At 33.6% G+C, this 138,520-nt stretch overlaps 8 protein-coding genes, 1 long non-coding RNA gene and 1 other non-coding gene across 14 annotated transcripts in view; 6 read left to right on the top strand and 4 right to left on the bottom strand.

The window, feature by feature from the left end:
• LOC130807910 (uncharacterized) overlaps nt 1-15,748 on the top strand; it is a 17,730-nt gene extending 1,982 nt beyond the window's left edge. Inside the window, exons 4-26 of one of the 2 annotated variants that reach the window (XM_057673309.1) lie at nt 1-12; nt 127-257; nt 340-499; nt 4,445-4,512; nt 5,017-5,124; nt 5,217-5,332; nt 8,889-9,063; nt 9,167-9,277; nt 9,358-9,436; nt 9,531-9,674; nt 9,774-9,887; nt 11,310-11,431; nt 11,572-11,654; nt 11,720-11,844; nt 11,931-12,045; nt 12,119-12,256; nt 13,636-13,732; nt 13,824-13,949; nt 14,242-14,331; nt 14,410-14,515; nt 14,795-14,937; nt 15,194-15,280; nt 15,362-15,748. The exon at nt 1-12 is cut by the window's left edge and continues 99 nt beyond it. In XM_057673309.1, the coding sequence (XP_057529292.1) occupies nt 1-12; nt 127-257; nt 340-499; nt 4,445-4,512; nt 5,017-5,124; nt 5,217-5,332; nt 8,889-9,063; nt 9,167-9,277; nt 9,358-9,436; nt 9,531-9,674; nt 9,774-9,887; nt 11,310-11,431; nt 11,572-11,654; nt 11,720-11,844; nt 11,931-12,045; nt 12,119-12,256; nt 13,636-13,732; nt 13,824-13,949; nt 14,242-14,331; nt 14,410-14,515; nt 14,795-14,937; nt 15,194-15,280; nt 15,362-15,481 (2,570 nt within the window). In that variant the 3' untranslated portion in view covers nt 15,482-15,748. Of the gene's footprint in view, nt 13-123; nt 258-339; nt 500-4,444; nt 4,513-5,016; nt 5,125-5,216; nt 5,333-8,888; nt 9,064-9,166; nt 9,278-9,357; nt 9,437-9,530; nt 9,675-9,773; nt 9,888-11,309; nt 11,432-11,571; nt 11,655-11,719; nt 11,845-11,930; nt 12,046-12,118; nt 12,257-13,635; nt 13,733-13,823; nt 13,950-14,241; nt 14,332-14,409; nt 14,516-14,794; nt 14,938-15,193; nt 15,281-15,361 lie in introns of both variants that reach the window. The other variant, XM_057673308.1, reaches the window with a different exon arrangement.
• A 2,204-nt stretch (nt 15,749-17,952) lies between these two features.
• On the top strand, nt 17,953-26,297 carry LOC130808812 (ADP-ribosylation factor-like protein 2). The gene is made up of 5 exons (XM_057674320.1): nt 17,953-18,129; nt 18,212-18,322; nt 18,418-18,580; nt 25,162-25,242; nt 25,631-26,297. The coding sequence occupies exons 1-5, from the start codon at nt 18,065-18,067 to the stop codon at nt 25,766-25,768; spliced, it is 558 nt and encodes a 185-aa protein (XP_057530303.1). The 5' UTR covers nt 17,953-18,064; the 3' UTR covers nt 25,769-26,297.
• Nucleotides 26,298-31,432: 5,135 nt separating this feature from the next.
• LOC130807719 (uncharacterized) lies at nt 31,433-50,670 on the top strand. 3 transcript variants are annotated; one of them, XR_009040646.1, is made up of 17 exons: nt 31,433-32,030; nt 32,104-32,265; nt 33,271-33,450; nt 33,660-33,717; nt 34,024-34,074; nt 34,338-34,420; nt 39,250-39,337; nt 40,845-40,886; nt 40,959-41,033; nt 41,162-41,230; nt 44,587-44,708; nt 45,674-45,786; nt 47,566-47,645; nt 48,104-48,224; nt 48,314-48,380; nt 48,458-48,699; nt 49,572-50,670. XR_009040646.1 is itself a non-coding variant. In XM_057673037.1 (17 exons), the coding sequence occupies exons 1-16, from the start codon at nt 31,774-31,776 to the stop codon at nt 48,585-48,587; spliced, it is 1,698 nt and encodes a 565-aa protein (XP_057529020.1). In that variant the 5' UTR covers nt 31,474-31,773; the 3' UTR covers nt 48,588-48,608; nt 49,572-50,569. The 3 variants fall into 3 exon arrangements, 2 of the variants coding, with proteins under 2 accessions (XP_057529021.1, XP_057529020.1); XM_057673037.1 differs by having other exon boundaries at nt 31,474-32,030; nt 48,458-48,608; nt 49,572-50,569; XM_057673038.1 differs by lacking the exon at nt 49,572-50,670 and having other exon boundaries at nt 48,458-48,806.
• A 3,190-nt stretch (nt 50,671-53,860) lies between these two features.
• On the bottom strand, nt 53,861-59,396 carry LOC130808730 (AP-3 complex subunit sigma). Its single transcript, XM_057674204.1, has 8 exons — nt 59,149-59,396; nt 58,584-58,766; nt 58,409-58,451; nt 58,249-58,310; nt 57,170-57,266; nt 54,711-54,781; nt 54,439-54,530; nt 53,861-54,216 (listed from the first exon to the last, which is right to left on the bottom strand). Exons 2-8 carry the CDS (start codon nt 58,650-58,652, stop codon nt 54,153-54,155), a joined length of 498 nt encoding a protein of 165 aa, XP_057530187.1. The 5' UTR covers nt 58,653-58,766; nt 59,149-59,396; the 3' UTR covers nt 53,861-54,152.
• A 4,978-nt stretch (nt 59,397-64,374) lies between these two features.
• On the top strand, nt 64,375-65,892 carry LOC130808472 (uncharacterized). Its single transcript, XM_057673946.1, has one exon. The coding sequence runs from the start codon at nt 64,375-64,377 to the stop codon at nt 65,890-65,892; it is 1,518 nt and encodes a 505-aa protein (XP_057529929.1).
• A 1,588-nt stretch (nt 65,893-67,480) lies between these two features.
• On the top strand, nt 67,481-68,552 carry LOC130808176 (uncharacterized). The gene has a single exon (XM_057673643.1). The coding sequence runs from the start codon at nt 67,511-67,513 to the stop codon at nt 68,285-68,287; it is 777 nt and encodes a 258-aa protein (XP_057529626.1). The 5' UTR covers nt 67,481-67,510; the 3' UTR covers nt 68,288-68,552.
• Nucleotides 68,553-80,572: 12,020 nt separating this feature from the next.
• TRNAI-UAU (transfer RNA isoleucine (anticodon UAU)) lies at nt 80,573-80,646 on the bottom strand. The gene has a single exon. It is a non-coding gene; the product is annotated as a tRNA-Ile (tRNA).
• Nucleotides 80,647-92,661: 12,015 nt separating this feature from the next.
• Nucleotides 92,662-113,309, top strand: LOC130809408 (uncharacterized). Its single transcript, XR_009040801.1, has 3 exons — nt 92,662-93,722; nt 96,344-96,432; nt 112,780-113,309. It is a non-coding gene; the product is annotated as an uncharacterized LOC130809408 (long non-coding RNA).
• LOC130809406 (uncharacterized) lies at nt 105,925-112,072 on the bottom strand. 2 transcript variants are annotated; one of them, XM_057675178.1, is made up of 6 exons: nt 111,751-112,072; nt 110,641-110,726; nt 110,284-110,460; nt 107,365-107,463; nt 107,041-107,286; nt 105,925-106,622 (listed from the first exon to the last, which is right to left on the bottom strand). In XM_057675178.1, exons 2-6 carry the CDS (start codon nt 110,701-110,703, stop codon nt 106,299-106,301), a joined length of 909 nt encoding a protein of 302 aa, XP_057531161.1. In that variant the 5' UTR covers nt 110,704-110,726; nt 111,751-112,072; the 3' UTR covers nt 105,925-106,298. The 2 variants fall into 2 exon arrangements, with proteins under 2 accessions (XP_057531161.1, XP_057531162.1); XM_057675179.1 differs by lacking the exon at nt 111,751-112,072 and adding an exon at nt 111,667-111,729.
• A 9,990-nt stretch (nt 113,310-123,299) lies between the features above and the next one.
• On the bottom strand, nt 123,300-126,760 carry LOC130808899 (germin-like protein 5-1). Its single transcript, XM_057674445.1, has 2 exons — nt 126,369-126,760; nt 123,300-124,000 (listed from the first exon to the last, which is right to left on the bottom strand). Exons 1-2 carry the CDS (start codon nt 126,484-126,486, stop codon nt 123,456-123,458), a joined length of 663 nt encoding a protein of 220 aa, XP_057530428.1. The 5' UTR covers nt 126,487-126,760; the 3' UTR covers nt 123,300-123,455.
• Nucleotides 126,761-138,520: the final 11,760 nt, after the last annotated feature.

Genomic DNA, 138,520 nt, shown 5'->3' with positions numbered 1-138,520 from the left:
CTTTGAACCAAGGTAGCAAGCAATTTTGATTCTTTACTATTAGTGAACAGTTGACTTGCAGGGTACTGCTACTGCCTGGTACTTATCTTTGTCAAACGACTTGACTTTCTAACTATTTATCAGAAGGTGTTTCGTTACCAACACCCGTATACAACAGCAGCATTTTAGAGGACATGTTTATTGAAGAGTTTGGAGCACTAGTCAAAGAAAGTTTCCATGATTGGGAGGAACTTACAAAAGCTTTGGTTTTAATGAAGGTATTGAAACTGTATGTTCATTTGCCTTTGGCCTTGACTGCTTATCAAGTTTAGAGTCGACAAATTTAGCCTATTGGTGCAGGTTTGGGCACGCCAAAGAAGTTCCATCTACAGCTATGATTGCTTGAATGGTTATATTATTGCTGTCATAATGTCTTATCTTGCTGCAAATAGGAGTGGTGGAATGTTTAACAAGCTGATGAACGCGATGCAAATTTTTCGTGTGACTTTAGACTTCATTGGTATTTTATCTTCTCTCACTATTAAGTAAAAATTACTGATTTTCAACTTAATAGTTTTTTTTTTTCTATTATGTATATTTTCTACAAAATCTTTGTTTTTACCTTTTTCTTTCCCGATTCTTAGTGCAACCGAGTTCGCAAAGGACATGAAAATTCATTATTAGTTGACACAAGGACATTGTATTTACTAAGATGACATTTTAAATATAAAGAACGTACACAACAACAACAATGCCGAGTTCTTAACCCAAAAGATTGGGGTCAACTACATGAATCAATATGTCAGTTCTCGATGGTCGTCCTCATGGATTTTCATTCTTCATTTATTTTGGTTTTCTACCTTCTCGACCTCTAAATATGTTTTTTTCATATCCTTTTCCTCATTTTTCCTCCATGTCATTTTCGGCCTTCCTCGCCCTTGTTTAAATCTCTCAAGTTCCAACTTTCTTTTCCTTACCAATTTTTCAGTACTTTATCGTTGCACATATATGAACCATCTTATGGGGTTTTCATCTTACCTAAAAAAGTCGTGACACATAAACCTTTTCTTATGTCTTCGTTTCTAATTCTATCTCTTAGAGTATGTTCACTTATCCATCTAAACATTTGTGTTTTCGCTACATAAGAACTTACAGAAAACCTTTAGTTGCACTTTTCTTTAAGTAGAAAAAAAGTCTACTACACTTATAAAATTTTAGTTAAATTCTTTTAATGCTAATATATGCCTCCATTTGTGAGGTTTCGCATTAACCTTAGATGGAAAAATACAATGTTATTAGCAAAACATTTGAATTTTACTCTAAGTAGGTCGTGTTATATCATCTAGGATCTCTACAAAGAGGAAAGGCCTTAAAGTAGACCAATTGTAGTAGGAAAATCTTAAACCGCTTGTTCATATCTTCTAGCATTAATCTGTACTTTCTTGTACATATTTTTGATATACTTGTATAATTATGTGGCTTATCTTTTTTTTTTTTTTTCCATTATCCAATAAAGTACTTCGCTTGGTAATTTTTTATGCGTCTTCTCTAAATTATCAAACATCATATGCTCTAAAAATTTCCAAGCCTTAATAGGAATACAATCATGACCTATTGCATTCTTTGTTTCTTTTTTTCAATGCGTCTTGCACCTCTACTTTGTTCATTTGTCTCGTGAATTCTATTATGTCTCCAACAAGTATATGGGTCTGGAAAGTAGTAGAATTATAGTGTATTTATCCTACTTAAGTATAACACTATAACCTTTTGGTATGAGATATGGGGTTTAGACATGAAGCCCATAAGTTTTGGATGAGTAATGCCTAAAAGGCAAAAGACCCATACCAATTTTGAACGTTTGGTTATTTTTATTAAACAAAACTCTATTTAATTTTGACCATTTTATTGAAAATTACAAAGTTGACTGTTGGGCTTATAGAAATACTTTCCTTTTAAAAGGGATCTGTTGACCTGATCTATGTATCCATACTATCATTGATTCCTAGAATTTTAAGTGGAATTGGGGTTGCAATTTTTTCTACCTCTCGAGGTATAATGACGAATCGGGAAGATCTACTAGAAGGAATTGGTGGAGAAATTTTGTGTTATATGTGGTAATCCCTAATAGTAGTGTCCAATTTTCTTTGACCACTTTTCCTTCCTTGAAGTGTAGTGCTTTCTATCTTCATCAGTTCTATCATATTTGGTTTTTGAATTTACAAATCAAAATTTAAACACGCTTTCATATTATTAATCATTGCTGCACATCCTAATCTGATCACATGGAATTATGTAGTTCATGTGTGATTCACTTGAAGTCTTAATTTTGTCTCTTAATTTTTTATGTTTCCTCTTGAATTCCAAAAACATTGGTACAACAAAGAACCTTTGATGGTGGATTTTATTCACGATAATCCTGGATTCGGGATTGTGGTGGTCAAAAACTACAATTACCATACATGATATATTGGTTTACTCTTAAATCTTAACTATAAATGAGTTACCAATGGCCTAGAGGTTATGGCAGCCTAATAATGGTGAAATAGAGGTGGAGGAATACATGTTGGTTGTAGACTTGTGGCCATGTGCATTATTGCATTTGAGAAGCTATAACTTTATTTCATATATTTTTTATTCCAACATTAGAGTTTTGGATGAAATGAAACCCATCTCCTTACTTTGATATAAAAATTCATATAATGATGCCATGTCTTGATCCTAACATATGGGTTGGCTACATGAACCAAAACATGTCAACATGAGAGATTCTTGGTGACAAAGAGTGTACCCTATTTGCCTATTCATGGAAAAAAAGGTGTTCGCTGATGTGTTTGCGGAAACAGTTGTGGTATCGTTGAAAACGACTATAACGCGAATCGCAATCAATGCAGTGTGAATACTTTTTTTGTAAAAAAAAAAGTCATAAGGGGAGTTTTAACTTATAATTGCATTTTTATTGTTGAACTGCTATTATTTTGCAATAATATGTCCATAGCTATTGTAATTGCACTAGATGAGGTATTTTTAGTGTTTAATTAATTAACTTATTAGTTAATTATTTTGGTTAACAACTAAAATGTTGAGCAACTATAATAAAATGATCTTAATAATTAAAAGTTAATCTTAATAATCAAAGTTAATGGGTATTAATGAAATTTTAACGGAGAGACAAATAACGTTGTACGGTCGTTATATAACGGATTTCACGTTGCGGCAACTCTTAAACATATTACATACTTAACATAATGGGGTTTTTTATTCCATGCGGCTATCTAATACTAATTTATAACTAAGAAAATCAATGTCAATGATCATCCACATGTTTCAAAATCATAAAATGTATGAACTAAACTAATGCTATGGGTTTTGATTGCTAAACTATTTCTTGAAATGAACTAAACATCGTCTTTGTGCATAATACGAAATTTAGTTGATTAGTAAGGCCAACACATGTTGTCAAAATGCTACAATAATCACTTTAGGTGTCATGTTAAACAAGACTTATGTGTGTGTCTCGTCTCTAGGTTCTTTACCTATATAGAACTCTGAATAATTTCAGGGTTAGTGGGGTTACCTTTTCTATTTTGTTTGATCCAAATAAAGGATTTTTATTAGGGAACTTTTAGTAATACAAGTTATGTTACTTGGACTCGGGTACAGGTATCGGATACGGGTGTGGATCCTAGTGTTCGATACTACTATTTTAGAATTCTATGATATGGAACACCGTCCTATTATTGGATACAGGTACGTGGATACGTCAAAATAATTTAAAAGGTAAGTTGAGCATTCTTACTCTAAAGCATGAAAAAGTTAGAAGAAAATAGTAAAAAGAAAAATTTAAAAAGTAAGACAAATTAAGAGAAAGAAAAAAAGACTAAAGAAAACAAAAAGTAACAAAATAAGGATAGCAATCACGTGATAATCTGCAAAGCTAAGGAAGTGGGTCAACTTCCAACATAATCTTAAATCTACTCTATTCCAACCCTTAAAAAAACTATTGTACTCCAAAAAACAATCGGAGGGCGTATTCTCTCTTTTTTCTACCATGAAAGCAAAGGTAAACTTATTTTTCTTTTCAAGATTGTTTTGTATTTTTTTTCTTCTCCTCTTTTCATTGTATTTTCACTTTCTTCTGTATTTTTTCCTTCATCATCTTCACAAGTATTCCCTCCTTCATCTTCACAAGTATTCCCTCCTTCATCTTCTTCACAAGCTCCAATGGTGAAAGTAAAAATGACAACTGGGTTTACCCTTGTGCAATCTGGCGTACCAGACACGCATCCCGCACCGGTATCCGTATCGGCCGTACTGGGCACTGGTGCGAAAATGGAGAGTATGAGTAACATAGAATACAAGTATATTTTAACTGATAATATGGCTAGCTTTCATAGATTATAGGTTGATCAAAGCAATGATTCTACAATCATAATTTAACATGCCTGTGTGTATTTATTGCTTGCAGCTAACTCAAAATTGTGGGAGAAATGCTTGAGTTTACAGTCCAAACAGACCTGCCAGCTCACAAAACAGGTGAAATGCATTCAATCTTACAACTTTTCAGGAGCTCTAGTTTGTAGTTATCCTTTCTATGGATGCAATAGATACTATTTATTTAGCCCTTAAAAGCATAAATATTTAAGGTTGTTCCCTTGAGAAACCTTTGGGTAAAGCTTGTGCCGTATTCCTATCTGCTTTAAAAAAAATTTCAAGGTTAGGTAATGTTTAATTGAGCAAGAGTAAGCCCCTAATATTCACAAAAATTCGAAATCCTATAATTGAAAGACTAGTTGCCCAATTAGCATTTTTTTTGGGCTTATTGTTTGGTTTAACACTAGTTTTGAGTTATCAATCTAAGTTCATGCTCGTGGAAAATGATTGTTTTGAGATGTCCAAAACTAAAAGCATAATTTCTCACTGGTTAGGATATCGAATTATTAGAATTGAAAAGCATCCACTATTCTTTAAGTTAGTTAAAGTAGTTACTTTTCTTATGTATACCCTTTTAAATTTGAAATTTGTATAATGTTGATTCAGGAGTTGAAAGAAAGGAAGCAGTTTTTGCAACGTTTTCCGGTAGTCATTTGTGATAAATCTGCAAATTACAATTTGGCATTTCGGATATCAAAGAGTAGCTTTCTAGAGGTAATTTGGAGGTTTTCTTATATATATTCTGTTTTCCGGATCGTATGATATTAATCCTTCTTTAATGATATGATTTTGCTATCAAATGTTAGCTTCAAGCGGAGGCTGCTTTGACACTTGATTGTATTCAGAAGTGTCCAGATAATGGATTTGAAGAAGTATTTCTGACCAAATCTGATTTTGCTGCCAAATATGACTATTGTGTGAGGTAGATACTTTGTTCTTCTTCTAAGTAGTTGTGCTGATAATGCTTGAAATCAAATTCACAACATATTTTAGCATTCTGTTTTATGTTTGCCTTAGAATTTTCGTTTACGTGGGAAAGTCTTTTAATGTATTGTTTCACATTTCAATTTGGTTAGAATAATGCACATGCATATTCTTTGACATTAAAGTTCATGTTTGAATTTATTTATCCAAAATGAGGATTAAAACAAATCAAGAAAGGAATCCTATGTTTGTTTTTGTTTGATTAGTAATTCGATCCAAATTTTGAAAGTCATGCTTGGATGAAAAAACTAAATGGAATTTACTGTGCAATGCCCCAATAGCTCTAGCATCTTCCTCCAACCTCTTATCTATGCACCTATCACCATCTTGCACTACATATTGATGCTTTCAAGCTCCATTAAACCTTACAAGTACATTTTCTCTCTCATCTTGCATATCTAGGAAGTGAAGATTGGAGTGGTGCTTATTATAATTGGAGATTGCATTAATGGAGATGGTTCGATACCTAAAATGTTACTGATCATTGCTACAAGTAGCATTTGAGGTTGAGTAAAAACTCAAGATGGTAAATATGTCGGTGTTTGTCTAATAAATAGCTACATGCAAGAGTACATGTCGTGAGGTTATGAGGGTAGTCTTTAAAGATGCTGATTATGATAGCTGGTGGATTGGAGCCTCGAGGTGTTTAGATCAGTGTCTTTTATGTAGTGAGTGCACCAAAAACAGTAAAGGAGATAGGGGCTATATGAAAACCTAAAAGGTTCGGGGCCAGTTTTTTAGAAAAAACGTGCTTGAGGCGCGCCTAGGCGTGAAGTGCTAAGAGGAAACATTTAAACGCCTCCTTGAATCTAGGAATAGTGCGATACATGAGGCTCTTCAAAGGCGTGCCTTTTTGCGCCTCGCACGTCTCGTGTATGCTAGCTTTGATTTTTGATAAATAACATGTCTTTGCATAATATTATTGAAATTACTCTCAGGTCTTAGTCATTTAATGAATGGAAAACAAAAATATACCAAATTTCTTGCCCTGAAGCAAAAATATAGACCAAGAAACGGAAGACCAAAAATAACTTTGAAGGGTCGCCATCTTCACCGGTCTACATATGATTCTGATTTAGATTTTAAGTGTTTGTTCAAGTGTTTCACAAAACATTTCAAGCATCAAGAACCATTGTTTGCTTTCTTCACCTTTGTCTTTGTTTTAGTTTTTGTTGTTTTGTTAACTCAAGACTATGTTATCGACATATCATGTGACTTATGTGCTAAAGTAGTGTTTAGCTTTACTACTATGTTATTATAATATGAATTTCATGTTGTTTTAACTTTTAAGTATTTTTTTAAAATTGATTTTTGAGCTTTTTAGTAAAATTATGCACCTACAAATAGTGCGTGCCTTTGCGTTTTGCCTTTGAAAACATGACCGTTTACGCCTTGGTGCGCCTCGCGCTTCTTAAAACTAAGTTTGTGGCTACTGAAAAAGGAAAAAGGGGAATGAGAACTAAAGTTTGAACCAACCAAATATCAAGGGAACAGGGGTTACTCTTTTTTCTTGAAACCTTTGTATCTAACTGCATTGCAATATAATTTTTATCTCTATGTTGGGCAGTGATTTGGATTTAACTTATACATGTAGAAAGGACTGTTTGTAACCTTTTTCTCGCTGTTTGATTTTATCTTCCGTTTAAAGTACATCTAGAATTAAATTGAATTTTTTCTTGGGAAACATATTATATGAGTCCAAAAGTGGTCTTTGAGAAGGAGCAACTCATGAGTATGGGTATGGCAAAGGTGGGAGTGGGCTTTGAAGGGGTACAATTTTCATTAACAATATCGAGCATAAGGGGGAATCAATAACAATATGGCTTAGTAAGGACGATGGAGATTTGAAACGCACAAATTTTCTAAGAGGTTGAGGAACATGAAATTTAAGTTGGAAAAAAGGGATTAAAATTCATTGACTAAAGTGGCACTAGATAGAAATGAATTAAAAATAAGAATTTTGTGGGCCACTATAGGACGTTCACCTAGAGTTAATGCTGCAGACCTCACCTGATGGGATTAAATCTTCGGTGATGGTGTTGCTTATTTGTTCTTTCTTATATGTATTTGTTGGACTGCGCGCTTGAAACAGAAGGAGTTTTCCAAAGCTAAGTCTTTTCTTCTATTGATTAGAAAAGTAAAAAAACAAGTGTTATTTTTCAATAAAGAGTGAACCACCACATTATCTTGACCTCTTTTTCCTTTGGAACCTCATTAATCCAAACTCTCTAGAGCCCATAGCAAAAGCTATTTTAACTAACTCATGAGCGACTATGTCAAATTCTCGAGTCATTTTATGTAATTATCTAGTCTCTTTTCACTACGCTATTTTTTTTCATTCAAGAATATTTAAATACATGCGTTTTTTTAGTTGTTCCATTTCTCTTGAGCACACAAGATAAGGATTGATTTGGGAATTTTCTTTTGACAAACTTGCTCATGTGATTAAAAGAGTAAAAGGATAATAGGACAAAAGGTGTTCCCGTTGAATTTCATGTAGGCCTTATTGTTGTTTGATACAAAAAGCTCATGTGTCTATTTTGGTTAGCTTGGGCTTACTACTGTATGCTTTTCTTGGGTTTATAAAATTACATTCTTGTGGATAATATTTTTTACAGTTCTGAGGGTAGGGTGGGAGTAGGGTTAGTATAGTGGTGGTGAATCATTTTGTGACGTGGAGGAAGATGTATCAGCTTTTTGCAAGTTTTAAATAGATATTGCCTTTTTTGCTAAGTCCAAAGTAGTTGCATGTGGAAAAATAACTTGAGGTTTGCGTTGTAAGATCACATTTTGGTAATTCATTTAGTGTTACTACTATAATAATAATGACAAATTTCTAGAACACAAAATGAATGAAGTATTATTCACAGGGCAAAAATCTTTTAACAAACGCAATTGCGGTAATGGATACGGTGATGGAGGGTGATGCAAATGTCGTACCGCTAAATAAAGGCCAAAACCATGAATTGTCGCTTGAAGAGGCCTAAAATACTAGTTTTTACACCTTTGTGATGCGGTTACACCGTTCTGTAAATTTGAAAATCTTTGCGATGCAGCTGATAGCCTGATACGATACAATGTGGACTTGTTTATGCACTATGGTTTTATTGTAATTACTATCATATAATATGATTGGGGCTCTAAATGTTTGTCCCTCCATTAGGATGCATTTTGGGCGCTTGTCGTTGAAAGGTGGAAGAAAGTTTCAAAAGAACTGAGAAATAGAGCTTGATAGGGTTGTACTGCTACTGCCAGCAGGAATAAAAATTACATTGAATGACATAGGAAGCCATTGGGGTTAAATCTAAACGTTAAGAAGCATGGGAATAATATGTTGCTGTTATTATACTTCCCATTTATTTAAAGATGATTTTTGATGTTATTATACTTCCGATAGTATATAAACTTGATAGGGTTTCATGTCATCTATCATGTGGCTTTGCATTTTTATGTTGAGAACTCATAGTTAAATATCTTGTCTTTTGTGCTATTAGGTTGAATGTGAAGGGCAATAGTGTTGTGAAAGCATCAGGGTATTGTGTTGACAACGAATGTTGGAGGTTGTTTGAGGACAAGGTGTATTCTCTTTTATGCCAGGGTTTGAATGATAGAGCAAAGTTCATCCGCGTCATCTGGAAAAACTGTTACAGAAACTGTCGTATTGAAGATGTAAGGAACCCAGGTCTTTGATTTGTTTATTCCATTCCGCAACCTGCACCTTTCAATATCTTCTGATTATCATTTTATCTATTGACTTGTTCTTTTCTTCTAGGGGTTCTCATTGCTTGATGTAGAACCATTGCTCATTGGTGTTGCTATTAGTGGTCTGGACAAAGCACTTCGACTGGTTGATAAAGGTCCTGATCCAGAACATAAAGAGGAGGTATTTAGTCTGCCACTGATTTCTTCTCTCATATTCTTTTTGCTGCTCTAGTGAGAAGTAGCTGATCTTCTTATGATTAGGTTGCCAAGTTTCGTAAGTTTTGGGGAGAAAAGTCTGAATTTCGGAGATTTAATGATGGTACCATTGGAGAATGCGTTGGTGAGTCATGATGCTCCTTGTGTATTCTTGACATTGAGTTTAAAAAATGCAAAGCGCATTTAGCAGTTCTTTTATTCTTTTCAAATTTCAACAGTGTGGCAGTACAAGCAGTGGGAAAGGCATCTTATTGTAAAAAGAATTATTGAGCATGTATTATCACGACATCTTTCTCTATCAATAGATAATGTAGTTGTTTGTGCGGATCAGCTAGATTTTTCCCTCTGTCATGGTAGTACAGGTATCCTACTTGATCTCTGGATTTTGCTTGACTTCATTATTTGTATCTAAATTTAATTCTTTCTCTTTTTTGAATGTGTGGTATTTTTTGAAAGTACAGATCCTATATCATATACTGGAGGCTTGCTTGAAGCATATGAAAATTTGTCTAAGTGTTTGCGTACTTTGGATGACATTCCCTTGAGGGTATCTAGCGTTCAACCTTTGGACTCAGGTTGCATTTCCCTCTTACGGTTTATTTCCTTAATGTGCTATACCCAAGTGAACGCATAAAATTAGAATTGATTTTTCTTGGAATATTTGGGGAACATCCCCACCAAACAAAAAAGAAATGTATTTAAGTATCTTCACTATCTTTTCTCGGTAACAAATTCCTTGTGTACGAACAAGTCTATTGTTTACTTTGTGGACAAGGTGGAACTTTGGGTGGCTGGTATTAGTACACATTGACCTTACAAATTAGGATGAAAGTTATTTGGATGGCAAATGGAACCAATCCAAACCAAACACGAAATATAGTTTGGATTTTCTATATACTTGTTTTGGAAAATTTTAAAACAAAATGTTTTGGTTTGAATTAGGTTTGAGCCTACTAAAGCTAGAAACTAAAATTCCATATTGAATTACAATAGGAGCTCACTCTTCAAATTGAGCTTAAGTACTAGCTGAGTAAACCCTGTGCAACTCGCCATGCTAATGTGAAGACTTGACTACGCATGGCAAAACAAAAAACTTGAGCACTCCTTGTCTCTTATAACAAAACTAAGCCAATATTCAAGAATTGAAGTATTATTTTCCAAACCATACTTTTGCTATTGTGATTTTCTTTTTTTATAAGCTATTTTTGTTTTTATATTGTATTTGCAAGTTTAGATTTATTATTAGTTGAAAATTTGGTTTGGATTATAAATAAAAAATGTGGTTTTGATTAGGATTGAAAAAAAAAATCGAATAAAATTTGCTTTGAATTGGTTTTATGATAAATTCAAACCGCAAATCGAACTTTCACCTCTGCTTGAAAGCAACAATTTAATAGACATTGGCTTTATGCAACAGGTGACTAGATTGAAAATATATGGAATTAAATATTAACCATATAAGGACATAATAGGAAATACATTATTGTCAGAGAATTAGCTTGGCTAGCAATGAGCTAGAGCAAAAAGTATACAGCGCAATAGATAGAAGTATAGTGAGGAAGAAAAGAATCAGAATTCAGAATACAGTATTATTTTGTCATCTTTTAAGCTTTTGGAATAGATGTCAAGCCTATGAAAGCTTGATCCTTGTCTACATTTTCTGTAATTATCCACAAAACCATCAATAATATCTTGCTTTCCTTTTATTTAAACCTAGCATGCTAGATCGTAGAATTAATGAATTTATATGTTTGACCCTTTGAAGAACTTTATGAATAACTTCCTTGAAATTGTAATGTGATTGGGAGTTTAGTATGGCAAGATGATAGGATTTGGGAGGAATCCAGGTGATAGTCATTGGTCAGTTTGGCTCTGCGGAAATTTAGTGTGCATTTAAGTTTATGGTGTTGCTTACTGTATTTGTATCCCTTGAAGTTAAAATTCTTTGGAACTGGTTGAATTTTCAAGTGATATATTTATGCTTGTGAGTATTACAGCTTTCAGGCTCACTTCTGTTTTCCCTCCTGAGCCTCACCCGTTGGCTGGAGAAAAAGGATCTTTTTTAAGAACAATAAAGGTTGCTACAACTTGTGTTCAGCCAGTGGAAGTGTTGATTCAGGTGCTATATCTAAACATTATTATTTGACATCTGATCTTACGATCGTACTTGCTTTCTGATCAATGACTTTTCAGTAAATGATTTTGATGTTCTTTTTTTGCTTGATTTTCATTTTATTCTTGTTTAAATGTCATTGATAGTTGGAAGGATCAGGAAACTGGCCAATGGATGAATTGGCAACTGAGAAGACTAAATCTGCTTTTCTTCTAAAGATCGGCGAAAGGTAATAATGCTTGTGCATCTTGCATATCCCAATTGTAAGTGATTGACAAGCTTTTTTTTCTGCAGTCTTCAAAGTAAATGGGGTGTCAGCTGCATTGCTACCGAAGATGATGTTGATGTATTGCTTTCTGGATATGCTTTTCGGCTAAAAATTTTACATGAGAGGGGTCTGAGTTTGGTGCAAGGGCAGGGTAAGTTCTCAGCATCTGATCCTCACTTATCTTTGGTTTCATGCATCTGGGGGTTCACTAAAAAGTAGAGCAATGGATTGTTGAAGGTTTTCAAGTCAAGCGGGTATCTTCGATAGACAAGAAACTTTTTATGAGAAGTCAGCATTCTAGCATGATTAATGGTCTGCAGGGGCGGTTTCCATTTTATGGTCCTGTAGTCAGGTATATTACAGCTTTGTTACTTATCTTATGTTTGATCTTGAAGTGAGAAACTAAATTAAATTTGTTTTTGAAGGATTGCAAAGCGATGGGCTGCTTCACACCTCTTTTCTGCTTGCCTAAGAAGTGAGGTTATCGAGCTCTTAGTAGCTCACCTATTTCTGAATCCATCACCATTTTATGCTGCTAACTCAAGGATCACGGGTTTTTTGAGGTAGCATTTCTTTTTGTTTAACATCAACATTAAAATTTTATTTATTTGTTTTTGGGCTATGAATTACGATGGACTCTTTATTCTGTATTGGTCAAGTTGGCTAAGATCATATTTTTTTCCATCATTTTGAAAATATTATACACTAGCATGCTTATAAACATCCACGAATATTGTTCAAAGGACTCAGATTGAAATTTTTGTGCACTTTCCGTGTAGAAAGCTTAAATTCACTTTTATGAGTACCTTCTGATGTCTATATTTTGTTGTATATTGCACAGAACTTTGTTTCACTTTCTCTCCTTTTTTCGAAGAACATACTCCCTTCATCCCTTTTAATTTGCCTAATTTCTCTATTTTGGATGTTATCTTGGTAAATAGAACCTACCACTAACTTTTGATATCATCCGCACATTTCTCATCCACATTTCAATCTCTCCCTTTATTTATTACCATGTTTCCTAAAAAAACCATTTGCAAATGATGTAAATTTAAGAGGACGGAGTAGTATTAATTTTCTTTTGGTTATGCATTGTTTCCCTTGTATTCCTTGAAAAAAAAAAGGAAATCTTCAGGTGAGCCTCCTATTATGTTGTTTCTCCCAATTCATAGACATTAGTTTTGTGTGTCTGTGGGGGGATAAGAATTCTGCATATTATTCTGTGCTGTACAATAGGAGTTGAGATCTTGCCTGGATTTAATATAATAATTTTAGGGAAAATTTGTCGAAATAATCCAACCTTTCACTTATTTGCTATAAATAATCTCACCTATGGATTATTTTCTAATAATTCCATCTTTAATATCTATTTGCTTCCCGCATACCCGGTGTGGGAAGGCATGAGGTAAGGCCGGGGTCGTTCAAATCACTGGGTATGTTGGGAGCAAATACATAGCAAAGCAAGGGTTGGATAATCAGATAATAATTCAAAGTTGAGATTATTTGCAGTGGATGAGTGAAAGAGTTGGATTATTTTTGATTATTTCCTAATTTAAGGGAAATGATTTTAGTGAAATAGTATTGGTGACCAAATTCAAGTGAGAAATTGTACAATGGTTACATATACTGTACAATGGTTACAAAAAATCTCCTCTTCCTTTCCCGACCCATTTAATGACTTCAAAACATTAAAACCGACACATCACCACTGATTCTGTCGAACACTAATCCCAAGACGTACATTTCTACACATGCCAGTTCAATTGATGATGTCTGCACCATTTCAATTTCGCTTAGTGTTGCAACTCACACATGCTAAACTTTGAAGCTTATTTAAAGTACTATTCTACTCCAAAGTTAAACTTCTGTCCTTTTTCTCTGTTAACTATGTGTTTTCTTCTCCATCAGGGTTTACTTTTGATATTCTCTTATTTCTTTTCAGGTTTTTGAGATTGTTGTCCGAGTATGATTGGAAGTTCTCTCCTATGATTATTGATATAAATGGGGACATAACTGCTGAAAACAAGACAGAGATCAATGTAGTAGTTGGAAAATGTTGAGTTTATTTGTTGTGTCAAAACTTCAAAATTTTTTGTGTAACTATGGCTTGTGGCAACTTATTTTTTACAGGAAAACTTTGTGTCAAGTAGAAAAGGTCAGGATGGAATTACTAATGAAGTAAGCCCTGCGATATTCTTGGCTACAACTTACGATAAGTGTTCAGAAGCATGGACAGCCTGTGCGCCAAATTCCTTCGTGAGTATTGCAGTTATTTTGCTCTTTAAGGCATGCGTTGCAAATTAAAATATCTGGTGTTCAGTAATCAATATAATACTAAATCCTGAATCGTGTTCACTCGATATGCTTATGGAACTATTTTCAACCATGTGTGATTGGAGATTTATTGAAAAATGATTTGTTATTTTATACAACAAGTGGAAGCTTTTGTGTATGTTGTAGACATGTGGTTTTGACAATGTCAAGCGTTACTAAATCCTGAGTTCAAGTATTTGTACAAATTACTGATCCTGTTTTTTTCATGTGCTAGGAGCTTAAAAGGTTGGTGGCTTATGCTAAGAGTAGTGCTAATTTGTTGACTAAACTCATAGAGCAAGATTATGATTCCAATGGTTGGGAGGTGAGAAAAAAACTTAAATGAGTTCAGATGATTCAAATATCTCAATATGTGGATTATTCACATTCTTTTTTGCATCAGTGTCTTTTCCGGACTCCTTTAAACAACTATGATGCAGTAGTTCTTCTGCACAGGGACCAAATGGCATATCCACATCGCCTCCTTTTCCCATCTGAGGTCAAGGAAGGTATTAGATCTGCTCTTACCTTTTTTTTTTCCTTTGAACTTTCCACTTTTAAGTGACTCAAAGATTCAGAAACAGTGATAGAAGTTGAATAAAAATGGCAGCAAATTGAGGTAAAAAGGAGAAATAAGAAAGTATCAGAATTGAGAGAAAAAATGATGTTTCTGGGGTTTATTAGGGGACATATAAGTGTAGATGTGGTATTTAGTTGCAGTTTTCAATTAGCTCATATGCTTCATTCATTTAGCATCTTACGAGACTCTGATAATTGATAATTCTCAGGGACTTATGTGGCCCGTGGAAATTCTAGCAAGGAGTTTTCACCCATCTTGAGACTCACGGATGTGAAGGGAAGCTTAGATGCACTGAAAAAGAAGTTAATGGTCGACTTTGATCCTCTACAATGTTACCTTGTGGATCTGCAGGTAATCGTGTGAGATAGAGGTGATCGATATTGTTCGGGCCCATCCCACACAGGCCAGTCTGAAAATTGATTGCCCAAAAAATTTCTGGCAGTAGGATGCAACATGGCCCAACAGTCCTAAGGGCTTAAACCCAGAAGCCTGCCCAAACAGCCCCAAATGAGAGTGATCAGACCCAAAATCTGGTTGTTGGCTGGGAAGGCTGGCTATTCATTTTTTCAATTTTTTTCGATGTTTCTAATGACTCTATCTTGTACAGGGAGGGTTCCCCAACTCATTCAATCTGTGGTATGATTCTTTGGGTGGTGATGCTATTGGCATAACATGGGATAAATCTGTCTCAAAGGTGTGGTTTAGCATAAGCTATCAATTCTTCAGATTTGCTTATTTGTTTCTTATTTTTATTGTATATGTGATGTAATCGCAGAAACGAGACCGACAGGAAGAAAGCAAAGATGCTATTGATATCTTAAAAGCGGTCGGTGAAGCTGGGAAAGGATTTGTGAGAAGTGTCCATCTTCTCAAAACTCCTAGGCTTTGTAATTAGGGACATCCCCCTAATTTAGATCACCTTATTGGATATAACTCGGGGTTCTAATTTATAGGATAAAGGTTTAGTATGGTATATTACTGCCGCACTTGCTGTTGTGGCTTGCAATTTTGTTTCAGAAAATGTTGCACTAGTATTTAAGTCTCCATTTTAGTAAACGGATTGCATTAATTTTATTATTGTTATTTTTTTTGAAGACGAAATAAATTGTATTTACCATGGTAAATATTGTAGGCTTTTTTTAGTTTTACCTTTACTTTTTTATGTGTTGGTGATTGTTTTGTGCTAACAGCATTGTGAAAAATGGAATAAAATTTTTTTAATTCCCAAAATATGATTCGTGAAAATTTAAAATCTCTAAGTTTGATGCCTAAGGTTAGGGTTTGTTCGTTGTTACTAATAACAAATAAGAGAAAAAAATATTACCACGACTTTGTTCGTTGTTACTAAAGTGAAATAGCGAACAAAAAAAGGCAATATCATAACGGTTGAAGGAATAAAAAAACAAATAGTATGTTTGATGTTATCAACAGTGAACAAATATTATTTTTACCTTTTTGTCCTACAAATGTTGGGATAACAGTCTATTCTCGTTAAAGTGGGCCTACATTAGAGACTGACACTAAGTCCTTTCATTTTTATGGTCACGAGATTTCTAAATTTATCTAGGAGAATGTATAATGGTGCACGTTATTCGCTGATGATATTGTGTTGGTAGGAGAAACTAGCGAGGAAGTTAATACTAAGTTGGAAGGGTAGAGGGCAATAGTAGAAGATAAAGAATTGCTTATAAAACGTATATAGACATAATATTTGCAATGTAATTTTTGTGGGACTGAGCAGATAGGTGAGCTAGGGGTAACCATTGGTGAATATGTTATTGTACGTACGACCAAGTTCAAGTATTTAAAGCCGGTAATTCAGAGTAATGAGGAGATTGATGGAGATGTATCTCATCAAATATGAGCAGAATGACTCAAGTGGCAAGTGGCCACCAAAGTGCTTTGTGATAAGAAGTTTCCAATTAGATTAAAAAGTAAATTTTACCGAGTTGCAATCAGACATGTTGTATGGGACTATATGTTGGGCCGTAAAGAAGTTTTTTGCACATAAGATGAAAGTTGAAGGAACACGAATGTTGAGGTAAATTTATAGGAGAACGTGAGAGGAACAAATCAAAAGTGACTTGCTTGAGTTACACCTCTCTGAAGACTTGACTAAGGATATGTATAGTTAGAGGCACATAATTTATTAGTTAGAATACTGATACTTTATTTTCACTTACCCCGTTGTGTTCTTGTTATTTGCTTACTTACATGATCACTTGCTTACTCATATTTTTATTTATCTGGTTATTTATTTCATTTTTGCTAATGGGTCTACTTGTTGCGGGTTCAACATCAATTATTCTTTTTCGTTGCAGAAATCTTTCTATTTGATTCGAGCTGAAAGATTCTTTGGTCACATCCTCTGTTATGGATATGAGTTGTCATCTTCAATCCTTTTTAAACCCTAATCATAGATTTTATGAATGGAATACACCAGGTATGATAATGATGAATGATATTTAATTTTGTATGTCCTTAAGCATGGACAAAAACATGATATGAATCACTTGGTACCACTCTCTATCATATATAATTGCCCTACTGACAATGGATGGGAAAGTTAAGAAAAGTGGGTAAAGTAGTATTATATGAAAAACGAGAGAAATATGTGAATGAAATTAAAAAAAAGTTAAATATGCGTATGAGAATTAAAAAAAAGTGAAAATCACGACCAACAATAGAATTGAGTGTAGAAGCTTAGAGTACTGCACAGGCTTCTAATTAAACAACATCGGATGTTTTATTTAAAATGTCTCTATTTAAAATTCCATGTGTTGCACAAGCTTCAAAACAATATGTCATATAATTTGTTAAAATCGCCCCGTGTTCTTTAATTCACTCTCTTTGAGACGAAAGGAGTAGTATTTTGTAAGATTGTTCAAACATTGTAGTTATTAATGTGGAAAACATATATTCTTTTATCTAGCCAAATAGTTTCATTCTTTTTGTCTGAAGACTAAGAATTGAGTATAGTAGCTTAGAGTATTAGGGTAATTAAAAAGAAGAGAAATAATATAGAGAATGAAAGTAGTAGAGTAGATCTATATAAAAAAATAAAAATAAGACAAATTTATTAGGATAAACTAAAATAAAAAAGGAGTGTGAACCATAAATAAAAGAGAAATTGTTAATAAATTAACTTTTGTTTAAAATATTATTTATTTTAAAATAAATCCATTGTTTAAAATTAATCCCCCTATTATCTATATTTCTTTGTCATTAAATAATTAGAATAAATAATAGATAAATATTTTTCAATATTATACCAAATATCAAATATGTAAATTTATTTAAAAATAATTAATTGATAAATTTATTTATAAATGAATCGAACACAACATCAATTATTTTTTACAATGACAACTTTCGTGGGACACAAAGATCAGTTAGCGATTATTTCAAGCGTTAATCGACAATCTATTTCTAAAAACTTGAGTTTTCCCTCCATTCTCCAAACTTTGGAATTGAAGGAATGGGGCTTCTGAGTATCATTCGCAAAATCAAGAGGAAAGAGAGAGAAATGCGAATTCTCATGGTGTAAGAATCTCTTCTATAATTCGATTCTAATTGCAACTGGAAAATGTTTGCTAATTAATTGAATTTAATTTGACATTTGCAGGGGGCTCGATAATTCCGGAAAAACCACCATCGTTCTCAAAATCAATGGAGAAGATACTAGCGTTATTAGTCCTACCTTGGGATTCAACATCAAAACCATTTCCTATCAAAAGTACTCCTATTTCCTTATTCTTCCTACTACAGTACTACAATACTCCATTTTATTTTCAAAACAGATTGTTAAAGTGTCCGCTACAATTGTTTTAGGTATACTCTGAATATATGGGATGTGGGTGGCCAAAAAACAATTAGGGCTTACTGGAGAAACTATTTTGAGCAGACTGATGGATTGATCTGGGTTGTTGACAGTTCTGACATTAGACGATTGGATGATTGCAGGGATGAGTTGCATAATCTTCTCAAAGAAGAGGTTTTTTGATCATCTAACCTTATTGTTTTTAACAGTTTGTAAATTTTGTTTTCATTCTTATTCCTTTGAATTGTGCTGCTAGTATTTGGTAAATGTATAAGCTGAATATATGCATGCAACGTTGTTAGAATGAGGATCCTACCTAGAATTGTAAAGGAGGTGAAATCAAAATTGGTAGATACAGATCGTAGTATCATAAGATTCTACAAATTTGTTTAATATGTCATAGGATACTTAGTTATCACTCATATTTCTTCTATTAGTTCATTTTTAAAGTTTTGAGGTGTAAAATTTGACTTCATATATTTTGTTTGACGATATATTTATATGTATGTAATAGTTTGCACATAATATATTTTATTTTACGATTGAGGCTACCCTTGTAGGATCGGATTGTTGAATCGTATGATCTTATACTCGTGTCATAGAAGGTAACGGTTGTGATCGCGGTAATGAAATGTTGATGCAGTAATAAGAGTGATGCAATTATCGTCACGCCTAAATGTTGATCGAAGCATGATATGTCCATTGCTATGACCTAAAATGTGATTTTTTTACACCTTTACAACGTGAGAAATTATTGCTTTCTTTTTTACGCCTAAATGTGATTTCTTTTGCAGTGTGGTTACAAGGGACAAATCAGGGATTTTGTCGCGGGGAATTTTTTGTGACAACCATGTGAGTTTGTTAGGAATTATTGCTATAAATGTCTGATGTAACAAAGGTTTGGTTATATGAACGATAAGAGAAAACTTTACCCTTAGAGCTAGCAACTTGCTAGAAAATCTGCCTTATCCCCTTCTCTTGGTTTTATCTTTATTTTCTTTTCTGTAGTTTTGGGCAATCCTGATGGTCCAAAGCAATAAAGATCATTGGGAAACTATACGAAACTTCAACTTATTGAGCAATTGGAATAAGAATTGAGCAATGTTAGAAACATTCATTTTGAATTCTTTGTGTTAGAAGGAAAAATGAAGAAGAAACAATTCAGAGCTAGAGGAAGGTCAAGCTACATTGGAGAAAACTTTGGCAAACTTGTTAGAATGAGAGGTGAAAATTCAAGAAAACTTACCGAGGAATTTTTTGAGCACATCTAACACTTCTCCATGAATTATGGGGATAAATAAGCTAGATTGTGTGAGCAGTGGTTAGCACTAAAACAAGATGGGAGCGTGTCTGATAATTGGAGGGATTTTGTGGAAAAGGTTTCACCATTAGAGAGGATCTCTAAGGATATTCTTTTGGGGCTTTTGTTAATCGCTTGAATGAAGAAATCAAGAAAAAACTAACTTGGATCCAATTTCTTTGGAATAAGCCATGAAATGAGTTAATCGAATAAACTAGAAAATTAGGTCTTAAACCTACATGAGGTGGGAGAATAATTGTATTGGGCCATTATGTTCCTAAACCATTTTTTCCAAACAAAATTCTACCCAAGAAAATATCAAAACCTTTTTAATAAAACACAAATAACTTTACATAAACATACCTACTCGAAACCCAAACAAAAAACGCTTCTTCCATTTTTAAACATGGAGAAAGAATGAAGAAGTTGACAGAAATTGAAATGAGAGATAAGGGAGCACATGTGTTGTGCTTTTGGTGTTACGGGAAATGGTTATTGAACCATAATTGCATCAATAAGGAGTTGAGTATTCTTTTGGTCGTAGAGGACGAAAATCTAGAAGAAGTAGTTGAGGAGGGTAATAAGGTTTAGAATATGGAAGAGGATAAGGTTACCTTGGTCGGAATTTCATTATATTCTGTAGTAGGACTAATATGATTTTGCACCTTGAAATTAGTGGGTGAAATAGCAGAGATATTGTTAATAGTGATGATTGATTATGGAGCCACTAATAACTTCATTGCATCTCAGTTTGTGGAAGAATCAGGGATACAATATTCCAATTATCATAAATTTGGTGCGACTTTAGGAATCAAAGAAGTAGTTGGTCTAGGTGAATGTAAGGGGGTAAACCTCTAGACGACATAGAAATTATTGCGTTTTTCTCTTTGGCTCTTAGAGGAACAAATGTCATTTTATGCATCCAGTGGTTAACCTTGGAAGCCGTTTTTCCGTTACAACAAATTGGCAAAAACAATCTATGAAGGTAATGATGTGTTAATTGAATGCAAGAGATTATTGGGGGAACAAATAGAATTGAAAGTGCCTAAGTTCTTGGAGGATACCATGATTCACTATCAGGATTTATTTCAAGAAATTAGTAGTTTACCTCCTCCAAGAAGCCATGTTTATTTCATTCAGTTGAAAGATGGCTTAAATCATGTGAGTGTGTGGCACTTTGCGCCCGTATCGCTATCCTCACATTCAAACAAAAGAAATTGAGAGGATGGTCCAAAATATGCTTAAGGTAGGAATGATGTATCCCTCCAATAATCCTTTTTCCAGGTTCTCATTCTGGTTAAAAAGAAGATGGCTTGTGGCATTTTTGTGTGAATTATAGAGCTCTTGACAAAGTAACTGTGCTGGATAAGTAGGTGTTGATGAGCTGTTAGATGAGTTGCACGACACCACCATTTTTCCTAAGCAAGATCTTAAATATAGATACGACTGATTTCAGATGCAAGCTACAGATGTTTCTTAAACAACCTTTTGTATACACGAAGGACGCTATGAATTTCTTGTGATGTCTTTCGGTCTTACAAACACTTCAATTACTTTTCAATCCCTCATGAATGAGGTATACAAGGCTTTTGTCTACAAATTTGTGCTTGTGTTTTATGATGATATTTTTATTCATGGTAAGAGTATACATGAGCATAATACACATGTAGCAATTGTATCGCAAACCTTGTCTGAGAGTATGTTGGGTACTAATTGGAAGAAATATGACTTTGGAGTCATGGAGGTTACTTATTTAGGCCAGGCTATTTCTGTTTACGGGAGTAGTCGTTGATACTGCAAAAATTGACGCCATTTTATTCTGGACTATTCATAAAAATCTCAAGGAGTTAAGAGGATTTTTAGGTTTAACGGGGTATTATTTTATAATTCGCAAGTTCAATTGCTCAACGTTTGACTATCCAACTTTAAAAGGATTCTTTCGGGTGGTCCCGTGCTGCTACTATAGCTTTTGAACTCTTTGTAATGGAGACTGAAGTGTGATTGAAGTGTTGGTTATGGCATTACCCGATGTTACCTAACCCTTTGTAATGGAGACAGATGTTATGGGCAACGAGTTAGGGGTAGTGTTGGTTCAAAACTCACACCCCATTGCTTATTTTTTAGTCACTTAGGCCGTGACACAAGCCAAGACCAAATCTATATATGAGCGTGAGTTAATGGATATTGTGTTTGCAATTGTCAAATGGAAATATTAACCAATCGGGCGATGTTTCATAATAAAATTGTCAAAATAAGCCAAATATATATATATATATATATATATATATATATATATATATATATATATATATATATATATATATATATTCTAGAACAACGAGAGGTAGGAATTGAATACCTAAGGTGGGTTATGAAGCTCATTGGGATTGATTTTGAGCTAATATATCATATGGGTGCGTCAAATGAAGTTATGGAATCACATCGAGACTCTTCTGGGTTTGAACTGCCTTGCTAAGTGCTAACAGAATTGATTGAGCCATATTGCAAGAAGAGGTGAACAACGATGTTTACTTGGGTTGCATCAAGATGGCGTTGACTGAACAGGAAAAGGTCTAACATGCTTTACTTAAATCGATGGAAAATTGTTTTTTCAAAGGACATTATGTGCTTGCTTGATTGTCTCCATTTATTCGTGTTGTTGAGAGAGTATCATGACTCTCTTCTTGGAGGGCATTTTAGGGAATTAAAGACATATTAATGTGTTGCGTCCGAGCAGTTTTGGGATGGAATGAGGAGCCAAATCAACAATTATGTGAAAGAATGTGTGAGAAAACTTTTTATCAGACTAATGGAATTCATAGAAGGTTTGCCCAAGTCTAATGGTTTTGATACTCTTTTAGTATTGGTCGATCTATTCACCTGATATGCTCATTTTCTTTGTAACAAACACCCAATTACGACTCTTTGTGGCAATTATGTTTGCTCGTGAGGTTGTGTGCCTACATGACTTTCCTTCTACAATTGTTTTTGATAGAGACAAAGGTTTTTTTGTATTTTTTAGAAGAAGCTCTTTGCCTCCATGGCACTAAACTGGTGTGTAGTCTGCTTTCAAACCACTAGTCGGAAATTGTCAACAAAGCTCGAGAAACTTATCTTTGGTGCTTCGTCAACCCTAAAGTATGGTCGAATTGGGTGCATTGGATAGAATTTTGCTAAAATACATCACAACTCTTCCATTCCAGGCTTTGTATGGTAAACCACCACCCTGCTTGGTTCGATTTGGTAATGGTAAAATTGATGTGGACAGCCTTACACAACTCTTGCAAGGGCATGACCTGGTGTTGGATGAATTTCAGTTTAATTTGGTTAAAGTATAGCAAACAATGAAATATTATGCAGATCACAATTGAAGTTGTTTTCAATGAAGGAGATCTTGTATTTTTTGAGTTACAAGCTTATCAACAGATTTACTGATGAAATGTAGCTATCACCTAGATATTATGGTCTTTACTCCTTACAAGGTTATACAGAAAATTGCCAAAGTTTCCTACAAGTTGTAATTTCCTAAAAGTCTCATTCATCCCGTGCTCCCTGTTTCGCAGCTCAAACAAGCTAAGCGAGTTATTGAGTCTTCCACCATAACTGTGAGCTGATTTTGTTCTGATGGTGCCGTCAGAAGATATCTTGGAGGTGCGTAGGTAAAACTCCTAGGTGTATGTGATGTCATACCTACAACAGAATATGACAAGGGTTTAATTGTGTATCGTAGGTGAAAAAAGAATTCTACAGTTACGGATGTTGAAAACAATTCAAAAGCTTGAAATGGGCAACAATATTTTTTATTCTGTTACAAGGGGCAAATCAGGGATTTTGTAAGAGAGAAATATTTTGTAATAGCCTAACAGATCGGGTGAGTTTGTTGGGAATTATTGCTATAAATAAATATGTAAAAAAGAGTTGGTCCTATTAATGATAAGAGAACACTTTACCCTTGGATCTAGCAGCTTGCTCGAAAATCTGCCTTATCCCTCTTCCCTTCATTTTATATTTCTTTTCTTCTCTGTAGTTCTGGGCAATCCTGCTGGTCCATAACAGTATGATCGAGTAAAAGTGTTTGTGCTATATTAAAAATCACTGTCCTGAAAATTTGATTCCTCTAAAGATTGAAATTGGATTATCATGATATTACGTTTCGGTGGAAAGTAATGCATTTTCAATTTGATGTCAGATCCATTCACATCACATTAAAAATGCACATGCATGCACATTCTGTGGGGATCTTTCACACGCCTACACACACACACACACTGATTTGTAATCCTGTGCTGCAGTAACTGATAAACCAAAAAATCTTTGTCTTTATAAATCTTGAAAATTGCATGTACTCGGACTCGTAGAACCTGCAACACAGGTCTCTTATTCTAAATAGCTAGCTATTGGGATTGCTCCTTATACTTAATGCACAGTAGTCTTTAATTACCCCCACTCCAAAAAAAAAAAAATTAAATCAAAAAAGGTCTTTAAGATGCTATGTAACTTGAGGACTTATATTGTGTGTGAATCTGAACCATATCACTCAGTTTATTCCCAGCTGGTTAAACTGTTGTGTTGTATTGCATCTAACATAGCCCAGTTGACCATGCTTGATTAAACTATGAATGTTCTTGGTAAGTGATCCACTGTACTTGTAGATTGGGTGCAAATGACGTCTTTTTCTTGGTTAGCTTTTGCCTTCCGCTGGAAGTTGATACCCCTTGAGTTTTTTTATTACTTTCCGTATTTTTAAACCATCTTGCTCTCCCTAGCTATGCATATTTTGATCACACTGTTAACTTTGTCTGTTTTATAATATATTGGCTACCAGATTTGCAATCTGCTTTTGCTCCTGTGGGATGCCTGTGTTGAAAGATTTGTGTAATTATGTGGACGCTATCACTGGCTCACTGTTTAGTAATCCCTTTTGTGTTAGTTTTTTTTTTCTTGACAACAACTTCGGTTGAATAAAGGTTAAATAAAGCTGCAATTTTGCTTTCATGTTCTTGCCTTCATTTCTCAAATTCTATTGCATCTCCGGAATCTGAATTGCATCCCATAGTCAGAGTATAAGCCACCAATTTGAGGTGCCTTAGAAAACGGAACATAGGGTGCAAACCAAGATTGTCACAATCAATGAGATTAGTACTCTATTTATTCACCAATCTGCTTGTGAACATGAAACATGTTAATTTGACTATGTTCCTTTCTTTCTTTCTACCTGACTTGTTATTCTGTATCAAAAATTTTCTTTGTATGATACCTTATGAAGATCACTTCTTGGGCCTTTTAAATATATAGTGGAGGTATATTCTAGTTTCTTTTACTATTGAGCGAATTTGAGCATTGTTAGTTCTTGTGTACGATGTATCCTCCCCCACCAATTTTTATCTTGTGATGCAAGTTAAAATGCTTGCTGTGTTTCTAGATTTACAAGTTTTGATTGTGTTTTTTTACGCAGAGGTTATCAGGAGCATCCTTGTTGATACTCGCCAATAAGCAGGATATTCAAAGTGCTCTTTCTCCTGCTGAAGTTGCCAAAGTAAGGTTCCATTCATTCAAAAGATGAGAAACTGTCGATTGTCGAACGTATTTTATTGTTTGCTTATGTGGCCGCTGCTTTATATATTCAATCTGATGTATTTGGCTGGCTGATTAAACACTGTTTTTAACCCTATTTTGGGATGTATGGTGATTATTAGTCCTTACTCTATCCCACGCTACAAAGAAAAGCAAAAATGGGAGGAAAAGAAAAATAGCTCTCTGTGATACCCTGCTTTGATCCTCCTATAGTCCATTATACAAGCTGTTGCCCCCTTTTATTACTGCTCATAAAATACACAGCAGACTTTAAGATTTGTACCTGAAGAATTGTCACGCCTCGGTTTATGATGTTTTGATGATTTTTTTTTTATCATGGTATGAATTAGGTACTCAACTTGGAAGCTATGGACAAGACACGGCACTGGGAAATTGTGGGCTGTAGTGCATACACTGGAGAAGGTCTGCTGGAGGGATTTGATTGGTTGGTTCAGGATATCGCCTCTAGGATTTATATGCTTGACTGATGCACCTTTGTTTTGCCTGAAGAATTCTATCAAATACATAAATTGGCAGTCAAGAATTTTTCAAACCTATTGTACCATTTATGGTTTGCGTTTTATATTGTATACATGACGCTACTTACATTCTTTTACTTCACATGACCTGTAGTACTCAAGGGCTTGATTGCTACGATTGCGAAAACGCACGTGTAAAGGGAAGAACAGTACAGGATCAAGGTTGAGTCTAAGGTCCAGCTAACTCAGTTTGAGTAGCTTTCAAGTTATTACGTCTCAGGATCAATGATCATGTTTGTACTTGTATAAGTTTGCTTATTCAATTTGTGTTTAGCTGTTTTGGAAATCATTCGTATGATCAAGTATTGACCTTGCTTTAGCATACCTCCGTTTAAAATGGATGGGGAAAATGCAACACTTAAAGAAAAAAAAAGATTATAGATGGCATGTAAATTGCTCAGCATTGGCAGGTTTGGCAAGAGGTTAAAATGGGAGGTTCATCATTAATAAAGCCTACAAGCTAATGTATTTATTATGTAGCATATGGCTGGCTATTAGAGATGGAAGATTTCTTGTTCTGATGGGATGTGTATTATGTGCTTCTGTTGCTGAGTGTGGAGAATTGTTTCATCAGTGCAATTATATTTGAACGAATGGAGAGAAAAAAGGGAAGAGATTAAAAGGATGAAAATTATGTTGTTCAGACAAGTGGGAGAGAGGGAGGAATTTGAAAGTATATTAATTAATGGATAATTATGGAAAAATTGAAAAGAATAAGTTTAGTATAAAAAAACTTCTAAAATAAGTTATGGGAATTTTTAATTCTCATTTTGTGTCTGAATTTGAGGTTAGGTATGTTAGGTATTACTAAATGCGAACAAAAGAAAGATAATGTCATAGTGTTAAAAGGAACAAAAAAATTAAAACAAAGTTAGTTTGTCGTTACTAACAAGTGACAAAATTTTGTTTCAGTTTTTCTCTTGAGACAATCGCATACGTTGTACTGGTGCGAGAACGAGTATGTGTAGAACAGTTGCATACAAGAATTTGCATTTTTTATATATAATTACAATTATAGTTATGTATAAAAACCAAAATGATTAAAATTCATAGCCCATAAAAAGTTATTAAAGAAAAAGTCTCCTATCTTATAAGTAAAGATTCTCGTAAGAATCATTCATCCCAAGACGTTAGGATCCTCTCTGTTACTTTTCTTTATTACCTATGCTAATATTTTGATACCTACTTTAAAATAAAATATAAAATCTCAAAAATCTCCCTATTTTCCTCCATCTAGTAATTTTAGCCATTAAATTAAATAATAAATTTTTCATTACATTTAACGGCCCGTTTGGTTGATGGTAATGAAGTAATGGGAATGAAATGTTGTAATGGCAATAGTAATGAAGGAATGGATATAAGAATTGGTAATGAAGATTCTTTTATTTGGTGTGCATGACTAAAGAATGGTAATGGAAGATAATATTCCATTGATTCCATTTGGTTGTTAGTAATAAAAAATGGTAATGACTCTTATTTTCATTATTGTGTATTTGTATCTAAAAGCATTATTGTATCTAAATTATTCTATCTAATGATTCTTTTTTTAATAATAATATTTTTTTGGATAATTACATACATTACCTTTTTTTCTTCATTATTTTTTTTTCTTCAGCTCGAAACAACATTACCTTATTTTATTACCACAGTAATACTTCATTACCATTACAGTCTAATACCAGGTTGTTTGATGGTAATAAAAATGGCCCTTTTTGGTAATTGCATTATGTTATTTTATTACCATCCATTACCATTGAAGGCATCCAAACAACCAAATTTTTTATTACTTAATTTTATTACCATTACCGCCCTCTTATACCATGTACCAAACGGGCCGTTAAGGTAATAGAGAGGATCCGAAAATTTGAAAAAAATAAGATTATTTAACAACTTAATTCCCAAAATAAGTTTCGTAAAAACTTATTTCCTAAAATAAGCTTCCGTACATCCAGGCCTAACCTCGGTTAAAATTGCTGTTACTAACCGCGAAAGAGGAAAAAAAAATTAAAAGGCCAAAGTCGCTGTTACTAACAACGACTTTGCCCTTTTTATTTTTTCCAGATTCCTTCTTCCTCATTTCAGTTCACACCTTCTCTTTGCCATTTCGACACTTACGAGCTCTCTTTCTCCTTGCACCATTAAAATCAACTTCAATCCTTCAACTAAACTCATCAAATTTCAAGTTTGTACCAGTAATTAGTTATTTCATCTTCCTACATTGACGTAAGGTACTAATTTTTTGTGTTTTTTTCCATATTCGAAAAATTAGGGTTTACTTGATTTTAATAAACTTTCACATGAATATGTCGATTGTAGTTGTTATTTACCTTGATCTTCATAATGAGGTTGTTTGTTCGTAAATTTGTTGTTGAATTTAAAATGTATAGTGGTCATATATTTATGAACCTGATGGTAATGTTGATTTTGTATGTATTGTTGTAGAAATGGATTCATTTCGTGTGACTGTTGTATGCTTTTGGAATGGTTCAATTCGATCAACTAGTAACAATGTTAAGTACGTTGGGGGAAGACGTAAACTGTTTGCATGCAACTCATACATGGATTTAAATGAATTTAAACATTTTATATGCTCTAAGATTGGCATTGACACTACAAGATGTATTGTTAATTTAAGTTTTAAGTACAATCTAAGTGGAGATTTATTAGTTTTTCCGGTTGAGCATGAGGAGTTTATAGATGCAATGTGGGAGTATTCAAGGTCTACCTCTCGTCCTTCTTTAGAGTTATATGTAGAAGAGGTGCCCCTAGGGAATGAAGATATCAATGTTGTGGAAACAAATGCATTCATGAATATAACTTCTTCTGCTCCTTCTCATACACCCTTCCCTACCCAAGAAACCCAAAATTCCTTTATGCCATCTTCCTCTTGTCCTTATAATGAACCCAATCAACTTCAATTTTCAAGTATCAAATGATGATACTTTTAACTTAGAAGATACAAATGAGCCTTGGGATGATGTTAATAGTGAGAGTAATGAATTCGTTGAAGCTCCTTCTGAGGACGATGTGGGTGTTGACGAGGAGGCTCTAGCTAATGACATGACCTTATGAAACATTCCAACAATCGTTGCCCCTACACCCTATGCACTGGTTCCCCCTCTAGATGAACACATTGAGGACAACTCTTGGAGGTCTTGGGATTGTGATACAACCTACACCGACGAAGGAGAGTTTCAAAAGGGTATGATGTTTGATAACAAGGATGCGTTGTTGGACGCTGTTAGATTGTATCATATTAGTAGGAACGTTGAGTACCAAACTGAGACTTCAAATCAAACCGTGGTAGTCTTGAAGTGTAAGAGAGGGTATGGTTGGAGGCTTAGGGCTAGGAAGAGCTCCTATTCACCATCATGGGAGATTATTACGTATAAAGGGAAGCATGGGGGTTGTGTATTAAGTACTGAAAACGTGTCATCTGGGCACATTCATTTGACATCTTCCGTGATTAACAATCTTATTAGAAATTGTGTTGCTCAAGACCCATCAATTAAGGTCTCTGTTGTGCGTCAAATAGTGAAAGACCAATTCGGTGTCGAAGTGACCTATAAGCGGGCATGGTGTGCTAAACAGCAAGCCCTTCTGTCCATCTATGGTACATGGGAAGATTCTTATGCTCTTCTTCCACGCTTCTTGAAGGCACTGCAAATTTCAAACCCCGGGACCGTAGTTGAGTGGTTCTTAAAGGAAGATAATGATGTCGGTGTGTATGTCCGTCCTAGTATTAGAACTTTCCAACGCGTGTTTTGGGCTTTCCAACCTAGTATTGAGGGATTCAAGTATTGCAAACCCGTTATTGCCATTGACGGAACACATTTGTATGGTAAGTATCGCCATACGTTGTTAACTGCCATTGCCCAGGATGGGAACAAGGGAATCTTCCGCTTGCCTTTTCCTTGGTCGAAAAAGAATGCATAGCCGCGTGGTCTTGGTTTATGGCCTGTGTTCGTAAGCATGTGATGCATAGTCCAGGGTTATGCGTTATTTCCGATAGACATGCGGGCATTCTAGCAATCATGGAGGAGCCGGAATTGCAACCTCCGAACGCCCATCATAGGTTTTGCTTGCCGCATTTGTTAAGTAACTTCGACCATGAGATCGTCGCATTTGACTACAGACGAGGCTTTTTCCAAGTTAAGATTGGACGTGGTAATAGAGGATCCGCCAAGGGTGGTAAAATACAAAGTGTAGATATGAGAGAGATGAAATGCACTTGTAACAAACCATCCATATATCACATACCCTATTCTCATGTTCTTGCCGTATGTATTAAACGACACTTATCCTACGAGCGTTTTGTGGACTCCTGCTACACGACCCAAAGCTATGTTAACACATATGAATCCATATTCTTGTCGTTGATTGATAAGAGGTCATGGCCTCAGTACACCGGTGTTGAGGTGCTACACGATCCAGATCACATTCGTGGATTAGGAAGACCTAAGTCCAGGAGGATCACGAACGAAATGGACGAAGGATCGCGGAGACGCAACGCTTGTCGACGGTGTGGTAATGACGGTCACAACACTAAAACTTGCACGTCAAGGTAAACAATTTCAGTACTTCTTAATTATTTTTACAATACATAACACTTAGTTATTGTTGAATTGCAGCAGAGATGGATCCAGCAGCTCCAGGCCCTCTCGACCCTAGTGTCCTTACGATGCAGGCGAATCATAGGAGGAGGATTAGCATTAGAATACTGTTTGTATATATTGAACATTTGTACATACTTAATATTTGTAACATTTGGTCTTTTGTGTATAAATTGTAATATATATGTAAATGTATATATTTTTATCCTATTATCACATGTTTATTATGAATTAAATGATGTTAGGTATGGGAAAGGGAAATGATGGAGCTATTTATAGAGCATCATTACAACTGCTATTTTCAAGTTCCTAACGACTATTTTTCTAATTAACAACGGCTACTTTAGTTCATAAAAAAAAAAAAAAAATTAAGGGCAAAGTAACAGCGACTTTGGCCTTTTAATATTTTTTTCCTCTTTCGCTGTGAGTAACAACGATTTTACCCGAGTCTAGGCTTGGATGTACGAAAACTTATTTTGGGAAATAAGTTTTCACGAAGCTTATTTTGGGAATTAAGTTGTTAAATAATCTTATTTTTTTCAAATTTTTCGAGAGGATCCTAACTCCACTTTGTACAAGAGAAAATTTGAAAAAAATAAGACAATTGAACAATTTTTTTCCCAAAATAAGCTCCGTAAAAACTTAATTCCCAAAATAAGCGTCCGTACATCCAAGCCTAGCCTCGGGAGCATTCGCTGTTAGTAACAACGACTTAATGCGTTTTAAAGTTTTAGTTCTCAGTTACTTCCTTATTCCAGCTGACGAGATGAAGGAGTTATCAGTTAACCTTAAAGTCATTGTTACTAACAGCGACTGATTCCTTTTATTATTATTATTATTTTTTCAATGTTTCGCCGTTAGTAACAGCGAATGTTCCCGAGACTAGGCTTGAATGTACGGACGCTTATTTTGGGAAATAATTTTTCACGAAGCTTATTTTTAAAATTAAGTTATTAAATAATTTTATTTTATTCAAATTTTCTTGTACAAGATGGATAAACTTTGACGTTAATTATTCGTCCTGTCCTCTTCTCTCTAACTTCGATTGAATGAACTGCTCCTACCTACCTTCGTCAGTTTCACTACACTTCACTGACACTCAACTGAGAAAAACTCCCTTAAAAATCCTACTTTATCGTATTCTGTAAATCGCGATTTATTAAACTAATTCACAAACTTAATCCTGATTTATAAAAACTCGTGACCTAAAACACAATGGGAGTACTAACATTCGGAATTATAATAGGAATCATTATCTTATTTTTCGCCATTGTTTGTATCATCACCATTGAAGGCACCTGCAAGCGTCGCTCTACTTAACTCCCCCCCCCTCTCTCTACTATGTGGCGAAGACAATTCAGCAGTAGCGCGACTTCCATTAACGTCCTTAAAGACAAAAAATGGGACGCCGTCATCATCGGCGGAGGACACAACGGCTTGACTGCAGCGGCTTATTTAGCTCGCGGCGGATTGTCTGTAGCCGTCCTTGAGCGGCGTCATATCATCGGTGGTGCGGCTATTACGGAGGAGCTTATCCCTGGGTTTAAGTTTTCTCGTTGTAGTTATCTCCAGAGTCTTCTTCGTCCTTCTGTCATTAAGTATTTTTTCTCTCTTAATTTAATTTCATGAATTGTGTGGTGTTTTTTGATCTGATTGACTGAAAATTTATAGGGAGCTGGAATTGGAGAAGCATGGATTGAAGATGTTAGCAAGGAATCCTTCGTCGTTTACGCCGTGTTTGGATGGGAAGTACCTTCTGTTAGGGCCTGATAAAGAGCTTAATCGTTCTGAGATCTCAAAATTCTCCGTAAATGATGCTGATGCTTATCCTAGGTATATAGTGTTTCAGGTTTTGTAAAATGTTTTGATTGTTTTAATTATTGTTTAGTGTCAAACTGTTGCAAATTGATTGATGTGTATTGGATTAAAGTTGTTTATATCATCATTTGTTGCCCAAAGATTTGTTTTCTGCTCTTGTGCAGCTTGAGATTGAACTACATTGGTTATTCTTATAAATATTTATCATTCTGTGGCCAAATAAAAGCAAAATTTAAGAAGGAAACTTTTTCGAACCATAAACATGGCTTAAAAACTAAGAGGGACAAAGTTTGAACTCTATCCTCTTAGTTATAAAATTGCTAACTTTACTACCAAAACAACTATTATTACATGATTTTTAAAGGTGTCACTATATACAATATTATTTTACAATTCATACAAAAAAGGTTTGGGAGGCAGCACATGCTTCTGCCTTATAGAAGTTAGACCACTGGATTGGTTGATTTTTGTTGGTGCTGATGTTTTAAGCTGATTAGGTATCAGCTGCGTAAAAGTTTCTCAAATTGTGCTTCTTGCTGTATGTTGATGATTGACTAAATATGCTGGTTCCAATCTGTTTTTGTATTTCAATTCAATATGGCTGGAGAAGGCCTATAAATGATGATTGTGATATACTATGTTTTTTGTGTTTTAAAAGATGAATTTTGTCATGATTTTGTTTTGATTTGGTAATAGTTCTGTGAACTGGTTGTGTTTTGAATTTCGATGGATATATGCACAAATAACATGATATGATAAATGAGTGTTGCAATACATTTTGGAGTTGAAATGTATTTCTTGACCAATTATTGTAGTCTATTATTCTTTTTTTTTTTTTTTTAAGTGGATGCGTTCAACTAAGAAGTTTGACAACATTTCTCCACTAATAGAGTGAGGTGTATGAACTTCTGCTTTTGCAACGTGTACTTTTACTTGCAGTGATCATTGCATTAGTGAATAATGGTTTAACTTGGCATTTGATAATTTTTTTATCTTGAGCTCTTTGATGCCTGTCTGCAGATATGAGAGTCAGCTCGAAAGCTTCTGTAAATTCTTGGATCCTATTCTGGATTCTCAGACTCCTGAAAATTTTGAAGGCACCTCATCATTTGGTGACAAGATGAAAAATAAGCTGTACAAATCAAGTTTTTGGTCTGGTTGTCTTCACCGTGCAGCCTCCCTAGGGCAAAAGGAGATGGTGTAAGATTTCAAACCTTTGGTTTATTTTGATTCATGATACAGCCAAAAGTTGTTAATTGTACATGTTTTCTTATAACCTTATTATGCAGTAACTTTTTGGCTTATTTGTTTTATGAATTGATTCTCATATCTTCTCTGTTAGAATGTGATTTTAGTAATATAAATAATCCAGCCTAATTGCTGTAATGTACTATCCTGATGACTAACAGGGATTTCATGCACCTTCTTTTGTCCCCAGCTTCAAAACTTCTGAATAACTGGTTTGAGGTAAAGACATCTTCAGATGTTTCTATCTGATCATATATTCCATCATTCTATTTAGTTTCCAGATTTCACCAATCATCAGACCACTTTTGTTATTTTGAAAATGAATACCAAGATGCTTTTCTTCCTTTCGATGACTTTATGGTGCCAGTAAACAGATCTAGTTTAGCTTTACTGCAAACATTCTGCCATTGTCCCCATAACTAAAAACTTGCATATTGGTCCTTTGGTGTTATCTGTGGTACATAATTGGGTTTTCTGTAACCTCTCTTGCATTAAAGATAAATCTGTATGTCCTGAATTTTGCAGTCTGATGTTCTGAAAGCAACACTGGCTACAGATGCTGTAATTGGAAGCATGGTAAGATTCTGTTTGAGAAATTTGTTGGTAAAATGAAACTATTTATAATTTTGAGAATTGTGTTGTGATGATATGCATGTGATGGTTCCTTTATCCTTGTGCACATGCTTATCTGCTTCGGCAAATAGGTATCATGTGGTTTGGAAAGACTTATATTATTCTGATGTTTGATGAGCTAAGCTTGTGGTTTTGTGGTGGTTGTGCTCAATTTATTCATGTTATGGTTTTACACATTGAATACTATCTATCGTTTACTCTAATAGGCAAGTGTACACACGCCAGGTAGTGCGTATGTTTTGCTGCATCATGTGATGGGAGAAACGAATGGGGAACGCGGCATATGGTCGTAAGTTTTCAACACTTCCAAACTTTCATGTCGGAACTTATGATTAAAAATGCCAATGGATTATGTCTTTTTGTTGGACGCGACTTTGTGTTGCACAACAGTTCATCTATTATTAGTAGACATGTCGGTGGTTTTCTTTTCTTTTTTTTTTTTGGGGGGGGGGGAGGGGGAGGAGAGGATTAGAGCTTTTTTCGTATTCCACATTGTATTTTGTTACTTGTCTAGTATGCATGTTTTTCTTTTGTTTGATCCATATGATGAACTAAGGAGGTTACTTTGGAGCAATGGACTGTATCCTTTTGAACAAAGGTCTTTGTTAAGATCTTTCATTGTCACTTAGGATTTGTGGAGAGTGCAAATGTGCAACTAGCTTTTTGGGATCAATAGTGGGTCAAGATCTATATATACCCTGGGTTTTGACATCAGATTGATTGATTTTTATATGCAGCCTGTAGGTGATAGCATGTAAATTATTCCAACATTATAACAGTTGTTGACGTTGTGAAGACACAAAGTGGATATTAAATTATACATTGGGGCTTTGGATATGGAACGAGAAATGAGGATATCGAGTCTGTTTTGGATTTTGCATAAGCATATGATTTGTTAAAACCACTTGATGACTTATAGGAGTGGATTGAGTGCTTTCCAGATCAGTTACTATTAAGTCATTTGGTGAATCGATTGCCATCTAGTAAAAATTCCTAGTCCTTGATATGCATAAGCAATCAAACACGCACAAAATAAAACCCAAGCACTAAGAAAAACCATATGGCAGAACCTAAAAGAAGAGAGTGATAAAATTTTTTTGTGATAGTTGTTAAAGTAGTTGGTTTGACCAATTCGATCTAATACAAGAAACAGTTCTGTACGAACGGTTCAAACAAAATCCAGTTGGATGCATATTCAACTGTCACTCATAGGGATGACAATTATCTGGATAAAAAAAATCAAAGCCAAATCGAATGATAAATTAGTTTTTTTAATAATTCGATTGGTTTGAAAACTACAGACCAAAATATTGTGGTTTGAATTTCGATTTGAAAATCTAAAAACCAATTAAAGTTCAAACCAAAAAGTTGAATAGCTAAAAATAAAATTGTAGTATTCACAAATTATGGCCCAACTAAGGCCCTGAAGCTCCAAAATCGGTTTATTCTACAAAACTAATTGCATCACTTAGCCTACTTTTCTTTCTCTCCTACCTCTTTCATATATCTTCTTGCAAACCCCTTGTTTCTTTTTTCACAACTGCTTCATCATGATACAACCATGAAAAACCTTCCTTATTCTTTACCGTTTTATAGCTTAAACCTAACTCTTTTATCATTTCAACAGTAGAGATTTGATACTTGCGACGATCGTAAGTAGAAGAAGAGAAAAAAAAAACAAATGAAATCATATGTGATCATAATAACTTGCATAAAACCAGTGCTTTGTCTTTCATATGATCGAGAAAGAAAACATATTCTTCTTCAAAGCTTTTTTTGTGTTTGAAGGTTGCATTAGATAGCTAAGAGTATTTATTTTCTAATCCCATTTATCTTTTTGCCCTTTGAATTTAGAAACATTGCACTATAGAAAAAAAATAAAAGATAAAATAATATAAAACCTTCCGTTGATATTCTCTTGAAGGCCTTTGCTATTCACTTTGATCTTTTCTTATATATATATATATATATATATATATATATATATATATATATATATATATATATATATATATATATATATATATATATATATCATATGATTATTTTATAAGGTAGTTCTATTGAGGCATGGAAATATGTATGTCATACTATCTTCGTTCTGAAATACTTGCTACACAAGTATATTTCGTAATGTTTGTTATTTAAGCCTATTTTATATGTTGCAGATATGTGTAAAAAAAGTGTAGTCTAGTGGAATCTTGTTTGAATCGTCTAATCGTCACAATATGAAACTTTTATGATTTTTAGTTATATATAACTCAAGATATAAATTATCAAAATAATGCATTGGATTACGTATTAAAGTGAAATATAGCAAGTGTGATGGAATGGAAGAAGTATAAGATTGAATTGGTTAACTAACCATTCTAACAAGATATGCAAAACCAACAAGATATGGAGAAAAGAAAGACGTGAAAGACGTGAGGATAAGCACTTTACTATCTATATTAGCAATAATATTCTAACAACTAAAAATCAAGCTTATGAGCCACACCTTAAAGTAATTAGAGAGGGTGAATGGATGATACACCATCACCCCAGAAGGTGCACAATAAGTTTTTAATACTAATTTGTTTTGTGCAAGATGATTTACTTTGGATGTTTTTCATCTGAGACAACAAATGAAATACTATAAGGTAAAGAAAAAGAATCCACACATGGTTTTATTGATTGTATGAGGTGAATGTATGACAAAGTACCATATAGAATACTTCAGTGGGTTATGAAAAGTCATAAATATGTATGAGAAAGTACAAATCAATGTTAGGACTTGCGCAAGAATTTCCAATCGTGATTGATTTACATCAACAGTAGTCCTGGATTTGAGAACAAGAATTATCTAGGTTGAAGGCCCGTAGTGCTTGTTATTTGCTGTTAAAATCTTATTTTAGGACAACATCATAGGTGAAGTCCACGATAAGTAAGAGGTGGACATATTTTGTATAGAAGTCGTTTTGGCATGGAGGATTAAACTTTAGAGCACAAGTGTTGCAAAATTAGATGTAACTCTTTTCAATTGAATATTTCAAATACCTTCGACCTTGGCTTGTTTTTTAAAAATACAGAAAATTTTATCAAAATGTTAATCATATGTTTTAGTATAGGTGCTCAAATAGAGAGTTACGAACTCAATGTAGGTGTATGACTAAGATTAAAGAGAAAATTCTAACTGCCATTCAACTAACGCTACTATTTGGATTAACATTTAAGAGATCAAAGTAGGAAGATAAAGGTAGCAAAGATGTGTACGTTGAGATGGATGCATGAGTATATCTTGATGGAGTAAATTTGAAATGAAAACATAAGAAAGAGTTTTGGAGTTGTAAATATTGAAAACAAGATGAGATATCATTTACATTGGTTTGGTATGTGTAAAGAAGAACGAGAAGTGAACCAATTAAGAAAGTCTAATGTTGAAATTTTTAGGAGAATATAAGAGAAAATGGTAGGCCAAACGAGTGAATAATAACATGAAGTTCTGGGATTTGGAGCGCATATAATAATAGATAAGAATGAACAACGGAGTAGAATATATGTAGATTTTCATTAGGACCATAGTGCAAAAATGTGGTAATGGTTGCAATTACGACATGGAAATGGTGATGCTGTAATGGGAGTGATGCGGTTACTGTCAAAAGCACGAGATATCCTTTGATACAACCCAAAACGTGTTTGTTACACCTTTACAATGTTGAAATATCGGTTTGTTTTTTAATTCTTTACAACACGGCCGTTTCGTGCGATACAACCTTGTTTTTGCACTATTATTAGAATTGATTTTCTTATTCGTGACTAGTATTAAAGAGAGTTGGATTAAGTATAACCTTTCTCATTGAAAATTTCATAATTCCGAGAGTGTTTGATGTTGAGATAAGATCGTTGTGTATGAGTGTTTATAAGGGCTAAGAATATTTTTTAGTGAACTTTGCAAGTCTATAGTGAAACAAATGTTAAGTTACAGAATAGAAATGAAGATGTAATAATATTGTATTACCTAAAAGGATAATTAAGTATTTTGAGCATACTCAATCTCCGTAAGTGTTAAACACCATATGTCGGCTACATAAGCATGGTCCTATTCTCCCCCTCCCTTTTCTTATATTATGCGCTTCTCAATTTCCAATATTGCCCTCTTTTCCTTTGAGATTGATTCTTCAACTCATCACAAATTCCTCATATTGATTATGTTTGGTTATGTAGTTGACCATAGTTGTGATTAAGGCTTTGGCAATGTTTTATAATTTTCTTGGTTAAAATGGTCTCTCTTGTTCCTTGGTGATATAATTTGACTTTAGAGTGTTTGGATTTGGAAATAGGAAACAAAAGAAGAAGAGAGAAGGGTGAGTATTTGCTTCAGAATCTTTCTATTGGTGAGATTTGTTTCTCACGAAATACAAAGGAACTCATCTCTCTGATTCTCTCCCCACCATTTTTTTAAACCTGCATTTTTATAGATGAGCTTGCGCCTGTATTTTTTTAGTGGTTGGCTTAAACCAGAATTCTCATAATATTTGCTTCTCCTCCCCCTTCCTCCAAAGTACTACATTTACTTGTATAGTTGTTATGATTCCCTGCTCACAGCATAAATAAAATCAAGTAATTTGACTAGCATTAGAACTTGAACTCAAAAGTAATTCTAGAAAGTGATGCAGTGGATACTATCTTGTTCTCTTCTTGTATTTTTGAACTTTCGCCGGAAAATAGATAGAGATAGTGGCAACAACTTCTTCAAATCTGTTAAACAGAGATCGTGGAAACCTTTTCAATACATTCAAGTGTATCACTTTGGCCACATTGGAAGAGCATAGTTGCTCCCTTTTTTCACCTATTACTGGTTGGCTTTCTTTAGTATGATAGTGTAAATATGCATAAATATGGTTACTTTGGAATAATTACAATGCTTAAACAAGCCTCTGCTCTGTGTATTGTGTATATTTGCATGAATAAGTCATAATAATTGGTTATTGTTATGTTTAAATTTTTGATACTACCATTGAGTAGCAAGGACAATGGTGAATTTTGTGCGAACCTTTGTCTTCTAGCTATAAGGCACGAAGAAATTTTGGTTTTGTGCACCATGAAAAGGCTAATGATGTTCTGTTCTTTATTTTGCAGGTATGTCGAAGGAGGTATGGGTTCTGTATCGTTAACCATTAGCCATGCTGCCAAGGAAGCTGGAGCTAATATAATTACTAATGCTGAAGTAAGCTACAAAACTGAATCAATGCTTGTTCGTATACCTTTGTTTCTTTCTTATAGATCTTGCATTGAGTTCAAGTACTAATCCCACCGTTCTTATTGATGATTAAAACTCTTGCACAAGGATTAAGCATTATTTATTGGGGTTAGCTTTGCTGTCCCATTTACATCAACCATTCAACCCTAACAAAATACTAGTTTTTAGAAGTCCCAATAAATTCACTTTCTTTACATGTTACACCCTTCTTTTCATTTTAATTAACGCCTAATGGTAATGACGGCTTCCATGATACTATTATACCGTTTTTGGATGTTGGGACTGCATAATTTTAGTATTCTTTATTATTTCTTTATGCACTAACGATTCAATAACTACCCTCGTGAAGCCCTTGAAATTGTTGGGATATTTGTTAAAACCAGTGGAGAAGTTGTTCCATAAAACATGAAATTCAAGCTTTTGCATCTATTGAAGAGTCCATGTGAAACCATGGGATTATTGAGTTAAGTATATGATTGAAAATATTTTACAAAATATTAAACCAGTCAAACTATTGAAAGTACCTTATTCTTAGTATGAGAGCTATAAAGTGATTTTAGCCATAAAAACCACCAAAAACATAAACCATGATTTTGCATGGACTCTAAGAAGCACTTGCTTGGGCTCTTGACAATGTTTGGTATATCTCAAACGTGATAATTATGGGCCTTCAGTGTCCTGCAAACCATATTGTTTGTGATTCCTTTCCAGGGAATTCCAGGGGCTTAGTCAAGTCTTGCTGTCAAGAACCTTTCTGGTGTTTCTCCTTTCAGTTCCAAAAAGTTGGAAAGTTTCTGATGCCTATTTTTCTACTTTTGATATTGACTTTTTATGGACTTTGCACTTACTGAATTATTGCCTTGCAAAGAAACTAAGGGAATTTGTCTTTTCAATGAGATAACTGATTTGGGATCATATTTCTGGAAAAATATAATTTATGGAATTGTTGTACTTGCACTTGAAAAATATATTTCAGTTAAATTTAGTATAATCCCTCGTAAAGAATAAATTACTGACGAAAGTCTCTCTTTGTAGACTTGTGAAATAATTAGTTGGTTGAAGATCAAGAATTCTTTAGAAAAGCCTATTAATGGTTATGATGCTGTTTTTCTGTAGGAAAACACTGAACATTAGACACTAAAAGGTGCAGGAACTCAACATTTGTAGTTTGGTAATACGTAAATGTCTTCTATTCATGGTGTAAAAACAAGGCTGCATCGCATCGCGTCAGCCGTGTTGTAAAGGTTTTGAAAAACAGCGAACCGATATTTTCCATGTTGTAAAGGTGTAAAAAACCGCATTTTGAGCCTTATTAAGGGATTTTTTATGGTTTTGACCGATATTTAGACGTTATGATAACCGCATCACCGTTTCGTTACCGCCATTCGCAACCGTTTGCATTTGTACTCTATGCTTCTATTTTATATTTTTGAGTGCTTTATTTATAACTAATAAAATGTTTCTGTCTTTTTAGGTATCACAGCTGCTGATTGGAGATTCTGGAGCTGTGAAAGGGGTAGGCTATACTAGTTTGTCATGTTCTTTCGTAATTAGTGATCAAGAGACTGACATTTCATTATTTCACTAGGTATTGCTTAAAGATGGAACAGAAATTCATTCATCTGTTGTACTATCAAACGCAACCCCACATAAAACCTTTGTGGTAAATTTTCTGAGTGTGAAGGCATTTGTCTTTTTTTGAATTGCAGAAACGAAAAGATGGAAGTTAGAATTAAAGGCTATATCTTGGAACTGGGACTGTCTTCTAAACTCGTGCCTTGTTGGCTGCAGGAATTAGTGCCAAATGATAAACTTCCTGATGATTTTCTTCGATCCATTAAGAACTGTGACTATGCCTCTGTAAGACTTTTTAAGATTACTTATATATTTACATTTGTAAAAAAAGAAGTCAAATATAACTATGCTTAGTTTTTATCTTTCTCTTGTTCTTGTTGATGGACTTGATAAAGAATTGATCTAGTCTTGGCTGGTTTGTGCTCATAAATTTGATAGTATCTTTGTAACGAAGCCAGGACACATCTGAAGTCTCTTACGAGCCTACATATGATAAGACTCGCATCCAATTCTGAAACACATTTGCGGACTAGTGCCTTGGTTTTGTTTATGGATTACTCATCATTTCTGTAAGATTTGCTTTGTGTCATCCTCTCAAATGACGGCACCTATGTGCTGTGTGGTTGTCTACCTGAACGAGTAATATCACTGAGATTAGGGCCCTTAATATAATTTAAGTATAGTTGAGGTGGCGTAATAAGGTTTATCTTCAATTTTCAGATACTCTTGAAAGTGATTGTCTCATTTATTCAACCTGCATTCTGAATTATTCTATAAGTTAGGTGGTTAGACTTGCCATGGGATCTTTGAGCAATCAGAAAGTTAGCTTTGATGGAAAGAGCGGTCCCTCAAATGTTATACACTAGACATATTTAGTTTTGTTTCCTTTGATATGTTCGCAACCGTTTTGCTAGATATAGGAGTACAAGCAACAATAAACAACCTTAGTCCATTACACCAATTCCACTAAGTGACTCCTCCCTACGCTTGAGCAATTTTCTGGGCTAACATTTTCATCTTGAAGGCTTAAGCTTTACCAATTTTTGTTATGTATTTGTAGTGCAAAAACATGCTAAAAATATGGGGAATGGGTAAGAATTAGGAAAGTATGAGAAAACAGATGCAAATTTGATTACCCTAATTCCATTGAGTGGTTCCCACCTAGGTGGGTTTTAGGGGGTTAGATGTACACAACCATACTCTTGTGATAACTAAGAAGTTTGGGATTCTTGATAGCAAATATCACATGCAACTTCAGATAAAAGATAAACAAGACGTGCACATGATCTACTGAACCAATTCACTATAGGTCCATAATAATCCGAAACCAAAGAGCTATAGATCTTTGGCCCTATCCAACATGGACAAGGTCTGATTAGATATGGTGATTATTTGTAGATCGAGTGTGAGGAAGTCATGGTGGTTGAATAGGAGTTAGGAACCCAAGGATGATGATATAATCATATAATGGTATTCTTTTTTAGATGTATGCAATGAAATGTATTCAAAAGAAGGAATTGGACGCTATTTTCTAAAAAGATGCATTTGATTTAAGAATAGAGCGATAAAGAGGCACAACATATATTAATGCTGATAGATTTATTAATCTCTGACAAAGCAAGGACCTCTCACTTTTGTGGCTATGTCTTTCAATATATTGATGAATTACTATCCAAAGAACCCTCTTGTCTCAATTAAAATGCTTGTATCTTTATTGTGCGTGACATTAGAATCTCGAATTTAACACTTAAGAGATAGAGGAAGTTCTTAAAACATAGGGAAATTTTTCTAAACTCCGTTTAACTTATAACGTGTTTGACATGTGATAATTTGTCTTCGGACATGTGACTCATAAAGGGCACAAATTTAGATGACGTAAAATCTAAATGGTCAATAATTGCATCAATATTAAAATTATCAATAATTTCCATCTCGGGGTATAATATCATAGAAATTACCAATGATTTATCCTTTATCTTATTGTGTTGCATAGTTTTGATAGCATCTATGATAAAGTAGTTAATATAAGCTTTGCATTTTTTGTGTCTAGCTTCACTTTTGACCGGAATTGAAAGTAGTTTTTAATTCTCGAGGTTCGGATGTCTCTACAATTCTACCTCGTGACAAAATTGAGTCATACTTCTTCCTTTTCGATATCCTTGAAGTCTTATGGGATAAAATTCATTGACAATATTACGAATGTCGTCAACTTTGAAAAACACACCAACATTTCGAGGTTCTAATAAAGCACAATAGCAAGCAACTCAATTGATAGAAACTTAAAATTTATGAAGTCTTCTAAATAAAATATTTTGTTAAATGAAGTGACGCATAATAAATGCTATTATACGTTTAGAATAGTTTATATTGTTTATTTGTTTTTTACATTAAGGTGGGTTAATCAATAATTTGGAGTTTTATTAAGTTTACAGTGGTTTAATTAATGTTTGGTTTTGTATTAAGTTAACAATAGGTTAATCAATGATTTAGATTTTTATTAAGTTTAAGATGAGCCTATACCAACTGTAGAAAGAAAAAATCTAAAAATAACTTTTTTGGCATGTGGCTAGTGCCATATATGGCCCTTACAAAGGTTCATTAGAGAAAGGGCCTAAACTCTGTAGTCATGTATGCTCCCATTGACGTATGCCGATCATTGACAATCTTGGGGTATGAGAATCCTTAAGATTTTAGACTTCCCTCTCTTAAAACAATTTTCCACCTATACCCAAAAGGTTCAACCAAGCAAGTTGTAATCTTCTAAATGGTTCTGCACTAGGCAATTTGAGCTCACTATGTCATTAAACAAACGAGAGAACTCACCCAAAAGACTAGCCTAATAGGTGAGAGAGCTTATTTATCTATAAGCCCGACATTAGTTGCCAATACAACTGATGTAGGACAAAATCCCATAACCTTGTAATGGCTTAAATCTATTTCATTACATTCGAACCCCTATAAGTTCCAATGTCCTCATTGGTCACGGCTGGCTTAACCCAGACCACCACTCTGAGTTGGATCCTCGTTGATCATGGCTGGCTTAACACAGGCCACCACTCCGAGTCGGTTTTCATACCATTGTTATGGACAAAAAGACAACTCACCCAAAAGACTAGCCTAGTAGGTGAGAGAGCTCATCTACTCCATAAACCCCACATTAATTGCCCATACAACCGATGTGGGGCAAAGTCACATAACCTTGTAATGCGCTCAAATCCATTCTATTACACAGTAGTAGGAACCTTATGGCTGCTTTGATTTTAATAAGACCTCTGCCCATTTTTTCCTTCCTCTGTATCATTATCAATGTTAGGAAGGGTAATCAATTTTTGTGGGATGAGAAATATATACTTTTGACAACTTCACGCCTCACGGAGATTAATTAACTTGTAGTTTGTATACGATCTTTTCTCAGCTATCTGTTTTTATCTTTAATGGTTTATATTATCATAAGTAAACTTATTTCTGATAAAGCATCAAGCCAAAAGATGGGGAAAGAAATTGGAGGCTCATGAAATTAATATAGGAACTTGAGATAGAATTTATGCATTTGTGGACTTAATGATGCTTATTATTTACCCTTGACAGGCTTGGCTTATTCTTTATAAGCTAACATGAGCTGTTTTGTTATACTTTATCAGGGAACCACAAAAATTAATTTAGCAGTTGATAAGTTGCCTCAGTTTGGCTGTTGCAACAACAAAATAAGCCATCTGAATGGTGGTCCTGAGCACACTGGCACAATTCACATTGGTTCAGAAAGGTAATTCATCAGCTCAGTGTTGTGCATGAACATTTTACTTCTCTTGTTTTGATATTAACTCTGAGATGTGTAAAGGCATATCCTTAAAGTGGTTATCCAACTCAAAACTAGTGGTTGGGTGGATATTAATCAAAAATAATGATAGCTGTTTCTGAGATCAGGAGCTCATGGATCGATAGAAGGAATACTTTTAATACGGTGGACGAATTAGATTGCTTGTATAATTTATTATGCAGACTTTGTCGATCATGCTTCCCTTCTAAATGGCTCCTGCTGTAAGAGGAAGTGCATTCTTATGTTTGCTTGTTCAGTGAGGAACAACTTCTTTGGTTAAACTATGACAAGGTCTTTCAGTTGTTTATTGTGATTGTATTATCAATATTTAAGGATCTATCTGTATTGTTAATCAATAAGTTGCTGCCGTTTGCAATATCATATTACAGAAAGCCATGCCAAATCAAAGCCTTTTAAGAAGCTAATCACCATTAAGGCATTATTGTCATTTCTAACAATTGGAGACCAGGAATGCTTAGATTAGACCAAAAAGCTTACCAGAGCAGTCTTAAAAACTACAGAGCAAATCCACCTTATCCTAGTTGCAGAGAACACAACCTAAGACCTGAACTTGAATTTTAACCTACACATGTTATTAGCCATTGCACAAGTACTTATCCCTTCTAGGAAACCAGCTCCTCCAGGAATTGTCAGTTCATGCTAATTTTATGGTCAAAATTAACATTTTGTCCCTAATATCTTGGCATTCATAGAAGAACTGAAGGACATCTTAGTCAAACTGCAAATCATAAGATTGTCAAAAACCTAGTCCTGGCTAACCTTGAAATTTGGTTCATTGGTTGTCATTTTGGCTGACAGGATGCATCCACTTATATTAGTTTTGATCAACCATATTTTTACGTGCATGCTGATTTGTGAATTGTTATGTGTCTGGGTGCTGCTTTTCACAGCATGGAGGAGATTCATGCAGCCTGTCAAGATGCCTTGAATGGCATACCATCACGAAGACCTGTTATCGAAATGACCATCCCTTCAGTGTTAGACAAAACAATATCTCCTCCAGGTACTCCTTTATTATGTCCATAATTTTTTGAATTGGCAGTGAAGCATTGAAAAGTGATGTCAGAATAATAAACTATCATAAAAGTTTTTAGAAAAATGGTGAAAATTACAACTAACGTTTTCTTAAAATGAAAATTTCATAAATTATTACTGTTGTCTCTATGTTCTCAAATTTGAAATTCTGTAATTTCATCCATCTCACACACCTATTATAATTTATAAATACACCACTTCTGTATAAGTGATTAGACAAATTCATCAACAATTGATTTCTTATACTGTTTTGTATATTATTTTTGTGGTAGCCATTAAAAAAATGGGAAAAATTGAATTCAAAAATTCAAACTTCAGGGTGTTTGAGTATAAAATCCCTACTTTGGAATTTTATGTAGAAATGTAACCTTAGAGGTGTCCATTTTAAAGCATTGGACCTATTGGAAACCTAGACAAGAGGTTAAAAAAGCTATGTGGCATCATCTTGCTGGTCCATATGTTTTTTCTTTTGAATTAGAAGTTTTTTAAAAAATATTTCTTCTTCTGATCTTATTTGTTCTTCCCATTTGGAATATGGGAACAAACCAAGGAGAGTAATAAATTGTTGAAAGTTCCAAATAGCGTATTTATTAATTGGTGAAAGTAATTAATATATCTTTAGAAAACATAAATTGAAAAACAAATGGAAAGTTTTTTAACAATTACTAAGAGGAAGGGCTACGCTATGGTTATTAAAATTCCGATCTTGATTTATGATTCTAAGATCGAAAATAGGCGACAGATCCGAATCTTTGGTAGATCTTAAAATTGGTAGGATCGTACGCTCCTACTTATCTCAAGAATTTAGGAGGTAGGATTATTATACGATTCCACAATCCTGCAAAGATAGTCTCAATTTAAAAAAAAAATCTTATAATCTAGACTTCATTTATATATAAATATATGTAAAATTGTTATTGTCATAATACTATAAAGTTCACTTGCAGTTTAAATAGTTATTAAAAGTATTATTTTTCTTAACTTAATCGATGAAGTCAAATAAATTTGATTTACACCTTAAAAATTAAAAGAATAACAAATATAATTGATAATTAGTTATCCAGAGCATTTTAATGCATATTTATAGGATCATACGATCCGATTCTAACGATTTCGATCCTGCCCCCTCATCAATCCTAGGTAGAATCTCAATCCTAACAACCTTGGGCCACGCATAAGAAGGGGAATCATATTACTTTTGGGGGTAAAATTATAAACATGTAACTTAGTGAGTTGATGAAATATTCATAAGTGGGTAACCATAAAGCTTTTATGTTCTCAGGCGGATGTTCTATGGCATTACTAAAGTCACTTTTTGGGGATCAATGTGCTATTAAATGATCTAATCCTATTTCGGCACTTAGTCCATGTTTTCATTAGATGTTGGCTTTTAAGCAATGAAAGTCTTTATGGGATGAAAGGAGAGGTATTAACCTGCTAAATGTCTGGAATCCAAGTCGTACAACTTTGCTTTATGAAAGTCAACTAGAGCTGCAAATTCTAATAATCAATTAGGTAAAACAAATCTGGACTTAATATGCACTTTGCTAGTCGTCTGCATAATGCTGTATTTGCTCTCTTCTCTCTCTTTTTGTGTATGCGAGTGTCAATTGTGTTACTACTGTATTTGTGTGTTGAAAAATTGGTTGCATGTTCTTTTTTTTGTATGCTGAACCATCCCAGGCAACTAAGCAAGCTACTTTTTGTTGATTCCTGGCTTGTAACGGTAAGAATACTATTCTTATAGGAAAACACGTGATCAACTTATTTATTCAATACACACCTTATCAACCATCAGATGGTAGCTGGCAGGACACTGCATACAGGGTGAGTTTTGTTTTCATATGTTACGTCTAAGGTTTTGATCACGTAGAGTACAACCACTCCCACTCCCACTCCCTCCCCCCCCCCAATCTATTCCGCAATATGAGAGGTTCAAGACTATTGAACTATCAACTTAGCCAACCAGGATGTGATTTTGAGTAATGCTATGAGCACAGCAAATTATATTGATTTCAAGAGGATGATTTTTGTGCTTAATGGTGGGTGTGCACGTTTTCTAAATATTGTTAGTCTCTTTCACTTTTGCTCCAATGTTGACATGTAATTGCAATGTACTTCCATAAGTTGGTCTATGATAAACCCGAATACCTACAGATGATGTAGTCATGTTCCCATGTGGGGTTTTTTTGCAACTCATAAGTGCCCCTTACAACTAGTGCTCCCAGTCTCCCACTGCAAAATATGTCTAGATCTTTTCAGTAAAGGTTAACATGTATTCGCAGGAATCATTTGCAAAACGGTGTTTTTCCTTGATTGATGAGTATGCGCCTGGATTCAGCTCATCAGTTATTGGATATGATATGCTTACTCCTCCAGACCTGGAAAGAGAAATTGGCTTAACAGGTGCTTGTTCTGCTGGCTCTTACACATGTTTTGCTCTAAATTTATACTGCCCTCGGAAATAAGAAAGTGCATTTTGTATGTTTTTTCAGGAGGGAATATTTTTCATGGAGCTATGGGATTAGATTCTCTCTTTCTTATGAGACCCGTAAAAGGATGGTAAATTTTGATGGGACTTGTGTTTTTGGAAATATTGCTAATCATTACTTAACCCTTTCAAATTAATTTTTGAATAGGTCGAATTATAGGACACCACTACAAGGATTGTATCTGTGTGGAAGCGGAGCTCATCCAGGTGGTGGGGTTATGGGAGCACCGGGGCGTAATGCTGCACATGTAGTTCTTAATGATGTAAAGAAGAAATGAGTAATGGGCAATGATCGTCTGGTAAGAGTAAATTGATTCAGACAAGATTCAAGCTGGACTGTTATTCCTGAGTGTTGAATATTCATAATTTTAGTTTTCTTGTCGTACAAAAGTAAGTGGTCCTTATATATAATTGTTGCGTTTCAATACAATATTAACTTTAAACATGCGTAAAATCAAAACGTTTTTAAGACTTGTTGACATGAAATAAAACAAGTAGATATAAGTAAATATTGAGATGAGATTATATACCTTTGTAGCGTGAATTGATTTGTTTAAATTATAACCACGAGATAAAAACCGCAACCGAAGTTTTAAGTGAACTCCACCAATAATCTCTTATAAGATCTTATATATTAATATGTCGTTTACAACCAGCTCTTAAATTAATTTGTGTGCATATCCTTCACTCCTAAAAAAATGATGGGACAAATTCTAATCATATATTAAGAAATGAAAGGAGAAAGAAATGTGCAACTTTATAACAATCAAAGTGCACGATCACAACTCTCAAGTAACCTTAATGTTTTCCTTAAAAAAGAGAATTGAATGAAAAGCATTCATATCCTCTTTTGCCCGTTAGGATTAATGAAAATTTGAAAAAAATAAGGTTATTTAACTTAATTCCCAAAATAAGCTTCGTGAAAACTTATTTTCCAAAATAAGCTTTCGTACATCTAAGCCTAGCCTCGGGTAAAATCGTTGTTACTAACAGCGAAAGAGGAAAAAAAAATTAAAAAGGTAAAATCACTGTTACTAACAGTCACACGAACTAATGTAGCCGTTGTTAATTAGAAAATAGCTGTTAGGAACTTGAAAATAGCCGTTGTAATGATGCTCTATGTTAGTTTTACTCTCAATTTATAAATGTTAATACTTTTTTTGAAAGTTCACTTACGTTACTATATTATATGTACAAATGTTCAATATATACAAACAGTATTCTAATGCTCCTATGATTTGCCTGCATCGTAATGACACTAGGGTCGAGAGGGCCTGGAGCTGCTGGATCCATCTCTGCTGCAATTCAACAATAACTAAGCGTTATGTATTGTAAAAATAATTAAGTACTCAAATTGTTTACTTATGTTATTTATTTGTTTGATAATCTCTACGTTTGTATACTCAAATACAGTTACTGTTTACCTTGACGTGCAAGTTCTAGTGTTGTCACCGTCACTACCACACCGTCGACAAGCGTTGCGTCTCCGCGATCCTTCGTCCATTTCGTTCGTGATCCTCTTGGACTTAGGTCTTCCTAATCCACGAATGTGATCTGGATCGTGTAGCACCTCAACACCGATGTATTGAGGCCATGACCTCTTATCAATTAACGACAAGAATATGCATTCATATGTGTTAACATAGCTCTGGGTCGTGTAGCAGGAGTCGACAAAACGCTCATAGGATAAGTGTCGTTTAATACAAACGGCAAGAATATGAGAACAAGGTAAGTGATATATGGAGGGTTTGTTACAAGTGCATTTCATCTCTCTCATATCTACACTTTGTATTTCATCTCTCTCATATCTCATGGTAGTTTGCCTTCTCGGTGTTACGGGTTATAATCCTAGTGGCGTGTGAAATGTATTTATTTCCCCCAATTAGCCACGCGTTCGCATTCTCGCGTCTTTTAACAAAGTAATCATTAACACGATAGAAGGTGAACTCCACAAGAGTGGTTATAGGCAAGAAACGCACACCCTTCATTACGTTATTGAATACTTCGGCCAAGTTGGTATTAGTAACACCATACCTATACCCTCCATCGTGACATATTGACCATTTAGACATTTCACCAACTTGATCAATCCAAAAAAGTGCTTCCCGATTAGCAACACCAATGGCCTTCAATCCCTCGACGACCTTATGTGGTTGTCTTTGCTCTGCAGTCCTTCCATATATCTTCTTCAACTTCACATTACCCATTTGGCGGTCGAAGTTACTTAACAAATGCGGCAAGCAAAACCTATGATGGGCGTTCGGAGGTTGCAATTCCGGCTCCTCCATGATTGCTAGAATGCCCGCATGTCTATCGGAAATAACGCATAACCCTGGACTATGCATCACATGCTTACGAACACAGGCCATAAACCAAGACCACGCGGCTATGCATTCTTTTTCGACCAAGGAAAAGGCAAGCGGAAGATTCCCTTGTTCCCATCCTGGGCAATGGCAGTTAACAACGTATGGCGATACTTACCATACAAATGTGTTCCGTCAATGGCAATAACGGGTTTGCAATACTTGAATCCCTCAATACTAGGTTGGAAAGCCCAAAACACGCGTTGGAAAGTTCTAATACTAGGACGGACATACACACCGACATCATTATCTTCCTTTAAGAACCACTCAACTACGGTCCCGGGGTTTGAAATTTGCAGTGCCTTCAAGAAGCGTGGAAGAAGAGGACAATAATATTCCCATGTACCATAGATGGACAGAAGGGCTTGCTGTTTAGCACACCATGCCCGCTTATAGGTCACTTCGACATCGAATTGGTCTTTCACCATTTGACGCACAACAGAGACCTTAATTGATGGGTCTTGAGCAACACAATTTCTAATAAGATTGTTAATCACGGAAGATGTCAAATGAATGTGCCCAGCTGACACGTTTTCAGTAATTAATACACAACCCCCATGCTTCCCTTTATACGTAATAATCTCCCATGATGGTGAATAGGAGCTCTTCCTAGCCCTAAGCCTCCAACCATACCCTCTCTTACACTTCAAGACTACCACAGTTTGATTTGAAGTCTCAGTACGGTACTCAACGTTCCTACGAATATGATACAATCTAACAGTGTCCAACAACGCATCCTTGTTATCAAACATCATACCCTTTTGAAACTCTCCTTCGTCGGTGTAGGTTGTATCACAATCCTAAGACCTACAAAAGTTGTCCTCAATGTGTTCATCTAGAGGGGGAACCAGTGCATAGGGTGTAGGGGCAGCGATTGTTGGAATGTTTCCTAAGGTCATGTCATTAGCTAGAGCCTCCTCGTCAACACCCACATCGTCCTCAGAAGGAGCTTCAACGAATTCATTACTCTCACTATTAACATCATCCCAAGGCTCATTTGTATCTTCTAAGTTAAAAGTATCATCATTTGATACTTGAAATTGAAGTTGATTGGGTTCATTAGAAGGACAAGAGGAAGATGGCATAAAAGGATTTTGGGTTTCTTGGGTAGGGAAGGGCGTATGAGAAGGAGCAGAAGAAGTTATATTCATGAATGCATTTGTTTCCACAACATTGATATCTTCATTCCCTAGGGGCACCTCTTCTACATATAACTGTAAAGAAGGAATAGGGGTAGACCTTGAATACTCCCACATTGCATCTATAGCCTCCTCATCCTCAACCGGAAAAGCTAACAAATCTCCACTCAGATTGTACTTAAAACTTAAATTAACAGTACTTCTTGTAGTGTCAATGCCAATCTTAGAGCATATAAAATGTTTAAATTCATTCAAATCCATGTATGAGTTGCATGCAAACAGTTTACGTATTCCCCCAACGTACTTAACATTGTTACTAGTTGATCGAATTGAACCATTCCAAAAGCATACAACAGTCACATGAACAGTCACACGAAATGAATCCATTTCTACAACAATAAGCTGTAGATGAACAAGAATTAGTAAATTGGAAGTTTAAAAACCTACATTCATGTGAAAGTTCATTAAATCCAAGTAAACCCTAATTTTTCGAATATGGAAAAAAACACAAAAAATTAGTACCTTACGTCAATGTAGGAAGATGAAATAACTAATTACTGGTACAAACTTGAAATTTGATGAGTTTAGTTGAAGGATCGAAGTTGATTTTAATGGTGCAAGGAGAAAGAGAGCTCGTAAGTGTCGAAATGGCAAAGAGAAGGCGTGAACTGAAATGAGGAAGAAGCAACCTGAAAAAATAAAAAGGGCAAAGTCGCTGTTACTAACAGAAACTTAAGGAGTTGCTTGACCAGTCAACTCCTTAAGTCGCTGTTAGTAACAGCGACTTTGCCCTTTTAATTTTTTTTTCCTCTTACGCTGTTAGTAACAACGATTTTACCCGAGGCTAAGCTTGGATGTACGGAAGCTTATGTTGAGAAATAAGTTTTCCCGAAGCTTATTTTGGGAATTAAGTTGTTGTATAACCTTATTTTTTTCAAATTTTCTAGGATTATCCTCATAAACCCCATCATAAAATTAGCCACAAATGTTAGTGGTTACAAATAGACCATTATGATTAGTTTCACTCTTTTATCTAGACTATTATATAGTGTATCCCAGATGTTCATTGATATTGAGTAAAGCATAAATGTTGATCAATGTAAAAGAAATTAATGTACAATTGTATTTCGACTTAATTACGTTAAAGACTTACAAAATATTCTCTTGATTATTGAACATTTATAATCATCTCCTACTTGATCAAGAAATAAGTTTGCTAGAGTTATAGGGCTCCTTTTACTAAAAACTCAATATCAAACATAAGGTAAGAACAATTGTCATCCTCATGGGATATGATCATGTTCTCCGGACTCATAAAATGAACTGAAAAGCAAATGAGCATTGAGCAAGGCCCTTATAGTCCCTTTTTAAAGCATGATGTTAAACTCTATCAAAGAACAATAATTCTCATCTCACGCATGAAGTCAATGAGAAACTCGAATTTAGAGATTCTATGTATTAGTCAATTTGAGATGTTTTTATGACACCATTATTAAAAAAATATACTTAAATCAAGTCATGTTCGAACAGAGATACTTAACTTCTACAAATGTGATTGACTAGACATACAATGTCTCTATAACCTAGAAACATAATCATCAACAAATCAAAATTCTATTATAGATAATTGTTGTCAACTCACTATTTGACTAGGGACCTTAATAAAATCTTAAGTTCTTTAAGTTCACATATATGATTTATTTGCATTGAGCACTATATTAATTTGCATTAAAGAGCACTACATATGAAACATAATTTATATATGTATCTCATACACATAACTGACCTTTAAACTTTTTCATAATAAATTTGATGTAAATCCCAACTAGATACATCTCATGCTTTTATTATATTAAGACAATGGTTTAATTAATGAATATCATCCAATTAAATTTTGTACAATTCAAGTTTACTTAATATTAATTGTTGAAGTTGATTTAGTGTTCTGTTGGAACACTTCACCTAACATCACTTCTGTTCATCTTAAAGAACTAGTTTCAGATCAAAAACATCTTTATCTGTACGAAAGCTTGCATTTTGTGCAACCCCTTTACACATAACTAAACACATCTCTACAACAAAGAACTTACCCATATCAGTTTTAAGAAATTTATGAATATTCTTGATCGTCATCCAATGTCCAATAGTCATTACTAGAGAAACATGTACATTATTATCATGCTTAAAGCACATCTCTACATAATTGGATCTAAGCTAAAGCATATGAAATTCTACCCAAGTTCTTCAGCATATTAGGCGTCGATGTACACTACTTCCTGCTCTGCTAAGAGACATGTCACTAGACATGACGCAATCAAAAACAGGAGAAACATTTACTCAATCACCTTCGCCAGCCAGAAACCGATTTTGGTACTCGACTGATGGTGGCAGGAGCTGTTTCCGACCTACATTTAGTATATTTATCAAAAAATTGCATTAGTGTAGAAATTTGATATAGGTTCTTGGCCCTTCAATTGAGTTAAGAGATAGGGACAAGACAAAAATTGTACAACTGTTGTATAGAATTGAATGAATATTAAAACTAATTCTAATCCTGAGATAATTTATTTTCCTTTGTTTCTTTTCATTCGAGATATGAAGGATAGCAAAGGGTGACAGAAACTTACTTTGAAATTTCTTCAACAGCCCTTATAACTTCTGCAGAGTTTGTTTCTAACACTTGGCCTCCAAAAATGATCTCATCTAGAATAGTATGAAGCTGCAAAATCAAGGGAAATTGCATTGACAGGTGCTCAGGGTGCCATTAAAATTCCATCAGACATCCATTGCAGCGCATAAACCAAAAAAAAAAATCAAAAATTGTAACATAATCAACAGAAACAGAGGCACATAAAACCGCACAAGTTTTAATTTTATCATCTCCATTCATGTACGTTACCTTTCCATAATTGAAAACTATGTCAAGCTCACAGACATTCTTGAAGCATTTGTCCAAAGTTTCTACAAAAACTGCCAGGCTAAAGTGTTATTATAGCAACTAAAAGGGACAAACAAAAGGAAAAAAAAAAAGAAGAGAATAATCCCACTCCCACCTTTGGGATTTTTCCCCTAAAAATCTTGCATTTTAAATATATTCGCTATTAAAGGACTTAAAATCAACAGGTTACTCATTGATGTTTGAGTTTCTTTTAATCAAAAAATTACTAAAAGTATTTATAAAAATAATTAAAAATAAAAGAGTAAGTAAAAAAAAAAACAGAAAAGATTTAAGAGTAAAATATAGCAGAAACATAAAAAATTTAACCAAGTCACCAGCCCAGTTGGCCACTTACCACACTACCCCAACGCTACAACACCCTTTAGCTCAGCCACACCCTCCCCGATCACCCCACCCATCCCAGCGACAGAGACACAATGACACCTCCTCCACCCCTCGCCCAGCCGTGTGACCATCCAAACACTCCCAAGCCATGCCAACCATGAACCACCCATACCACTCCCCAGTGCACCTATGCCTCCCTTACCCGTGTAACCCTCCCTTGCACGAGCTCTTGCCTATCTCCATATGGAGTGTCAAAGCTGTGTTGCTCATGGAAATTAGAAGCTTGAGAATGTTATGCTTGATAAAAATTGGTCCCAAAGCTAATGGACTTTGCACTTGAGGGCCTTCTTCAGGATGAAACTGCCTCTTCATCAGAATCGGCATCTGAGAGATGTATACAACTTTTGGAGTAAAGCTGCATCAGACTGCAAGGATCAAAAGGAATCCTTCTCAAGATGATGATTTTAAATTTTAAACATTTGATTATTGAGATACTGGAGAAAGAATAGAGATTGTAAGGCCATGAGGAGTATAAGAGAGTATCAAGAGCAGTAAAAATAGCTCACTGGTGTGTACAAAATCAGCCATTTCTTCAGCCTTCAATTGGTGAAGTTGTTAAGATGCTAGAAGGAACACTTTTTGCATATAGACCTCCCTCAAGTTTTTCCTTCAGCCAGGGCGACAAGTTGAAGCAAAGGAGTGAATTAAAAATTCAAGAACATCCATTATAATGAAAGAATTTGAACGTTGGCTAGAAGTTCTGAGTCTTCTTTTATTATTACGTATAAATTTTGTTTTTTTCAGATTTGTATTTTAGATTTTAAAAAGATTTTCAAGTTATTTCTGATTTTTTATTTTAAAGTTCTAATTTTGGTTAACGTTTCAACTTTAAAATAAAAGGGTTTTAATTTATGTTTTTGAGTTTCAAATAAAATGAAAATGATGCTATGTTAAAGTTCAAACGACTTGTTTCAAACTCCAATATCACCAAGATCGAGGATATGAGGTTTTGTGATGAATAAATTACACTTTCAATGAACTAATGTTTGTAAGAGAAAATAATGCAATAAAAATGACACAAAGAGTTAACGAGGTTCACCCAATTAAGACTACGTCTTCAGGTGTGTAGTATCTCACTTATATTATCACAAAAGAGTCCAAAGAACTCTCAAATGGAGAATTACAATAGAGAAGAAACAGGCTTGTGTTTAGGCTTAGGGATTTTTGTGGATGTATTCTATGAGCATATGAGACCTCTATTATAGAGGATTATTACATTAATGAGAATAGACCATAAAGACTACAGTTTAATGCACAATTGAACAGCCACAAAAACATGAAGAGACCAAAAAACCGGATCCGAAGACCCCTGCTGCCAGGCCGCTCGTTCGAGCGGTACATGTTGATGGCTACTGTCTGCCGCTGAAGAAAGTTTCATTCAAGCTTATTGAGGCTCGTTCGAGCAAGGCAGAGCTGAAGCTACTGGAGTATACTAATGGCACAGCTCGTTCAAGGCATGACTTGATTCGTTTATGCCTCGTTCAAAGCACATTGTTCATAATGGGATTCTTCATCTCTTAAAACTTCTCATTAACTATCATTCATCATGCTCTCTTAATTCATCTCCATTATACCCATGTTTAAGTGCCTCCATCAACACACCATTTATTCCATGCATTGAGCATCAACTTAATCACCACATTAAGTCACACACTAAATCACCCAAAAAATTTCACTCATATGCACTCACTAATGCATACTCATGAATGGTGCAATCAAGTCACCGATTAACACTAACATAAAATTATATGAATCAAACATGACATGTAAACTATGAATATGATATGGCATGAGTCCTTTAAAAGCAAATATGATTAAAATGAGATTTTTAAAAGAAGAAAAAAAAACTCAAATGTGGGATTTTTAGAAACAACCACCCAAAGGGATGATTTTCTTGGAACTTATCCAATAAAAAATAAAAATACAAACAGAAGATTACAACCCAAACACCAGTTGAGTTGAGGATGAAAATTGAACAAATAACAAAATGTTATTTTACTACAAACGCAAGATACCTTGTATCAAATCAAGCATTGCTAACTCATTTTCAGCACTGTCATACACAAACACAAAGTAGAGGGTAGCATAGTGCTTATACACAAGTCGAGAATCCTGCAAATGAGATTCTCCTATTAATTATAGACAAACAGCTAGGGAGCAACAATTATCATAGAGTTGACTGAAAATATACACCCCCCTCTCTGGCAAAAAAACATAGTGCAACATTAAAGTTGCTATCGCGATCACAATAACGGTCGTGCATTTTAGAAACAACAATGGCGATTTGGATCACGATTATTTCAATGGTTTTCATTGATTGACAAGTCGCTGACTCACTTATTAAGAACATATTGCAAATATCCACAGATCTCTCAATCAAGCAAAACCATTTTATTCATATTTCTCCATTCCTATCCTTTCCTACTCCAATTCTAACATCATATTTCTGATTCAAACTCGACATTTTTTCATCACATATCCTCTACACATAAAATTGGTCACATGAAGAATTCCTCCAGATTCTTGTGAATTTAATAAAATCAACTCTTTAAATTTTCTTGCAACTATCCACTAAAGTGAATAATACTTCCTAGTACCTCCTATTCACCCCAATTGTCACATTTACTTTTTTCACTCTAAGTCTCTATCTAATGCACTTTTCAATTCAAAATGTTTGTGATTCTGCATAATTAAAAATGATAAAAATTGATATATAATAAGATACGTTATGATTAACCAAACAAAATCACATTTGACTATGCTCTAACTTATAGATTAAGAAAAAATATATATCAAAAGTGATGGATAAACAATGTTAAAAAGCAAACGAGACAATTGAAGTGAATATGAGGGAGTACATCAAAACAAACCAAAATTCATTAGCAACATGATATCATCAATGTAAGTCAATTAACACAAAAAAAAAATGGACATGGGGTGTAGCTCAATTGTTATTACAAAAAATTGCAAGAAAAATATTAATTCAAAATGGAACATGAAATTGATCGACAGAAGCAAAATATCAATGAAGTTCCACATTAAACTAATGCAGAACTGTAAATGATGGAAACATCGAGGAGAAAAAGATACGCACCGGACCAAAAATGGAATCGAAATCCACAAAGTTACTGACATTTTCAGGCCTATTGCACAATACTACATCAAACCCCAAAAAAGATTAAAATCCAGCAATTGAGAGTAACTGCGGATATGATTGTGGAAAATAATTGCTGAAAAATGAGGGAGAAATTAACCTGAATAGATGGTGCGAATTAGCTCCTGTTGCTTCTCTGGAGGCTTTAATTTCAATTCAAACAAGAAATTAAATATGAAAATGTTATAATTTGAAGCTAAAAATTGATGGAATTTTAATTTCAATTTCAATTTAGCTAAAATTTGTTGAATAAGAAATCAAGAGTTCGGAATTACCTGGAAATCGTAGAACTTAGTGAGTCGAGGTTTCCCCTGTGTATTCAGCACTATAACTGCCTTTATCATTTTTTTCTTGTCCAATTTAATTTGATTTCTTCTCTTTATTTGGACGTTTTATAGGAGCCTATAATTAGAGCATCTGCATCTCTATGAGACCGAAGCCGGCCTAGAATTTCAACCCTGATTTTGCAAAGACTAATTATATACATATTATAAGATCTAGCCAATACTAATCTCAATGCAATACTCTAATATCAGATAAAATACACACGTTCGATTTCTCAATAACAGAGGATCTAGCCAATACTAATCTTTATCCAATGGTTCTAACTCAAGACAGTGAAGTAACAAACTACTAAGTCGCACAAATTGAGAATCACATTACAAGCATCATCGATATGGATTACGAAAAAAGGGGGGGAAAATGGTAAATATTCTATTAAAAACAGAATGCTTCCCTAATTTCAATGGCTTTTAACTACCAATTCAGATTAATATCAAAATCAAACCCTAAAATCAAAAAAAATTGGGTTATTTGTAAAACAAAAAAATAAAATCATACCGCGTGAGGATGTGAGGAAGAGGAAGGTGAGGCAGATGAAAGATAGAAGATCTGGCGTGACCGCGTGAGGAAGAACAGCTGAACAGGCGGCACCGCTGCAGATGTATCAAGCAGATTATATGAAGGAGTGACGGAGTGAGTACAGAAATGAGGCGTGAGGTCTGAGGAAGAAGATCAGAATTTACTCTTAGGAGATACCGGTAAATCATGCGGAAGAATTTGATAGAAAGAAGTTTTTAGGATTTTAGTTTAACTTTTTTTTATTTACTTTATTGCTATTTGTTTTGTCTTTTTATAGTAATTTATAATTTATGGTGATTGATTAGGAATTGTTAAAATAAAATTTTGACGGGCTTTACTAAATGTTGCCCCTTTTTATTTTGTCGCTATTCTTTGCATATTCTATTTCAGTATTGCTCTTAATGATTTTTATAATTCTATCTCTTTAACTTTTCTAAAAGAAATTTGAACTAAATTGGACACTTAAACAATATGATTGATAAATGTAACTACTTAATTAATTATTAATTTAATAATATTTCAATTAATAATAGTATTATCACTTAAAATTAAACTAAAATTATTTGATGCATATTAAAATATTATTAATTAAATTGATTCATTAGTAATTAAACAAAAATATTATTAGTTAATTAAATTATTACTATTAATAATCAACTAAAAACTAAATGTATTAAGTAACTAATAATCAAGAAGAATAATACAAAAAGTACAAAATTGGGTTAAATAATAATATTAATTACTCCTAATCAACTAAAAACTAAAATTTGATATATATTCATTTTTTTTGCCATAATGTTTGATAGGAAAATCATGTTGATGCAAGGTTTATGGCATTAGAAACTAGACTTTAAAAAAGCTTTTCGACGATATATTATTAAAAGCCCAATTCCGACAATTGAGCGAGAATGATGACCGTTTAATGTTTGCTTTGATTTTTAGTACATGGGTAAATGGAACACACTACTCTACCACGGTCCAATTGAGCGTTTTGTGCAACTCTATCGTGGTTCGTTCGCGCGTTTTGTGCGACTGGGTCATTTACCCGTGTACTAAAAATCTAAGCAAACTTTACATGGTTGTCATTTCTCACTTGGCTGTCGAAGTTGGGCATATAGTATATCGTTCGAAAGCGTTTGAAGTCTAGTTTCTAATACCACAAACCTTGCATTAACATGATTTTATGACCAAAAGGGTGCACATAGATCAAATTTCAGCACAAAACTTTTGTATTATAAACACTTTTCTTCTCTTTTTTCTTCACTTCTTTGTAAAATATCTTCAACCAAGCTAAAATTTAAAATTTAATGAAATAAAAACATAAATATTAATTAATTGAATAAATAAATTAGACGCAGTCGCATAAAACGTGCTACTTGGCCTAGGTCGAATCATACCAAAACGTGCGACTAGGTTCATTTTTCAATTTTTTTTAAAAACTTTTTTGTAATTAATATTTATTTTTTACATTTAAGAATAATTTGCGAATTACAACCTTAATGTTTAGCACTTTTGTGAATTACGTCCTTAATGTTTATTTTTTGTAAATTACCGCCACCAAAGTATTAAAGTTTACAGATTCAAGCCAAAACAAAAATTCCGACCATTTTGTTGGTCAGAATTTTAGGTTAAGTGGTCGGAGTTTTACGTTTTTAGCCTGAATCTCTAAACTTTGATACTTTGGTGGTTGTAATTCGCAAAAAATAAACATTAAGGCTGTAATTCGCAAAAGAGCAAAATTTTAAGCCTGTAATTCGCAAATTATTCTACGTTTAATAATATTTATAATTTTGGTTTATTTTATAATTCAAAATGATTCAAGGGCATTTTTGTAATTCATTAAAAGAGTGGTGACAAAATGAAAAAGGATGGTGACATAATGAAAAAGGATGGTGACATTTAAGAAGCGGGATAATTTTAGGATTTATCAAAGTTTGTAAAAAAAAAATTTTAGGGTTCAAGTCTAAAGGTTGGGTCTGTGTCTGAGGGTCCGGACCTGAACCTAAACTCGTCATTCATTTTTGAGCTTCAGTTTTGATCCGAACTCGGTGGGTTGATCGGGTCTCATTCCTTAAAAAGGGATGGGTTTAGAGTATGTCTAATAGGGTCTTAGACCCGCCATCCTTAGTTGGAAACTTTTGATAAATAAATGTGTTTTAGTTGTTAGTTTTTGACCAAAATGAATAAGCAAGTTAAGATAGTTTTATAAAATAAGTGAGTTTTTGTGGGTGTAGTGTTTATTTTGATGGAGTGAAAGATTTATATTTTGTTGGTCTAGGATTATATTGGATATTAATAAAGTGGTTTGTTAATTCATATGTAATTCTTATTTATAAACATTGTTAATAATATTGTTTATTATCACTGATAAAAATAAAGCTGTTATTGTTGTTGTGTTATTGTTGAGTTTATACGGGCAATTTTTACCAGCAAATTTTGAATAAGACTGTGCTGTAAAACGGGCCCATACAAACAACCAACATTATTTATTTTAAAAAAATAATTGATTTTTAATTTAACAAATCACAATACATATAACTAACTTAATATGTACAGGAAATTGATTTTTAAATAAATATTATTTAATTGTACATGAAGTGGATGGTTAACTGCTTTTTTTTTTCTTTTTTTTTTTTTTACAAGAATGTAGGATTAAATTGTTTGGGCACTAAACCTCCATTGAACTATCATTTGAAAAGTATTTACTTATTTTATAAGTATGTATTTATAGGTTATTGGTGATGAACTTAAATTATTGACTTACAGTGAATACTTATTACTTTAAAATAATGACTTACATTGTTAAAGTAAATACCTACCACTTATATGAGTATTTAGTTTAAGGTTGTATATGAGGAACTTAACATGATTATTTGTAGTCTTAAAGTAATGACTTACCCACTTTAAATAATAACTTACTTTCTTAAATTACGTAACTACTGCTTATAAGTACTCAATTTAAGGTTTTATGTGATGGCCTTAAAGTGATTACTTATAAACTTAAAGTGACGACTTATCATGTTAGAGTGATGAGTGACAATGTTAAATTGCTTACCTACTGCTTATAAATACTCATTTTGAGGTTGTATATAATAAGCTTAATATGATTATTTGTAGTTTTAAAATAATGACTTATCCTGTTAAAATGATGACTTATCACCTGATGACTGACATTATGAAATTGCTTACCTACAATACAAACTTGATAACCGGCTTTTTTTCAAGAAAATAGGATGAAATTGCAGTTTTCACGCCATTGTAGTAGCTTCTAGAAACACACGTCATTAATTGATTTTCGCAAACATAATTTATCAATATTTAACCTAATGGATGAATTAATGAAGAAATTTGATTAGTTTACAAATCAATGATCCACCTTTTTACTAGGATGACTTGGGAACCATATTTTCTAGACAGAAGAAAAAAATACTCCCTAATTTCGATGAATCATTTGGAAACTCCCTCATCTACTACCAAATACATAAACGGAGCCCCACATAAACCATATACTAATATATGTACTATTTGATAACCTACTCTACTGCATACAAATACCCATTTTAAAGTTCCTAATGATAGCCTCAAAATGGATCACTTGCATTCTTGAAGTTGCTAGTTAAGAGTGAATGTTGCTAAAGAAAAACAAATTGATGAAAAAAACGCATAAGCAAATAATGAAACAGAATATTACAGTGTAAATGAATAGTTTAAAGGATGAAAAGGTTCTTGGGCCTTTAGAGATTTAGAATGGAAGCATTAGAAACGTGTTTTAGATAGTGTTTGGCCAAACTTTTACAATAATTTCTGCAATAAAAAAGCTAAAATTTAGACAAATACAATATTGTTGAGAAGTTGAAATAATTTTTTAAAAAAAAGCTAAAAATAACTTCTACAAGATCAAGAGGAGAAGCTATAAATTGTAACTTTTCCTCCCAACTTCTTAAAGAGCTTCATATTTTTCTCATTTTATGTTAAAAAAAGTCATATATTTTCTCCAATAACCAATGAAAATTTTTTTCATTACGTTTTTTTTCTTTTCCCATATCTTCTTTCAAAATTCATAATTTTCTACTTCATTGCGTAATTATTTATTTGTTATCACTTATCACAACCTAACATCCCAATTATTTTAAGTAATTCTACTTTTATTGAATATTATGCGATCAAATTACATCAAAATTTCATATATGTTTTATCTTTAAATTTCTTAACGCATTTAAATATGTTTTTCTATATTGTAAATTGTCAAATTTGGGATTTATTTTTATTTTCAATTACTTTAGTGTATTTGAATTTTTTTTCTAACATTATAGTGATTATTTTTTTAGTGTATGCTATATGTTTTTGGTGTTTCTCTTAAAATTGATGCTTTGTTCTTAACTCGACTATTTTTTAGTATATGTTATACTCCCTCCGATCTTTCTATATAGTCCCATATAGGTTGGGCACGGATGTTAAGGGTTGTGTGGGGTCCATGTAAAAGGTGGTAGTTGGGTATTTTTAAGTAAGTGGATTAATTGTTAATGATTCCCTCTTTTTGATTAATAAAGTATATGGAATGAAATTTGGAGGGAAAATTGGGTTTGACATTGTTTGAGCTTTAATAATTGAAATTAATACATTTCCGAATTTTTTTTTAATTAAACAACCATTAAACTAGTTAATTTAAATTACAAAAAATTACATCAAATAAATTACAAAAACCGTCAAATTCATAAAATAAGCTAAGTCTTCAATACTTCCTTGATTTCTTCAACGTTTTTTGAACGGCAATTGAAAACGAGCAACCCTCTCGCCACATGCGCATGCGGATATTAAATCTTTCGTTGACTTCAGATTTATAAAAAAACAAACACGGTATGCATTTAGTGTTCAAAATTAATAAAATAACTACAAAAAATCAAAATGTTTCATTTTGAAAGTAAGCCATCAATAAGAAAAATACAGCTGATCTTTAGGTACTGGAACAAAAAAAATCTGATAAAGGGATTGCAAAGATACTGGAACAAAAAATCTGATCTTTAGCCATCAAATGAGTTGACAATTACTAACACAATACAGGGAAACCAAAGAATGAAAATGTCAATGGCGCCAAAAATGAAAAAAATTGCGCCCATAAACAGAAAGAATGTAAGTATATAAGACAGCATTAACTGAAGAAGACAAACACTTCATTTATTTTCCACCAACTTCACAGTATATACAATGGGAAAAAAAAAAGATGTAGATAATTTCACTAAGACTCAAATAATGCATGACCTTTTAACGTCAGCAAACAGTAATGGGAAGCTACAACACGGGTTCATCAACGAAATTGCGAAGAAGTACGATTTGCATAGGAGGACAATCGGAAGGATATGGAGACAGATTCGTGATCAAAAAAAACACAATTTACCAATTAATGTCAACAATATGAAGTCATTGACCAACGGTAAAGCTCGAATCGCCTTTGATGAAAACAAATTCAAATCAATTGAAAAAGCGAAGAAGACAACCTTAAGATCACTTTCAAAGGCTATGGAAGTAAGCTACACCACAGTATGCAGATGGAAAAAAAAGAGGTACTTTCGCAAGCACACCAACGCAATCAAACCGTTACTTACAGACAAAAATAAACTCGACAGGTTAATTTTTTGTCTTAGTAGTTGCATTTTAGATGAGCAAACAAAGAATTTCACATTTAATGAAATGAAAAATGTAGTCCACATTGATGAAAAGTTGTTTTACATTACAAGGACACAACAAACATTTTATCTAACTCAAGATGAAATAGAGCCTCATAGAGAAATCCAATCAAAAAGATTTATCCCCAAGATCATGTTTATGTGTGCCGTTGCAAGACCGATCTTTTCTATTGAAGGTGAGATGATTTTTGATGGAAAGATAGGCATTTTTCCATTCACACATGAAGTGGCAGCACAAAGAAGTTCAAAAAACAGAAAGAGAGGAGAGCCAGAGACCAAACCAATACAATCAATCACTAAAGAACACACAAGAGACATGATTGTGCACAAGATACTACCAGCAATTAGACTTAAATGGCCATCAGATTTAAGCAAAACAATTTTCATTCAACAGGACAATGCTAAACCACACATTATAGATGATGATGAGGTGTTTAGAGAGGTGGCTACACTAGATGGATTTAACTTCCACTTAGTGCAACAACCTCCTAACTCACCGGATATGAATGTGCTAGACTTAGGGTTCTTTAGGTCAATACAATCTTTACAGCATCAAAAATCAGCATACAACTACTCACAATTAGTTAAGGCAGTAACCACATCATTTGACAATCTAACACCAAATGCACTGAAGAATGTATGGATCACATTGCAAGCATGTAAAATTGAAGTTATTAAGAAACTAGGTGGTATGGATTATGCAATTCCACACATGAGCAAAGCAAAACTAGAAAGGGAAGGGAGACTCCCACATTGTTTGGGGGTACAGCAGGAAACAATTTACCAGGCACTAAGGTATCTGGAAACAAAGGTGGATAAAACTACATTGGAGGGCATTTTATTTTACTTGGGGATCACAGAAGCAACATCACAAGCAACAACAGAAGCAATACCAGAAGCAACAACAGAAGCAACAATTGAAGCAACAATTGAAGCAATACCAGAAGCAATACCAGAAGCAATACCAGAAGCAACAACAGAATCAACAGCATATATTCCAGCAAGAACAGAAGCAACAACAGAAGCAACACCAGCATGAACAACAGAACCATGTAAATATGACACACATGAGTATACTTTTGGGTTTCCTTTTGTACTCACTTTTGGGTTACAGTGTAAGGCAAATGTTTAGGTCTAAACATGATGTAATATTGAAATAGGGGAGATGTTTAGCCGTAAACATTTAGAAGGAAAAATCATGTAACATTTTATTGATGGCTTCAAAAACAAATTGAAAACAAATTCATCTCAGAGATACAATTTGAACTCATCACAGATAACCCAAATCCCATACCAATTGCCTCCTACATCTGGCAAGAACATAGCCTCCTAAACGAGATGTTTGGTGGCTTATGAACTTAACACCCTAGATTGTTGGCAAAATGAATGGATTTAGAGATTTTGTAGCTATAACCAATTGTTTACCCTCAAAAAAAAAATCATAGGGCAACAAAAACAGAACACAAAAGACATGCATACCATCACCAGCACAAAAAAAAATCATCATTAGTCATAGAGGAAAGATATATCCATACGAGAAAATGGGCCTCGAACATCAAAATCAGAAACCAAATCAACATCATCCAACGATTCTTCATCTGAGGAAGGGAACAAGTTCTCAATGTATAGATCTTGAAGATCCAGTTGTAAATCAAACATTCCTTGTATTTCTTCATCTTCATAAGTTATACTTCTTCCCCAGTTAGGATCCGTTTCATCAGAAGTCGTAGGTATACGATTGTAGAAATCAAACCACGGGTTAGGAGATCCAATCGTAGGATCACTTTCTTGGGACGAAGACAAACAAGAAAGACAAGAAGTTGGAGAGGCCATGTTCGAAAAAACCCAGATAAGATGGGAAAAAACCCAGATTTACAAAACCCCTAAAAGCATTAGGGTTTCAAAGAAGACGAAGATGGTGGATAAAAAATGAAGATGAAGATAATAAACCGTAAACCAAGGGATTCAGATGAAGATGCAGATCAGTGAAGAACACGAACAGATGAAGATGAGAGAGAGGGAGAGAGAGGGAGGGATGGGAAGGGATTCAGAGTAGGTGAGGTTATAAAAGGGAGGGAGTGATTAATGTGAGTTTAGAGTGTTAATTATTTTAGGTTAGTAGGGTTAACGGGGGTAAAATCGTAATTACGTGTGTGAACTAAGGGTATTTAAGTAAAAAAGGATGGCCAAAAATAGAAATGGGACTAATTCAAGGTTTTGCCAAATAAGGAAATGGGACTAAATTAAAGGATCGGAGGGAGTATGTTTTTCCATCATATAACAACACTTACTTTAAGTAAACATAGAAAAAAAAGGCCAAACACACAAATTGTTTTTGTTTCCCAAAAACTCATTATAAAAATATGAGGTCAAACACATTTGTTTCTAGAAACACTTTTTACGGAATTACTTTTAGGAAATAAAAATTTATTTTCAAAAGCTAAACCAAACATACCCTAAATATTTTAAAAGGGTTATTTTTAGACGAAAATTATTTTTTTTAATTTTCAAATTAAATATTAGGTCAATCCATATTAAGTCGGGTTAGCCTTCTCGTTGGCAACAAGCCCATCACCATGATTCAAAAAGAATGAGTCAACCCTATAAGATGGGTAGTGCCATTTTCATATTACTCAGCTTACTCCCATTTTTCAAATATGTCAAACCTAGAAACTCAGCTTCAATCCCCTCAAAATGAACATAATACCCCCCCTATGGTTATTAGTGAGGTAGTACAAGAAACACCCTCTCCTACCAAAAACCAAAACCACCATTCCCAACGACACCACATCACCTCCCTCAACACTGACGTCACCATCCAACAACTCCCCTCCCAAGGACTTTCCTTCCAACTATGGCCCGCCGCCACCACCTTTTTCTCTCTCCTCGACACGCGCCTCCTTGATAAATACCTTCCCAACACGTGCCGTCGCCTTCGCATCCTCGAACTCGGATCTGGTACTGGCCTTGTCGGAATATCCGCCGCCGTCATCCTCGGAGCTGAAGTCACCGTCACGGACCTCCCTCACGTGATCCCTAACCTCGAGTTTAACGTTTCTGCAAACGCTGATGTCATAGCCGCGCGTGGGGGGGCCGTTGTAGCGAAGGAGCTTAGTTGGGGAAATGTGGATCAAATGGTGGCGGTTGGAAGGGAGTACGATGTTATCATGGGGTCTGATGTAGTGTATCATGATCATCTTTATGATCCATTGTTGGAAACTTTGAAGTGTTTGGTGGTGGGAGGAGGGATGTTTTTGATGGCGCATCTAAAGAGGTGGAAGAAAGAAGCGGCGTTTTTTAAGAAGGCTAGAAAGTTTTTTGATGTTGATGTGATTCATCGTGATAATCCGTCTGATGGAGTGCGAGTTGGTGTTATGGTGTACCGCTTTGTACCTAAACAACGCCCTTGTACTGTGTCTGTCTCCAGTAGTTAGTTTTTGCTTTTCTTTATGGTGTTAATTTGTAGAGGAAAATGATGTTATACATTAATTGTAAACCTTTTTTGAAAAGAAGGCCTTTGTGTGCTCACTTGAAAATGAATTCATTGAATCTTAAACCCTCAATAATTATCTATTTGATTTTTGGGAAATTTCATAGCTTTTAGTTTTCCTGAAACATTAGTATTTTTGTAAAATTTTTTCACATGGTAGCATCCAGCTTATATACTATCTAACTGTTGTAGCATTTTCTGTTAAATTTTTGTTAATTTCTGTTTAATTTATTATTTTATAAGATTTTTTTACATGGTATTATTCAATTTTTGCTCTCAAATGTTTAATTCATCATTTTAACGTTTAATTCATCGATTAATTTATCAACGCCCTTACATGTTGGAACAATTTTATTTTCATTCAAATTATTGGCATTATAAAGTTCAAAACGTGCATTACAAACACTAATAAAAAATTCAAAATGCTTATTTTATAAGCTCAAAAGGTGCATTTCAAGCACTAATACATATCTACGTAATTGTTAAAATATTTTAGGGTATTGATAAATTAATCAGTGAATTAAATGTTAAAATGGTGAATTAAATATTGAGAGCAAAAACTGCATGCTACCATGTGGAAAAATCTTACAAAATAATGAATTAAAGGAAAATTAACAAGAATTTAACGGAAAATGCTACGACAGTTAGATAGTATATAAACTAGATGCTACAAAATGGAAAAATCTTATAAAAGTGCTACCACTGACGTTTCATGAAAACTGGTTGCTACCATGTGAAATTTCCCTTGATTTTTTAACACTATTCTTTAGTCATTTTTATGGAATGTTTGGTATGAAACATAAAATGTAATTGAAAGGGAAATGATAAAGAGGAGTAAGGGTAAAGATATGAGTTGTAGTTATATGTTGTTTGGTATCCTTAATAATCGTGCCCAAGCAAATGGGACATCTAAATTGGTTCAGAGGGAGTATAAGATAAAACATTTATTTGATCATAAAAAGGAATTTATTATTTGACATAAATGGGTGGTAACAAAATAAAAGGTATTCATTACCCTGACAAAAGAGATTGGATTAACCTTATATTATACCAAATAAAAAATATGGAGTAATGGTAATTGAATCTTTTGCTTGGCTCTTCCTCCATTCCATATTAATTGCAACATTAGCAAAAATGACACTATTCATTCATCACTTTTTATTTGTAAATAGTTTTTAATCTATAGGTTAAAATATAGTCAAGTGAGATCTTGTTTGATTCGTCTCATTGCAAAGATTATTAATATCAAATTCTTATAATTTTTTATCATATAGAATTAGAGATATTAAAGATTAAATTATTGTATTGGACAACGTGAAAAAACAAATATTACAAGTTAATTGAAACAGAGGAAAGTTCATACCAAACACCCCTTAATTTACTTCCTTCGTTCCTTGTTATTTGTCAACTTTACTTTTTGCACGCTTTTTAAAGCAAACTTTGAGTTTTAATATCTTTAAGTACGCATTATAAAAAATTGTAAAATTATATATTAAAAATCTTTGCATCAAGATGAATCTAACAACATCCCACATGAATATATTTTATCTTTAATATATACTTCAAAAATCAAATTAAAAATTTTCTTTTCTAAAATGGAAAAATTTTAAGTGAATAAACAAAAAGGAACGAAAGGAGTATAATTTTTCTCTTAATCTAAAAGTCAAAATATAATGAAGTGAGATCTTGTTTGATTTCTTTCAATGTAAATTTTATTTATATTATTTTTTTCAATAATTTTTAATTATACATAATTAAAGATATTTGAGATTAAATTTGTGTATTAGAGTGTAAAAATCAAAGGGGAATTGGTAATATGAAAAGCAAGTTTTGGCTAATGAATATGGAATATAAGAATATTGTCCCCTAAATTGATGAACAAAATACTCAGAAAAAGTTATTACCTTCGTACCATGTAGGATAATAAATTTAGTTTTTAAATTTTATCATGCAAAAAACTTCATCATGATAGTAAAATTTTATCATTGGCAAGTTATTTTTAAAAAAATTTTAAAACTAAATTTATTGTCCTTTGTGGACGGTACGAAGTAAATGATATTGAAATGTAGTGTTAAGACGACACATAATTTTTTTTTTAATTTTGTTAAATGTAATCAAAATTGTATCATGCACATATTTTGTTTGATAAAATGCAAATGAAAAATTGTGTGTTATTTTTATATTTTCTTATACTTAAATCTAATTATTGTTAGTAATGTGCTTATATTTGCATAATGAACATAAATAATTATTCTACTTAATTGGAATAGTCTGTTTAGAATTTAGATTGAATGATGTTGACATGGTGTACAAAGGTGTGTAAATGATACTTCTTTTAATGACAATTTGAGAGTAATTTCAACATTTCCCAATGAGTCCATGAGATATATGGACTTGATTGGTAATTAAAAGCATACTCTTGTGAGCCCTTTGAGGGCATGTTTAGTGCATGTGCTATGTTTATGCACATGTGTTGTTGTTTTTTATTTTTGAGTATGATGTTTTGTAAGTTGTTATATTGTGTTGGAGTGAATTAGAGAATTCCATTGACTTGGGTGAACTCAAGTCAAGGTGGAGATTGTTGTGATTGGTGTGACTTGAGTGCACATTTGATGAGGTGCATTCATGTGTGACCTTTGGGATGGAATCCCATGAATGTGTTAATGTGCGTGTATTAAGTTAAGTTTTGATGATTGATTTATGATGGTGATTAAGTATAGATTAATAAAGTAATGAAGTGTGAGATTTATGGGACTTAATGAAGAAGTGGAAAGGTTGATTCAAGATGCTCTAAAATGTAAAGTCGAGCAGAAGCTCTCTGAAGAGCCGCTCGACCAGGCTGCTCGACCGAGCGAGCCATATTGGTAGGTCGAGCGGTCAGACAGAATACTCCAGAATGCAGCTGATACTCGCTCGACCGAGCGAGCTCTCTGATCCGGTCGAGCGGATCCTCTGATGTGCATGGGATGCTGATTTTCGACCTTTTAAGTTCTTGGAATTATTTCATATTATTCATTACCCTATATTAATGTTGTATTCATGAGAGCTATTGGTATTCTTGTATCTAGTACTATATATAGAGCTCTCATACTCACATTGTAATCAATCCACAAATACACCCCAAGCCAAACACTAGCCTATATCTCTTCTCTATTGTAATTCTCCATATTTGAGAGTTCTTTGAACTCCTTTTGATTATATAAGAGATACTACACACCAGAGGACGTCGCCTTAGTTGGGCGAACCTCGTTAAATCTTTGTGTCATTTTATTGCTTTATTTTCTCCTACAAACATTGATATTATTGATAGCGTAATTTGTTTGTCACTAAAACTTCATACACTCAATCTTGGCAATATTGGAGTTTGAAACACATTGTTCGAACTCTAATACATCGTCGTTTTCATCATGGATAGTGAAACGGATGTAAAACACAAAAATGAAGATGATAATAAAGTTAATGGTGGTGATGATAACAAAGCTGAAAAGGAAAGAAAAACAAGAATTGATCTTCAGCTTGATTTAGCAAAGTCTAGTGTTAATGATGATAAGTTAAACCCACAAAAACTCAATTGTCTATCCTTGATCTGCTCAAATCCACACAACAAAAAAAACCATTTCTCTTTTGACCCAAATAATAAAATAAACCAACCCAGTTTGTTTCTTGATTTTTTATCTAAATCAAAAAAATTGAAAAGTAATTATGACAAATTTGCCGAAGAGATCGTAAAAATGTCCTTCGTAAAATCAAAAGATAAACTAGCAGACTTTTTGTTAAAGGCAATTGGATTCGAAAAATTAAAATTTATTGTGCAAGTTCGGTCTCGATGATCTCAAAACCAAACTTAAGGGGAAGTGTAAGAAAATAGGAAGTAGAATAAAATAAAGAATATTATTTTCAGAATATTATGTTTTAGGAAGTTAAAATCGTTTTAATATTTACATATTAAGGCATTTTGTTTTCTATTATTTAGGTTTAGGTAAATATTTTGTTTCCTTATTTTAAGTTTTAAATAGAGGTGTTCCTCTGATTAATAAATTAATATTAATCCAATATTTATCAGATTAAACCCTAACCAAATTAACCATTATGATTTTCTACAATTATAAATTATTGTTTGATTGTTTCTATATGTGTCAACGTGCATACATGCACTCCTTTTAACTTATCCAACGATCTTTCCATACTTAAGAGTATTTAAAGATTAGCAATATCTACAAGTTATACTAACCATTAAATTTCATCTTGTCCAACAATCCTTTCATACTTAGTATAATAAAGTCGCAGATATTATAAATGATATGACAATTCATGAATGTATTGGAATGAAGAATCTTATCTTTATGAATAGTGTTGTAATGTTTAGTGTAAAAGCATCACTCTTGTATTGTAAATACATGCAATATACTGATATACGAATCATATATCAATCCCTTATATTACTTTTCTCCTTATATTCTCCCTGCCTTTTAACACATTATCAACACCAATTTTTCGCTCTCAAAAATCCAATAAGGTAGTATTTTTTTTCTTCTCAAAACATTATAACACATTTTTTTAGCCACAATATGGACCAACAATAAAACGGTATCAATATTATTATTCAAGGTGTTACTAACACCGTTCTATACTTTATCTTTAAAGAAAATTGTATATCTGTTACTACCAACCCAACTAGTAGTGGTTCAAACCAATTGCGAAGACATAATCCAAATCATACCAATGTAAATGAAAACTCAATGCTAAGTCCCAATAATGCAACTAATCCACCAGCACAACCACCTACTAATCAACCACCACAACCTACTGATAACCCACTAGTCCAACCTACTAATGATCCTATGGTACCACAAGAAAGTAATAAAAGGAAAAATGACGAAGGCGAAGAGACTAGTAGTAAACGTTTTCAGACTATTAACCCATAAAATAATTTATTTCAATAATGTCGTTTAATCTTTATGTTTGTTTTTATTTTTCAGCCGCCTATATGGACTGGCAAGTATTATTTTGCAATGACCGCCTTTATGGACTGGTTAATTTAGCATTGTTATCACCTTTATGGACCGTTTTATTTCTATTTATCTGATTATGTCATCATATTATGTGGATATGCATTTGGTTACTTTAGTCTATAAAATTATATACATCAAACTTTTATATATTTATACGTATATAATCACTTAATAAACTCAAAAAAAAATTTAATTTCACCTTATACTAAAAAAAAATAAATAAAATAAATAAAAAATAAATAAAAATAAATAAATAAATAAATAAAATTTAATTTATTATACCCTCATTTGTTAACATTGTAAACCCAATAATAAAAAGTTGTCTTAATTTACCAATAACACAGATTATTAGCACACATGATTACATTAGCTCTACAGAATATAAAATCCTTTTTAATTGTAAAAATATCACCCTGCGATGAATGCCAGAGTGGTCCGAAAATTATAATTTAAGTAAATCGTTAAGGGTTCGATTCTGAACCAAAAAATACAAAAATAAAAAAATAAAAAAATAAAATAAAATAAATTTTTTTACCACATTTTTATTAAACTTGAAGATAAAATATGAAAATGGAATTTTCACCCCTTAATTAAGGTCTTCTACCCGTCACAAACACACACACACACCACTCACACCTTATCCCAACACAATAAATAAATTTTTTTTAACCCATAAATTATTTCTTCATCTTCTTCTTCCTTCAACCATCCATGGCAAACAATACATCTACAAACAGCCACATCAATCAAATTGCCGACAATATAAGTAAAATACTAGAAGCATTCATTATCATTATGGGTTTAATTGTATTACTCGTAGCGCTAATGCTCTACCTTATTATCCAAAATATAAATTATAAATCTTGTAATTTTTTTTTTAGCAATTTGTATTTTGTTTTATCATCTATTAATACAATCTACTTTATTTTTATTTATGATTATATTGTGCTTACTATATTTGAGATATTAAATCAAGGGGAGATAATACTAATATGCTTTAATATCTCTATTGATACACAAAGTCATTAAATAACCTTGTCATTTTCTCAATTGTAGTAAATAATGGTTGATCTCAAAAAGAGAGAATTCAATGCCTTGGAATTAACAGAAACAATTTTATACAATGGGCTTCAGATGTCAAATTATATCTAAAAGAAAAAAGTTTATTATACACAATAATTGAACATAATCCTGCTGACAAAGGAAAGGGTATTGAAAGAGATCCCATATAAATTGAGGAAAATAAGGTAAAAGCTGCATCAATTTTAAGACGTCATTTAACCGACAATCTCAAACACGAATACACCAATTTTAAAGACCCAAAATTACTTTGGGAAGAGATAAATGAAAGATTTGGTCATAATAAAAGTGTACTTGTCCCAAAGGCCATCAATGAATGGCGAGAATTAAAATTTCAAATCAATTAGTGATTATAATTCAGCCCTTCATCTGATAAAATCAAAATTAGTCTATTGTGGACAACTAATAACAGATGAAGAAATGATAGAAAAAATATTATCAACCTTTCACGTAAATAGCATTTTGTTACAACAACATTATTGTAAAAGACATTTTAAGAAATATCATGAATTGCTGAAAACACTTCTTGTTGCAGAACAAATAATGAATTATTATTAAAAAATCACAACAGGAGACCTGTAGGGTCTATGCCCTTTAATGAGATAAATATGATTGAAAGGAAAATGCGCGATCGACATCGTGGGAACTATTTCATAAGAGGCAAAGGTCGTGGAAAATATCACGAAAAGAGTGGCATGAATACTTTTGAACAAGGAAATTCCTGTGGCCGTGGTCGTGGTCGTGGTTGTGGTTACGGACTTGGTCGTGGCCGCGGACGTAGCCACATTTATGAAAGAAATATATTTGCCCCCCGAAATGATAATTTTAAACATGTCCAGAAACACAATAGCACATGTAATAGATGTGGCATGACTGGACATTGGGAGCGAACTTGTCGTATCGCCAAACATTTAGTGGATTTATATCAAACTTCCCTGAAAAACCAAGGACAAGGGGCAGAAACAAATTTTGTAAATGAAGCAAGTACATCTAAGCCTACCTTAGATGTCTCCGATTTCTTTAATGAGGATGTGAACGTCCACAAACTTGATCCTCAAGAAGAAGATAATTACATCTTTTGAGATGACTAAATGCATTTTCTGTTTCTCTAACTTGTTTTCCTTTTTTTTTTTGAAAAAATTTTTATAAGTTGTAATTCTCTACTTATGTTTTTATATTAAGTATTCTGGCTTTATATTAATAATATAATTTTTTTTTGTCTTCACTTGTCTTAGAAAAGAAAATGTCAGTAAATGGATCAATATTTCATTGCCTCTTGGACAATGGAGCAACACATACGATATTGAAAAATCGAGAATATTTTTCGAACTTAAAATTGCTTCAGGCAATCAATACCATATCAGGATAAAAAAAAATTAATTGAAGGCACTGGAAAAGCATGCATCATTAGGGCTGCACACGGTCCGGCCTGGTCTGGTTTGACAGAAAAATCAGACCAGAGCAAAAATTCTGGTTTGGAAAATTTTCAGACCAGACCAGACTAGTCAAGACACCAGACCGGAGCAGACCAGACCGTTTTTATTTTTTTGTATTTTTTTAATTGAGAATCTAAGATAAACGATAATCTGTAAAACTAGTAGTCAGCACTCAGCAGTAGCGACTTCAGCCATCATTTCCTTTTTTTAGAGAATCATCCCACTACTTCCATTCTCCTGGCATAAATCCATATGCAAAACGTTCGCTGAAAATTGCTCTCCTCCCTTCAATCATTTCCCTCTCTTTCTCCTTTGCGCAATAAAAACACTTGATAATATTTTGGTAGAGTTTACTTCTGAAAAAATAAGATGTTAATATATTTAGTCAAAATCATCCTTTACTGCTCGCATATCTCTCTCTCTCTTCTCGCTTATATCTTTGTTTCTTACGCAGCTACTTACAATTAATCTGTGCAAATTGGTCAGGAAAATAAATATTTACTTTCTTTTTTTGGATTTAAATTTCTCTCATCTATCCACTCTCGGTAACGCTCTGTCTTACTTCCATTGCAGTAACAATAAACTAACATTTAAAATTTTAAATGAAATCGAAATTACGGGTTCCGGTCTACGGTATATGGTTTTCACCAGATCGGAATTTATTATGGTTTTTCGGTCCGGTCTGGTCTGAAAATTTTAAAATCGGGACTGGACCGGAAACGGTTTTTCTTAATAAAAAAAACGGCCCAGACCAAATATTTAAACTACGGTTTGGTTTACGGTTTAGACCAAACTCTGTTCAGCCCTATGCATCATACTCCCTATGGAGACAAAATTAATAATAAATGATGCACTATACTCAAGTAAATCACGAAGAAATCTTATCAGTTTCAAGGCAATACGCCAAAATGGTTACCATATGGAAACTAAAACCATGAATGAGAAAGAATTCTTATGCCTTACAACAGAAAGTAATGGCACAAAAAATATCCTTGAATGGATGCCAGCATATTCATCGGGGTTGTATCTCACTCATATACGCCCGATTGAAATAAATGTGATATGACTAGACAATAAAGAGCTTTCACTCTATTGCATGACCGCTTAGGTCATCCGGACACTGGGATGATGCATAAAATAATAGAAACTTCAGTCGGGCATCCACTAAGAAATATTAAGATTTCCTATTTAAATGAGCTCTTATGCACCTCTTATTCTCTTGAAAAATTTATTACTAGACCATCAGTAAATAAGATTGTTACTGAATCTCCTATATTTCTTGAAAAAAATTCAAGGAGATGTATGTGGACCAATTAATCCATCATATGGACCTTTTAGGTACTTCATAGTCTTAATAGACGTTTCTACAAGATGGTCACATGTAAGCCTTCTATCAAGTAGGATTAATGCCTTTGCAAAACTACTTGCACAAATCATCCAATTGAAAAATCATTTTCCTGATTATACAATAAAAAGTATTAGATTGGACAATGTCGGCGAATTCACATCTCAAACTTTTAATGATTATTGCATGCCAATTGGAATTAAAGTGGAACACCATGTGCCACATGTTCACACACAAAATGGTCTTGCTGAATCCTTAATTAAGAGATTGCAATTAATTGCAAGACCACTTCTAATGAAATCAAAATTACCATTATCGGCTTGGGGTTATGCAATATTACATGCAACATCATTGTTTAGGCTAAGACCTACAGCTTATCATAAATATTCGCCAATGCAATTAGTAGCGGGTTATGAACCTAATATTTCACATTTGAAAATCTTTGGATGCACTGTATATGTTTTCATTGCTCCTCTTCAACGTACAAAAATGGGTCCACAACGAAGAATGGGAATATATGTCAGTTTTGAATCTCCATCAATCATTCGATATCTTGAACCATTAACTAGTGATCAATTTCAAGCTAGATTTGTTGATTGCCACTGTAATGAGACAATATTCCCATCCTTAGGGGGAGAGAATGTGGACTTACAGAAAAGAAATATGGAACTTAATTGAAAAGCAACGCATTTAGAATGTTTAGACCCCAAAACAAAATCATGTGAACAAGAAGTACAACGAATTGTTCATCTACAAAGTGTTGCTAACCAATTACCTGATGCATTCAAAGATACTAAGAAAGTTAAAAAAATCACATACACCAGCAGCAAATACTCCTGCTCGAATAGAAATTCCTGATGAGAAGGCAAAAGGTGATGAAATTGTTATGCAAAGAAAGCGTGGAAGGCCCCTTGGCTCCAAAGATTAAAAACCAAGAAAATTGATAAAACAAGAAGGTGTACCTAATGATACTCAAAATGAAAGTGAGAATAAAGGAGAAAATCAAGATATCTCCGATAATGAAAAAGATGAAAATTATGAAACCTCAATAAATTATATTTTCTCCAAGAAAAAATGGAATCGAAAAAGGATCATTCCAAATGAATCCTTTACTTATTCCGTAGCTATTGATATAATAAATGATGAAAATGATCTTGAATCAATATCGATAAATGAATGCAAAAAAAGACCTGATTGGCCAAGATGGAAAGAAGCAATTGAGGCAGAATTAAAATCATTAGAAAAAAAAAGAAGTTTTGGGCAAATTTTACAAACTCCAAAAGGCATAAAACCCGTAGGCTTCAAATGGGTATTTGTAAGAAAAAGAAATGAGAAAAATCAAATTGTCAGATACAAGGCAAGACTTGTAGCCCAAGGTTTTTCTCAAATGCCGGGAATTGATTATGAAGAAACATATTCCCTAATAGTTGATGAAAACATACTCAGATTTTTGGTAAGTTTAGCAGTTTCTCAATGCCTAAACATGAGATTGATGGATGTCGTAACTACGTATTTATATGGGTCACTCGACACAGACATCTATATGAAGGTTCCTAAAGGGCTAAACTTACCAAAAAAGAATGTACCTAGAGAAATGTTTTCTATAAAATTAAAGAGAGCATTGTATGGATTAAAGCAATCTGGGCAAATGTGGTATAATCGTTTGAACAAGTACCTTATGAAAGCAGGATTCAAAAATAACCAAATGAGTCCATGTGTATTCATCAAACGATCTAAAACAGGTTTCGTAATAATTGCTGTATATGTAGATGACTTAAATCTGATTGGAACTCCAAGAGAAATTGAAATAACAGCTAAATATTTGATGAGGGAATTTGAGATGAAGGATTTAGGAAAAACTAAATTTTGTCTTGGACTACAAATTGAACATTTGAAAAGTGGAATATTTGTCCATCAGAGCAATTATACTGAGAAAGTTTTAAAACGACTTTACATGGACAAGGCTCATCCACTAAGTTCCCCAATAGTGATACGATCACTAAACATAAAGGATGACCCATTCCGTCTATAAGAAGAGAACGAAGAAATTTTAGGCCCTGAAGTGCCATACTTGAATGCCATTGGTGCTTTAATATACTTAGCAAATAATGCAAGACTTGATATAGCATTTTCTGTAAATTTGTTAGCTAGGTACAGTAATGCACCAACAAAAAGACATTGGGATGCGATAAAACATCTATTTCGATACCTAAAGGGAACTATAGACCTTGGATGATTTTTCCAGTCAGGAAATGATGCCATACTTACTGGATATGTTGATGCAAGATATCTATCTGATCCACATATGGCCAAGTCACAAACTGGATATGTATATACATATGCAGGAACCGCAATATCTTGGAAATCAACAAAACAAACTCTAACGGCTACATCCTCAAATCATGCACAACTTATAGCTTTATATGAAGCCAGTCGAGAGTGTGTATGGTTGAGATCCATGATCGGCCAACTCCAAAAAGATTGTGGTTTAAACGATACAACTAGGGAACCAACTATAATTTATGAAGATAATGATGCATGTATCAACCAAGTCAGAGAATGATGCATCAGGGGAGACGGAACAAAACACTTGTCACCAAAATTATTCTTCGCACATGATCTGCAGAAAGATAAAAAGATAAAAGTCCAAGAAATTCAATCCTGTGAAAACCCCGCTGATTTATTCACAAAGTCACTCCCGTCAAAACAATTCGAGTATTTCGCACGCAAGATTAGAATGTGCCGATTTTGAGACATATGTTAACTTTAGGAGGAGAAATATACTCATTGTACTCTTTTCTCCTTTGATCAGGTTTTTATCCCATTGGGTTTTTCCTGATAAAGGTTTTTAATGAGGCAGTTTAGAGCTATGAATGTCATAATAAAATTTTCACATATATGTAATGCATTGAAGTGGGAGTATTACAAATGATATGACTATTCATGAATGCATTGGGATAAAGAATCCTATCTTCATGAATAGTGTTGTAATGTTTAGTGTAAAAAGCATCACTCTTGTATTGTAAATGCATGCAATATACTCATATATGAATCATATATCAATTCCTTATATTACTTTTCTCCTTATATTCTCCCTACCTTTTAACAGCAGAAAATTATATTAAAAGAAACAATTTTATGTTTTAGGGAGAGAAAATGAACCAAAACAATACAAAGTTAAAAGAACGAAAATAAAACAAGTCAAAGTTTAAATGAAAAGAAAAGATAATGAAACAGTTGAAAATAAAATGAAAAAGGAAAAAGACATAATAAGGAAACATTTTCAAGGTAAAACTAAAATATATATTATTCCAAATTCAATGGAAAGAAAATAAAAATACAATACTTTATTTGTTTGGTCCCAGCGGGGCTCGAACCCGCGACCTTCGGCTCATAAGACCAACGTTCTAACCAACTGAACTACGGGACCTTAATGATTGTCACCGGTTTTAATTTTTTGTTTTAACTTTAAACGAAATTGCCAGATTGTTTTGTCACTTTTTTTTTTATTATTAGGAGTATTATTTTTGTGGATTTCAAATTGGTAGAATTTGTTGCGTTTTAATTGTATTTGATTAGGGGCAGTTGCATATTTTAGTTGCAATGGGTGATTTGTTTCATCTATTTGTTAATGGTATTGTTTGGTATTGTTGAAGATACCTCTTTTGATGAATTTGTTTCAGAATAACGATTGCAAAGTGGAACCGTTTTCTTAAATTACTGGGTAATTTTTCCACAAACAATTATATTGATCATTTCATTGGTATGCCTAATTCTTATTAGCTTATTGATTCTGATGCTTTCCACTTTGTCACCGGTACTTTTAGTTTGTTTAGTTAATGTCCATATAATAGGAAAATTATCTCCACCAAGTAGGTCAATTAAGCTATTCATTTCACTATAACATTTTGTTATAAATGATCCATGCCTAAAGACTTTGATATGAGTGGGTGAATGGAGAGACGGATTGTACTAATTTCATGACTTTCCCAAGATGTATTAATTTAACTTGCTTAATAACTAAGTACGTTAGGTCACTATTGGCTTACTTTAAAGAGATCAAATCTCAGACCATAACCTATAAAGAGATCACAAGGTTTGAAACATAACTATAAAAGAATCTCAAGTCTAAACAACTAACCAAAGTCTAAAAGATCATAACAATCAACTAACATAGTACAAAGTGGGTGACATAACCAAATCTACTTCGTAGTTTGACACAGCCAACCACAACATCTATATATATATTAAAGTCCAAAAACATAATCAGCTCTACTATACCTTCCTTCCCGGTTGGTACGGATCTGAAAGCTAGGCAAAGAAAACAATCGAACATTAAAATTAATTAAATGAGAAGAAATAATTCAAAATAAAATATAAACGAAAAATATCAAATGGCTACCGTTCGTACTTTTAATTTAGACTATATCAAGAATGTGGAGTCTCATTTTTATGTTGGATGATTGAGATATAGATGAATGCAATTATGTAGTTAAAATAGAAATGAGATATACTAAACTATAATGAGATTGCTTGTGAAGAGTGTCAAGTAGGGTACTGTACCTAGCCAAAAATTATCACACTTACTACTTAAAACTTACTCATTGTGTTTACTGTGAGTATTAGAGCATGTAGGATATTATCCAAAGGTTTAAGGCATGTACTAAGGTATAGACTAAGCAAAGACATAACAACGAAGCAAAAATGAGGCTGCTTGAGCTCTTGCTCGTTCGAGCATGCTTGGTTCGTCAATTGGTTTGTTCCAAAATCTTCTGTTCGATGTTTTGCTCATTCGAGCACTTTGAGATTTTCGCGTCAGAAAGTTTCTGAAAAGAGTTTTTGCATATGCTCGTTCGAGCACATATTATGTTTGTTTGAGCACCTTGAAACAGAACATCTGTTCGTGAAGCGGAACTTTGTTTCATGGAGCATTTTGTTGTTATGAACAAATGTTTTTTATCATAATTAACTGATAATCATTATTTTCCACAAAGAAGACACTATAAACATCATCTTGTATTTGTAGTTTATTTTCCACATTATTATTTGTAATATTTACTGATTACCAGTTTACCACACACTTGTGCACTCTTTCACATGGACACTCTACGCTTAGACCATGCCCAAATGCGAAGTAATGCCTAATGTTAGCTAACTAAATATTACGCTCTTTGTTCCTTAATTAAGTTCCTATAAGAAATGTTTATCAAAATTAAGAAAAATAAAATATTTTAAATAGTAGACTATATTATTTTATTAAAAAAAATTGATGGACGAAAAGTGGAGACTAAAAATATTAAAAAGTTGTGTAAAGAAAGTTAGTGTAAAAAATATGGAGACCACATTTAATAGAAAAAAGTGTTTTTATAAAGTTAATGGGAAACATGTGAGGACCATAAGGAATATAAAAATGTTAAAATAAACTTAGTAGAAGATATATAGGGACAATATACATTATTAAAATATTAAAATGAGAATAAACAAAGCTATTTTTGTCCAAAATTTGTGATATAAATTAAAAGATTATCTATCGGAATAACAAATAAAACACCAAAAATGAAAAGTGAAAACTTTTTTAAGGAACGAAGGGAGTACTTTAGTTCTGAAATACTTAAGACTGATTGTGATATGTTGTATAGGAAAATATCACTCTCAGTTAAGTATAATGGAACGGAGGAAATAATACTTTAATAAATTGTACATTTATCTAGTTCAAGGATTATATTATCATCATGACTTTAACATTTTTACATCTAAAGTATTCTAGAGTTCTCCTTCAATTTGTGGCCTATACCATATCATTTGTTGGTAATGAGTAGACTAGCTTTTTCTGATTTCCTCCTTTCTCGTTCTATACCAACCCAATATCCATTTTAATTTGGACAATTGGAGAGACTTAGCACCATAGTACACAACAATCAAATTTCATAAGTCACACATAGGTGTTAAATGGGTAGGGCCTTCATTTTAAGTCCTTATCCGGTCCATTTTTAGATGGATTTTGTAAGGATCGGGTCGTAAATGGGCCGAGACTAAAACGGGCTCTACTATAATTAAAATAAAGTGGGCTCTACTATAATTAAAATAAAGTGGGCTCTAAAAGGGCTCAACAAAGGTCGGAATGGGCCTTTGTAAATAGCATAATTAATGTATAATTTAAATATTATAAATGATAATGTCAATGGGTATTATTAATTATTTTTCAATTTAATTATTATAATGATAATTTAATTGTTATAAGTTGATAAATAGGGATAAAAATAATTTTTAGTAATAAAAATGGGATGGTTTGAGCTGCACAAGTATTTCTTGAACTACATGACCTTGAGCAGCATGGCATGGCTTGTTATCTAATCCCCAGTATCTAGCGGTCTTCACATCGTCTTCGACCACAAGTCTAGAGAATTCCTCATGGTCTTATTCAAGGGTAGCATTGCCGCCAAACTCCTTCGGAAGATTTTCTACATCAAAGTAGGATCTCATCAGCTCTGCACTCTCCTTGTTCTTAGGGTAAACAAACTTCACCTTCTGGAGATTTTTCGAACGCAAAAAGTATTTTATAGTCTGAAATATGTTAAATTGTAGTCAAATAGAGGCAAAAAGAAATTTTGGAAGGAAAAATGTTAGCCCTGTTTTAATCCATACAAGGCCAACAAATTTGGTTCATCAAAACAAGAGAACTCTAACAACTAAAAGACAAGAAATTCCATATCTATCTTGGGGAAAAGTAAAACAAGGAATCTAAACAAGCTATAGAGCATGAATTTTGTTTTCTCATACTAGGAGTTTATTAGACACAAGGATGAGGATAAGACTAAGGCCATTTGCACTAGACTCTATAATGAGGAGTTTTATGCAATGTACATGGGAGAAAGAAATCTCTTAATATATAGGATGCCATTAGGAATAAATATTTATCTAGAATAATTTAACCTATTCATGATTTTCTTACAATAATCATATTTATTGATAACTATGAATAATCCTAACTTTGAGGGGTATTTTCCAAAGTTATCGGATTACCCAAGTTTACTTTTAGGCAAATACCTCTTAAAGTTGGGATTATTCATGGTTAATCAATAGGTGAGATTATTGTAGGAAAATCATAAAAGGGTTGGATTATTCTAGGTTATTTTTCCTATTCAAAATTGTAGATTTCAATTATGAAGAATTTGAAAATGACAAGATTTGAGTTATTATTCCCAAATTCTTATTTTTAACCACTTTTATAATAATAGTGAATTTGACTTAAATTCAAATTTAAAACACCAATTTGAGTCAAATTTATATTTTCAAATGAAATCATCATTCTTAACCTAGCATTAATTAATTCACTAATTAAACACAAAGTTAGTGAGTGAATCCCAAATCCTTCTCCATCCTGAATAACCATAAATTCACCCAATCTGACCTATTTTACATACTTAGAACTTAGAAGTTGCGGTATCCATTTTCGAAACAAACCAACAAGACCTTGACCTTTGTTATTAAGATAAAAACAACAAATAAAATGAATACAAAGCAATTTACTAACTAAAAATACCCTTGGTGGATTGTAAAGATAAAATAACAGCAACTGAAATGCATGTTAAACAGTTTACTAACCTCCAAATGGGCTGAAATATCATACGACCAAACATAAGGAAGGGTTGTTGTATAAATAAAGTTTTGGTTTTTTTTTTTTTTTTAACTATGCTTCATATACTTTTTCTTTTTTTATCACATTAAAGTCAAATAAATTTACAAATTTAAAATCGTGTAATAATAAAGTACTTATGCACAAATTAATTTTTAATAATAAGGATTAACTCAATTTGTACTCCTTTATAAGCTGGGTCCCAGGTGGTTGCACCTCAAAACTATCCGGCCCTACTCATGATATATGAATTTTGTTTTATATTTTCGTTTTGCTTCCTTTTTTATATTGTTTTGCTTATGTGTTTGTTTGACTAATTTTGTTTGCCTTAATTTTATATTTATTGGTGCATATTTCCAATATTATCCAATATTATAGATGTATACTTTTTTAATCTATATTTTATGCTTTCTTCGTTTTTTAGTTTTATCTGATTGTAACATAAAACAAAAAATAAATCTAGTGGTCCAATAATTTAAGTTTCGCCTTGGGCCTTAAAATCTCAAGACTAGCCTTAAGGGAAAGAAAGAAGATCACCTGCCTCCCCGGCCTCATTATAAGGACAGGTCTTCCTTCACAATCATGGAAGTTTGCCCGAGAGAACTTTCCTGTCTCACTTTCATGTGCAACCTCAAGCTGGACAAAACATACACAAGCATTATCATAAAATTTGCAAATTAGGACTTGTAAAGCTCTCACAATGAGTATTACATGCTGCAATCTGCATCAACATTTTAGCCTACAATGCTTGATGCTTCTTCTCCTATGAGAAAGATAAAGAGTGATCCGAAAACATGAAAGTATATCTGATTATATTCAATTTGAATCGGTGCAAGGGCTTCGACAGAATTTTTTAACATATTGGTGAGCATGTACTCATCAGAGTCGTTCTTAATTATAGGCAAATTAGGCATTTGCCTAGGCCCATAATTAGAAAAGGACTCTAATATCTGAAGATTATGGTTAATGAAGTAGAAACTTAAAAGTTTGCAATTATGATTAATTCCTTTATCAATTAAAAAGTATATGACACGCGTATATTTGTAATGATAATTAGAACATAGGATCTATCTTTGTTATTTTTTTTTTCAAAATATCTGTTTAAATTCAAATTAAAGTAGACTCTATTTAGAAAGGGTTCATTTCTTCTAGTTTGCCTAGAGTCCACAAAACGCCAAGAACGACACTGATATTCATGATTTGACCTAGGCTTCAATTAGATGAAGGAAGTGTTGAAAGTGAACAGTTATGTATTCACATATTGGCGGCTTGATCTATTCCTTGCACCCACTTCTTGTAAACTAGTCCTAGAAAGTTGAAGAAGTTTGGTTAGTATAATTAGTCTAACCCTTGTCAACATTCCAATTTCTATGATATATGTACATAATATAGATTGTGTTACCAAACAATGTACTTCATACTTACTGAGCGAATTTCCTCGGGTTTGTATGTATCCCTCCATTTTAGCGTCTCTTCTATCATTTTCTTTGCCTTGTCAACATTCCAATTCTTTGCTTTCAGGTATCTCCTCAGACAGGCATCAGTACAAAACTTTAAACTACGTCCACATCATGGCCCAAGAGCCGTTCTAAATTCTTGGACCTGGTTAGTATGTAGATCCTGTTTGGTACGGCATAATTAATATCAGGTAAGGGAAGCAAATATCGATACCCCAATTTTTTTGTTTGGTATGAGATCACGTAAATGCAATCCGTTACTTTAGGGTATTTGTTTCCTTTATTTTTTAACCTCTCATGTACCAGGAGTAACAAATACCCTTATTCAGTTTTTTCTCTTCACCCATCTCCCCACTCTCTCTCTCCTCTCATGATTTCTCCTCTACATTCAACTCTAGCTATCTTCCATTAGCATAGGCAAGCTTCAATAGTGGAACTTTGAGGCCCAATCGTCATTACCTCCATCTTCATTCAACATAAATATCATTAGGTAATTTCAATCATATTTTTCTTTGTATTGTACAGAGTATTTTTTCAGAAGCCTTTTTTAATTTTTCACTTTTTGGAAGTCATCTGTATCATCCCTAATTGACAAAAACTTGAAATTATATTGCAGTAGTTGACGAAAATATGTTAGAATTGTTTTAAGAAGTCTTCTTCACTTTAGGAAGTCTTCTGTATTATTTTAGAAAGTCTTTATCATTGTATTAAAGTAATTGATATTAAAGTAATTACTCTAATTGATATTGTCCTTTTCAATATTTAGGAAAATTACTTTATGTTAGGTTTAGTTCATCGACAAACTTCTTTAATTTTTTGACTTCACCATAATTATTTTTCAAATTTTAGGTTTAGCTATTTTCCTTTTCAATTTCAGCTATCTCCTAATAACAAATTTGTATGTAAATCAAAAGAATGATGAAGTCCAATACCAGATTTCGACCATTTACAAAGTAGATGCACTTTGTCTGAAACTTTTTGATCTTTCTTCAATTTGTTAATTGTCCCCTCTTCTAACCTTGTTATGATACCAATTTGATTTTGATTTTTTGTATAATTTTTTGTCAGCTTCTTATTAACGTTGTAAATGGATCACATTATGCAATCAGTACGGAGAAAAAAAAGTCTAAAATAGCTTCAATTGGTTGTAATAAATGTCACTATAGTTCTTATGATGTATTGGGTTTGGTATATGATGAGCGTTAATAGAATTAGGGGTGTTCAATTGATCAAAAATAAAAGGGATAAAAAAAAATTACAATTAAATGTCATGTATCGCTTAATACAAGAAAGTGATGTACATTGCAAAAGTAAACTCCGTGTTAATAGAAAAACCTTTGGTATTATTTGTGAGATGCTTAAAGAAATTGGAGGTCTAAATCGTACAAAAAATATGTCTCTTGAAGAAATAGTTGCTATGTTTATGTACACATTAGCACATCATAAGAAAAATAGATCAATTGCTCACTATTTTATAAGAAGTGGAGAAACTGTGAGTCATCAATTCAACTTATGTTTGAAAGCTGTACTCAAGCTTCATGATTATTTGCTTTACAAGCCCACACCAATATCGGAAGATTGTGATGATAAAAGGTAGAAACATTTCAAGGTATTAGTGGGTTTTTCATTTAACTACTAGGTTCAAAATATTTATGTGTGGTTAAATGAATGATGTGTTTTTTGAATTTATAGAATTGCTTGGGAGTTTTAGATGGCACCTATAATAATGTAAGTGTGAATGCCCAAGAACGTGAAAAGTATCAGACAAGAAAAGGTACAATGGCTATGAACGTTTTGGGTGTTTCTGCACCCAATATGCAATTTATCTAAGTTCTTGCGGGTTGGGAAGGCTCTGCACATGATGTCCGTGTTCAGCAATGCTCTTTCTAGGCCAAATGGCTTTAGGGTGCCTAGAGCTATATACAACCTACTAAACTAAAAGTAAATTTAGAAAGTTTAATAAAATAATATTAATCTTCTTATTTTAATAACTTTGAAGGTAACTATTGGGGTTATACAAATTGTGAGGGATTTCTTGCTCCATATAGAGGGCAACGATATCATCTCAAGGAATGGACTGATAAACAATCGCAAACCGCAGAAGAATATTATAATATGAAACATGCTCGAGCAAGAAATGTAATTGAGAGGTGTTTTGGGCTACTTAAAGGAAGATGAAATATAATTAGAAGCCCCTCATTTTCCCCCATTAGAACTCAAGGTCGCATTGTAATGGCTTGTTGTTTGTTCCACAATTTAATTAGAAAAGTGATGCCCATAGATGATATAGAGGAAGAGGAGATGAGTGATAACGATTCAGATGATGATTCCAATATGAAGTTGAGTACATTACTACAATTGCAACTTCTGACCAATGGACTAATTATATAAATATGTTAGCTCAAGATATGTTTAATAGTTGGAGGGCAAGAGTTAGACAAGGTTTGTACCATGTATAATATTTTTCTTTATTGAATGTACCTCAATTATAACTATCACAATTATAGCACTAGTGGTGAGAGTATAGCTCTTGTACTTATTAACCATGTATTGTTTGTATTGTTTTACAATTGTACTCTTGTGATTATGGAGTGTTTTAGAGCTTACATATGATCAAACATTCTACTAACCATGAAATTGATTGTTTCACTTTCCAGGTACTTAAGATGGAAGGAAGTAGTACAAGGAGAGGCAAGAATAAGCAATATTGGACGTATGAAGAAGTTTCCATGCTAATAAAATATTTACATCGGTTGTCAGTGCATCCTAAGTGTAAACTTGACAGCAGTTTTAAGAATGGTTATATGAATAGATTAGAAGATTTGATAAATAATGAGTTTCCTAATTATGATTTGAAGGCTTTTCCACACATTGAGTCTAGAATCAAACATTGGTCAGAAAAGTACAATGCCATGACCGAGATGTTATCTACTTCGGATTTTGGGTGGGATGCTGATAAGAAAATGTTACAAGTAGAGAAAAAGGTATTTGATGAATGGGCAAAGGTAAGTTTTAATTAATTTAACATTCGTTTAATTTCCTTGTTAGTCTTTGTTTGTTGTTTCCCTGTCTTTGTGGCTGTTTGATTTCTTTTTTTTGACTTCATTATGAAATGTTACAAATATGGTTTTGTTTGCTAATTGATTGGGAATTTGTGTGTTGTATTTGAATCTTTTGTTTCTACATTATAATATTTGCTTCTACATGGTTTGGGGTATTACAGTTGATTACAGTAATCACATTTTCTCTTAGTTGATTACAGTTGCTTCTACTCAAATTCCCAATCAATTGTAATCACAACACAAATGTTTCTACTGTTACAATATGGTTTTGTTTTGGAATCTGTTGTATTTGCTGTAAACTATAATCACAATATAATATTTTGTTTCGGAACAGGTTCATAAGAAGGCTAAGGGATTGTACGGTATACTTTTTCCATAATACGACAAACTTGAGGAAATTTATGCTAAAGACAAGGCAATAGGGGATATGAGTGAATCTTTTATAGGAGTTATCAACAACATCGATGTTGAAATTACAAAGAAACCAATTTTCATAGATTGTAATGAGAATGATGATGCAGATTCAAGAACTCAGTCGATTACTCACTCTGTACAATCCAAGAAACATTTGATTAAACAAGAGCATGATACTTCATCATCTTCAAAGAAACCTAAGTTAAAGGAATTGAAGGAATAACAAATAGGAAGGAAAAGTGATGTTGATAAATCTGTTTCTTCTCTTCATGATGCTACAAGTAATTTTGGGAAAATCTTTGATAATATTAATGCTAATCTTGGCACTATGGCTAGGGTGTGGGCTAAAGCCGAGGAAAGAGAGCAAAAAATGGATGAAAAAGTGAATAAAGTTTTGGAAGAGGTTATGAAGTTAGATGGTGTTTCTCCCTCTGAGGCCTTAGAAGCCGCTACAATTCTCATTGCCGAAGAACACAAGCTCCGTATATTTTATCAAGCTCAACAAAACTTGAAGAAACAATACGTACTTGATCTTCTCAAGAAAAAGTAAAAATGGTCTTTTAAGAAGCGCCAATGAAGAAGGAAGCTCTTTGTTTTGGATTTATTCGTGGTGTAACCTGAGAATAAACAATTACATTTTTGTTATTTTCTTGGTTTTGATTTAGGAAGCTCCGTATATTAATAACTACAAATGCTAGATGATTTCCACTGGTATATGTTTGATATGCTAGTATTGAGTATTGCAAATGCAATATAATATCCTATGCTTGAAAATTAAAGAATATAATTGATTACCTTACTTAGATATCAAACAATAAGAAAGGGAAATAAAAGAAAGCGTTTCTCTTACATGGTTATACCAAACAACCATTAACCATAATCCTTACCATTTCCCTTACTCCTTATAAGTTTCCTTTCCATTCCCTTTCCACTTCTCATACCAAACACCCTCTAAGTGTGATAGTTTTTGCCTAGGTAGAGTACCCTACTTGACACTCTTCACAAGCAATCTTCATTCTTTAGACAGTTGTCATTTGGATTTTTTTAATTGGATATTAATTTTTATATTGGCTTACGTGGCAAATAATGTGAATTTAAATTGCTGATTAAAATTCACCTAAGTATCGCAGAGAAAGATGTTTAAACAAAAAAAAAGAACACTTATCAACTTAGGTCAATTATGATTAATGGTGAAATTATAAGCTTTAAATTAGTTCTGTAAGATTTAAGTTTAGCACCACTATTTAAGTAATTTTTTGCATCATAGTGGAGGGCAAGAGAATTTGAGGAAGACCTAAGGGAACGTGGGAGGAACAGATTAAAAGTGACCTGCATGAACTTCATCTCTCCAAGGACCTGACCAAGGACAGGGACAGGGGCAGTTGGCAGCACCTCATCCACTTCTTAGATTACTAAATCCTTCCCTTTAACCAATCGTTTGTTATCGTTTATTGCCTTCATTTATCGCTCTTTACCTTCTTTACTTTTATCCTTTTTAGTTATTTGTACGTATTCTATTTTTTATGTTTGTAAGTTGCAGGTTTTTCTCTCTTTGAAAACCTTTTTCGAGCCGAGGGACTCTTTGACTGCACTCTTCTCTATGGGTATGAGCTGCCGTCTTTTTTCCCTCCCCAGACCCTGACCATAGTTTTCTGTGATTGGGATACACTGGGTATGATGATGATGATGATGATGATTTAAGTAATTTTTTGCATTTAATTAATGAAGAATTCCAATATAATTGCAAAACAAAGTTAGGAAACGACAAAGAGAACAAGATCAATCCAAAAAGATTTTATATATAATCGACGAATCAATAAATCAATTATTTCTAACTTACAAGACAATTTTATTCCTCGTGTTTGAGGTAATCTACAAATTATTTAAGTTTATTATGCAAATTTAACAATGTCATATCACCCATAGCAATTATTGTTTTTTTTAGACAATTATTCTCTCCATATCTTAATGAAGTTCCCACAAGGAATTTTTACGAGAATTAAGAAAGCTTTTTAGATAGTGAATATATTATTTTATTGAATAATAAATTTAGTGGAGAAAAATGGGTACAATAATTAAAAATTATTTAAAGAAAATTAGTGGAAAAAATATGGGGACTACAACAAATAAAAAAATGTTACTATAAAATTTGTGAGAAACATGTGGGAACCATAAGAAATATAAAATGTTAACATAAAATTAGTGGAAGATAATGATACCATAAGTATTATTAAAATATTAAAATAAGTATAAATAAGATTGTTTTTATTTAAATTTTAGAAAAGTATAAAAACAACAAATTGAACACTTAAAAATGAAAAATAGAAACTTTTTTAAGAGACGGAGAGTGTATTTACTTTATCTATCTTAATGTTAAGAACTTCGTACATTGCATATGGTTTTATACTCGTATATATATAAATAAAATAACTCCATTTAAAAATAAAAGAAAATTATTTTTACAAGTGTCAACTATTAATTTGTTTGGAGAGGAAAGTTGTATTTTAAAAAATTTCCACTGGTATAGTATAAAAAAAAAAAAATTGTGAGTTTTTATAATTCTTTTCAGCAATGGGATTAAATTTTGAACAATAAAATTTCACAAGTGGAACATTTTCCCACAATTGGGATGCTGTTAGAATTGAATTTTTCAACTTTTTATGCATCACTGCTGATGCTCCTATTTGATATAAAAAGATATTGTCTCCAGTTTTGACTTTGTAAAAGTTGAATTTTTGGAAAAGTTAAACGTTGTCAATAAATCTCTTCACGACTACAAAATATATATATAATTGAACTCTGCTTAAGCTTATCATTACTACTCTCGTCTCGGACCTTTCTCTCCTCTCTTCTCCTGCAATTCCGGTAATTCTCTGCTCACTCTTAACTCAAGTTTACTCTTTATATTACTCCTTTTTTCCCGACCTAAAAAAGTTCTTATTTTTTATTTAGCGCTATTTTATTTGTTGTTGTTATATAGAATTTTTTCATTTATATTATTTTGGATAAAAATAATCTTATTAATCTTTATTTTTAATATTTTAATGATGCTTATAGTTTTCATATATCTTTCACTTACTTTATTTTGATGTTTTTATATATTTCTTATTTTCTTCACTTGTTTTTTACCAACTTTATAAAATTATTTTTTATTAGTTGTGGTTAGGGGTGTTCAAAATCAAATACCGGGCCGACCCGGATCCGAAAATCCGAAATCCAGTTTTTCGGATACCTAAAAATGCGATTTGGTTCCGATCCGAATAAATCGGAAATCTAGATACTCGGTTTAATTTGGGTCGGATCCAGATACCCGGTTATATTAGAAATTTTTTTTGTCTCTTTTTTTGTTCAACCTTACGTTTGTTTATCTCTATTTTTATTTAGAATATTTTTTTATATAAAATTCAAATACTAGCTTTCTAAAATATTTAACTTAATTAGTCATAAAAGATTAATTAAGAAAATTAACCAATAATATTATTGTTCATTAGTTTAAGTAAGACCAATAATAAAATTCAACTACTAACTTTCTAAAAATACTTAACCTAAGGTTAGCTAAAGAGATATCATCATCATTTTATTTACAAAAAAAATAATTAAAAAATCGGATATCAGATATCCAGTTTCCAAAATTATGTGACCTGGATCCGGTATTCGGTTTTAAAATCGGGTACCCGATCTGGATTATTTGGTTTGCGAAAATCGGGCAAATTATATGGTTTTGGAAACCGAATACCAGATATTCGGATCGAGTTTTTATGAACACTCGTAGTTGTGGTTAGAGGTGTCCATTCGTATGATCGGGTCGGTTTCGGATAGGTGTCATTCAATTCGGTTATATTTCGGATGCGTGTTGCAACAGGTCATACTCAGGTCGGGTTGGTTAGTCACGGTTTGGTTGAAGATCGGTTATTCGAACTATCGGGTTTAGCATCAGGTTAGTGTCGGTTAAAGTTCGTGTCGAGTTTCAATCGGTCTCGGGTTGTCATCGGTTAATGATTGGTTCGATTTTACCAGGTACAGATCGGGTTCGGGTATTTTTCAAGTATAATTCGGCTACGAATTGCGAATTACTAATTATTATTGATTGAGTCAGTATCAAATTAAGTTGTTATTCATTTTTTAATTGATATTAAGGTTTCTTTACTTAAAGCAAAATAGTGAAAATGCAAATCACTTAGTGATCATTATTACATTGTTACTATTACTTGTTTGACCGGAAATTAAAATTATAAAGTTCTATTAATTTTCATCTAATTCGTTAAAAGTAGTTAAATAAACATTGACCATTGATTATTAACTCTAAATATATGACTTTATTAGAATAACTAATAAGATGATCGAATATGAGTCAATTATACTTCTATGTAAAAAATTGGTTCAGGTTTACAGCACTTCGATCTAAACTTCGTTTGGGTTAAGTCGGTTTTAGCCGGATCAAGTTCGGTTTTGAGCATGATTCGGGTCGGATATGACTCGGGTCGGTCATTATTAGGTTCGGGTAATCTTGGTTAACGGTTATGTGTCGGTTAGAAAAATCAATTACAGCTCGAGTTCAGTTTTCCCATTTTCGGTTGTCAATCGGTTCGGGTATAGCTTCGAGGCGGGCAATGTCGGTTCGATAAATCTAAAAAAGGAACACATTTGAACGTTGTGGTTACATACTTTTTCCACTAACTTTCTTTTAATATTTTTTTAATATTTATGATTTTCGCTGTTCCATTATCAAATCTATTATTCAATAGAATAATATTTCCATTGTCTAAACTTTCTTAATTTTGGTGAACAATTGTTATGGGAACTTTATTAAGTAAAAAAGGAGTAATTTCTATGCTTTTCTTCAATTTTGAGATGTAAATTGTTTTAATTTTCTTTACTTTTGCAAATATTTGAATCATTCATGATTTTAGCTTTCATGTTTTTATAATTTACTGTTTGATTGTTATTGTTTGACCATTGTACGAATTAAACTTTTCACATTTTTTGGGATTTAATTTTGTGTGTTTTTGGCTCTTGATTTTTTTTGCCTTTTTTGCTATTTTGAATTGGATCATTGTATTAACAAATTTTTAGTTTTCTTTTAGATTATATAAAATTAAATTCCATTATTAATTGATCTATTTATGGGCGGGCTTGCACGGGTAGCGAACTGGATAATCCATTAAAAATCTACATGCGGGCTCAAATATTCAAAAGTCCGCCTGCATTTGCGTACATATTTTTTTGTCGCTACCCACCCAGTTTTTAGAGATGTTTCAACCAAAGCAATGCGATCATCAATCATCATCAATTACTACGAAGTAATGTAGACAACGGATAAGTAAATTATTGTACTAATAGGAGTACTAAACTAAGTTGGGTAAATTATTATTTAATGGGTAATATAGATAGTAGATGAGGTAGACTAGATCGACTTAAAAATAATCGAATTATTACTTAATAATCAATATATTAAACTAAGTGGGCGGTCGGGTATACCCGTAGGTAGTTTTTTGGTATCGCTACCCGCCTATTTATCTTAGCAGGCAAATATTATCCGTCCAAATTTTAATTTTTTATAAAAATGTTGTCCAAGTCTGCCCATTTTTTGAGCCAAGTGGGTCAAGCCTGGCAGGTAACCCGCCCGTGAACAGCTCCAATTATCAATTACAATTATTTGTTTCAAGTATAATCAGTAGGTGTTTATTTGAGTTATTGGATCAATTTCGGGTTAGGTATTTCGGGTCGATTCAAAATCGAGTCTTGTGTCCACATTAATTTTTACATTATTTTAAATTTATTTTGAAGTCGAGTTTAGTCGGGTTCGTTTCTAAGATTGGGTAAATACCGAGTCATCGGGTCTGTTTTGAACACCTCTAGATACTTCTATTTGATTGGATTATTCTAAGATATAATGAGAGATGTTTATTTGATTTATCTGGTCGATTTCAGTTCGTTTTGTTATTGACTCTTGTGTGCATGTTGCATTTTTTTTACATATAATTATACAACTATGTTTAAAGTCCGATCAAAACAAATTCGATTACAAAATCAAATAAATATATGGTCATCAGCTCTGTTTTCAACGTTTCTAGTCGACTAATAATATCAATAAACTGTCGACTTTATTGGATCATGAGATTAAATTTTTGTTAAAAACGTTGAAAAATAATATTTTTTGAATAATTTATTCACTTATTTAAGGTGATGTTAGCAATGTTTGACTATTAAGTTAAGTTAAATGTGACTGATTATGTTGATAGTACATACAGTAAACAGTACTCCATCTTCATTTCCAAATTATTCTAGAGCTACACAAAGATTTTTGTGATGATACAATTCTATTATTCAATGTCTGGGAATGATTATTTCATTCTAAAATATGAATTTGATCTAAATTTAGTGTTTGGCAAATAAAAAATATTTAAATTTGAATTTGAGTCAAATTCACTATGGTTATAAAGTGGTTAAAAATGAGAATTTGAAAATGACTTTTTAAATTTTGTAATTCTCAAATTCTTCATTAATGATTTCACTATAATTCGAAATAAAATGTATAATGAGTTTTTTTAATGACAGGTTAATTTATCTCTAGAATAACAATGTTTTCGTGGAAGAGTTTTCAGAAGCATCATGATGATAATGATCCATTACTGCGACAATCCAAGGTGAAAGTTCTTCGGTTTTGTGGAACATTATATTTATTTTAATTTTATGATCTTAGTTTACCTTTACATGATTAATTAATTAGTAGGAGTAGCATATTATTGTCCGTAACAATTGTATTACATGAGAAATGAAAACATTTGCCAATTAACTAATAATTGCAATTTGGCACACTATTTACTACTTAGAACTTGCTCACTGTGTTTCTGATTACCACACACTTGTGCACTCCTTCACACGGATACTCTACACTTAAGACCATACCAAAATGCGAAGTAATTCCTAATGTTGACTAACTAAATATTACCCTAGTTCTGAAATACTGGCAACAAATTGTGTTTGTGATATGTTGTGTGAGAAAGTGACACTATCAGTTGCAAAGAAAATGAAATAGACGAAGTAATACTCTAATACATTCTAGATTTATCTAGTTCAAGGATTATATTATCATCATTTTGCATTCATGACTTCTAACATTTTAACATCTAAAGTATTCAAGAGTTCTCCTTCAACTTGTTGCCTATATATACCATACCATTTGTTGGCAAGGAGTAGACTAGGTTTTTCTGGATTTCCTCCTTTCTCATCTTATACCAACTCGATATCCATTTTAATTTGGACAATTGGAGAGACTTAGCACCACAGTACACAACAATCAAAACCATAAGTCACAAACAACAATTTTGTAGAGGTTTTGAATTTATTAATTGTTAAATAATGGTGACTCAAACATGGCAAACACCATTGGAAGAAGATGAATTTTGGGTCAGAAGGGAGTCCGCGGAGCGCGGAGCCCATACAGCATGATCTCCGCGGGGCGCGGAGTTGCTTCTGGTCCAGCTTCGCGGGTCGCGTAATTTTACGCGGGTCGCGCAATTGAAGTTTCTTTTCACGGGAACCGTTTTTTGAACGGTTACCTTGATTTGTGATCGGTTATTTGTGATTACTTAGGCCCTAAAACCGTCTTTCAAGTCGTTTTATTATAAATACACCTCCTTGTTAGCATAGGGTGGTATGATTCACCAATTGAAAGAGAGATCACAAGAGAGCCATCGTAATTTGTGAGCGTGATTGTAATGCATCTTGTATTCTTTGCGATCATAGTGAAATTGTTTGTTCTCGGTGCCGGTGGACGTAGCTATCACGTTGATAGTGAACCACGATAATTTCTTGTGTCATTTTCTTGTTGTTTGCATTGAATTTCTTGTTGTTTCATTGTTCTTCATCGCTTTTGCTTCCGCTGTCGCATAACAATTAGCATCAAGAGCTTAGGTTTTAAATCCTTGGAGAGTTTTTTGAGTGAAACAATGGTCGGAGATTCGACAATAAGAATTGAGAAATTTACCGGGAAAAATAGCTTCGGGCTATAGCAAATCAAGATGAAGGCTCTGTTGAAACAGCAACAAATCTGGCGTCCGTTGGCTTTATGGAGTACCACTGCGGGGTCGAATGATGGATTAACTGACGCACAATTAGCAGTAATGGAGGAAAAGGCTCATTTTACCATTTTTCTAAGTCTGGATGATCATATCATCACGGAGGTCGCTGATCAGGCTACAGCGGCGGAACTTTGGATGAAGTTGGAGTCATTGTATATGACTAAGTCGCTGACCAACAAATTATTGCTGAAGCAGCGGTTGTTCAGCCTCCGAATGCAGTCAGGTACTCCCTTACGGGAACATCTTGAAAAACTTAACTCTATTTTACTAGATTTGCGTAACTTAGATGTTAAAGTAGATGATGAGGATGCTGCGTTGTTGGTAAAGACTCCCTGACCCTAGAAGAAGTGAAGGCAGCACTTCATACTAGGGAACTTCGTCAAAAGGCTATAGGTGATAACGGGGATAGTGGCAGTGGGTTGTTTGTTAAGTCCGGGAAGTCTAAAAAGAAGAAGGGGGTTAACAAGGCCAACAATACTGGGTCGGGTGCTGGAAACGACAATGAGGGATCTGGAAAGACTGCAGGGAAAACCTGTTATTACTGTAAAGAACCGGGTCACTTTAGGGCTAATTGCCCGGTGAGGAAGGGCAAGTCCCAAGCTGCTGTAGTTGAAGTAAAATTGAAGGAGAACTATAATTCGGAGGAAGACTTGGCATTAGTGAGTTCTGCTAAGTCTGGGGATCTTTCTGATGATTGGGTTCTAGATTCGGGGTGTTCGTTCCATATGAGTCCACGTCGAAATTGGTTTGACACATATGAGCCTTGCAATGGGGGTAATGTTATTGTAGGTAACAACGCACCTTGTAAGGTTACGGGTATTGGATCCATGAGATTGAGGACTAGTGATGGGCGAAAGTTGACATTGACAAGGGTGCGGCATGTCCCTACTTTGGGGAAGAATCTTATTTCATTGGGTGCCTTGGATGATTTGGGGTACAATGGAGCGGTTTCAGATGGGGAGTTGTCCATTTATCGAGGTTCAGAGTTGGTACTTAAGGATATCAAGAGGAACACCCTCTATGTCTTTGAGGGTGTCACACTGTCTAGTTCTGCGGTTTGCGCATCAGTATCCCACCAGGAGATAACCAAGATTTGGCACATGAGGCTTGGTCATATGGGGGAGAAGGGGATGCAGCTTTTGTCTAAGAGGGGTCTGCTATCCGGGATCAAGGTTACCAACCTTGAATTTTGTGAGCATTGTGTGTTTGGGAAGAAACACAGGTCAAAGTTCAGCAAGGGTGCTCACGTTACTGATGAAGTGCTCGATTACATCCATTCAGATTGCTGGGGTCCATCTAGGGCTGAAGGTATGGGAGGTTTCCGCTATTTTGTGTCATTTGTAGATGACAAATCTCGATACACATGGCTTAGATTGCTTAAGTCAAAGGATGAGGCCTTCAAAGCTTTTAAGCAATGGAAAGCTTTGGTGGAGAATCGGCAGGGTAGGAAAATCAAGAAGCTACGAACAGACAATGGGCTAGAGTTTTGCAAAGAGGAGTTTAATCAGTTCTGTGCAGATAAGGGTATTCGTCGGCATCATACCGTCAAGATGAAACTACAGCAGAACGGTGTTGCTGTAACACCCCTGAATTTCCAACCCCTTAAACGAAACCAGAATCGTGAAGGAAGGGAGGAAATTCGGGTGTTACATAAAAAGAAAAAGAGAAAATACTTAACATAAATGCTAAGGATTAATTAAAAAGGGTGAGTGAGTTGAAATTTCGGCAGCATCTCTGCTGAAAACTGAGGATGTGACTAGAATATGTATAGTTATAATTGATTAACATGATTAAACTAATCTAAGGCCTATAACGCCTTTCAAAAGAATACGTCACGACGGAATAAATCATCGTCGGCTTCACAAAACATCAACTCTAACGAGGATCGTGGTTCCAGTGTCAACGCATCGATCTGACGGATACTAAAGGAGTATTCTCCCTACTGTACATCCAAAACTACGCAGCGGATCTATGGATCATACGAGGAGTCACGTGGCTCCATACAAAAGAAGTTTTACAACCCCAAAAGAAAACTGTACAAGTATCATAGAAGCTAGAAGCATTAAGACAATTTTATATACAATTGTTACGTTCGTACTCCGCTCTTTCCCCAATGCAAAGCAAAAGAAGCTCCTATACCTGTCATGCCAAGTTATGATCCTCCTGCTGCTCAACATAATGACCATAGTCATATGCGTCATAGCAGGAACATCATAGAGAGTCATGAGCAAACAACAACAACATGTACACGTCAGTAATAATGAACTTATAATAATTGAAATCATTAAACAAAACAATAGACAACGATATAGTATGGCAATAGCAAGTCTACTCATGTGTTTGAACACCTCTATCTATTCATAATTTCTCTTTCAAACTACTAATCTCTCGGAATATATTCAAGGGTAGTGAATCCTTTCTCTATTCATGGCATAGTGACACGGCCAAGGGCGTTATCGGCCATCCGGCGCCCATTGGCAAAGTATGAGCTCATGCCCCCTCCAGCTGACCCTCTCGGGTCCTACCTTCGGGAAAAACTAACACACTGGGGTACTAAACCAGTGAAGAGGCCACCATATTGGGGTTTGCAAGGCCCGCATGGTATCGCCTCGGTCAAGGGGCGGTATCGGCCATCCGGCGCCCAATGACCCAAGCATACTCATACCCCCCTTACGGTGGTCCCGTCGAACCTCACCTAGGGGACTATTAAATCAACCGGACATAATCCAGTCGAGTCACGCCAATTAATCATACATCAAGGCTCAATAAGTAGGAAATCACTTCGACACCACACACAACTACGATGCGTTCTCTACTATTTAGAAATTTGTTCTCATAGTCTCCTAATGTTTTCATTCTACTTGCCTATATTACTAGTATGACTATACGCTAGCATAATTCACTTTCTAGCGCTCTATAATTCTAATACGATGTATACAATCATGAAATATTGATAATACTTTGTAACGATAAACATGATAATAAATTACTGCGTGTACGTACCTGTAAGCGTCACTGCACGACCACAAGTTACAAAAATCACCCAACTAAGGGTCTACTTTCCTCTTATAAACTGGGAACCTATACAAGTTGGGAATTGAACTTATAAGTTCTCTTAACTACTTGGGTATACCAGCAAGAAACCAAGTAACCACTATCATCCATTCACGACAAGTTTTCAATTACTTCTAGCACGTACGCATCTCATTCAACATCAAGCATAATCGTCAATTCAACAATAACACAAGTTTTTCCATCGGCAAAGAATAAAAGGATCATGTCGACTGTTTCATTATGCCAACTAACTTTGAGTTATAACGGTTCACATCATCTTAATATAAGGCGACGATTCACACTTAATGTTGATGTAGTGCTAATATGACGACAACGACGAGTCTTAAAGTTATCACATCACAGCATCATTCATTATATTCTCTAAGGTTAGAAAGAACTAAAATCAAGCATCATAACAAGTAGCTTTAATAATTCTCAACAGTTGACACTATGTTCATAGCCTTACTAATATCATTTAATTATACTTTGATAATCTAACGAGGGCACTTGTAATCAACATTAATAATTTCTTTTACTTCAACAAGGCCAATTAAGACCACCCTACCTAACAAAACTCCCACACTCAACACAATTAAGGTTACTCATTACTAAGACACCATCAAAATAGCACACTACCATTATTTTCATTCATACTTCAAACTCTAAGTCAAAAATATTTTCAATTCATCAAACATACTCTTACCCACAAAAAGATTCTATGAAAATAATACAAAGCTCAACACTATTTATTCATATTTCTAAAACCTAATTCATGAATGCATTCAAATCACCAATCCAATTATCACTCACAGCAAGATTTAATAACCATCATACAAAGTTTAACACTTTTCATCCATATTTCAAAAACCCGATTCATATACATTCAAGTCATCAATCAACTTCTTACCCACAACAAGATTCAATGAAAAATCATACAAATTTAACACCAAGTTCATAAACTTAGTAAAATTCTAATTAGTTACTAGGAAAATTACTTAGAGTGAACTTGAGAGGCTTACAATGGGCTAACAAGAAAAGGAGTAAAGACTAGACGGTTGAGAGGGACACCACGCGCCTGGCCGTGGCTGCTGGTAGCGGCCGCCTTTACTGCAGAATGGGAGGAAAACGCAGCCTTGCTGCTGCTTGCGAGGAGAAGCGAACGCGGAGGCTGCTGCTTGTGGGGAGAGGCGAAGGCAGCGCAGAGGAGAAGGGAGAAGGAAGCGCACGGGAAGAGAGGAAGAAGGAGAAGGAGGAGAAGGAGAAGGAGAAAACGGCTTGTCTTCAATGTTTAGGGTTTCGTGGGTCTTTAACCGTTTTCTTCTCCTTTTTTTTTTTTTTTTAATTATTATTATTATCATGCTTATTTTATTTATTTTTATCTCGGTTCATTTTGTTGCGAGATCCAACTAAGAGACTCACTTTCGCGGCCTCACACATTTTAATAAAATAATCATTTCGATTCGAGCCTCTTTATTTAAGAAATCGTAACTATATTTTTGATATATATATATAAATTAACATTTAAATTCATGTATGCAAGAAATTTATTAAAACTAATTTCATAAATAATTAAATATAATCGTAAAATCTTTAAAAACTATTAAAATATTAAATTATGCCATTAAAATCTCGGGGTGTTACAGTTGCAGAGCGGGTTAATCAGACACTGCTTGAGAGTGTTCGATGCATTCTTTCTAATGTAGGGCTTGGGAGGAGGTATTGGAGTGAAGCTGTGATGACAGCTTGTTATATCATCAATAGGGGTCCTCATTCGGGAATTGACTTCAAAATCCCGTTTGAGATCTGGAGTGGTAAGTTACCTAGTTTCTCTAACTTGAAGATCTTTGGTTGTGTTGCTTATTATCATGTTAGTGAGGGTAAGCTGGATCCACGAGCCAAGACGGGGTGTTTTCTTGGGTACGGTGATGGTGTGAAGGGGTTTAGGATCTATTCGCCTTCAGAGGGTCGGGTCATTTTTAGTAGGGATGTCACTTTTGATGAGAGCACCATGTATTCCAAGAAGCGCTCGGAGTCTTCTGATTTGGGGAAGGAAATGGAGAACATACTACAGACAGATGGGGTGCTTGAGGTACACCAGTCATCCATTGCTGATTTACCTCGAGTGCAATTTATTGATGATGATGCTGAGGTTCCAGTGCCTAGTACTCCTGAACCTGAGGTTGTTCCATCTCCTCCTAACTCTGGGGAGGAGGTGGAGCAGTCTAATCAGGGGTCATCTAGTCAATCCGACACCATTATTAAGAGACCTTGACGAGTTATCAAGAAGCCTGTTAGGTTGATTGAAGAGATGGAAGGAAGGAATTGCTTTGTTGAGAATTTGACAGGTTATGCATTGAGTGTAGCTGATGATGTAGAGTCATATGAACCTGCCACGTATAAACAAGCAATTAGTTGTAGTGAGTCTGCGCAATGGCTTGCTGCAATGGGTGAAGAGATGCAATCTCTTTACAAGAACAGAGTGTGGGAACTTGTGAAGGTACTAGAGGGGAGAAAACTTGTAGGGTGTAAGTGGATCTTTAAGAAGAAAGAAGGGTCATCTGAATCTGAGAAAGTTCGTTTTAAGGCTAGGCTAGTTGCAAAGGGGTTCAGTCAGGTAGAAGGGGTTACTTTGTGGATATATTCTCACCGGTGGTTCGACATACTTCTATTCGTGTGCTATTGTCAATTGTAGCACATTATGACCTTGAGCTAGAGCAGCTGGATGTTAAGACGACTTTCCTTCATAGCGATTTGGAGGAGGAGATTTTGATGAAGCAGCCCGAGGGATTTGAGATTCCAGGGAAAGAGAACTATGCATGCAGATTGCTAAAGTCGTTGTATGGACTTAAGCAATCCCCTCGGCAGTGGTACAAGAGGTTTGATTCTTTTATGGTTTCGCATGGTTTTGATAGGAATTCGTATGATTGCTGTGTGTATCATAGTAAGCTGGATGACGGTTCCATGATTTATTTATTCTTATATGTTGATGACATGCTTGTTGCCACAAAGAATAAATCGGATATTGCTAGACTTAAAGAGTTGCTTAACTCGGAATTTGATATGAAAGATTTGGGTCCAGCTAAGAAGATTTTGGGTATGGAGATCTATAGGGATCGGGCTAGAGGTAAGCTTTTCTTGACTCAGAAAAGTTACATCGAAAGGATTTTGTCTCATTTTGGGATGGAGAAATCGAAGCCTATAAGTACACCAACATCTGTGAGCTGCAAATTGTCTTTGTCTATGTCACCTCAAACTGAGGAGGAGTTGGCGTATATGTCTAGAGTTCCTTATGCCAACGTTTTTGGCTGTTTGATGTATGCTATGGTCTGCACTAGGCCGGATATTGCGCACGCTGTCAGTGTTGTGAGTAGGTTCATGGCTCGACCTGGGAGAGAGCACTGGCAGGGGGTGAAAAGGATTTTTTGCTACTTGAGAGGAACAACTGATATTGGTCTTCTGTATGGAAATGGTAAGGAGTGTTTGGTAACTGGATATAGTGATTCTGATTATGCAGCTGATGTGGATACCAGAAGGTTGGTGACCGGATATATGTTTACTTTGGGTGGTTCTGTGGTAAGTTGGAAGTCTACATTGCAGTCTTCGGTTACGTTGTCTACTACTGAAGCTGAGTACATGGCTTTAACTTCTGCAGCTAAGGAGTCTATATGGCTCAAAGGCCTTGTAGGGGAACTAGGTATCGCACAGGATTTTGCTACGGTGTATTGTGATAGTCTAAGTGTCATTTGCTTAGCTAAAGACCAAGTACACCATGATCAGACCAAGCACATTGACGTCAGGTATCATTTCTTGCGTACTGACAAGAGAGTAAAGGTAAAGAAGATCGGGACCGCTGACAACCCAGCTGATTTCTTTACTAAGTTTGTTCCATTTAGTAAGTTTAAACATTGCTTGGACTTACTAAATATTGATTACTATGTGATGTGGTAGGCCCTTAGGGGCGGTGTTGGGGAGCTCCTGTTGCAGGCATGTTGGCCTTAAGGCGGAGCTTTCCCGGGGCTTGTAATGCAGGTGGAGCGTTATGAGCTGTTATACTTGGTGACAAGTATGTGATAGGTCTTGGTTGAAGACTTGTCGGGATGAGTCTTGGTTGAAGATTTATCGGGATGTACGGCTTATGTATGAGCTTTACATCGGGTTTTGGCTTGAGATATATTCACTATGTGTTGATGAGATCATTTGCTGAATACGAGTTTTTGTCAAGGTGGAGATTGTTAAATAGTGGTGACTCAAACATGGCAAACACCATTGGAAGAAGATGAATTTTGGGTCAGAAGGGAGTTCGCGGGGCGCGGAGCCCATACAGCATGATCTCCGCGAGGCGCGGAGTTGCTTCTGGTCCAGCTTCGCGGCTCGCGTAATTTTACGCGGGTCGCGCAATTGAAGTTTCTTTTCACGGCAACCGTTTTTTGGAACGGTTACCTTGATTTGTGATCGGTTATTTATGGTTACTTAGGCCCTAAAACGGTCTTTCAAGTCGTTTTATTATAAATACACCTCCTTGTTAGCATAGGGTGGTATGATTCACAAATTGAAAGAGAGATCACAAGAGAGCCATCGTAATTTGTGAGCGTGATTGTAATTCATCTTGTATTCTTTGCGATCATAGTGAAATTGTTTGTTCTCGGTGCCGGTGGACATAGCTATCACGTTGATAATAAACCACAATAATTTCTTGTGTCATTTTCTTGTTGTTTGCATTGAATTTCTTGTTGTTTCATTGTTGTTCATCGCCTTTGTTTCCGCTGTCGCACAACATTAATGTAGGAAAAATTAATATTAATAATTCAACCTTTTATCTATCCGATACGAATAATCTAAACTTTGGATTATTTTTTTAATAAATCGACCTTTTTTCTTAGTTTATTGATAGCATACTAATAGGATATATTGATAGCAAACTAAGGACAAAGGTTGAATTATTACAAAATAAAAAGTTAAAAGCTAATAGCAAACTAAATGTAAAGGTGCATAATTAAAACATAAACCAAAGGTGGGATTATTCAAATTAGATGTGTAAAATGTTGGATTATTAATATCAATTTTTCCTAAATAATAAATACTAGTACATCTAAAATTAGAACTGCATAAAGGTATCAATCATGATCCCTTGCACATATGCAAAATACGACTGAATCGCAACATAGTAAGTTATGTTTTTGCTTTCTGGAGAAAACATACAGGCACTTATTTCAGTTTATATAACAGGCGTCTGCACTAAGCTTTTCGACATCTATCAGCTTACAATTTTTTGGTACAACAATAACATTTCATCACCCCAATACTATTATGGTTCCCACCTACTGGGGGTTTAGGGGTAGATGTACGCAACCTACGGTTTTTTTTGGTTGTTGTGCCTAATATGGCTCTGGAAATACTTCAGCTTTAGAATGTCCGTTGGCATGAATGGGCTGCACAGGTATTTCTTGAACTACATGACCTTGAGCAGCATGACATGGCTTGTTATCAAATCCCCAGTATCTAGCAGCCTTCACATCGTCTTCAGCCATAAGTCTAGAGAATTCCTCATGGTCATATTCAAGCGAAGCATTGCCGCCAAACTCCTTCGGAAGATTTTCTACATCAAAGTAGGATCTCATCAGCTCTGCACTCTCCTTGTTCTTAGGGTAAACAAACTTCACCTTCTGGAAAGTTTTGGGATCCAAGAAATATTTTACAGCCTGAAATATGTTAAATTGTTGTCAAATAGAGGCACAAAGAAATTTTGAAAGAAAAAAAGGTTAGCCCTGTTTTATATACTTAGAACTTAGAACTAGACCTGTTGACTCAAGTTGCTAATTTACAATCCAAGAAAAATTTCCAGTGGGTATCAGTTTTATGCTTTTGTTGTAGGATTAGAAACGACCCCACAATGCATCACTCCATTACCTTTAACAAATTACCAGATAGACATAAAATAAATAAATTTTAGCTTAGCCAAAAAGTCCTTGAGACCTTGACCTTTGTTATCATGATATGAACAGCAAATACAAAGCAATATAGTAACTAATAACCTTAGCCAGCAAACAGCATCTTATACCATTATTTGCTAAAGATACAAGAACAGCAATTGAAATGCATGTTAAACAGTTTACTAACCCTCCAGAATGCCTGAAATATCCTTGGTGGATTGTAAAGAACTGCTATACCGAGTCTTTCAGGGTAATGGTTCTGCAAGATGTTAATGATATCTCGGGCTGTTTTGATAGAAACGCTAGTGCTCATTGAAAAACCTGTATAATCTATCATCCAAACCATCTGCTCTTGACCCTCAGGCAGGTTCAGGATGGCATTCTCCAACATGTAAACTAAGTGGCGAACATTGCCTTCTCCAGAATTGGTGTTCTGGAACAGAGACACAATTTCAGTTTTTCAAATAGCATAATCACTGTCAGGACTCGGGAAGGGAAGAAAGAATATCACCTGTTTCCCAGGCCTCATTATAAGGACAGTTCTTCCTTCACGATCATGGAAGTTTGCCCGAGAAACCTTTCCTGTCTCACCTTCATGTGCAACCTCAGGCTGGACAAAACATACTCACGCATTATCATAAAATTTCTAAATTAGTACTTGTAGAGCTCTCACAAGGCGGATCTAGGTGCCCTCACTGTATTTTAAAAAAAAATTATTTAATTGGCAACAATAGGATTTGAACCTCAGGAACTTATGGGTTGTGAGGCAAGGCCTAAACTAACTGTGCTATTCTTTATTCTTTACTAACAAGGGATTTTAATTGCACTTAATATGAGTTTAGAGATATTTAACAAAGGTCAATAAACGCAGTTACAATTTCCAATAACTATATAAAACAAAATTAATTTTTCTTAAGTATCCTTTTTTTTATGGTTTAACAAAACATCCAATTGAAAACATTATATATATATATATATATATATATATATATATATATATATATATATATATATATATATATATGATGTTTTGTATTTTTTTTATTAATTGTGCTCCCACTGAGTTTCAACTTTGGATCCGCCATGCTACATCGACATTTTGAAGGCCCACAATGCTTGATGCTTCTCCTATGAGAAAGTTCAAATAATCCAAACACATGAAACAATATTTAATTAAAAACTTCAATTTAAATTTGTTAGGATTATTGGTGATTTGATTTACTAAGTGATTAAAACAACGCTTAAGAAAATTAATGTGTGTCAGTGTTAAGTAAGAAGAGGACATAATACCAACATGTGATTAGTTTGTTGGAAATCAAATTAGTACATTAGTACAATATACTATTGGTAGTGGAGATATGGGACGAGAACTACATGAAGCATTAATGAAGTATGGGAACAAGAGACAAGTAGCAAGCAAAGTCAGAACTGCTGACCTGCAGGTTAGGGGTTCAAGCGGGGGTCGAGCGGACCCTTTGACCCTATTTTGTGATCTGCTGCTTTGCTTTCTGTTTTGTTTAGTTGCTGCCCCACTTTTGCATTGCTTCCCCTATAATTACTCCCTCATATACTTGGTTTAATGTGCACCAAAGTCTCATGTATTGAGCTTAACATCTTTTCTTTAGTTTTCTCCCTAATTAGCTCCTCTCTTCTTACATTAAACCTCTATTTGTAATTCCTCTCAAGTTTGTTTATCTCCTTTTAACACAAGAATATTAATCTTAGACTAGATGGTGGATCTAGCAAGGTGCGAAGCTACCTCGGGGTTTCGAGGGAAGCTCGACCCCTTTGCCGAAAATGTGATCCTTTGTATTTTTAGCTTTGACCCCTTACTAATTTATGATATATAGTTTAAAGAGTACAAAATATATCAAAAAACACTATAGTTCAATGGATTGAGTAACAGATTTATAACATAAGATCTAGAGATCAAATCCTAATTTAACTTTTCTTTTTTATTAAACTAATAAATCTATATTATAATGTCATTTCTCTGTATCTTTCATTATTTTCCATTTATCCTTTTAAGTGTGTGTTTATAATTTACTATCTTAATTTTGATAGTATTTTTTTGGAGACTTACTAGAGGAACAATAGAGTCAAAAAAACATTGTGGGTTTTTTCAAAGGTGATAATTATAGGGAAGCTAGCTTCAATTCCATTTGTTTAATATAATTTTTTCTATAATTCAAGTTCATTTCAGTTTATATGATATTAATTTAACTAGTTTTTATATAGTAAATAGTTTGCTCGTATATCGACTATTTGACCCTCTTAATTTCAACAGCTAGTCTCTTGAGAGACCGTCTCTTTGAGAGACGTATTTAAGCCTAGCCCATTCAAAGATTAATGCCTACTTTATGTATTTTTAATGCCTACTTACATTATTCTTGATGCTACTTAAGTATCCTTAATGCCTACTTTTAATATTTTAAATGTCTACTTACATCATTCTTAATGTATACTTATAATATTTTAAAAAATACTGGCCCAATTAGAGATAGTCTTTCAAAGAGACCGTCTCTCACAAGAATTTGTGTAATTCCAAATCCTGGCTTTGCCCATGGATGTAGCCTATTAATTGGTGAACCAACTTAAATCTTTATCTTGATTATTTCTTTATTATTGTCGCTCACTACACTAACTTGCATTATTTGATTTCTACACTAAAACACATCATAAACCCTCTATACTAAAACACATCATAAACTTTCTATTTGAACTTGATCCTTGAATGAAGTAAACACCTCACCTTTCAAAATCGGTGCACGGGCTTCAGCAAATTTTTTTAACTTTATTGGTAAAGACGTACTCATAGTTTGACCGAGGCGTCAATTAGGTAAAGGAATTGTTGAAAAAGTATCGTTAGTATAAGAGTCTTACCCTTTGAGCAACAAGCTATACGTACTAATAGAAATAATAGTAATTTGAAAAGGAGCCCTTTTCTCATGAAGCACAAAAATTCACTATATTATGGCTTTTTGGATTTTGATAAACTTGATGAATAGAGTTTATTTATTTCATAGGTAGGTTCCAAATAACATCTTTTTTGGGTGCTGTTGGCCATAACTTAAGTTCAATAGAAAAGAAGAAAAAGTAAAAACCAGGCAAGCTTCACTGTCAGTACGGATTGTTCAAATTTTCGGACAACAATGAGTTCATATCAGGCCTCAAGTAGTTCACATTATAGCAACACGGCACCAAAAATTTGGGGGTATAACACAACAATCCTTCTAACATATAATGTCCATTTATTATTTCCAATTTAATGTCCAGAAAATATGAACAAATTCGTAAGTCACACAAGCACATAAAACAGTAATAACTGAGAAGAAGACTCAAGAACCAAGGCAATAAGAAAGCATTTCGGCTGGTTATGATATTACACATTTACATAATATATTGTGTTACCAAACAATGTAATACTTACCCAGCGAATTTCCTCGGGTTTGTATGTATCCCTCCATTTTAGCGTCTCTTCTATCATTTTCTTTGCCTTGTCAACATTCCAATTCCTTGCTTCCAGGTATCTCCTCAGACAAGCATCAGTACAAAACTTTAAACTACGTCCACATAATGGCCCAAGAGCCGTTCTAAGTTCTTTGACCTGGTTAGTATATAGTGTGCCAGATCGCAATTATTAGTTAATGGCAAATGTTTTCATTTCTAATGTAATACAATTGTTATAGACAAGAATATGCTACTCCTACTAATTAATTAATCATGTAAAGATTACTAAGATCATAAAAATAAAATATAATGTTCCACAAAACCGAAGAACTTTCACCTTGGATTGTTGCTGTAATGGATCATTATCATCATGCTTTTGAGAACTCCTCCACGAAAACATTGATGTTTTAAAGATATATCAACCTATCATAAAAAAAAATAAATAAAAAAACCCTATAATAGAACTATTTCAAAAATCATTGTGTAGCTCTAGAATTTGGAGATGAAGATGGAGTACTGCTTACTGTACCATCAATATAATCAGTCACATTTGACTATAATAGTCAAATATTGCTAATGTCGACCACAATTAAGTGAAGAAATTAATCCACATAGTTAAGCAAAAATTTAATCTCAAGATCCAATTAAAGTCTATAGTTTTGACATTGATCTAAAAAAAATTAAATTTCATGAATGCTAAAATTAAATTCCGGTAATTCAAACTGTTTATTGATTTAATAATTAGTAGGAGTGTTCAAAGGGACTCAATTACTTGACATTTATCTAACCTTATAATTGAATTCGATTTAACTTACTTCAAAAGTAGATTTATAATAATAGGAGTATCAGAGTATGTAAAATGATAATAATAGGAGTATGTAAAATGCAGCATGTATACAAAACCTAACTTTAAATTGATAATTAATATTAATAGTTAGAATAATCCAATCAAATAGAAGTACCAATTCTACTAGGACAGGAAACAAATATAATTGAAGTAGATAATGAATTAAATAATTTATTTCCTTTTCATTGATACAGTTTATGATCAAGGAAATCAGCATTTACATCTACCACCTAAACCGGCCCCACAACATAAATAGACCAATAATTGGAATTAAAAGATCTAGAATATGAGAGTAATAGCAATTAGACAGTGATGTAAATCAAAACAAAAAGAGTCAAAATAGCAAAAAAAGTCCAAAAAAAATCAAGAACCAAACACACACACACATAATCAAATCCCAAAAATTGTGAAAAGTTAATTCATACAATGATCAAACAATAACAATCAAACACTAATAAAAATATGAAAGCTAAAATCATGAATGATTCAAATATTAAAAAAAATTAAGAAAATTACACGAATTACAGATCTCAAAATTGAAGAAAAGCATAGAAATTAATAGAAAGAGTAAGCTTGAGTTAAGAGTGAGCCGAGAATTACCGGAAATAGAGGAGAAGAGAGAGGAAAGGAAGGTAGGAAGAAGAGAGTAATGGAGTCAAAATCACGCAGAATTCAATTATTTAGTCGTCTGGTTTTGGTAAAGTGCACTGTTCGTGCGTGGAAATTGAAATTGAAGAGAGAGAAGGAAGAAGGAAGAAGGAAGAAGGAAGAAGATGATCCAGACTCCAGATGGAGATTTTGCTTGTAATTTAATGTGGAGAATAGAGATTTACTGATTTACCATTTTGGTCAAAGATTTTTTTCACATGATTTTTTTATACCTCATTTTTAGTACTTCGCCTGTCCATCTCAATTTTCAGTAAAGTGATGAGTCTAAAATGATATATACCCGCCTTTAAGGCCGTATATAAAAAGAATTTTTTTATTTAATTTATATTATTTAATATTATTTTTACTTTGGAAATATGAGTTTTTAATTATATTTTATTATTTTATTATTTATTATTTTTTGGAAAATTCAAATTATTGTATAAAATATTAATTATTTTTCAATTTTTAAATTAGATTCTCTTGAAAATTTAAAATTATTAATGATAAAAAGAATTTGTTAATTTTTATGTACAGCCCTAAACGCTGTAAATATCATTACCCTTTTAATTTATCCTATTTATTTTGCGTCTTTTTTTTGGCAATGACCCCTCTTTCTTTCAAAATCATTCACAAACTTATTTTCTCTTTTCATTTTAATTATTTATTTCTATCATCCGCTTGTTTTTTTGTTTTATTCTCCAACTCAATTTCACCTTTCACTAAATTTCACCCAAAATAATTTGGGCGCATTCTATAAGAGCATAATATGGTGACTCAGCATAAGGTTCGTTGGAGATACTTAGTTTGGAACAGGATTTCGATACCTAAAACTAGGTTTTTTTGTTGGTTGGTAGCTAGACAAGAGCTAAAAACCAAGGAGAAGCTCTACCAATTGGAAGTGTTGGTTAATGACTGATGTCCTTTATGTGGTTTATATCCCGAGACTCATAACCATCTCTTCTTTAATTGCCCTTTCAGCCGTTCATGTGTGGAGGCGGTTAAATCATGGATAGGCATCACTCTTAAGCCAATCGCTAATATGGATTTTCGGAAGCGGCAGTTTTCCAAAACCAAGCAGCATGTGTTAACAGCCATTTTTGTTTGCACACTTTACTATATTTGGAAGTGCAGGAACGAAGCGGTCTGGTATGCTTTTGTACGGTCTCCTGGGCATGTTCTTACCATGATCAAGCATGACATTAGACAGAGATGCCACGTTTTGAACCTCATAGATGCAGTGACCTTTTAGAGCTGCTGTGTTTTCTTTTTAGTGGTTTTGGTTGTATATAATTTTGATTTGGCTTGGTTTTGAACATTGTTGCTATAGGCCCCCTTGCTATGCACATGAAGAGTGGGCTATTAACTCCCTTCATAGAAGGTAAACTTTGATTTCATACAGATGCATTTTCAGTCTGGGTGCGTCCTCGGCCAGATTTTGAATTTGTTTGGTATTTTCTGGTGAATAATAAAAATTTATATTTGTCAAAAAATAATGTAGGATTATTGTAGAGAAGTAAGTGAAATGTGAAATTATATTTTTACATTTCTTCCTTTGTGTTTTTATTTTAAAAAATTTAGGGGAAACGAAAATATTAAGTGACAAAATAATCGGACAATCCCCAATTTATTTGACATTCACCTCAATCTATTCACCATTTTTCTCCCATCACTCTCCTCAGCCTTCATCGCGTCAACCATTAATCTTATTCTTATTTTTTATTTTAAAACACTCATGTTAATTTGTATATATGATTACTTACTTATTCATTGATCTTATCCTAATTTTTTATGTTGTTTTTTTTTATAATATATACACTTTAATTGCATAAATTTGAATAATTAACAATTGTGTAGGGTTATTCTTCTAAAAATATAGTGCTTTATGTTATTGTGATGATTATAGCAATTTTATTCAAATTAGATGATGAAATGAATAGAAGATGATTTGTTTTTATAAAATCTATTAACATTGCTCATTTAGTATATATAATTAGTTTGATAGTTTAATTGTGATTAATAATTGTGTTTACTATTTTCAAATGGATAGGTATTTCAAAAGCTCACCAGCTCCTTTAGATGGCATCAACATCAAAATTCATAAATTTCATTTGAATCATACCCCTTCTTATATTTAAAGAGATTCTTATTAACCCTTATTTGTTTATCTCCAAACTCAATTGTCTGGATATGCACGTTAGTTTAATAAGACCTGGTATAATAAGTTTGATATTCATTGCCATCCCTAAATAGATTAAGAATCATAAAGACATTAACAATAGTTATGAAAAATATAACTGCTTGGTAGGGTTATTACTAGTCGAAAAAATAAAACATCCCAACGAATTAATGAATTGAATAGAAGGCTTTATGTACATATATGTAAAGAGGATTATGTAGGTCACTATTAATTGCATCCATGTAAAAGTCACCGTTAATTTTTATTAGAATTATCCTTTTTCTTTGAATGATTTTTAGTTTCAAAATTATCTTTAATTTTATTCGTAGATAAGGACGTATAATTTTGTAGAGGTATAGTCGTATAGGAGAGGAGGACTAATTTTTTCTCTCGATGATGAAAATCTGACCCCAATTATAAGGGTAAAAGAGAAAATTTGTAACCACGAAATCAACATTTAATTCTTCAAACTTTTAATCATATTTTCTATTATTTGAGTGATCCCTTTTCTCATTAAAACCCATTCATTATATTATCAATAGGAAGTATATAGTTAGAGGGGTCTTTAAGGGTATGCGAAGTGATCGACCACACTAGGCCCTCTTTTTACTTCCATATATAAAAAAGTTAATCATAAAAAAAATATGTTTAGTTTATTAATAATATACATATATATATATATATATATATATATATATATATATATATATATATTATAAATAAGACGCAAAATAAAAAATTTTTTGCATAGGGCCTTCACCGCTAAATATAGCACACAAAAAATACATTAAGGTGGTAGAAAACAATGAAACAAAACAATTGCAAGCACCAGATAAAAAGTATCAAAGCAACCATTTCTTGATATGATCATTAGAGGTTCTAGCAATCAGTGAAGTGTAAGAGGTTGATCACTTAAGATATGGGAGGAACCCTGCCGTAGGGTTCTGGGCCTCTGGCATTGGACGCAAGTAGGATTTACAACAATGCCCCATTTCTCAATCTCTCAAAAGTTGGGACCCTTTTGTGTAGGAACATCTAGACGGGGGAGGTCCCGATCATGTTTATTATGTTCGGTCACACAATGTCCAAAAAATTAAAAACCTCATATTAAATTACGTAGTATATATTAAGTGTTTAAACATATAAAGTTAGAATAATATCATAATTTTAAAAATTGTACAAAATCTTTAAAGAATTTGTCAATTTTTATTCTGTCTCTGTCTCTAGATGAATAACCTGCTTTTAGGCAAGGCAATGTTGTTAACCTAATACCAATACGGATCTCCAGTTGACTTTCTCTACAGGCCCTAGTCCCTAGAAGATGCTGATAAAACTTATTAATAGATAAGTCTAGCCTATGGAATAAAGAACATACAAGGCAGCTATTCCAGCTTTGGATAAGGGATCTGGCCTTCAGAATTTTCTTTGGCATCCATGATATGTTATGACCTAAGGCATTGACATATTTGTAGAGTTTATATATCTCAAGTCTCACATCGTAAAAATAAAAAAGTAGTGACAAATCAATGTGAGATCGGTCTCATACAAACAATATAATACTAACGCAGATTATTCACAATCAATGGGCCGAACAACTGATATCAAGAGCCGAAGGTGGGAGAATCTGGTAGGATCGGAACGGGCGAATCCTAGGTCGAATTTCTGATCTATTTGTTTTAGCGTTAGAGGATTTAGCTTTTTGAGAGCACCGCACTGCCTTTCCAGCGACAGCGAAAGATGTAACAATAGCAGGACTCTTTTTCCCTAGATGATTCAGTGATAGAATAAGTATCCTATAACTGAAGACGACTCCGCGACCATGATGAGTTATATCGTAAGTCTTCTTGACATGGTGGCCAAGGAAGGTCCGGTGTCGAAGCAGCTGTATTGACAAATTATACCGTTGAAGGAGAGAACACGATTGATGTAGTCTTTAGTCTAAGGGAGAGATTGTTGAGTGTTCATCTCAAGCCTCACATCAGAAAAATAAGAAAGAGTTGACAAATATATAATTGATTCAACTTCAAATTAATACGTTGCCTTTTGGCAAGAATGCTCAAAAATCTTTGCGGGCTTGACCAAAGCAGACAGTATCATACTAATTCAGATCATTCACAGCTAGTGGGCCAAACAATATCTTTCAACACTCCTTCCTTTCATATACTTACTCTGTTCCACTATACTTGTCATATTTGACTTTTACACAATTTAATGTGTTATTTTGATCATTTATATATTGAACTACACACATCTAAAAATTATAAAAAACTTAATATTATGAAAGCATGTGATTAGAAAATTCAAACAAGATTTCTCGTGACTATATATTTTCTTACACATTAATCACAATATATAAAATAAGCTTCAACAAAAAATAGTGTCAAAAACCATTATGTAGAGAGTATTTCAAAACGGAGAAAATAATTAATAAGCATACAACCATTGAACCCATAGTCTGTCTTTCTCGCATTCAATAGCCCACAACAACTTTGATTATGATAGCAGCCTGCTGATTCTTGATGTGAAGGATCTAAAGGTTCATGCCACCAAACAATCGAAAGATATGTTTCTTTATCCCATTAAAATTGCAATAATATGAAAATGTAAAAGTTTTTAAGAGGAAATGTTGCCTATTTTGATGGGACAACGAAGTACTAGACTTGGCCCCAACAGAGTGAGAAGGTCTTTATGAAGTTAACAAATTACCCTTATGTGGTAGGATTTGATAGAAATAGAGTTTTGTTATTTTAATTTATCTTTTTTTATTTTAGTTATTTTTTTGTCTTTTTTATGGTGAGTTACAAATTATGGTTATTGATTAAAAATTTTTACAACTAAGTACTCAATACATTAGGGTTTACTGAGAGGGAATTTGGGGGTATTCCAATTGTAAATGAATCTATTTTTGAGGGTGTGATTAAGGTGTAATTAAGAACTCTGTTAGAATTTAGGACACAAATCAAAATCAGGAATATTAGTTTATAATTAGGGAAATAACTCATAATTTTAATATTGTTATTTTAGGCAACAATGGGATTCTTCCTTGTATACATTCAGTTGATTGTAATGAATGCATAATAGAATGAATGAAACACAATAATTAAATCCAAAGATTTTTCTGTTCTTCGAATCATGGTATCAGAGCCTGAACGTTTCTGAGGAGAAACAGTTCAAAGCGGCTTCATCATCTACCAGTAAATAACCTTACCTGACTAGAAAAATAGAGACTAATTCCAAATCCATTATCACGCCAAACCAACCAATAACAATGGGACAGTTGTTGCAACTATTCTCACAGTTAAACACCAACAAACCACCCACTGAAACCATAGCCAACACCCCTTCCTTTTCGATTTCTGAAAAGTTAAGCCATCAAAATTATACAAAATGGTCCAGGCTAATGCACTTGGTCATTAGTGGTCGTGGTCGGCTTAATCACATCATCGCCGAACCACTATCACCAAAGGACTGAGAGTACAACCAATGGACCCGGCAAGATTCAATCGTTATCTCTTGGATAATGGAAAGCATAGATCCGGATTCGGTAAATCAATTTCTCGATTTTCCAACAGCAAGAACCCTATGGAAGGGGATATAAACCTTATACAGCAGCGGCAGTGATGGGTTGCAGATTTTCGACCTCACTGTCAAAACAAATAAAAACGAGCAAGGCACAGAGACAATCGAAAAATATTACAGTTAACTCATAACACTTTGGAAGGCGATAGAAAGGAGGCATCCTAATCCCATGAAGGACCCCGGAGGATATTATCACTTACAATCGATTAACTCAACAAATCGATTGTATCAATTCTTGGCTGGGATTTATGAAACATTCGACAAAGACAGACGAGATTTACTCCTCCAAGATCCACTACCCACAGTGGAGGAGGCATATTCAAGTATCCGGCGGGAGATAATGAGAAGAGAAGTTATAAAAAAAGAGCCCTCATCGGAATTTGAATCATCGGGCATAGGGGGTGTTTTTACCATCAAAGGGAGATCGAAAAAATCTTACTGGCGTGATGATAGAAGCTATCTATAGTGTACCCATTGTGGAGGTACAAGGCACACAAAAAATGAGTGCTTTAAATTGGTGGGATACCCAGACTGGTGGCCCGATACAAAGAAGAGAAGAGCTAAGATAACCGGTCGTTTTTCTGACCAACACAGAATCGGACGAGCAGCAGTGGGATTGAGTGTAGAAGAAAAAACCGATGAAAACAAGGAAGGAGCAGCCATGAACAACACCGCAGGTAATAGAGGGACAAAAACCCAATCCCTCTCATATAGAGATCTAGGGTTTGGAAGGGAAGAAGGAGATGGGTTGTATGACCCTTCACAGGAAGGGTATGGTGACCCCTTAAAAAGGGAGAAGGGCTACGTGGAGCCCTAAGAGGCACACAAACATACTCCTTTTGTTTCACCTAATAATTGTACCTTGTCTGTTTTTAATAATCGATGGATTTTCGATTGTGGAGCCACAGATACCATGACCTATGATCCGGAAGATTTTTTGACCCATGTTAGACCAGAAAAACATCTCATTAAAACTGCTAATGAGGAAGGGATTAAAGTCAAGGGAGCTGGAACAATTTCTATTTCAAAAAATATCAAAATAAAAAATTGATTATTTGTTCCCAATCTTTCACGTAAACTCTTTTCAGTCAGCTAACTTACAAGAGATCTTGATTATACTGTGCTTATGAAACCCGGTTGTTGTCTCGTGCAGGATGCTCAGACAGGGAAAATTATTGGGCGTGGTATTGAGAAAGAAGGACTGTACTACTTGGAGGAGACGGTTCAAAAAGGCAAAGCAGTTCTTGCTCACGGGTCAAAGGAGAGACAATTGTGGACTTGGCATCGAAGACTTGGACGTCCATTTGTAGGGTATCTAGAGAAACTTTTTCCTACTTTAGCTGGGTTGAACTTAGACTTTAAATGTGAAACATGTGTTCTTGCAAAAAGCCATAAACATTTGTATTCTTATAGTATGAATAAAACCAATTTTTCTTTTATGCTTATTCATTCTGATGTGTGGGGCCCAGCTCCTGAAACTAGAATACATGATTTCTCATATTATATTGTTTTTATTGATGATTGTACTCGGATGAGCTGGATTTAGTTCCTTAAACCTAAATCTAAGGTGTTTGGAGTTTTTGTTGATTTTTATAATATGGTCTGTAACCAGTTTCAGACCAAACCCCGTATTTTGAGGACAGATAACGGTAGAGAATATGTGAACTCTGACTTCCATCAATTCATCACTAGTAAGGGCCTAATCCATCAAACGTCTTGCCTGGACACCCCCCAACAAAATGGTGTAGCTGAGAAGAAAAATAGAACATTGCTAGAAATGACTCATGCTATTATGCTTGAATCACATGTTCCCACCTACCTCTGGCCCGAAGCCATAGCCACAGCTAATTATCTCACTAATAGACTTCCCACAAAAGCCTTACACTACAAAGCTCCCTTAGAAGCTCTCCAAATGTATCAGCCAATACCTTTCTTACACTCCTTACCTCCCTGAATCTTTGGATGCATAGTTTATGTTCATTGTCCTAAATGGGTACGCAATAAACTAGAACCGAGAGCAGTCAAATGTGTGTTTGTAGGGTATAGGAGAAACCAAAAGGGGTATAGGTGTTATGATCCCTTAGATCGAAGGATGTATACCACTATGGATTGTGAGTTTTTCGAATCGGAGTTCTACTACAACCATCTTTAATGTTAGGGGAAGAAGCAAGATGACGATCTCAGATGGTTAACCGGTTCATGGATGTCAAACCTAGACCAAAACGAGCAAGTAAGCGGCGCTACAAAACTGACTTATCCAGTTGTAAAGTCCATACCACAAACAATACTGTCTGAGCATCAGGTGAGTAATTTAGTTAATGAACATGAGTCTCTAGATACTAACATTGTTGATGTTCCAACTGATGAGACTGTGGAAACAGAAAAGGAAGAGACATGCGAAATTCATTGTCAAGACTATGTTCTTCAACCCCGTACCACACGAGGTGTCCCTCCTAAGAGATATGATCCAGATTATAAATCAAGGTCATCGAGATATCCGATTGAACAACCTAGTGAAGGAAATATGTCACAGAGTGCCTTGGCATTCAATACAGCTCTACATAGAACCAAACTTCCCGACAGTGTTGAAGAGGCCCTAAACCATGATCACTGGACGAGAGCCATGGAGGAGGAAATCAATGCATTACGGAAAAATGGCATGTGGGAGAAATGCATCTTACCAGAAAAGAAGAAAGTTGTTGTGTGTAAATGGGTGTTTAAAATAAAATATAAAGCAGATGGCACCATAGAAAGATACAAGGCTCGACTGGTAGCTAAGGGGTATACTCAGACTTATGGAGTTGACTACTCAGAAACCTTTTCCCCAGTGGCTAAACTTGACACTATATGAGTCTTGTTTTCGGTGGCAGCAAACTTAGACTGGCCTCTTCACCAGCTTAATGTGAAAAATGTCTTCCTCCATGGAGAACTCAAAGAAGAGGTATACATGCAGGCTCCACCGGATTTCTCTACAGAATTCTCAGATAATGAGGGTGCAGATCAAAGAAAGCATTGTATGGGTTAAAACAATCACCCAGAGCATGATTTGGAAGATTTACATCAGCGATGAAGAGATTTTGGTACAGCCAGAGCAACTCTGATCACACCTTATTTTTAAAAAGGAGTAAGGGAAAAATAACCTATCTTATAATTTATGTTGATATCATGATTATTACTGCAGATGACAGGAATGAAATTAAGGTCCTCAAGAGCAAGTTGTTTCAAGAGTTCGAGATGAAGATCCAGGGAGACTCAAATATTTCTTAGGGATTGAAGTCTTAAGATCCAATCGACGCATCTTCATATCTCAAAAGAAATATGTTCTAGATCTATTAGCCGAAGCCGGTATGCTAGATTGTAAACCCATTAAGACACCGATGATGGTGAACCATGGATTGCAGATGCATGAAGGAGGAGAACCTACTAATTGTATGCAATATCAATGATTGGTGGGAAAATTAATATACCTAGCTCATACGAGACCAGACATTGCTTATGCAGTTGGAGTGGTTAGTTTATTCATGCACAGACCATAGGTTCAACATATGGAAGCAGTAATCAGGATTTTGAGGTATTTGAAAGGATCTCCAGGAAGAGGAGTCTTATACCAAAAAAATGGTCATCTAGATCTTATTGCTTACACAAATGCAGATTGGGCAGGTGACAGAAATGATAGAAAATCAACATCGGGTTACTTCACTCTAGTAGGTGGAAACCTTATGACTTGGAGAAGTAAGAAACAGAAAGTTGTTGCCTTGTCTAGTGCTGAAGCAGAATTCTGAGGAGTTGCAAAGGGAATAACTGAAGTATTATGGCTCAGGAAGCTACTAACAGAACTTGGGTATACTCTTACTAAGAGTTGCGAGTTGTATTGTGATAATCAAGCTGCCATTAACATATTCGAAAATCTCGTGCAACATGATCGCACAAAACATGTGGAAGTTGATAAACATTTCATAAAGGAGAAATTGGAAGCAGAGGTGATCAAACTCCCTCATGTACGTTCAGAAGATCAATTAGAAGATATCCTTACGAAAGCAGTAGGAGCTCAGTTCTTCGAAGAAGTCTTGTGCAAGTTGGGTGTTGGTAACCCTACGACCCAACTTGAGGGGAAGTGTTAGAATTTAGGAAACAAATCAAAATCAGGAATATTAGTTTATATTTAGGGAAATAATTCATAATTGTAATATTGTTATTTTAGGCAACAACGGGATTCCTCCTTGCATATATTCAGTTGATTGTAATGAATGAATAATAGAATGAATGAAACATTGTAATTGAACCCAAAGATTGTTTTGTTCTTTGAATCAAACTCCACACCAATAAAATTATTTTCTAATTGTTTAGGTGAAGTTTTATAGTTTAAAATTATATTTAATCATGGGATTTTTCCCACCTGATCTCTTGAGTTGTATTCTTTGTCTTGTTGATTTTCTTTTATTCAAAATACATTTTAAAGTTTTGATCTAACAATATATGGCAAAGGTTATTGATAAGGAGTGGGACATTTATGAATGATTAGTCTTTTTTACAAGTATAATATTTTTGATAGAAAAAAGGCGTATCTTAATAAATTCATAAGACAGTCTTAAAATTTCATAAACTTATACCACCATATGCACAATCACAATCATCATGCTTACAATAAAAATTGTAATGCATTGATGATAATTCAGCCCCCGGATATACTCTTCATTTTGACCAAAAAATTTCACTTGAAGTTAAGAATTTACATAGCTCAATAGCACCCCAATCTCCATCCAAACCGATGTATTATTCGCAAGTCTCGACTTATGGTGTTTAATTATTTGATGATAATTAACGCAAGATTATAATTATAAATTCATAAATTCCCAAATGATAATTCATAAATTCTCAAATGATAAGGTCTTACGGTGCGACTATATCTCAATTGAACGGGCCTAATTTATACTTAATATTTTAAAGTGGTCATCATCCTCATCTTCAACATACCCAGTGTATCTCGCTATAGACAACTATGGTCAGGGTTTGAAAAGGGAAGAGAGACGACAGCTCATACCCATATCAGAGAGTGCGGTAATATTTTAAAGTAGTCACTTATAACAATTTTAATGTGACCATTTTTATAATCTTGATGATCATTTATAACTTTAAAATGACTATTTACAATCTTAAAGTAATCACTAGAAAAATAAGCTAATTATACTCATTTTATGATAAGACAGTTTCATATAAGACTTAACTGTTATAAATTTGGATAAAGATAATCATAAATAGCTAACTCGATATATAGTTATTACAACTATCAGATTTCAAAAAATCAAAATCAAAATAATAAAAAATAAGGGAAATTAACATTTCATTCAAGCAGAACGAACTTCTTGTAAGATGTTCGATTTATTAAAATTATTATACGAACCCAAAATCAAAATCTTTTCTACATTCTATAAACAAACTTAATCCGTAAATTTTCTTTAGATAAAACAACTCAATTGAACAAGTAGCAAAGGAGTACACCTAAAATAATAAAATTTCTTTAGATAAAACGACTTATGTTTTGATATTGTAGGAAAACAATCTATATGTAATTCTACATCGAAGAATTAAAGAGATGTTGACGAATATATATATATATATATATATATATATATATATATATGTATATATATATATATATATATATATATATATATATATATATATATATATATATATATATATATATAATATTTGATGGGCTACTCTTCCTAGTACCAATTGATTTTAGGATGCAATTTTATTATATTTTTGTGTAATTAACTCTCTTTTATATGGATCTTGTTGTACAAGTCTGATAATAAATTTGTCAAATGATGACCATAAGATAAAAAATTACTCCCAAATAAAAATGTCTACTTATAATCAAATTTGAAATCACTTATTTCTTAGGGGCAAGTTTAGCCCTAATCTTCTCAACTTGCTTAGTACCAACCTGAAACGCCATAGTCAAAACATTATTAGGGACAGGTGGCGTCGATGTAAACAATGTGGCAGCAATTGATTGGGTACCAGGCAACTGACTGTTGAAAGCAGTTACAACGGCAGCAGGTTTTTTCCCGTTATTTTTCTGAAAATGAACCAACCCTCTTGGAAACACAAAGGTTTCACCGGTTTTAATATGCTTAGAAATCAGCTTATTTGAAGTAGTAATAAATCCTACATCCAATTCACCGTAGAGTACAAAGATCATTTCTGTGGCACGTGGGTGGGTGTGAGGTGGGTTAAGCCCGCCCGGCCCAAAATCGATACGACCCATGGATACTCCCAGTGTGTTTAAGCCCGGTATTTTTTCAACATTGGCTCCGGTTACTAAAGATCCCATTGTATTGTTGGTCAATCCCGGTTTGGATATTCCACTAAAGAAGAAGTCATCTGCTGTTATGTTTGCTGCGTTCTTGCATGCAAATCCATTTAACTTCACTCCTGAAAATTTTTAAATCAATGTTGAATCATCACTATCATTTTTATGTTTAATTTAATTTAATTAGACTTTTTAATTATTACTACTCCAAGAGCCATGTATTTTTTCATAATAATTAAAAATGAATTAAAATTCAAATAAAGTATTACAATAATAGCACAAAACTAACATCATAAAAAATTATTTTAACACAAATTAATAATTAAATCTAAGTAATTAATGATAATCTCAAACTTATTATACTTTAATTTTTAAAAATTTGTACATTATATAATTTTATCATTCACCCCGTCCATTTTTATTTGTCCACTTTACTTTTTCACATTTTTCAAAGCAAATTTTAAGCCTTAATATCTCATAGTATGCATAATAAAAAATTGTAAAAATTATATATTAAAATTCTTTGTATGAATACGAATCTAACAAAATTGCACATAAATATATTTTGCCTTGAATATATACTCCCAAAATCAAATTTAAATTTTCCTCTTATAAAGTGGAAAGACTTAAAATGGACAAACAAAAAGAAATGAAAGATGTATTATTATTAATTTTAAACTATCCATTAAATTTTATTAATTAGTTTATTACTAGTAGGATGAGTGATTATATGAAATGGTTTGGTCCTTATCCAACCAAAAAATAATAATGTTGCTTACACAAAATTCTCATGTTAAACATTTTTTTCCTGAGATAATTTTAAATAGTCCAATTTAATTAATTAAACAATTATTTTTGTACTTAAAATATTAAAATTTACACTTTAACAAATATATTAAAAGCCTAAATGTTTTTCAGCCGGTCTCCTAAGCGACGTCTTTCAAGCCCAACTCATTGAAGCTTAATGCCTACTTATTGTACTTTATGCCTACTTACATCATTCTTAATGCCTACTTACCGTATCTTTAATGACTATTTATTATAATATCTTTAATGCCTACTTATAGTATTTAAATGCCTACTTATAATATCCTTGATGCCTACTGCCATCATTCTTAATGCATAGTTACATCATCCTTAATGCCTATTTGCCGTATCCTTAATGCCTTCTTACAATATCCTTACAATATAAGAAAAATCATTTTGGGAGCATTCAATTTATGTCACCTACAGTAAGGGCGACAAATCGAAAAAGTGACACGATAAGTGTCGTCCTATCGACGCCGCCCATAGCTGGGAGACACAACTTTTTCTGATGCCCAATTCTTACTTTTGGGCGACATTCATATACGTAGCCCATAATGACATGTTTAGGCCCACCGAGTAAGCGTGCAGTAGTTATGATATCTTAAATACCTATTTACAATATTCTTAATGTCCACTGAGTAATTTACTTTACATTTTTTATAGACCGATCCAATTAGAGATGATCTCTAAAAGAGACTGTTTCTCATCAAAATTTGTGAATATTTTTTATTTATCTCTATATAAATGCATGTTGTACAAGAGTAGCTAGTATCTCTTTGGACAGTGGTTGGTGCCATACCAATTGGCATTAATGAATAGTTTGGTTGTTTGGTACTGGTGAATGTGATTCCTCATTTCTTGAGACTGAGCCTTTTAAATGCTTGCAGTTTGCTTTTGTCTGGTAGTCACTAGACGACATAAGGGCATCATTAGCCATAAATCCAATTTTAATCCAATTTGATCACGCTTTTCTTAATTACAATTTTAATATGAAAATTAATAATTTCTAATGCATAACACTATTACGTAGTCTATTCTATTGAGTTTAAAATAATACTCCCTCCGAACCAATTTAGATGTCTCATTTGGTTGGACACGGTTATTAAGGATGGTGTAGGGTCCATTAAAAAAGGTGAGTAGTGAAGAGTAGTTGGGTAAGTAAGGTATATGGGGGTATATTCGTAATTACTTGTGTGAATTAAGGATATTTAGGTAAAAAAAAATTGACAAAAATAGAAATGAGACAACTAAAAAGACTTTACCAAATAAGGAAATGGGACAACTAAATTGGTTCGGAGGGAGTATTTTTTAGAATTTTCTCACAAGAGAAATTAATCGTTGCAAATTTATAGGATAAAGAAATACTATATTTTAAAATTGCATTTCTATAGGAAAAGTTAGTAATTTAAGCAATAATCAAATATAACATTTTTTTAAAAAAAGATTTAAAATAAAACATTGAAATATCATAATGCCATCGAAAAGTTTCCTTACTTCTAACCTATGCCAACTGTCAAGATTGGTCATTATCATATTCAGTGTATTCCGCTCATAGAAACTATGATGAGATCATGAGAAAGATGAAAGATAGCAAATCATATCCGTAAAGAAGAGGAGAATGCGATCAAAGAATCATTAAGATGAAGCAAGATATAAAGAGTCGAGAGAGGAAAAAGAAAGTACCAAAAGTGATATCAGCAACACAAACATCTTGGAGCATATCAGGATCATTACCAAAAACAGGGGAGGCAGCCACAACCAAGAGCACCACTAATAAAGGTCCACAAGAAATGAGCACCATTTTTATGACCCAAAATTTAGATTTGTTGTTAAACACTCAATAAGATCTGTACAATGAGAGATCCAAGAGCTTATTACAAAATTAGTTTAGTAAGCTATAAAACTCAGAAATGATTAATTTATAAGTGTTGAAGTAGAAAAGGGAAGGAATAGCCAATAAGGATGGATGATACTTTATTGGTCTTTGTAGGTGATTGATTATTGATGTATGAACCGCAAGATGGGGTGGAAAAAGTGACGTGAAAAGAGAACTTTCTAGTTGTACAAAATTAACTCTTTGCTTGTATTTATTATTTGTTTGAAATTTAAGCTAAGTAATGGACTAAAAAACACTTCACCTTTGTCACATTCCCATTTTTAAATTTGGTTTATGACTAGTCTTTGACTCTTTGTTATTGGATTATAAAGATTTTTTACACTTTGGAGCGGATTTAGAACAAAATTAAATGATGTTGGTAATATTAAAGAAAAAGCTACATTCAACAGCGCTTTAATTACGATAATTATCCATGTCTGAATTTTCATATTTTGAAAATAACGTATAATATCATATGACAAGTTTTTTAACGTGCAAAATACCAATTATATTAAAAATAAGTTGCACTTGTATCATTTATAATAATGTGCTTAATGAGATTTGAACGTGAGTCAATGCTATCACATACCAAACTCCTACCAACCTAATCGGCATAAATATTAATATTCTTCAAGTTCTCATGCAACAACTCAGTTGCAAGGAGAACCCATGGGTCATGAAGAGCCGTCGTGAGCCTCTAAAGTGATTCTTCAATCTCTTTTTGCTTCTTCGCTCAACGAGAGAAATGCTAGGCATATACAAATTAAGAGTAATAAGTGAATAGTAATTCAAAAATTAATGAAACTACTAGAAAAATTAGGGGGGAGTACTAAGGTTATTTAAGGTTATTTTGACAAAAATAGAGTGATAAATTAGCTAATTGAAACAACTTGTTATTTAAAACAACTATTTTGGAACAAGATGCTCCTAGTAGTGTATTCAGATTTATGTTCATCCATGTTTTATCCTAATTGCGGCTTAAACCCTCACTAAGACATTAACAAATTTTGTTCATCTATTTTAATTTACAAAGGTCGTTGAAGAAAATTAATAACTTCTTGATGACCATACGCTTTAACATTGAACTATTGAAGGTTCTTTTGAATTGTGTTTTCGGAGGGTGGGCTTCTCATCAATGGTGGATGTTGAGAATAATGTTCTTAACGTTCATTAATTTTATCTTATATTCCTTTTGTCCCATTTAATTTGCATTATTTGTCATTTTAGTCTGTCCCAAACAATTTACATTATTTTTATTTTTGGATAATAGTCTACCACTTTATTTTAATCTCAATCATACATTTTAACTCTTTTTAATTTTATCTACATAATTTATTTTATCTTTTCATTAATTACATTATCCACCTCTTTCTTTATAAAAAATCAATTTTCTTTATGCATCAAACTAAACATGACAAAGGAAGTAACTCCAATGAAAAAGTCAAGACTCAAGTCAAAGTCTGAGTCAATTGTTGTTTTAGTTTAATTATTTTATTTCAATTTCTAAGTGAGATTTTTATTCATTAAATAATATAGGCCACATTTGATTTATTAGGCAAAGTCAAGGTTAAAAGTAAAAGTTAACTCAAAGTTCTTGCATAACTTATGCATGGCTGGTTTTTAAGGCGTTTCGGGTAACCGATTATCTAGGGCCTCCAAAATAAGAGATCTCAAATGTTAAATAATGCTATTTAAATCCAATTTCGAACAATATTTTTTTAAGTGATTTGTTTGTAAACCATTTTTATATTTGAAGTAATATAATGTTACAATATATTTTGTCTTGAATTATTTTTCTTGATGTGAAAAAATTCTTATCTTTTAATATAATGAACGACCCCATTTTAAAAAACATCAAGAAATAAATCGGACTTTCAAAATCTTTGCTACATCCTGAACTTATTTAATTAAAAAGAGTCAGCATAATCCTACAAAGTATGAAATGCACGTCAAAAAGGGAGCATATGGGCCAAGAGATTGATCCAATTTAGAGGAAGACCAGGCTGGCGTGTGAAACTTGAACCTATTAAAGAAGGTAGTCCAGGTTGGTATGTCATAGCAAGCCCAGATAAAAGAATTTGTCCAATTGGAAACGACTATTCTTGAAGATAAATAGAAAAGAAATGAGTTTTTTAAAAAAATTCTCAAATAAGCTTTAAAAAATTTAGCACCTTGCCAGGGTTTGTTCACTGTACTAACAGCGAACAAGAAAAAAAAATTTACTATGATTTTATTTGCTTTTACTAACAACGAATAAAAATAAGACAATGTCATAGTTTTTTAAAGGGACAAAAAAATATATAACGCGTCATCCATATCAAGGAACAAACATTACTCATTTTTATATTTTTTCCCGTTCAAAACTATGATATTGCCTTATTTTTATTCGCTGTTAGTAATAATGAATAAAGGTTTTGACTTTTTGAAAAGATATTTTGTTCACTTTTAGTAATGATGAACAAATACCTGAAGTCAACTTTGACATGAAAATGCTTATTTTGAGAATTAAAATTGTTCAAAGCTTATTTTAGGAATTTCTTTTGAAAATAAACTTCTTTTTACAACTTTTTGCTCTTGAATGCAAGAGCCATATCCATGTGACGTCCTCCAGCTCAACCCAATCACTTAAATTTAGGTCTTTTAAAAGATTTTAAAATTGTCATTTTAAAATTTGAAATATATATTTTAGATCTTGGAATAGAGATTTTAAGTTTTAAAATTGACAACTTTAAACCCTTGGAGCTTGTACTAGCATTCTTCTGAGTAGTCATTCCATGGTAAAGGAAGCATAATGCTTGGAGTATGGACTTCAAGACCAGGTGTATGGATCTTAAGTCTAGGAATGAACATTATAGGGGTCGAGTTTCTCTATTTCTTTTTCTTCATCACTTTACAATTATTTCTTACCTTTAAAAACAACAATATTCTCTAAATTTTCGATTATAATATCCTTTTTATTAGTTTGACTTTATCTTCCATATAAATATTTATTTTCAATACAACTATCACCTATAATTAAATATCTCCCATCATTCCTTTTCACTTGAATTTAAATCTTTTCTATAATTCTATTTACAACATTCTCGATGTTTTGCTTTTACTCCAAAATTATTTAAAAATTTAATTTTATATTGTTTTTCTATATTTATTTGTTATCATCATAAACAAATACTATATAAAACGAGAATTCATTGTGAAGGACTAGATAAGGAGACATAATTATGTTAATAAAATATGTTATCAAATAACCAACTCAACCAAAAGGTTAAGCTGATGGTTGAGGCCTCAGAATTTGTTATATTCTCTAACATAAGTACCACTAAAAATAGTTGGCACATCGACTGAATAATTCGACTACAATTAAACAGTCGAAAATTTCCAAATGAATTTACTTCTATGTTTTGTTAGTTGAAAATTTCCGTCTAATTTCCATCTAAAATCATGTTAGTCGAGAATTTCGACTTTTTTTCCTACTGGATAATGATAATTGGAAAATTTATGTGAAATACAAAATGGGAAAGAGAGGAAATTTTCTGCCCGTCATTTTTGTCTATTTTCCTACAAATTTTCGATCATAATTTGGTTTAATAAAAAAAACATTCATCTTAAATTTTCAGAAAAAAAAGTTTTTCTGACTTTATTTTTTTATTTTTAATCATTCATATAAGCTTTAAGATTTTAGAAAATAATTAATTTAAAAAAGTTTATAGATTTTTTGCAGCTAAGAATATAATACTAAAATTATACGACTAATAATATACTAATTAATACGGATAATAAAATACTAATACGACTAATAATATACTAATATTACTAATATATTACTAATACGACTATTAGTGTACTAATAATACACTAATATATAGAATTTGTCATTTTGGGATAAATTCAGAAAAAAAAAAGGCTTTTCGACCATTTTACCGACTAATAAATAGCCGAATTTTTCCAACTAATTGTTGACTAACTTGTTAGTAAGAAATTCCGACTAATTTTTCGAATGTTATATGTTAGTAAAAAATTCTAACTAATTTCCTAATAAAATGATATTAAATACATTTGTTTGGATTGTTTAAAATAGTCAAATATTAGTCGTTAAAGATCTATACCAATTAATTTCTAACTGTTTTGGATATTCAATAGCGAGGTTTCTTTAGCGCACTATACATCGTGTAATAATAATCCATCATTAATGACAATGAGCTCATTCAAGTGCAAAAGTTGTTTTCACATAATCACAATTTAACAACTCTCAAGTCCTTTTAAAAGCAATATTATTAACAAGAGAAGTGCAACAAAAAAATCATTTGATCCACGCACAACATTGTCACTAAGCTAAAACATAGACCAATTATGTATTCAACATAGTCTAATCCTTTGATTTTTTTTTTTTGAACTTTTGATCATAATAATTAAGGAAAGCATAGACCAATTATGGATGTCAATGAAGGAAAGCATCAAAAATAGGACTCTAAAAGGATTGGATAAGTGGGACAATTTTTGTTGATGGACAATGACCACCACTTAACCCATAACCAATGTTTTTGAAGATGGTTAGCAGTAGACCTGGAAAACGGTCGGTCGGTCGGGTTTTGGGTCGGATCAATTTCGGTCGGGTCATTTTCGGGTCGGGTCAGTTTCGGATCAGGTCAGTTTCAGGTCGGATCACTCTGGATTTCGGGTAGGTTCGGATTGACCCAATGGGTTACCATAAAACATTAGAATATCCAATCGACTAATTCAACATAAAAAAAATCATTAAAATGTCTAAAAAAATCATTAGAGAAATTACATGTACGATTTTCAAAAAATAGTTGGTATGTCAGGTTCATTTAAGTGCAAGAAAAATAGGGGAATTAATACTTATTTTGAAAGACTTGTAAGATACGCGCTTTATAAAAGTTATTTTGTTTATTATAATTGTAACATTAGATAAAAATGACGTTAAAATTATCTTCACAATTTTCATGTTGGAAAGATATACAACTAACTAAGTACTTATTTCGTCTTATAAGATACGCGTTTTATAATTTAGGGTAGCGACATTCGTTTTTTGAAAAGCTCATTCAAACGTGCGAAACGTTCGTATAAATTATATTGATTTGCTTACTGAAATGTAGAAGAATTAAAAACTCATTTGACTGATTTAACAAGATACATGTATTCAATTAAGATGATTATAACGTCCTGTTTTTAAAGAAAAATAATTACGATGGCTAAAAAGACGTTAAATACGTGTTTTTTGAGATCTATTGATGAGTTTTAGGGTTCAAGTGATATACTCAATATGTTGAGATACTTTGAAAACTAAAATTTTATTTGAAATGACTTCTAACATTGAAATTACTCTAAAAATTGATATTAAATCGGTCAAAACGGGTCGGTTTCCGGTCGAGTTATTTTCGGTCGGGTAATTATCGGGTCGGTCATGTTTCGGATTAAGTCGCTTTCGGGTCGGTCGGGTTCGGGTTTTGTCGGGTCGGGTCCCGGATTTATTTTCGGGTCGGATCAAATTTTCCCAGGTCTAGTTAGCAGACAGTAAGGTTAAATTAACCTCAAAACCCATTTACAAAGAAATGTAGTCACTACCATACAAAAGAATGAAATTTGGAAAAGGATGGACAGCTACATCATTATTTCTTACATGGATGAAGATCAATCTAAAAATATATACAATTAAAAATATGTAGAATTATAACTATGTTTTTGTGTTTAGTATGTATGTTTGGGTATGAAACTAAGAACAAGGTAAGAATTCGGATTATGAGATATGCTTTCTATTTGTCTAGATTAGGGACCTTAACTCAGGAATAAAATAATTATTAAATAATTCAGGGAATAAAGATTAGTTGATAATTCCAAGGTTAAGAGATTGATTTATGATTTAGGGAGTATGTAGTTATTACTTAACAGGGAGGGAAATTAATAAGAGACAAAGGACAGTGCATTAATTAAAAGTTGTCTTATTATAAGTATATTTACAGTACATAGATCACTCAAGTGATATTTTTAAGAGGTCAATTTTTGTAGTGGGATGCATGTCAGCTTCTAAGAAAGGTAACTCTAATTAGGGAATTAAATGCACCACTGAGAGATCAATAATAACTCAACACATCAATGGTGGTAATCGTTTATACAAGGCGGTGTTTTTGGGATTGCTAAATAATCCACTGAGGGCATTTGGGACATTTCTTGGCAGTCCAGTGATGGGCTATAAATACTCTAATTTAAGCCATAAATAAGGTAACTAATTCTCAACTGAAAATACAATTTACTTAAGCTTAAGAATCAAACAATTTATTACTTGTGCATTGATTTATAACTGAAATATTTCATTGATCTTTAAAAGACAATTGGAACTTTGTAAGAACATTTATTGAATAAGACAAGATCTTGTCCTGTAAATTCATTCATCAAAGCCTTAAGCTAAAAGAGCCCTTAGCCAATATCCACCAAGTTGTCACTGTGCACTTGGAGAGGACTTGTTAGGCAACTTACATCATATAAACACTGACTTGGCCGTTGGAGTACGCCCCCGGAAAACCATTACGGATCCTCCTAACTCTTGTTGATTGTGCAGATCAGCTTGACATTTTGAAAAGTAGTCTTATTGCAAGATTTAACTTGGTAGCAAGAACCAAACCCAATCCCAACATACTTACTTAAGGACACATCTTTGGATTAAACATGATTTAGTCATTAATTAATTGAATCCCGTTCAAATATAGGAACATGCCTGATTTGGAGTTCTGAAAAATATACAAGAAGTGTAAGACATGAAAGGAAGTCTACTTGTTCGAGAGATACGATACGAGATTCGGTTTATCCAAGTGATGACAAGGCCTGCAACTACAAGGTAAAACTATATTGGGATGGTCTATCGAAAAAACCATGACGCTCATCTCATTCAAAGAGTCAAAAATATTTAAGATGATAAGGTGTCTCGACTTCTAGATGGAGAGACTTGGCTTCAAGGTTTGGATCTTGTTGAATGACAAATGGCGTTTAGAGAGAGAGAGAGTAGAGGTAAAAACTCAAATTATAATAGAGACAGAGTAATGTATATATTAGGTAGGTTAAATCTTCTAATTACGTGAGTACTTGTAGGGATCTCAAAAGGTTTTGGTGGGGGTTACTAAGGGACGTGGCAACTTCTTGTTTGTTTAGCGGAATGGTGGGCTTTTAGTTGATGTCATTGTCAAGAATTATCATGGGGCTTTTGGGCCCAATGATTGTATGTCTATGGTTTAGTCTTTCGGAAAATTTGAAAAAAATAAGATCATTTAACAATTTAATTTCAAAAATAAGTTTCGTGAAAACTTAATTTTCAAAATAAGCGTCCGTACATTCAAATCTAGCCTCGATTTAAATCGCTGTTACTAACAGCGAAAGACCAAAAAATAAAAAATAAAAAATAAAAAATAAAAGGCATAAGTCGCTGTTAGTGGAGTTGACCAGTCAATTCCTTAAGTCGCTGTTAGTAACAACGACTTATGCTTTTTATTTTTATTTTTTTTTTGTACGAATTAAACTAGCCGTTGTTAATTAGAAAAATAGTCGTTACGAACTTGAAAATAACTGTTGTAATGATGTTCTATAAATAACTCCATCATTTCCCTACTTCATTATATCCAATCTACATCATTCTTGTTCTTTTGAATCAATTTATAAAGGTAACATAAGGTATTATGTTAGTTTTACTCTTAATTTATAAATGTTAAAATTATTTTTGAAAGTTCACTTACGTTACTATATTATATGTATTCCGTAGATGTCAAAAGGAGCATTGTATTGAAGAGCTTTGTAATTGTGGTTATGAAGTTGAGATTAATACAGATTGGAGCGACTTCGATCCAGAGCGTGATTTTGTTGCTTGCCCATTCTACTTGGTTGACGGATTAGGATGCACATACTTTAGATGGATTGCTCCGGAGGATACCAAATGGCAGAAAGACTTAATAGTACGGCTTGAAAAGGAAAAACAAGAGCTTAAAGATGAGGTATTTAATCTAAAGAGACAAATAGATGATATGGCACATAGGAAAGAAGAGACTGAAAGGATTATGAGAAAGTTTAAGAAGCCATCTTAGTTAGCGACGGTAGTTTAACTTAACGAATGAACTATGTAATTTGATATGGATTTGTTGAACTTGAATGAAATTGTGTTGAATTTTCGATAGCATGTTTCCTATTTGAATCTGATTGTCTGTTTGTTTTTGATTAAATTCATACTGCATTATTGGCGGAATGATTCATCGCCGAAAAGTCTGAGTACTTAACATCATTTCATACATAATAGACGTGTGATAATACGATAAAAATATATACATCTACATATATGTTACAATTTATACACAAAAGACCAAATGTTACAAATATTGAGTAAGTACAAATGTTCAATATATACAAACAATATTCTAATGCTAATCCTCCTCCTGTACCCTGTCTAACTGTGATGGTTTACGACGCCTCCTACGATAGTAAGAGGCCGTCGCATGACGCTCGGGTAGGGGAGGTGATTGATACTGTGATGATGTGGCACCCTGTGAGGACCCGGCACCGTAGTCCGGGCACGTTAAGTCAACCTCTTCAAGATGAACGTCGGCATGATGAGGAGATGACCCGTACTCGTACATAGTGGTGTGGGGCGCAGTCACTTCCGGAATGAAGTGTTGAAACTGCGTCCCTACGGGCTCCTCTTGAGAGGAGCTGATGACTGATGCAATGCCCTGTGCCTGCAGTAAGACTTAAGTATTAATGAAATGTATAACGTGTAAGTTCTATGGATAATAATCAATGTTGAAGAATACTTACAAAGTGTGTCATCGTCGGTGCTGCGTGTAACACCCCGTAATTTATCGGGTCTAGAAATAAATAAAGTATAATAAAATAAAGTATAACAAAATAAAATAAATAAGTAATATTAAATTATGCTACTTTAAATAGTTAATTATAAGTATTTAAGTAGGTTAATTTTAACGGTAACGAGTTTTATCGTGTGACGTTTCTTTTCGGTTATGACAATAACACAATAATTACTCAATTAATTAATTAATTAATTAAAAAAAAATTAAGGAGGGAATGGGAAAGGGGCAGCCGGTTGGGTGAAGGGAATGGGAGGAGTTTTGTAACTCCTCTCATAATGGGATTTTATGGCACAATTAGTGACTAATAATGCCTATTAATCCTTAAACCTCAATGGAACTCTTCACATTTTTTTAATTCCCAAAGGAAATCACAACAAAATCAGAAAAATTCCTTCCCTTATTTCTGGATTTCGGCTGTCTCAAAGAAAATAAAAAAAAAAAAAATTCTTTTGGTGTTCAATTCAATCTTTTGTTCAAGGGGTAAGTTTAGTTGAATTGTTATTATAAATTTTATTCAAAAAGATTTCTAAGGTGAAGTATATTTTTTATGTATGATGATATCCTATGATTTTTAGGAGGATTGAATATACATTCTTTTATATATAATTTTCTCTACTAATCCTTTAATAAACTTCAATTTTGTTAAAAGGATTGGGTTATGTTTTCTTTTGATTTAAATTCTTTAACAAAGTTTAATTTGTTAAAAGAATTAAGTTAATATTGATATTTAAATAAATTTCTTTTATGGTTCACATATCTCTAACTAAATTACAATTTGTTAGTAGGAATTTTAAGTGTATGAATTAAGTAATGTAGGTATCCATGAGTTTATAAATCCTTTAACAAAATTTGATTTGTTTAAAGGATTGTCCTTATATATATATGTTTTGGTTCTAAAATGATGATGTATGATTCTCTACAAAATTTTAATTTGATAAGAGAGTCAAGTATTTAATTTAATTATCATGGTTTATGAAACTTTAATTGCTCTTGAAGGATCTTGTGGATGAGTATGTCTTAAGTTGCTAGTTTTATGTTTTTGATGATGGTTTAGATTGTTGATGGGATTTTATGTATTGTTACATGTGTGGAAATATCAAGTGGATTGTGTGATAGGAGATTTGGTTTTAATTGTTTTATTTTAGTAAAATGTAAATTTGGTTTTTGGTTAGGTGTATTTTGGTATGGAGATTTAAAAAGGATTAAAATAATTTAAATAGGAAAAAAATATATATATATAAAATAAAAAAAAATAATTTAAGTAGAAGGAATTTCGGACAGCAGCTGCTGCCTCGGTAGTGGCGCCCCGATCCGAGTGTTGGGTGTGTTTCGTTGTTGTTTTATTTAACCGATGCGTTTTAAAACTCGTTAAAACGCTTAAAATAATTAAAAATAGTAATCGGATGCTAGAAATTATGAAATTTGGTACCCAAGATAATTAATGCGTTCCAAACGCAGCGGTGAAGTCGGATTTTTAATTTGAATTTTCTAAACTGTCCGAAATGACCATAAAAGTTTCTGGTCAGAATGTGAATTTGGAACTAATAGGAGTTTGATGAAAACATTTGAAATTATCAAGTCTAAGTGATATCTTATTGATATTGAGTGGATTAAACGTGTAAACACGGTCTAATACGTGATCGTTTTGTGTTATTTAGGACCTCGTTTCATAAGAGGGCGAAATTTTAATTGTGCTTGAACAACGTGTGTTTGCAACGTTCAAAGGTACACGCTTAGACCATACTGTTTATATGGTTGTGCAAGTAATGTTGTTTTATTCCTAATCAAGGCATTGTAATCACATAAGGATTAGACACCTCAAATAATATGAAATAATTATGTGGAAATTGAGAATTTATGGATATGTTACCCAAAAGGGTTAACAAATAAATTGGAAAACTATCAACTATTTTTCCCATGGCATTCAGGGATCTTTATGGTCACCATGGGGGTATGCATACTTAGCCTTTGGCGACCCGAACAGGACGGGCAACGTCTTAGGTAGGTGGTTGCCTTGGGATTTGCTCTCCCAAGTGTATTCCACCAAACAAATTTGAAATATGACTTGTACGACCCGAACAGGACGGGCAACGTTACAAGGTTGGAAATAATGAATAAAGATTACATAATAGAGCCTTTGCATGCTAGGGTAAACACAATGCTTGTATTCAACCTGTTTTGTATATGTATGAAGTCTCTGACGTGTATTGGTTGTTCTTTGGAACCTGCTACGTGTTATCCTACGACGTGCAGCAGGTTAACTGCAGGAGGGGGCTGGAGTGAGGATTCAGCTTAGAACCCGTAACTATCAAGTCTAGACTTACTTTGTAATGAGTCTAAATACCTCAGTTTATGTAACCAAAGTTTATGATGTTTTCTTTTTATCTCGTACAACTTTTAGCTAGTCTAGAGGCCGGTGGGCTCTCGAGTTGTATGTAAAGACTTCCGCTGTTTTGTTTGGTTTTGTTTTGTTTGGCGCTGTATTCTTTGTTGACCATATTCCTTTACCGTTGGAACGTTGACGATCCGGGTAAGGATGAGTTTCCTTGCGTCCGTTTGTGAGCCGGATTCATGTTTTCACATGATTTTTCTGGGTCACTTAAACCGGGCCGTTACACTGCGGGAGGGTACTGGGCTGTCGCCATGATACCTCCTGGTGTCATCCATCGACGAGTGATGGAGAGGAACCACGACATGTAATCCACCGAAGTAGGTGCGCCTACAGCCTCGACCGGCGCACCTTGGGCCAGCAGCTCTAGCCTGTGCTCCCAACGAGCGACATGGTGCCAGTTGATCTCGAGCCAGTTCTTGGGATCCCGACCCTTGCGAGAGTGATGGAGCTCCGCCTCTGTGTCACATGGCGGCGGGATGCCCTGTACCATCCCAAATTGTCGCAGTACGCGCTCAGGGAGATGCACTTCGACTATGTCGAAGCTGATTAAAGGTACAGATGCTCTCCACACCCCTGATAATATGCCCGAGTGTTGAGGCAATGCAGCGTATGCCTCAGAGGGGTAAGGGTCCCACCGAAACTAAACGTGAAAATTCGATTAATAAATTACGCAATGTGATAGTTACAAAACAAGTTGTAGTGA

This window comes from Amaranthus tricolor, chromosome 3 (assembly GCF_026212465.1).
Source record: "Amaranthus tricolor cultivar Red isolate AtriRed21 chromosome 3, ASM2621246v1, whole genome shotgun sequence".
NCBI classification, from domain to species: Eukaryota; Viridiplantae; Streptophyta; class Magnoliopsida; order Caryophyllales; family Amaranthaceae; genus Amaranthus; species Amaranthus tricolor.
The sequence above is the reverse complement of the archived record's forward strand: the minus strand, read 5'-3'. Positions and strand labels throughout refer to the sequence as shown.

Coding starts and splice junctions, on each gene's coding strand:
- LOC130808812 (XM_057674320.1), top strand. CDS start 18,065: ATGGGGCTTCTGAGTATCATTCGCAAAATCAAGAGGAAAGAGAGAGAA. Junction 18,130..18,211: donor GAAATGCGAATTCTCATGGT/GTAAGAATCTCT, acceptor TGACATTTGCAG/GGGGCTCGATAATTCCGGAA. Junction 25,243..25,630: donor CTCCTGCTGAAGTTGCCAAA/GTAAGGTTCCAT, acceptor GGTATGAATTAG/GTACTCAACTTGGAAGCTAT.
- LOC130807719 (XM_057673037.1), top strand. CDS start 31,774: ATGTGGCGAAGACAATTCAGCAGTAGCGCGACTTCCATTAACGTCCTT. Junction 33,451..33,659: donor CTAGGGCAAAAGGAGATGGT/GTAAGATTTCAA, acceptor GATGACTAACAG/GGATTTCATGCACCTTCTTT. Junction 48,381..48,457: donor ATGAGACCCGTAAAAGGATG/GTAAATTTTGAT, acceptor ATTTTTGAATAG/GTCGAATTATAGGACACCAC.
- LOC130808730 (XM_057674204.1), bottom strand. CDS start 58,652: ATGATAAAGGCAGTTATAGTGCTGAATACACAGGGGAAACCTCGACTC. Junction 58,311..58,408: donor AATTCGCACCATCTATTCAG/GTTAATTTCTCC, acceptor GGTTTGATGTAG/TATTGTGCAATAGGCCTGAA. Junction 54,531..54,710: donor TAGTTTTCAATTATGGAAAG/GTAACGTACATG, acceptor TTGATTTTGCAG/CTTCATACTATTCTAGATGA.
- LOC130808472 (XM_057673946.1), top strand. CDS start 64,375: ATGGGAAAAAAAAAAGATGTAGATAATTTCACTAAGACTCAAATAATG.
- LOC130808176 (XM_057673643.1), top strand. CDS start 67,511: ATGTCAAACCTAGAAACTCAGCTTCAATCCCCTCAAAATGAACATAAT.
- LOC130809406 (XM_057675178.1), bottom strand. CDS start 110,703: ATGTTTTCGTGGAGGAGTTCTCAAAAGCATGATGATAATGATCCATTA. Junction 107,287..107,364: donor TAATGAGGCCTGGGAAACAG/GTGATATTCTTT, acceptor TCTCTGTTCCAG/AACACCAATTCTGGAGAAGG. Junction 106,623..107,040: donor TATTTCAGGCATTCTGGAGG/GTTAGTAAACTG, acceptor AACATATTTCAG/GCTGTAAAATATTTCTTGGA.
- LOC130808899 (XM_057674445.1), bottom strand. CDS start 126,486: ATGGTGCTCATTTCTTGTGGACCTTTATTAGTGGTGCTCTTGGTTGTG. Junction 124,001..126,368: donor TGTTGCTGATATCACTTTTG/GTACTTTCTTTT, acceptor AAAAATTTTCAG/GAGTGAAGTTAAATGGATTT.